This window comes from Lithobates pipiens, unplaced genomic scaffold (assembly GCF_037356315.1).
Source record: "Lithobates pipiens isolate NorthernLeopardFrog02 unplaced genomic scaffold, aLitPip1_a1.2 Scaffold_8, whole genome shotgun sequence".
Taxonomy (NCBI): Eukaryota; Metazoa; Chordata; class Amphibia; order Anura; family Ranidae; genus Lithobates; species Lithobates pipiens.
The window spans coordinates 363,784,165-363,928,343 of NW_027507903.1; positions in this window are offsets into that span (position 1 = coordinate 363,784,165).

Consider the following 144,179-nt stretch of genomic DNA (forward strand, 5'->3'; position numbering starts at 1 on the left):
TTTTTTTTAAAGTGCACTTGTAAGAACGCTGCGCAAATACGATATGACAGAAAGTATTGCAATGACCGACATTTTATTCTGTAGGGTGTTAGGAAAAAAATTCAAAATGTTTGGGGGTTCTCGGTAATTTTCTAGCAAAAAAAATGTTTTTAATTTGTAAACAACAAATCTCAAAAAGAGGCTTGGTCCTTAAGTGGTTAATTGCAAGGGCATGTGGAATGCAGGAATACAATGACTTCACATCCATAGTGAGTCACTGATAGTCATTCTTCCCCTGCACTCCTTATATAGATGTCAGTACTGAGGTAGTATCTTTATTATAACCTGGTAATCTTGCAACCAAAGGTTGAAGATACTGGTCTATCCAGAGACCGAACTTTTCAAAAAGGAACCGATACCTGCCACTATCGGTTTGCCTTGTATTGGAGTAGTATTCTTGTGACATTTGGGCATATGATTAAAGATGGGGACTATAGGAGAGTTAACAATAATATATCCTGCCACTTTTTTATTTAGAACCCCCATCTCCACACCTGTGTCCAAAAGATCTAACAACTGTTTCATGAACACAGGAGTGGGATCTCTGTCCAAAATCTGATACGTGGAAGTATCCTTTAGCTGACGTAAAGCCTCTTCCTTATAGTCACCCGCATTCATAAGAACTACTGATCCCCTCGTCAGCTTCTCTTATCACCAAATCAAAACATTATTTGAGACCATGGATGTACTGGCCATCGGGACTACAGAGAGTTTCCCAGTGGGCTTATGGCTCAGTGAGCCGGTTGTCACTCATCTCTACCTTACTCTGAGTCTGGGTAACACTGTACAATCCTGCACCCAGAACACAAGTGCCAGCCATCCATCCCTGTCATCTCTGCCATGACTTCACTTCCACTAAGGCACTTTGTAGTCCCATCGGCGTGACGTCACTCACGGCCAGAGGTGGGATGGGATCATGGGAGAAGCGTAGAGAGCTGTTGCCCAAGCTGCAACCAAGAGGAGAAGGCGATGAGCCAGCGAGTTCAGACAGCACAGGAACAAAGTTAGCGTGTATTGCAAGTAAGCAAGCACTAAACTAAGCTGATGCCATATGGGATGCAGCCATCTGACTGCAGATTAATAATGAATTGTGACTGTCTGTCTGTGATTTCTGTAATATTCAGTATGGGGGGATTAATGTACTTCCACTGCTGGTCATGGTCACTGATGTATTAATGTACTGCCACTGCTGGTTATGGTAACTGATGAATTAATATACTGCCACTGCTGGTCATGGTCACTGATATATGAATGTACTGCCACTGCTGGTCATGGTCACTGATGAATGAATGCATTGCCATGGCTGGTCATGGTCACTGGTGAATGATTGTACTGCCATTGGTCATGGTCACTGATGACAAATGTACTGCCACTGCTGGTCATGGTCACTGATGTATTAATGTACTGCCACTGCTGGTCATGGTCACTGATGAATGTACTGCCACTGCTGGTCTTTGCCACGACTTCACTTCCACTAAGGCGCATTGTAGTCGCGTCGGCGTGACATCACTCATGGCCGGAGGTGGGATGGGATCATGGGAGGAGTGTAGAGAGCTGCTGCCCAAGCTGCAACCAAGAGGAGAAGGTGATGAACCAGCGAGTTCAGACAGCACAGGAACAAAGTTAGCGTGTATTGCAAGTAAGCAAGCACTAAGCTAAGCTGATGCCATATGGGATTCAGCCATCTGACTGCAGATTAATAATGAATTGTGACTATCTGCCTGTGATTTCTGTAATATGCAGCATGGGGGGATTAATGTACTGCCACTGCTGGTCATGGTCACTGATGTATTAATGTACTGCACTGCTGGTCATGGTCACTGATGTATTAATGTACTGCCACTGCTGGTTATGGTAACTGATGAATTAATGTACTGCCACTGCTGGTCATGGTCACTGATATATGAATGTACTGCCACTGCTGGTCATGGTCACTGATGAATGAATGCATTGTCACGGCTGGTCATAGTCACTGATGAATGACTGTACTGCCATTGGTCATGGTCACTGATGACAAATGTACTGCCAGTGCTGGTCATGGTCACTGATGTATTAATGCACTGCCACTGCTGGTCTTGGTCACTGATGAATGAATGTACTGCCACTGCTAGTCATGGTCACTGATGATGAATTAATGTACTGCCACTGCTGGTCATGGTCACTGATGATGAAATAATGTACTGCCACTGCTGGTCATGGTCACTGATGAAATAATGTACTGCCACTGCTGGTCATGGTCACTGATTAAATAATGTACTGCCACTGGTCATGGTCACTGATTAATTAATGTACTGCCACTGGTCAGTGATGCATTAATGGCTGATCATTAAAAGAGAAGTATGTTTTTTTTTTTACTTACCTCGGTGGATGCTGCATCTGTCCTCTTTCGGCGCATCTGCGCTGAATAGCAAGCGATCGAACATCGTCAATGGCTCAGTTCTCTCAGCTTGCCAAGCAGAGAGCTGCTGCCTGTCAATCAGCAGCTCTCCACTCTGCCCCCCCCCCCCATGCTCACTGGAGCAATGAGCTGTGGAGGGGCGGGAAGCGGCTGTCTCAGGCTCTTATTGTTGTGATGACGCTGTGCCTGGACTGATTTCTGTGACGTCAGTAGAGAGCGGACGTCAGCCCACTCACTGCTGAAAATGGGTCATAGGAGTGCAAAACAAATTGCACTCCTGTGATCCACAGGAGAAGCTCAGCCAAACAAACTCAGGCTGGATTTCTCCTTTAACCGCTTGCCGACTGCCTCACGCTGATATACGTTGGCAGAAGGGCTCGTACAGGCAGAATCACGTACCTGTACTTTGGCCTTTAAGAGGCAGCCAGCGGGCACGTGCGGCAAGCTCCGTGATTCGGGTCACGGGTCCCACAGACTCGATCGCCACGGGGATACCCGGGATCGCCTCCCGGGGAAGAAGAACGGGGATATGCTGATGTAAACAAGCATCTCCCCATTCTGCCTAGTGACAGTGTCACTGATCTCTGCTCCGTGTGATCGGAGCAGAGATCAGTGAGGTGTCACACACAGCCACACCCCCCCACAGATAGAAACATGCCCCAGGACACACTTAACCCCTACACTGCCACCTAGTGGTTAACCCCTTCACTGCCAGTGTCATTTACACAGGAATCAGTGCATTTGTATAGCTGTATAAATGCCAGTGGTCCCAAAAATGTGTCAAAAATGTCCGAAGTGTGAGCCATAATCTCGCAGTCATGATCAAAATTGCTGATCGCTGCCATTAAAATAAAAAATTATGAATAAAAATGCCATAAAACTATCCCCTATTTTGTAAAATGTTGTGCTTTGCGCAAACCAATCAATAATCACTTATTGTGATTTTTTTTACCAAAAAATATGTAGAAGAATACGTTTCCGCTTAAACTGAGGAAAAAAAAAGTTTTTTTATATATTTTTGTTTTATTATATATTTTTTATTATAGCAAAATGTAAAAAATAAATTGTTTTTTTTTTAATTGGCGCTCTTTTTTGTTTATAGCGCAAAAAATAAAAGGGGTGATCAAATACCACCAAAAGAAATCTCTATTTGTGGGAAAAGGGAAGTTTTTGTTTGGAAGCTACGACGCGCGACCGTGCAATTGTCAGTTAAAGCAACGCAGTGCCGATTCACAAAAAGTGTTCTGGTCAGGAAGGGGGTAAATTCTTCCAGGGCTGAAGTGGTTTAGCAACAGTACAGATCGGGATAGTAACAGAGAGATGTGCAGTATGTACTGAATGGAATTATACAGTCCCTGAACCTGTCAGCCACACATGTAGAATGACTCTATTCAACAAAAGATCTCCTGTGCTGAGACCTATGACATCCAGGCACACTTGTTTATATAATTGCATTATAGCTAAACCCATTAGGTGTGACATGCAACAACAACCATGTTAAAACGCAAGACTAAACATAAAGGAGGAGATGAAAAGTTAAGAGTAAAAAAGGCAACCACTTGCCACTAAATGTGTAAGACTAGATGTATTATTATATTATATAAATTAGTGCAGCGCTTAAAGGCACATATTTCAATAGGTGAAAAAGAATGTGCATATCTGATAACATCTGGTCGGTGCATTGGGGTGAGTGGCTGGAGCCCCCCCATAAGCTCGTAAGACACACTACTATACGGTGGATGTGTCCAACCTATCCGGTAAGAGTATCTACCTTCTCTACTTGCCTATAATCCATTTTCAAGAGGCTTTGAAGTCTGAGAACATGACAAGATATTTAGCCTTGAATGCCATCTGAGGACTTTTACAAAGCTCTAGATGCACCAGAGTGATTAATTTTGGGACTGTTCTTAAATATTTTATGGACTTTTCCATTCACTTGTCTGTTTGTCAGATATGCACATTCTTTTTCACCTATTGAAATAGGTGCCTTTAAGCGCTGCACTAATTTATATATGTTAATGTGAACTTGGTTTGTTTGTGTGCTAGCAGCTGGGCTGTGCTCCTCACAGAAATTTTGTAGATTCACTACTTCTCGTCACTTTTTTTACTTTTGAAATAGCGCTGTGTTTTCTCCTTTTTTGTTCTGTTTTAGATGTATTATTTGCTGGAACGTCAACAAAATCTGAGAGCAGCACATGCCTGATCACTGTGGTAAGTCAGACATTATTATTTATTCCTTTATAAACAACATAAAGATTTATGGACTTTTTGGAACATATTATGCCTACAGTTGTGACTTACTGTATGTCCATTCTCAGACGGGGTCCACAATAGAGGAGAGTGGAGAGAGAGCATGAGGCAAGTGATGAATGTGAAGATGATAGAGGAGATGAGCAGGAACATGAGAGAGAAGGTGTGAAAAAAGACAGAGGATTAGAGAGAGGAGAAGACATAACACATGAGAGAGTAGATGAGAAGATGAAAAGGAGAGAATGTAGAAATAACAGCATACGCAGAGAAAAGTGAAGTCACTGAGAAAAACATTGATTATTACATTCGAACCCACCATGAAAACTTGAAGATATTTTTTTTAATTATCATCCTCAACAATATCAATTAAGAAATCAATTGGTACAGAAAGTGTTCTGGTGCAAGGATAGCACTAATAGATCGTGGCTTACTTGCTGCCAAGAATGTCATGCATTACATTGTTCTGTCTGCATAGCATTTGCCAAATTAGCTGACAAATCTCCATGCATAAGTGGTATGACAGACTGGAAACATGTGCATTAGCGCATGGAGGAACATGAAAAGAGCATGGCACACAAAACCTGTGTAGAAGCAGACTTCTTAAATGCTTCTAAATCTGACGTTAAACATTTACTTAGTGGAAGTCAGCTGTCTTCACACAGAACAAATCAGAAAGACGACAAATACTGGAGCGTGTAGTTGATGTTGTAAAATTGATTGGCAAAAGAGGACTTAGCTATAGGTCATAGAAAGAGGCTGCATACATTCTTGATGACAGCAGTATTGATCATGGTAACTTCTTATGCTGCGTACACACGAGCGGACTGTATGGCGTACTTAGTCCGTCATACAATCCGACGGACAGTCCATCATACTTTCGACTGAACGGACTTGACCACACACGGATGCACAAACAGTCCGTCGAAAGCTTGCGCGATGACGTGTACAGCACATACGACGGGACTAGAAATAGGAAGTCCAATACAAAGCAAAGCACCCTTCCGCCGTGTAAATCCTTTCTGGGCATGCGCCATTCTTAGTCCGTCAAACTAGCCTACTGACGAGCGGATTGTCCGCTGAAACCAAAGTACGACGGACAGAATTTCGAAAAATCCGAAATACTTAGTACGCCAGACTGCACGCTGAAAAAGTCCACTGAAGCCCACACACGAGCGGACTGTCCGCTGAAATGTGTTTCGACGGACTAAGTACGCCATACAGTCCGCCCGTGTGTAAGCGGCATTAGAGATTATACTCCTGTTAAGCAAGTATGATGTCTGTCTAAAAGAGCATTTAAAAGAATGCATTGAAAAATAAAGAAGCTACATCAGACTGGGGCAAAAGGCAGAGGTTTCCGGTTACATTACTGTTTGCAAGAACTATTAATTCTGTCACAGCACCTTATTCAGGAGACCATTGTGAGAGACATAAAGAATGCTGTAATGCTCTGTGACACCACAGACGACATCACCTCACAAGACCAACGTTCTATTGTTTTGCGATATGTTACAGACACCATTCAAAGGCTTATCAGCATTATCAAGTGTAAGGAATCTACTGGACAACATTTTGTGGATATTGTTTCAGAGCTTGAGGAGAAGATCAATTTGGACATGAACAAGTGCATTGGACATGCCACAGATGGTGCCTCTAACATGCAAGGCCACTACAAAGGCTTGTTTACTCAGATGTCCATTTCGGGACCCAAGAAACTTCACTCAGTTAAAGTGCTTGTCTCTTTCACCACTGATATTCCAAGAACAAATGTCTGTTGAAGTTTGACAGCGAAGCAAGTGCTGAGAATCTACAGTGTGAATTAAGCAGTTTTGCTCTTCAGTAGGAAAGATTAAAAATGTCCCCACTAGATGAATACAAGGTAAAAACATTGGAGCATGAGAGGGAAGACAAGCAGGTTGAAATCCAATGTAAGAAGTGTTCTTCATGTAAAGAATGCCTGCTGTGTTGCTACCAGATTCTCAGGAGGTTCAATATAATGCCAAATGCCTACTAGGGTTGAGCCAAACACTCCATGGTTGGTTTCGCATCCAGAACATGCGAACGGACCAAAAGTTTGCGTGAACATTTGAACACCGTTACAGGCTATATGCCTCGAACGTGAGAAATCAAAAGTTTGATTTTTAAAGGCTAATATGCAAGTTATTGTCCTAAAAAGGGTTTGAGGACCCGGGTCCGGCCCCAAGGGACATGTATCAATGCAAAAAAAAGTTTTTTAAAATGGCAGTTTTTTTGGGAGCAGTGATTTTAATGATGCTTAAAGTGAAAAAATAAAAGTGAAATAGTCCTTTAAATATTGTACCTGGGGGATGTTTATAGTATGCCTGTAAAGTGGCGCATGTTTCCCGTGTTTAGAACAGTTCCTGCACAAAATGACATTTCTAAAGGAATAAAAGTCATTTAAAACAGTTTGCAGGTGTAATGTAATTTTGGGTCCCGGCAATATGGATGAAAATGATTGAGAAAATGACAGGGGTAACCCCCCAGCCCATTACCAGGCCTTTTGGGTCTTGTATGGACATTAAGGGAACCCTCCACCCAAATAAAAAAAAGAAAAGGCGTGGGGCCCCTGTACCCTATATACTCTAAACATTAGTATACAGATGGTCCCGGGTTTACAAACAAAATAGGGACTGTAGGTTTCTTAAGTTGAATCTGTTTGTAATTTGGAACAGGTACATTTTTTAAGTGTAGCTCCAGACAAAAAATCTATTTTTAAACTTTTTGGATAACATAGGGAAGGGTTATCATCACCCTTGTAATATTTGTTTTTTTCTGTCTGTGCCCCGTTCAGAAGATTTCACCTCACTTTCTGTCCCAATGACAGTTGGATTTTGAAAATTTGGGTTTTTTAGAGAAACAATGATTAGTGATAAAGCATCAGTGGAGACACCTTTTTCCCATATTAACTTTTACAGGAGAGAATTTTCCTTCCTAGGGGTAGATTTCCTCTCACTTCCTGTTGTCTCCCTCCGTTTATAAGTAGGAGCCATTTGTAAGTCAGATGCTTGAAAGTAGGGGACCGCCTGTATATACTACATGGCCTGCCCCTATATACGCTGCAGAAATTTGGGTCTTAGGTGTTGGTGGTACCAGAACACTATAAGCCCTCTCAGTTACTCTTGGGGGTGCTGGAATGGGCCCTGCTGTGAAATATTCTATCAAGAATTGTAATTACATGCCCCTGTTGAACGGGGCAGAAAAATTGGACTTTTGGTGGTGGTGGTGCCACAACACTGTAAGCCCTCACAGTTACTCTTGGTGGGCACTGGAATAGGCCCTGCTGTGAAATTTTTGTAACAAGAATTGTAATTACATGCCCCTGTTGAATGGGGCAGAAAAATTGGGCCTTTGGTGGTGGTGCCACAACACTGCAAGCCCTCACAGTTACTCTTGGTAGATGCTGGAACAGGCCCCTGATGTGAAATATCATATCAAGAATTGTAATTACATGCCCCTGTTGAACAGGGGCAAAAAAATTGGGCCTTTGGTGGTGGTGCCACAACACTGTAAGCCCTCACAGTTACTCTTGGTGGGCGCTGGAACGGGCCCTACTGTGAAATATTATACCAAGAATTGTAATTACATGCCACTGTTGAACAGGGTCAGAAAAGTGGGCCTTTGGTGGTGGTGTGGTGGTGTTACCACAACACTGTAAGCCCTTACAATTACTCAGGGTGGGCGCAGAAACGGGCCCTGCTGTGAAATATTGGATCAAAAATTGTAATTACATGCCCCTGTTAAACAGGGGCAGAAAGATTGGGTCTTTGGCAGCGGTGGTGGCAGTGGTGGTGGTGACACAACACTGTAAAGCTTCACAGATACTCTTGTTGAGTGCAGGAATGAGCCCTGCTGCGAAATATTACAACAAAATTGTAATTATACGGTCCTGTTAAACAGGGACAGAAAAATTGGGCCTTAGGTACTGGTGCTGGTGCCACAACACTACAACCCCTCACAGATACTCTAGTTTAGCGCAGGAACGAGCCCTGCTGCAAAATATTACAGCAAAAATTTTAATTACACGGCCCTGTTAAACAGGGGCAGGAAAATTGGGCTCCAGGCACTGGTGCTGGTGCCACAACACTTCAACCCCTCACAGATGCTGTAGTTGAGAGAAGGAACGAGCCCTGCTGCAAAATATTACAGCAAAAATTGTAATTACATGCCCCTGTTAAACAGGGGCAGAAAACTTGTGCTTTAGGCGCTGGTGCTGGTGCCCCGAGCCAAAATTGTTCTTAGAAGCTATCAACATGAACATTGAGGAGGAATAGGATAGTCACTCAGCATAAACAGGATAGTCACTCAGCATCAGCATAGGCAGTCTTCAAGAGATCTCACATTCATAAAAAAATTAATCGTTACATCAGCATCAGGTGCTTGGTAGCTGGTGATCCAAGACTGATTCATTTTTATGAAGGTGTGCCGATCATCATCTGTGATCGATTACAAGCAGCAGAATGCTTGATAGAACGCTGGATGCAGGACAGGCCAGTAGCTCAATTGCATACTGTGCAAGCTCTGGCCAGTGATCCATCCTCAGGACTCAGTAACCCAGTGGATTTTCGGTTGGAAAGGTCTCCAAGTCTGATCTTGCCCTAAGGTATTCATGCACCATGTAAATCAGACACTGTCGATGGTTGCTGGAACCGATCAGACCTTGGTGCTGCGGACTAAAAAATTGTCTGAACACATCGGACAGACAGACACCTTATCCACCTCTTCTTCTGTGACTGACCGAAGCCTCAGCAACATGTTGATTAAGAGGACCAGCAAATTGCAACCTCCCAGGCTCTGGAAACACATTGCACAAACCTTTCTGCAAGGCCTCCTGAAGATATTTCATCTTCTGCTCCCTCTGCGAAGGCTGGATAAGTCCATGGGTTTCTGGGGACTGAAAACAATCCATTAAAGACTGCTGCTGATGCTGAATGCCAGGCTCCAACTCCTGGCTGACACAATCCTCCACCTCCTCCTCCTCCTCCTCCTCCTCCTCCTCCTCCTCCTCTTCCTGTGTGATAGGCGGGCCTGCAGGAATACTGTCAATACTGTCTGGATAAAGGGGCCTTGAGAGGTAAGGAAGTCCTCCTCTTCCTCCCTTTGTTTGCCTCAAGTACCTTGTCCATTATTCCACGCAGCATGTGCTCCAACAGGAAGACAAGAGGGACAGTATCACTGATGCATGCACTGTCACTGCTCACCATCCTCGTGGCCTCCTCAAATGATGACAGGACAGTGTATGCATCCTTGATCATTAGCCACTAACGTGGTGAAAAAAAGCCAAGCATCCCTGACCCTGTCCTGGTGCCATACTTGCACAGGTACTCATTGATGGCCCTCTGGTGCGCGTGCAGCCACTGCAATGTAGCCAATATTGAGTTCCACCTGGTGGACATGTCACAGATGAGGCAATTCTTGGGCAGATTGCATTCCTTTTGAAGGTCAGCTAGCCGAGCACTGGCATTATATGACTGGCAGAAATGCCCACAGACTTTCCTGGCCTTCCTCAGGAGATCCTATAAGCCCGGGTACCTGCACAAGAACCACTGCACCACCAAATTAAGGACATGAGCCAAACAGGGAACATGGGTCAGGTGTCCCTGTCAGAAGACGGAGGGAAGGTTGGTGCCATTCTCGCAAACCACCATTCCTGGCTGAAGCTGGCATGGCATCAACCACCTGTGAACCTGCCCCTGCAGAGCTGCCAGAATCCCTGCCCCTGTGTGGGTCCTGTCCCCTAAGCAGACCAACTAAAGCACCGCATGGCATCTTTTTGCCTGAGTGTTTACGTAGCCCCTAGAATGCCTACAGAGCACCACTGGTTCAGAGGACAAATCTGCACAAGAAGAGGCCATAGAGGAAGAAGAGGAGGAGGGGTGGAGGAGAAAGGTGTGACAGAATCACCACTACCAGCATTTTGGAGGCATGGTGGCGGAACAAGCTCCAACATTATTGCACACTGTCCTGTATCCTTCCCAGCTGCCAGCAGGGTTACCCAGTGTGCCGTGAAAGAAAGGTAATGTCCATGCCTGCTGGACCATGAGTCAGTGGTAATATGCACCTTACCGCTGACCACCCTGTCCAACAAGATATTTCCTTTCAAATGCCAGCAGAGAGTCGGAATGGCCTTCTGAGAAAAAAATGGCATTTGGGAACCTGCCGCTGAGGTACCGCACATTCCACAAATTCACGAAAGGGGGCAGAGTCTACCAGCTGAAAAGGCAGCAGTTGGAGTCCTAGCAATTTAGCCAAACTAACATTCAGCCGCTGAACATGTGGATGGCTGGGACCGAATTTCTTTTGATGGTTTAGCAACTGGGGTAGGGAAATTTGCCTGCTACAATCGGATTTAGGTGTACCACTAACAGATTGCCCGCAAGTGCTTGGGACACCTAATTCTACACCTTCATTCCTCTCAGTGTAGGTCTCTAAGAGGACTGAAGGTATAGCGGGGTTGGAGATCCTAACTGATGAGGAGCAAGGAGAGGCTCGCCTTGTACTTTAGTGTGGGTCTTTTAAGTACTGTTGCCAATGGACTGCATGGGAGCTCGCCGTATGTCTGGTCAAGCATGTGGTGCCTAAGCGGCTGCTGTTTTGGCCGCGCTTGATACGCTTCAGACATATGTTGCAAACAGCAATGGTGTGATCTGCTGCACATGTCTCAAAAAAGGCCCACACCAAAGAAATTTTGAAAAAACATGCAGAGTCAGCAGCACCCTGCGGAGCTCTGTGGTGTGATGCAGTCAGTTGGCTGTCCTTAAGCTGGCCCCTGGAGGGCATCCGGCCTTGTTGAATATGTGCCTCCTCCTCCTCCTCCTCTCTTCTATCAGGCACCCACGTAGAGTCAGTGACCACTGAAGCAAACCTGGAAGTATGCTGCAGCTGGGGAAACATGATTGCCAGTTTCCTGTCCTTCTTGGGCACCCCCTCTCTCTAGGCTTCCATTCCTACCTTCATCCTCAACCTGGATACCATCATCGGAGCCTTCAAAATGCTGCGCATCCTCCTGCAGCATGTACCCAACACTGTGGTCGAACAGTTTGGGGGACTCCTCAGGACATGATGGTGGGGCTACGGAATGAGTGACTGATGCCATTGAGCCAATGGAATAGGCCACTTTGGCAGCTGCATTGGCAGCCAAACTTCTCTTAGCCTGGGTGACAGAGGATGAGGAGGATGAGGACGGCTTTGTCATCCACTCTGCCAACTCTTCTGCATGTTGTGACTCAACACGGCCAGCTGCCAAAAAAAAGGACAAGTGTGCCCCACGGCCACATGCTGAGGATGCACTGTATCCAGGACCAGCAACGTTGGCTGTAGACACAGAGCCTGGTTACCCTCATTTAGTGGCCTGTGAGTATCTGCCTTTCCTTGGTGGCCTTCCAAACGTGCTGTAAAATTGGATTAGCAAAACACCTCCTTAAGTTTACTAGAAAAATGACACCAGGAATGGCCTGCAGTCAGATATTGGCTTGGCTAGACTAGAATGCAGTGGATATATATGTAGGAGACAGTATATATATCTTTATGCACTGCAGATCACTGAATCACCTGCCTGGTCTGCCTGCCTGAAAGTGTATTTGGAAACGTACGCCAGCAATGGCAGATATAGGATATATATGTAGGAGACCGTGTGTATATATATATATATATATATATATATATATATATATATATATTTTATGCACTGCAGATCACTGAATCACTTGCCTGTCTGCCTGCCTGAAAGTGTATTTGCAAGCGTACACCTGCAATGGCCTGCAGTCAGATATAAGCTTGGCTGGACTAGACTGCGTGGATATATATATGTTGGAGACTGTATATATATTGTATGCATTGCAGATCATTGAATCACTTGCCTGCCTGCCTTAAAGTGTATTTGGAAATGTACACCAGCAATGGCCTGCAGTCAGATATAGGCTCGGATAGACTAGAATGCAGTGAATATATATGTAGGAGATAGTATATTTTATGCACTGCGGATCACTGAATCACCTGCCTGCCTGCCTGAAAGTGCATTTGAAAACGTACACCAGGAACTACCTGCAGTCAGATATAGGCTTGGCTAGACTAGAATGCAGTGGATATATATGTAGGAGATAGTATATATATTTTATGCACTCCAGATCACGGAATCCCCTGCCTGGCCTGCCTGCCTAAAAGTGTATTTGGAAACGTACACCATCAATGGCCTGCAGTCAGATATAGGTTTGGCTAAACTAGAATGCAGTGGATATATATGTAGGAGACAGTATATATATATTTAATGTACTGCAGATCACGGAATCACTTGCCTGCCTGCCTTAAAGTGTATTTGGAAACATAAACCAGCAATGGCCTGCAGTCAGATATAGGCTCGGCTAGACTAGAATGCAGTGGATATATATGTAGGAGACAGTATATTTTATGCACTGCGGATCACTGAATCATCTGCCTGCCTTAAAGTGTATTTGAAAACGTACACCAGGAACTACCTGCATTTAGATATAGGTTTGGCTAAACTAGAATGCAGTGGATATATATGTAGGAGATAGTATATATATTTTATGCACTGCAGATCATTGAATCACCTCCCTGCCTGCCTGAAATTATATTTGAAAACGTACACCAGGAACTACCTGCAGTCAGGTATAGGCTTGGCTAGACTAGAATGCAGTGGATATATATGTAGGAGATAGTATATATATTTTATGCACTCCAGATCACTGAATCACCTGCCTGGCCTGCCTGCCTAAAAGTGTATTTGGAAACGTACACCAGCAATGGCCTGCAGTCAGATATAGGTTTGGCTAAACTAGAATGCAGTGGATATATATGTAGGAGACAGTATATATATATTTAATGTACTGCAGATCACGGAATCACTTGCCTGCCTGCCTTAAAGTGTATTTGGAAACATAAACCAGCAATGGCCTGCAGTCAGATATAGGCTCGGCTAGACTAGAATGCAGTGGATATATATGTAGGAGACAGTATATTTTATGCACTGCGGATCACTGAATCATCTGCCTGCCTTAAAGTGTATTTGAAAACGTACACCAGGAACTACCTGCATTTAGATATAGGTTTGGCTAAACTAGAATGCAGTGGATATATATGTAGGAGATAGTATATATATTTTATGCACTGCAGATCATTGAATCACCTCCCTGCCTGCCTGAAATTATATTTGAAAACGTACACCAGGAACTACCTGCAGTCAGGTATAGGCTTGGCTAGACTAGAATGCAGTGGATATATATGTAGGAGATAGTATATATATTTTATGCACTCCAGATCACTGAATCACCTGCCTGGCCTGCCTGCCTAAAAGTGTATTTGGAAACGTACACCAGCAATGGCCTGCAGTCAGATATAGGTTTGGCTAAACTAGAATGCAGTGGATATATATGTAGGAGACAGTATATATATATTATGCACTGCAGATCACGGAATCACTTGCCTGCCTGCTTGAAAGTGTATTTGGAAACGTACAACAGCAATGGCCTGCAGTCAGATATATGCTTGGCTAGACTAGATTGCAGTGGATATATATATATGTAGGAGACTATTGTGACGGAACCAATCCCACACTCTGAGTGCTTCCGTCAGTATACCACTTCCTAAGTCTGAATATAGATATCAGATATTCCAACCGCTCACAAGCACAAAACAAGACGACACTTGCTTAGCTGCTCAACATGGACTGCTTTATTAGAACCAAAATGACAAGTATTTATAATACAGTAGAAGACTAAAACCTAACCTAATTAGCATGAGCTAATTATCTATTCATTGACCCAGACTAGTTGTCTGAGAGATATGACTTTTCAGGGTAAAACTTTGTCTCCTAGCTCACTGTTTGACTATTCAATATACATTATCATAAACATAAACACAGGGTTAATTAGCACAAACAACAATGTGTGGAATAGTCTTACAAGCCAGACTAGACTAATTTACACAACAGACAGGTGGCTGGAGTTGATGACATTAGCATCCAACAGTTTCTTTTCCAACAGTGTGATTCAGTCTATTGCTAATATGGCAAATACATATCCAGAGTCTGTGTGTCTTTGGGGGGGGGGGCATGGATCTGAATCCAAGTAGCACCACCTTAGGGGTCCCCAGGCATACAGCTCACAAAGAGCACCATTCCCCCAAATGCCAGGGCCCATAATCGCAAGGCAAGAGGCTTGCATTCTATCCCCTCCAACAACCTCTGTTTCCCGGCTAGGTCTGTCACAACTATATATATATATTTTATGCACTGTGGATCACTGAATCGCCTGCCTGCCTGAAAGTGTATTTGAAAACGTACACTAGGAATAGCCTGTAGTCAAGTATAGGCTTGGCTACACTAGAATGCAGTGGATATATATGTAGGAGACAGTATATATATTTTATGCACTGCAGATCACTGAATCACCTGCCTGCCTGCCTAAAAGTGTATTTTAATATGTACACCAGGAAATGGCCTGAAGTGAGATCTAGCTACACAGGATACTGTGTATCTATATATACAAAGCCAGGATGTATGTGTGTATATATATATATATATATATATATATATATATATATATATATATATATATAATGCACTGCAGATAACTGAATCAACTGCCTGCCTGAAGTAGATTAGAAACAGTACAGCAGGAATGAAGTGTATGAATTGTATTTAAACAAGTGTATCATAGTTTATTGTGTCCTGTATCCCAGATTGACACATTTCATGATGTGATTTGTATTTTAGAAATAAAAGTAATCAAAATATTTATTCAGTGACATGCCTCATTTAAATCCCATTTTCCTCTCTCTCCAAATGTTGTATATATATATATATATATATATATATATATATATTAGGGATGGAGGCTTTGCCGCTGCTACAAATTGATTGTGTCGGGTTCCATCACATTGTCGGCAAATAGGGTAGAAGATACCCACTTTCCTTGAGACCTGCCACATCCCAATTTTAATAGTCTCATACCCTGGCATTTATTGCTGATATATAGGTTTATTAGACATAGTATATGGGATGTAATATATTATTGCACTTCCATGGGCCCTGGGTGGGCCCATTTGTCGATGGGGGGATGCGGGAGTGATGGGGCATTTCTCTGACCCCAGGGCTGCGATGCACAGCAGTCTCTTCCCTTCCCCCACCATCCCCTTGCATAGGGGTGGGGGCGGGGTCCTGCCTCCTGTACATCGGCGTCATGATTGTTTGCTCTGCTCGGTGTGTTCACACACCTGAACATGGAGCTGTTTTTCCTCTTTTTTCCACCAATTGGAGCTTCATGACGTTGGTGGGGATCCGCCCTTTGCTGGGGATATAAGCTGCCTGGGTTAGCCAGCTAACCATTTCACATGGACCATTCATACAAGCAGGACTCCAGGCATGTCTACAGCCATAGAATTATACACAAGGTAACTAATGCTGCGTACACACGATCAAACAATCGGGTGGAAAAGTCCAGCAAACTCAAGTCCGCCGGACAATTCCCCCGTGTGTAGTCTCCGGCATACTTTTTTGACCCCAAAGTACGGCGGACTTAGAAAGTAGTTTTGCACTCCAATCTTCCCGCCGGACTTGCATTTCGGCCGACAATCCGGCCGTGTGTATGCCAGTCCGCTGTACTTTTGAAATGAACGGACTTTTCCCGCCCGGAGAAAAGTCCTCTCATTTCGAGCGGGTCTCCAGGTAGGCGGGGCCCGCAAAGGAGATGTCGCTGGCCCCGCCACCTGGTATGGACTTAAAGGGGAACCCCAACGCCGAAAAAAAACGGCATGGGGGGTCCCCCCAGGTCCACATCAGACCCTTGTCTGAGCACGCTACCCGGCCGGCCAGGAAAGGGGGGACGAGCGAGCGCCCCCCCTCCTAAACCGTACCAGGCCGTGTGCCCTTAACATGGGGGGTGCCTTGGGGAAGGGGGGCTGCGCGGCCCCCCACCCCAAAGCACCTTGTCCCCATGTTTATGAGGACAAGGGCCTCTTCCCGACAAACTTGGCCGTTGGTTGTCGGGGTCTGCGGGCGAGGGGCTTATCGGAATCTGGGAGCCCCCTTTAATAAGGTGGCCCCCGGATACCAGCCCCCCACCCTATGTGAATGAGTATGGGGTACAATGTACCCCTACCCATTCACCTGTAAAATAAAGTACAAAAAAACACAACACACAAGATAAAATAGTTTATTGCACAGCTCCGGGGGTCTTCCGTCTTCGGGGGGTCTTCTCGCCGGACTCCCCCGCTATCTTCTTCTAGCTCTTTTGCTACTGGAGGAGCCCGTCTTTCTTCCTCGCCGCGGCCTCTTCTTCCGACTTCTGGGGTCTTGTCCCCCTCTTCGGTTCTTCTGCCGGGCCACCGCGCCTTCTTATAGCTCTTTTACAGGCGGTAGCCCGGTCTTCTGTCACCGCTGTCGTCGCCGCCTTCTGTTCTTCTGTTCTTCTCTTCAGATCTTGACTCGTTGCTCCCTCCGCTCACAATGGCTCCGGCGCGACGCGCGGCGACTTATATAGGGACATCACCGGATGATGTCCCCGCCTATTATGATGTCACAGTCCCAGCATCCTCTGGGACTGTGACACCATAATGGGCGGGGACATCATCCGGCGATGTCCCTATATAAGTCGCCGCGTGCCCGGTCCCCAGTCATTGTGAGCGGAGGGAACGACGAGTCAACATCTGAAGAGAAGAAGAGAAGAAGAGAAGAACAGAAGGCGGTGGTGGCGACAGAAGACCGGGCCACCGCCTATAAAAGAGCTATAAGAAGGCGCGGTGGGCCAGCAGAAGAACCAAAGAGGGGGACAAGACCCCAGAAGAGGGGGACAAGACCCCCGAAGTCGGATTAAGAGGTCGGCAGCGAGGAAGAAAGCCGGGCTCCTCCGCTAGCAAAAGAGCTAGCAGAAGATAGCGGAGGAGTCCGGCGAGAAGACCCCCGAAGACGGAAGACCCCCGGAGCTGTGCAATAAACTATTTTTACCCTGTGTTGTGTTTTTTTTTGTACTTTTTTTCACAGGTGAATGGGTAGGGGTACATTGTACCCCATACTCATTCACATAGGGTGGGGGGCCGGTATCCGGGGGCCCCCTTATTAAAGGGGCCTGGTACGGCTCAGGAGGGGGGCGCTCACTTTTTCGGCGTTGGGGTTCCCCTTTAAGTCCATACGAGGTGGCGGGGCCAGCGACGTCTCCTTCAGGGGCCCCGCCTACCTGGAGACCCGCTCGAAATGAGCGGACTTTTCTCCGCGTGTGTGGGCGAGTCTGTTCATTTCAAAAGTAGGGCGGAAAGTACGGCGGACTTAGTAGCCATATTAGTCCGCTGAAAAAGTGCCGTGTGCAAGTAGACCGTTTGGAAAGTCTGACGGACAGTCTGGCGGGAAGTCCACCAGACTAAGTCCATCGGATAGTCCGCTACGTGTGTACGCGGCATTTGATTTACTTACATCTTTTTAGTTCACCACCATACAGTGGGTTTGCCTTGTATTCACCCACAGTGGGTAAACATTGCACATTCTCTCCAGTTGTAGTCTACTCAATTATTACATTTTACATTATTGCATTAATTGCATACTTTTTATTCATTTATCTACAAGTATGGAATTGTTCCATTAATAGTACATTTATTTTACAATGTTTTATCTCTATATCCTTGCAGAGCAGTATGGACTGTTAAGCACACTTCAGACACATATGGTCATGACATGGTCACCTGGTCTCTACCCAGCTGGTGTCCTTGAGCTGGATGCGATTCCTCACCTCAGCCCCGGGGGAGATCAATGTTCCTGTCCTTTGCATCCCCTGGACATAGGTTGGGCATCACTTTTGGGCTGGATTTTAAGTTATAGCCCCCCTTTATTTGAGAGATAGTTCTCCATCTAAAGGTTATCCCACATTTATATATATCCTTCATTTAATTTCAGAGCATTTTTACTCCTGATGATTGGCATGAGCCATGAAACGTGCGTTGAGTATATATCCAACTGATGCCCAGACAAGTTTGGCTCACCATGAGCAATCGTTTATGTTTATTGGGTTTATGAATGGATGAGTGTGTCTATTAATTTGCATTGTTAACCATGTTGTATTCTATTCTGTATAATACCTGTATATTTAAAGAAGTGTATTTAAACAAGTGTATCATAGTTTATCGTGTCCTGTATCCCAGATTGACACATTTCATGATGTGATTTCTATTTTATAAATAAATGTAAAGAATTTATTCAGTGACATGCCTCATTTAAAGTCCCATTTCCCTCTCTCTCCAAATGTAGTACAGCAGGAATGGTCTGCAGTGAAATCTAGCTAACTGAATAAACTGTCTGCTCAAAGTAAATTAAATGACACTCTCTCTCTCTATCTCTCTCTCCACCAGAAACACACTACACAAGACCAACGTGCAGGCAGCCTTATATAGTGTGGGGCATGGACTTAACCCCCTGAGCCATAATTGGCCAAAGGCAATTATAGCTCTCTTTGCTTATGGCGCTGTGATTGGTCAAAGCATGTGGGTCATAGTGCATGCTTGGCCAATTATCAGCCAGCAATTCACTGCGATGACGCATTATGGGGTGTGACGCGCTGCTCGAATTTGGAGCGAACACCACATAATGTTTGATCTTCATTGAACGATCGAACAGCTGATGTTCGACTCGAACTCATGTTCGACTCAAACTTGAAGCTTATCCCTAATGCCTACCACCTCCTAGGTGTCCCTGTCCAACACTCAGGTTGCTTGTGAACATACATTTTCAACACTCAAGTTCTTCAAAACGAGACTCAGAACCAAGCTGTCAGAAGAGCATCTGGAAGATGTTGATGTCAACAGAAAAGGACATCCTCTGCTCTCTCAAAACACTGATATGATCATTAACAAAGTTGTAGATAAAAGTAAATTGTTTTCTAAACTTCATCTATAGGCCCTAATAGTGACTTTGGACCTTTTTGGATGGTTAACCGTTATACTGCCTTGTTAATTTACATTGTATGTTAGAGTGGATTTTTACCTGTCTTTTTATGTTTGTGATTCCCACAAGTTATTGATTGAACTGTGTCTTGTTAATATTATATTCAAAAATAAGATGTTATTTATAACTGTTTTCCATATTTATGTCACCTGCCATTTAACAGACTGTAACTTACATATGTCATTCTAATGTTGGAATGCATCTTTTTTTACAAATAAAGAATAAACAAAATAAAAAAAGCCATTTATACAGTGGAATGTTTTTTTTATTTTTTATTTTTTTATTTCACAAATGGAATGTTTTTACTTATATATATATTTTTTTTTGCGCAATTGTATATAGTTTCTATACTGTTTTTGTGCGCGTTTGCAAAATTAAAGTGGGCTGATCTGGATAAAGTCCAGGGCCAAATTTTTGTCCCAGTCCAGCCCTGTATGATACTGACGATGGCAGACCTTTCCGATTTAGTTAAATTATCCCTACTTTGTGTAGGTTCAGCCGCCACTCAGCCTGCCAGTTGAACTAAATCCTGCTCTACCAGAGCTTGGAAAGATTCTATTGCTGTCCTCTGCCCCGTGGACTCAGACTTGATCTAACTACTTGATCTTTAAAATTAAGTTAGTATTAATCATCTCCTGTGAAACACATATCCATTGTTATGGTTGGGGGTGGGGCACGTTCACCCACTGCGTATCTGCGTCACACATAATGCTATCGGATGTTTGGCGTCCCTTTGTAGGCGCCACCGTCCTGATGGGCCCAGCACCACTCTCCACGTGACCTTAGGGTGCTGGTGTGGACGCCGTTGCTGGGGGGTGATTCGTCCCGACGCCGGCGTTTCCCCTCCTCCTCATGGTGGTCATGCGTATGACCTTGGAGGCGTTCTGACGGCGGTGTATGGATATTTGTGGGTGGCAGCAGCAGGCGGGACTGGAACAATCTGGGCTTACACATACACTGATATTGTGATCCTTTTTTTCTATATACAAGGTATTTTTACACTAGCATTTCCACTTTTCCTTCTTTCTCTCTTCTTTTTCATGTCATTTTGTCACTTGGGAGTTTGGTTGGGGGCCTGCTATAATGGCCATCCTTCCCCCCCCGCTATTTTATTCACTTCCATATCTACCCAATACTTCCTTTTTACTGTAATTTCTCTTTCCCCTTTTTCTCCCATTCTGCACTTGTACTTTCCACATCATATATTTTCTTACCCACAGCTTTCACAATGATTCTGGTTCACCCATTAGGTAGACACATATTTGCTGTTCATGTCCTCACTTGAGAAGTGCCCTGTTTGTCCCAGTGGCCGCCTATGTGTGCACCCCTTGGGCCCTATTGACGCTGGATGGGCCTCCTCAGCTTCCATGCCGTCGCTTGGAGTGGCAGGTGGCCTCTGATACCACGCTTATGGCTGCATGGCTGTATGTAAGTGATTACCAGGTAGGCTTTTCAATGCCCCTTTCGCTTTAATTACTATAAATATTAATTGATTATTACCCTCTATTTTCAGACCAATCACGAGTTTGCTCCTGATGAGCGGCATTAAGCCGCAAAACACATAGAGCTACCAGTTGCCGTGTATTTTGGTATCCCAACTTTAACAGCATTCATCTCTTCAATATTGTATCATATATGTTGTTTCATTTAATGTCAGAATCATGAAGTCATAGGTTCATGCAGCTGTAATATTTTATTAATTGTCTATTCCTTCATTACCATTGGTGGTCTCTATATATACAATTGAGGTGCGCATTTATAATCTTTTTATTATCAGTTACCATGAGTGTAAAAAAATATCGATGCTAATGATATGTATGTTTGCGCACCTCATTTAACGTATGTGATCATGTTTTGATAGATAAATGAAACATTTTTTCTTAAAAGCTATTTTTGTTTTCTTTTTTAACCCCATGCTTCATATAAAGTCCCAACAAGCTCTTGTTTTTAATTTATGCCTTATAGTGATAGGGATGGAGACTATGACCTCAATTAAAGTCACAATTTTCCCCATTCCCCTTTCCCTATCATTTGATAATTGATATAAGGGAAGGAAGATGGGTGTTATTTATATTCCTTTTATCAATCTACTTTAATAATTCTGTATTTTGTCCCCTTATGGTAAATTTTTTGGACCATATTGCTCTAAGTGCCTTATTACTCATTAATTCTATTTTTCATATCAGTTCCCATCAGTCTTTTTTTCTATTCCTATATTCTTTGGTTAAATAATATTTATTGTTTTTGTATTGTATAATCCTTGGTACACCTGTGCAGTCGGTGACGTGGGTTTTGGTTGCCCCGTCACCTCTTTTTGGCCACGGTCGGGAACTGAGATGCACACTGGGGGACACACTCCACCCTCCTTATCCATTGTTATGGTTGGAGGCTGGGCGCGTTCACCCACTGCGTATCGGTGTCACACATAATGCTACCGGATGTTTGGTGTCCCTTAGTAGGTGCCGCCGTCCTGACGGGCCCAGCACCACTCTCCATGTGACCTGAGGGTGCTGGTGTGGACAGCGGTGATTCGTCCCGACGCCAGTGTTTTCCCTCCTCCTCATGGTGCTCATTAGTGATGGACGAACTTCCGACGGGACGTTTCGCGAACACGGCCCATAGTTCGCGAACCGGAACGTTCGCGGCGGGCCCCATTGACTTCAATGGGAGGCGAACTTCGCAAACCTACAGGTCAAATTTGCAGCCACAAAATAATTAATAGCTGTGCAAACATAGTCCCACCACATGGCCAATGACATAACACATGTATGAGGTGAATCTGGGATCAACAACTACAAGCATTCTTTTTTTATATGGGAAATTGTTGTGACAATTCAGGACTGTGGAGCGCATGAAGGCAATGGAGGAGAGGGAAGGTCAGGGACCAGGGTAGGTGAAGAATATTATTATTGTCTAATATTCTGTATCTCAGAGGCGTTTCCGAATCAATAGCATTGATAGTCAAACTGACTTTAAGAAAGTGTGAGTTTATTTGTCACACAGTTGGCATCATAAATACAATGTAAAAAGTATAATAGTTCAGTTCAGTGTAGGTAAAAATATATGAAAAATAAGCTTATGAAAACATGTATGTTTCAATGGTGCTGCCTTCTGTCCATATTGACCTCGTGTGTGTCCTCCAAGAAGAAGCAGGAAATGGCGTACTTAGTCCGTCATACAATCCGACGGACAGTCCGTCATACTTTCGACTGAACGGACTTGACCACACACGGATACCCAAACAGTCCGTCGAAAGCTTGCGCGATGACGTGTACAGCACGTACGACGGGACTAGAAATAGGAAGTCCAATACACAGCAAAGCACCTTTCCGCCGTGTAAATCCTTTCTGGGCATGCGCCATTCTTAGTCCGTCGAACTAGCCTACTGACGAGCGGATTGTCCGCTGAAACCAAAGTACGACGGACAGAATTTCTAAAAATCCGAAATACTTAGTACGCCAGACTGCACGCTGAAAAAGTCAGCTGAAGCCCGCACACGAGCGGACTGTCCGCTGAAATGTGTTTCGACGGACTAAGTACGCCATACAGTCCGCCCGTGTGTACGCGGCATTAGACTTCTGCCAGAATTCAGCTGTCCCAATTCATCAGTCTCTGTATGAATATGTCAGGGTGTGTGTGTGTCTGTGAGAGTATGAGGGTACGTGTGTGTGTCAGTCAATGAGTCCCCTGTGAGTGTCTCCGAGAGCTCTGAAAACATAGGCTTAAATATTACATGCGAACGTCATAACCTCACAAACTTAGTACCTTGTATGGCACACATTCATGTCTGCTAACTTCTGCAATGTGCGATCCAAAACTAACTCAGAGAGTCATATGGAGCTTGATTGACAAGCTCACATGTAACACTCCATACTTGACATCATGTGCTGTTCATGTAATGTCATATAACCATACATTTACATAATATGAACACATATTAGCAAATTTACATTAAATAACTATATACTAATATGTATTAACATGACTGAGACTACTCTAAACTTATTTTAACAAGATATAATCCACAATGTATAATTTCTTTAACTACGTAGACACATGTCTATTTTTGTCTTCTCATGACATTCTGTACCAAGATACCATATATGTCATGCTCAAATTGGTTACATCAGAAACTTATTACTAACTCTGCTTTTGATGAGGATATGTTTCACTGAACACTTGATCAAGGTCATTCACACATACTATTTATTATGATTAATCATAAAACCAAATATGTTTTGCAAGCTTGCCATAAATATATTATAATACCTATAAGTGCCGAATTATGAATTTGGAATAATATTCTAACAATCCCCCCTGAATTATGATTAATCATGCCAAATTGATTAAATACATTCATAGCATCATTTATGTCCCATTCACTCATCCTTGTATCAAATGATCGGACACAATATTCCTCAGAAATGAAGCAGCTAGAAATAAATCTCATTCTAAATGCTATTCTCTTTACTTTTAACTCCTCTAAGATCTATCTATTCAAAATCTGAAAATAATTTTATAGTTTCTTTTTTTTTTTTTTTTTAAGTATAACATAATCATGACTCATATCAATAATTAATAATAATAATAATTGTTATTAAAATAAATAAATGATGCAATAATATATTTCCATATTTGTGCTCAAATAATATTTTAGCTCTTTGGAAATATACTTTACACTCTAAAAGTTGTCATAACTTTCCATAGTTCTATTAATAGTGATATGTTTCCTAACTAGAATGAATGATTGTGCATTTGTAACCTAAAAATATTCAATATATGAATAAGGAAAAATAAATAAAAATAATAATGATAATCCTAACTTAATATGAACATTACTATCAGAATATGTGGATTATCAAAAAAATATATATGTGGATAAATGTTTCAGTCCTAAATTGTTTATCTATAGTAGATAGATAAAGTTTCTTCTGATTAATTTTTTCTTCATGAATTGTCTTTAAAATTTCTTCTTCAAGTTCTGTTAGGTTAGAAAAATCTTGTTGAATAAGTTGAATCAGTCATAAATATGAAATATAAATCTTTTGTCCAATATTCTTTCCGAGAGGATCTCTTCTTTAACTTTGAATTTCCTGATATTCTCTTTGCTCTTCATAGGAGCTTGCTATCCTCCATATTTATTTGATTTTAGATGCCATATCTGTAAAAGAGATGCAGTATCATTAATTAGGCATAAAATATTTCCATTCAATTCTTGTAACTTTTCTTTTTTTTTTTTTTTTCAACAAATGTTAAAACATAGTAGGAAGTAACTTTGTGAATTCCTTAAACTATATGTAAAATAATACTATCTTTTATTTCCTTCAAAGAGAACTTCTGTATGACAATGTACTGTCCTTATCCTGTCTAAAATAACCTCAGCTATAAAACATATGTACTATGAAGTTAAGGTATGAGAGGACACAACATTTCTTTTTAATCATGATATAAATCCATATTTTCGCAAAGGTTTTATATCACCCAGAGACAACAATGGACTATGCCTTTGTTCTCATTTCGAAAAGATTAAAAATATGCGTAACTGTATTCTGTGTTGAAGCTTTTATTCTAGTGTTAGAATGTTCTTCAGTAAAAAGTACTGATTCTATGTCCTTCTCTGTTCTTATGCTGGAAACCTGAGATGAAGACTTCTCAGATACAGCTGTATAAACATGTGCTGGTGTACATTTCTGAAGATGTCTTCCTTCTACATCTAAATGAATGTGTTTGCCTGATAAAGCTCTGAACCATAGAGGATATCTTTTACGACATTCTTTAAAACTATCTTCCTCAAAAATATCTTTTAGTGAGCAGTCAGGTATCTGTACAATGATTTTGTTTGATTTTACTATGCTCTCTGTAGCTTTAATTGCATAGTAAACACTTAGCAGTTGCTTTACACCTGACTCAAAAGTCTTTTCCAAAACTGATAAAACTCTGGAGAAATAGGCAATTATTTTCTCCTTACCTTTTAGTAATTGAGACAATGTTACTGAGATGGCATTCTCAGATACATGAGTTTTCAAAACAAAAGATATTTCAGAACAAACCTCTACTGTATTTAATGCAGGAGCATTCTGCAAATCTTTTTTCAACATTTCAAAGGCATTTTTCTCCTTTGGACCCCATTGGTCAACTATATTACCTTTATTTCTCAAAAGATTATATAGTGGATTAACTTTTTCTGCGAAACAGTGTACAAACTCTTTGCAAAGATTCATTTTATGCAAAAATTGATGCAATGCCTTATGAGTTGTTGGAGTTGGAATTGCAGTGATATCTCTAACTGTTTCTTGCAACAATTGTCTCTTTCCTTGACTAATTTGCATGTGAAGGTATTTCACTTGACTTTTCATCAACTGAACTTTCGCAGTGTTTAATTTTAAACCTTCAGCTTGTAACATCATAAACAACTCAGACAAAAGAGTAATATGTTCATCGATATTCTGAGTACTCAGCAAAATCGTATCTACATGCTGACAAATGCAGTCTGGCCTAGAAAATTTTGAAAGTATTTTTGCTATAGTTTCATGAACTATACCATCACCAATACCTAGACCAGGTATTAATCGAGTGAACGCATAAGTCTCTTTTCTGAATGTGAATGCTAGCTTGTACTGACAACTATTCGTTAAAGGAATGGAAAAATGGCTATTAGCGATTTCTAGTACAGAGAATACTTTGTCCTCAGCATTCAAATTTAACTTTATGTTAGATTTATCAGGAAGAACTGGATTATTTGTGATGTGTTTATTCAATGTCCGCAAGTCAACTGATAAAGAATATGAATTATCAGTATTTTTGATAGGCCAAATACAGTTATTTACCACTGATTTAGCTTTCTTTACAATTCCAAGTTGTACAAACTCTTGAATAATGGCAGAAAGTGAACCAATTGATTCTAGTGGTAACTCATACTGACTATGGGGTTCTGGATCTTTTCCCTCAATATTCAATTCAGTATTTTTCAAAGTTCCAATATCATTTTTAAACTTTGACCACAAACTTGGAAAACGTTGTACCACTTCCTTTAAAGCACAATTACCATCATCATCAGGCCACTTTTGTTCTGTAGACATATTGGTAATGGAACCAACATTACTGTATACAGAGGGATCAATAAGCACTTATTTGGGCCTAGATGGATCTTTCCAAATACTTTTATTTGCCAAATCAATCACCCATTTTTGTTCATTGATTACATCAATGCCGAGTATATTCTCTGCTTTGTAACAAACCCAAATGTTAATTTTAGTTTTCACTAATCCTGGTACCTCAAATGTTACATTAGATACCTGTCTAGCAGTGTAATTACCTGTATTATTAAAACCCACTATATTGCACATAGGAGAATTAGGTTTTATAGGTATGTTTTCTCTGGTAAGGCTAATCTCAGATCCACTATCAATGAGACAATTAATACTTTTACCATTCAGCAAACATTGTATATATGGTCTACCATTCTCATCCAATATAATTAGTGCTACATATTGTAATGGCAGAGAAATTGAATCCTGGTGTAATTCTAATTTTGGCAATGGCAATAAACCTTCTCTTTCAGTGACAGTATTGTCTGAACTGCTGTTAACAGTCAAATTACTGATCTGTTTGACTTCTGTGGCATAAGGCAATTCAGTCAAAATGTCATCTTGACATGAAAAAACAGGTTGTACAAAAGCTGATTTTTCATTCTCCATATCTTTAGTTTCTATTTGTGAATCTCTCTTAAATTTACAGCAATGTTTTCTCATATGGTCAGATCTATGACAGTAAAGACACGTGATAAGCTCTCCTTGCCTCATTTGTCTGCACCTGTCCTTGTCATTCCTGCTATGACCTGTAGTTTCTGACATGTCTGCAGCCTGACTATTTTTGTCATATTGAATTATAGCTACCTCGTGTGTGAGATTGCTTTGATTCAATTGTCTCCTAATTTTATCAATGAAACTTACTACATCATTTAAATTTTGACGTTCCTGTGCTATGGCTATTGAAGTAGGGTCAAGGTATTTAAATTTTTTTATGAAAGCTATTTTTAAACCTGGGCCATTGTCATTATCTACTAAAAAATCATTTCATAAACCTTGCAAAATTTTATTTTAAACCCAAATGGATCTTCTTCTACAGTAGTCTGTAATAGATCTAACATTTCTATAGTCGGTATTTGCTCACCAGTTGCACATAGCAATAATTGTCGTAGTCTATCTATCGCGTCATTTTGTTTTTCCTGACCTTCGTCATCAATAACAGTTGAATTAATTCGTTTAGCAAAATTAACAGGAACCCACAACTGAAATATGTAATTGCGCTGGTCATTTGACAGATTAAAACGATCTGCAAACATTTCAAATAAATCCCAATTGGAAAATACAGTTGCCTCAATGTCATAAATAGGAAAATCTTTTAAAACTTTCATAAGCTGGTCATGTATTTGCAACTTTAGTTTTGCAGTTCTACATAATACGTTTTTATGTTTCATTTCTACTTCATTAGTAGCATCAACATTCTCCATATCCGAATTTTCCAGAATATAAGAAGGTAGCTTAGACTTGGATACAGTCTTTTTGTCATCTGTAGTTATTACAGCAACCTGTCTACTGTCATTTTGTAACTCTGGAAAAATCATTTTTTTAGATTCTAATTGTTCTTCAAGATTCTCTATGTAATTACAAAAAATCTCACAGTTTGGACAACTAAGAGAATCTTGGGACACATTATCATGTATTCCTGTGTTCTATACATTGTTAGTTTCTGTCTGCTTTAGTGTACACACATTTTTGGCAGGTAAAATATTAATAATCATTTTATTAAATATTCTCACTAAGTTCAAAATGTTCGATATCTTTTTACGCTCTTTCATAACAGTAAATTTATTTTTCTCTATCTGCAAATTGGCTTGTAAACATTCATTGTACATATATGCCCATAAGAGGAGGTTATTTATAAAAGGGGTTTGGCGCCACTGTAAATTTGCTCAAATGGGGTGTGTACATAAAATAGAGGTACGCCTCCACCATTAGCCTATCACAGAGCCACAAGAGGTGTCATATAGATATCAAATCCTATCCAGAGGAGTGTATATATGAATTACACAGGAGGAGAGAGGGAAGGGAAGTACATATATAATCCCCCTAAAGCTAACTACTACTAATATGCAGAATATAGAAAATAGAGACACACTGCCAACAATATTATACAACAATTCCTGAACACAGCCAATCAGGTACCACAAAAGATGGCTATAAATTAGGCCAAGCTTGACTACGTAGACACAAAACTAGACAACTACGTAAGCAGCGGAAATTAGTAATATGGTAAATAACATATGCATAGCGTGCAGCAGTGATAAATACGTGGTAAATAATAAGATATTAATATGCCACTAAATTGATAAGTGTGTTGAAAAATTAACACAGTGAAGTTAATTGCATGAATAAAAATAAATAAAGTGAAAATACGGTGACCATACAGTGTAATATACCCTCAAATAAATATGTGATAATACCAGGAATGTAAATCCATAAAATAGGAGATATTACATAAATAAATAAATATTAAATAAATCAATGTGATAATTATTACCCAAGAAAATGCATATAAATCTCAAAGTTAGCCCCAGATAATCTATTAAGAGCTATAAATGCAGTCCAAAAAGTGAAAAAATATATTACTAGAAAAGATTAAAAAATTAAAAAATTAGTAATTAATAAGTCCACAAAATCTTCACAGCAAAAAGAGTGCAGTAGGTAGAAAAGTGACTGGTGCCCAGGAACAGATTTTCAGGTGACTTTCATGCTCGCCCCCTTTAGCTCCCCACTCACCGAAACTATGAGCCCACACAGGGCAGTCAGGCCCGTAGATATCACACTGCTGACGTAGATGCGCTGATGAGAGATTATTTGCAGAGATTGTAGTCCACTCAAGTCCTGATGAGCAGGTGAGACTGATATTGGTATTCAGAGTTTCCTCAAGGAAAAAAGAAGGGGGGAGGATTCCATAGTGTAGTAATTCCAACAAAGGTGTGTAGTTTTAAAAAACCATAAACTTTTATTCACACATCGGTATTCACACAGAGATGTGTTTTGCAAAAATAAAAATATAATAACAAAAAATGTAATAACAGAAGGTAAATATATAAAATGAGCTAAACTACAAAAAATTTTTTTATGGCATTCACAGAAAATACCACACAGAAAACCCTTTGGGGGGTATATAATGTACCACCCCAGTATGACACAAAGGGTAAATATCGGTACCAAGGAATAAAAAAAATATATATGATTAAAAAACCCAAAAGTCTATATAGTAAATTTGAAAAATAAAGCTGAAAATAAAAATCAAAAATGCAGAAAAAATGCAAAATGTAAAATATAAGTCTATATATATATATATAAAAGACTCATACTGTGCACAGAGTGTAGGTGGCTAAACGTATATGCACCTCTCCAAAACCATAAGCCCTATAGCGAGCCCTGGTGAGAAGCTTTTTAAGGCGCTGATATTAGAGGATGTTAACCACTTGCCGACCGCCGCACGCCGATGTACGTCGGCAGAATGGCACGGGCAGGCATAAGCACATACATGTACGTGATTTGCCTCCCGCGGGTCGGGGGCCCGATCGGGCCCCCGCCCGGTGCCTGCGGCGGTCGGTTTTCGTTCGGGAGCGATCCCGGACGAGGGGACGGCCATTCATTCATGGCCACCCCCTCGCGATCGCTCCCGACGAATGGAAATCCCCGGTGACATCACTTCCTCTCCTGTAATGTAAACACAGGAGAGGAAGTGATGTATTCTCTCCTCCGTGTCGGTATTTTTCGTTCCGACACGGAGGAGAGCGGATCAGTGAGTTGCACCAACACATCCCACACACAGTAGAACATGCCAGGCACACTCACACCCCCCCTTTACCCCCCGATCACCCCCCCAATTACCCCTGCCCCCCAGTCACAGTGACACCAATGTCATTTTTTTTTTTTTTTTTTTTTTTTTTGCATTGGTGTCATTTGTGACTGTAATAACTGTTAGGGCAGTTAGGGTTAGCCCCCTTTAGTTCTAATGTACCCCCCTAACCCCCCCAATAAAGGTTTAACCCCGTGATCACCCCCCGTCGCCAGTGTCACTAAGGCTGGGTTCACATTGCAGCGGTTTATGAGAACGAATGTGATTCGCACCGCACTGCAGTGCAAATCACATCCGATCTCTGTGCGATTCGAGTTCAGCCATTCGCCGCACCCGCCGCACCCGCCACACCCGCCGCACCCGCCGCAAATTCGCACGGGACCCTTTTTTTGGCCCGCAGCAGAATCGGATCGCATGGGTGTTCACACCATGCGATCCGAGTTTGCAGATCGCACTGCGATATGCGAACTGATCTGGGGGTGTCAGTAACATTTCACTGACACTCCCAGCAGTTCGCATAGGGCAGTGTGAACTGCCGCCGGGAGGCATGCGATGCGGGAACCCGCCGCGGATTCGCGGCGTTTCCGCATCGCTCCAGTGTGAACCCAGCCTAATAAGCGATCATTTTTCTGATCGCCGTATTAGTGTCACAGGTGACGCTAGTTAGGCAGGTAGGTATTTAGGTTCGCCGCAGCTTTTTATAGCGCTAGGGACCCCCATATACTACCGCATAAAGCCCCCTGATTGCCCCCTAGTTAACCCTTTCACCAGTGATCACCATATAACTGTTACAGGTGACGCTGGTTGGTTAGTTATTTTTTTATAGTTTCAGGGCACCCGCCATTTATTACCTAATAAAGGTTTAACCCCCTGATCACCCGGCAGGTGTCATTTGTGACTAATAACTGTTAGGGCAGTTAGGGTTAGCCCCCTTTAGTTCTAAGGTACCCCCCTAACCCCCCCAATAAAGGTTTAACCCCGTGATCACCCCCCGTCGCCAGTGTCACTAAGGCTGGGTTCACATTGCAGCGGTTTATGAGAACGGATGTGATTCGCACCGCACTGCAGTGCAAATCACATCCGATCTCTGTGCGATTCGAGTTCAGCTATACAGATAGTATGGCTGAATTCGTGTCGCACCCGCCGCACCCGCCGCAAACTCGCACGGGACCCTTTTTTTGGTCCGCAGCAGAATCGGATCGCATGGGTGTTCACACCATGCGATCCAAGTTTGCAGATCGCACTGCGATATGCGAACTGATCTGGGGGTGTCATTAACATTTCACTGACACTCCCAGCAGTTCGCATAGGGCAGTGTGAACTGCCGCCGGGAGGCATGCGATGCGGGAACCCGCCGCGCATTCGTGGCGTTCCCGCATCGCTCCAGTGTGAACCCAGCCTAATAAGCGATCGTTTTTCTGATCGCTGTATTAGTGTCACAGGTGACGCTAGTTAGGCAGGTAGGTATTTAGGTTCGCCGCAGCTTTTTATAGCGCCAGGGACCCCCATATACTACCGCATAAAGCCCCCTGATTGCCCCCTAGTTAACCCTTTCACCAGTGATCACCATATAACTGTTACAGGTGACGCTGGTTGGTTAGTTATTTTTTTATAGTTTCAGGGCACCCGCCATTTATTACCTAGTCTCACTAGTGTACCCCTAAATTTAGGGGTGTCTACTTTCTAAAATGGGGTCATTTGGGGGGGGGGTTTGTGCCATCTTGGCATTTTATGGCCTTCAAAACTGTAACGCCCTTAGAAAGCCTGAAGGCGGTGCTTGGTTTTTGGGGCCCCGTACGCGGCTAGGCTCCCAAAAAGTCCCACATATGTGGTATCCCCGTACTCAGGAGAAGCAGCAGAATTTATTTTGGGGTGTCATTTCACATATGCCCATGGCATGCGTGAGCAATATATCATTTAGTGACAACTTTGTGAAAAAAAAAAAAAGTTTGTAATTTTCCCGCAACTTGTGGCAAAATATAAAATATTCCATGGACTCAACATGCCTCTCAGCAAATAGCTTGGGGTGTCTACTTTCTAAAATGGGGTCATTTGTGGGGGTTTTGTGCCATCTTGGCATTTTATGGCCTTCAAAACTGTAATAGGTAGTGAGAAGTGAACTCAAAAAATTACGCCCTTAGAAAGCCTGAAGGCGGTGCTTGGTTTTCGGGGCCCCGTACGCGGCTAGGCTCCCAAAAAGTCCCACATATGTGGTATCCCCGTACTCAGGAGAAGCAGCAGAATTTATTTTGGGGTGTCATTTCACATATGCCCATGGCATGCATGAGCAATATATCATTTAGTGACAACTTTGTGAAAAAAAAAAAAAAAAAAAAAAGTTTGTAATTTTCCCGCAACTTGTGGCAAAATATAAAATATTCCATGGACTCAACATGCCTCTCAGCAAATAGCTTGGGGTGTCTACTTTCTAAAATGGGGTCATTTGTGGGGGTTTTGTGCCATCTTGGCATTTTATGGCCTTCAAAACTGTAATAGGTAGTGAGGCGTGAAATCAAAAATTTACGCCCTTAGAAAGCCTGAAGGCGGTGCTTGGTTTTCGGGGCCCTGTACGCGGCTAGGCTCCCAAAAAGTCCCACATATGTGGTATCCCCGTACTCAGGAGAAGCAGCAGAATTTATTTTGGGGTGTCATTTCACATACGCCCATAGCATGTGTGAGCAATATATCATTTAGTGACAACTTTGTGTAAAAAAAAAAAAAAAATTTTTTTTTTGTCATTATTCAATCGCTTGAGGCAAAAAAATAAAATATTCAATGGGCTCAACATGCCTCTTATCAATTTCCTTAGGGGGTCTACTTTCCAAAATGGGGTCATTTGGGGGGGTTTTGTACTGCCCTGTCATTTTAGCACCTCAAGAAATGAGATAGGCAGTCGTAAACTAAAAGCTGCGTAAATTCCAGAAAACGTACCTTAGTTTGTAGATGTGACAACTTTTGCGCAAACCAATAAATATACAATTATTGACTTTTTTTTTACCAAAGACATGTGGCTGAATACATTTTGGCCTAAATGTATGACTAAAATTGAGTTTATTGGATTTTTCTAATAACAAAAAGTAGAAAATATCATTTTTTTTCAAAATTTGCGGTCTTTTTACGTTTATATCGCAAAAAATAAAAATCGCAGAGGCAATCAAATACCATCAAAAGAAAGCTCTATTTGTGGGAAGAAAAGGACGCAAATTTTGTTTGGGTACAACATTGCATGACCGCGCAATTACCAGTTAAAGCAGCGCAGTGCCAAAGTGTAAAAAGACCTCTGGTCATTTACCAGCAAAATGGTCCGGTCTGAAAGTGGTTAAATATAATACTAGGCAGCAGGGTTGGATGGACAGGGGGATTCAGTACATCCGACCAGTCCCCAAGTCAACAGTCCACTCCGTCCAAACAGGCTAACAACTGGGGGGATGGAGATAGCTCCGCCGTCGGTCCTCACACGGGGGTGTAGCGCTAACACCTGTATGAAGGCTCACAATGCCCAGCTTTAGCACAGGAGCAAGCACGTAGGCAACCGTACCTAGCGTGCTTTCTGTCCTGCGTTCCACCTAACACACGTGACAATGCGGAAGTGGCGTGCGTGATTGCGTTTCATCATAAGACGTCCTCAGTGACGATAACACGCACCCACACAGCCACACTTTATGAATCCTAGAACAGACCCGCCTATAGATTACGATAGGGCACTCTATTTTGTAGTCCCGCCTCCCTCAGGTGTTCCATCCTACAGGGCCATTAATGAACAGTGTTTGTCAGTTAGCCGCTCGGGTGGGAGACCAGACGCCATATTGACTCCCTATACCCTGCTTCTGTAACCAAGTATTACACAGGGACGGGAAATGCTGGAGAGGAGAAAGTGAAATCAAAAAATATATATATATATATAGAGACACCAAAAAGATGTATATACAACAGTAAAATAAAAATAAAAATGAAAATGAAAATAATTGGGGTTAAAACATGCTTTCCTCGGGTCACATTTTATTATAGCTGATTTAAATTGCTAAATACATGCAAGATATCCTAGCCCGCTGAGGCAGCCATCTAGTGGCTAAACCCCAGAGTACAGGTACAAAGGTTAAAACCAATGCAAACCCAGTTAGTACCTGGTAAAACTATTCAACTACACAGAAAATGGGCAGAACCCTATTATAGAGGGGTCTCTATGATCATATAATCTTCACAAGGAATCTGAACCATCTGAAAATAAAAATGAAAATAATTGGGATTAAAGCATGCTTTCCTCGGGTCACATGTTATTATAGCTGATTTAAATTGCTAAATACATGCAAGTAGGGATGAGCCGAACACCCCCCGGTTCGGTTCGCACCAGAACTTTCGAACGGACCCCAAATTCGAACGAACGTTAGAACCCCATTGAAGTCTATGGGACTCGAACGTTCGAAATGAAAAGTGCTAATTTTAACGGCTAATATGCAAGATACTGTCCTAAAAAGGGTTTGGGGACCTGGCTCCTGCCCCAGGGAACATGGGTCAATGCAAAAAAAAGTTTTAAAAACGTCCGTTTTGGCGGGAGCACAGATTTTAATGACGATTAAAGTGAAGAAAAAAAAGTGAAATATTCATTTAAATATGGTGCCTGTGGGGTGTCTGTAGTATGCCTGTGAAGTGCCACGTGTTTCCCATGTTTAGAACAGTCCCTGCACAAAATGACATTTAACGGAAATAACACCATTTAAAAATGCTTGCGGTTTTAATGTTATATCTGGTTCCTGCAATATGGTTGAAAATCATTGAGAAAAATGGCATGGGTAGCCCTCCCTGCCCATTGCCAGCCTATTTGGGTCTTGTACGCATATTAACCAGTTGCCGACCGCCGCACGACGATGTACGTCGACAGCATGGCACGGGCAGGCATATTGGCGTACATGTACGTCCCTTGCCTCCCGCGGGTCGGGGGCCCGATCGGGCCCCCGCCCGGTGCCTGCGGCGGTCGGTTTTCGTCCGGGAGCGATCCGGGACGAGGGGGCGGCCATTCATTCATGGCCACCCCCTCGCGATCGCTCCCGATGAATAGGAATCCCCCGTGACATCACTTCCTCTCCTGTAATGTAAACACAGGAGAGGAAGTGATGTATTTTCTCCTCCGTGTCGGTATTTTTCGTTCCGACACGGAGGAGAGCGGATCGGTGAGTTGCACCAACACTCTACACACACAGTAGAACATGCCAGGCACACTCACACCCCCCCGATCACCCCCCCAATTACCCCTGCCCCCCAGTCACAGTGACACCAATGTCATTTTTTTTTTTTTTTTTTTGCATTGGTGTCATTTGTGACTGTAATAACTGTTAGGGCAGTTAGGGTTAGCCCCCTTTAGTTCTAATGTACCCCCCTAACCCCCCCAATAAAGGTTTAACCCCGTAATCACCCCCCGTCGCCAGTGTCACTAAGGCTGGGTTCACATTGCAGCGGTTTATGAGAACGAATGTGATTCGCACCGCACTGCAGTGCAAATCACATCCGATCTCTGTGCGATTCGAGTTCAGCCATTCGCCGCACCCGCCACACCCGCCGCAAATTCGCACGGGACCCTTTTTTTGGCCCGCAGCAGAATCGGATCGCATGGGTGTTCACACCATGCGATCCGAGTTTGCAGATCGCACTGCGATATGCGAACTGATCTGGGGGTGTCAGTAACATTTCACTGACACTCCCAGCAGTTCGCATAGGGCAGTGTGAACTGCCGCCGGGAGGCATGCGATGCGGGAACCCGCCGCGGATTCGCGGCGTTTCCGCATCGCTCCAGTGTGAACCCAGCCTAATAAGCGATCATTTTTCTGATCGCCGTATTAGTGTCACAGGTGACGCTAGTTAGGCAGGTAGGTATTTAGGTTCGCCGCAGCTTTTTATAGCGCCAGGGACCCCCATATACTACCGCATAAAGCCCCCTGATTGCCCCCTAGTTAACCCTTTCACCAGTGATCACCATATAACTGTTACAGGTGACGCTGGTTGGTTAGTTATTTTTTTATAGTTTCAGGGCACCCGCCATTTATTACCTAATAAAGGTTTAACCCCCTGATCACCCGGCGGGTGTCATTTGTGACTAATAACTGTTAGGGCAGTTAGGGTTAGCCCCCTTTAGTTCTAAGGTACCCCCCTAACCCCCCCAATAAAGGTTTAACCCCGTGATCACCCCCCGTCGCCAGTGTCACTAAGGCTGGGTTCACATTGCAGCGGTTTATGAGAACGGATGTGATTCGCACCGCACTGCAGTGCAAATCACATCCGATCTCTGTGCGATTCGAGTTCAGCTATACAGATAGTATGGCTGAATTCGTGTCGCACCCGCCGCACCCGCCGCAAACTCGCACGGGACCCTTTTTTTGGTCCGCAGCAGAATTGGATCGCATGGGTGTTCACACCATGCGATCCAAGTTTGCAGATCGCACTGCGATATGCGAACTGATCTGGGGGTGTCATTAACATTTCACTGACACTCCCAGCAGTTCGCATAGGGCAGTGTGAACTGCCGCCGGGAGGCATGCAATCCGGGAACCCGCCGCGCATTCGTGACGTTCCCGCATCGCTCCAGTGTGAACCCAGCCTAATAAGCGATCGTTTTTCTGATCGCTGTATTAGTGTCACAGGTGACGCTAGTTAGACAGGTAGGTATTTAGGTTCGCCGCAGCTTTTTATAGCGCCAGGGACCCCCATATACTACCGCATAAAGCCCCCTGATTGCCCCCTAGTTAACCCTTTCACCAGTGATCACCATATAACTGTTACAGGTGACGCTGGTTGGTTAGTTATTTTTTTATAGTTTCAGGGCACCCGCCATTTATTACCTAGTCTCACTAGTGTACCCCTAAATTTAGGGGTGTCTACTTTCCAAAATGGGGTCATTTGGGGGGGGTTTGTGCCATCTTGGCATTTTATGGCCTTCAAAACTGTAACGCCCTTAGAAAGCCTGAAGACGGTGCTTGGTTTTCGGGGCCCCGTACGTGGCTAGGCTCCCAAAAAGTCCCACATATGTGGTATCCCCGTACTCAGGAGAAGCAGCAGAATTTATTTTGGGGTGTCATTTCACATATGCCCATAGCATGTGTGAGCAATATATCATTTAGTGACAACTTTGTGTAAAAAAAAAAAAAAGAGGCTCAACATGCCTCTTATCAATTTCCTTAGGGGGTCTACTTTCCAAAATGGGGTCATTTGGGGGGGTTTTGTACTGCCCTGCCATTTTAGCACCTCAAGAAATGAGATAGGCAGTCGTAAACTAAAAGCTGCGTAAATTCCAGAAAACGTACCTTAGTTTGTAGATGTGACAACTTTTGCGCAAACCAATAAATATACAATTATTGACTTTTTTTTTACCAAAGACATGTGGCTGAATACATTTTGGCCTAAATGTATGACTAAAATTGAGTTTATTGGATTTTTCTAATAACAAAAAGTAGAAAATATCATTTTTTTTCAAAATTTGCGGTATTTTTACGTTTATATCGCAAAAAATAAAAATCGCAGAGGCAATCAAATACCATCAAAAGAAAGCTCTATTTGTGGGAAGAAAAGGACGCAAATTTTGTTTGGGTACAACATTGCATGACCGCGCAATTACCAGTTAAAGCAGCGCAGTGCCAAAGTGTAAAAAGACCTCTGGTCATTTACCAGCAAAATGGTCCGGTCTGAAGGTGGTTAAGGGGAACCCCGTACCCATATTAAAAAAAGGAAATGCGTGTGGCCCCCAGGCCCTATATACTCAGAACAGCAGTATACAGGCGGTGCAAACAAGACAGGGACTGTGTAGGTTTGTTGTGTTAAGTTGAATCTGTTTGTAATTTTCAACTGGTACATTTTTAAAGTGTAGCTCCAGTCCTGTATAATTTGTTTTGTCGTCAATCTTTTTTCATCTCACTTGCTGTTGTCTCCTTCCGTTTGCAAGTAGGAGATGTTTGTAAATTGGATGTTTGAAAGTAGGGGCCTGCCCTATATGCTCTGCAGAAATGGCGGAACAAGGTGTTGGTTTTGCCACAACATTGTAAGCCCTCAAAGTGACTCTTGCTGTGCGCTGGAGCGCCCTGCTGTGAACGATTATATCAAGAATTGTAATTACATGCCATTGTTAAACAGTGGTAGAAAAATTGACCTTTGGTGGTTGTGGTGCTGGTGCCACAACACTATAAGTCCTCACCGTTACTCTGGGTGGGCACAGGAAGGGGCCCTCCTGTGAAATATTATATCAAGAATTGTAATTACATGTCCCTGTTAAACAGGGGCAGAAAAATGTGGCCTTAGGCACTGCTGCTGGTGCCACCACACTGCAACCTCTGCCATATACTCTAGTTTTATTGCAGGAATTAGCCCTGCTGCAAAGCATTGCATCAAAAATTGTACTTAAACGCCCCTGTTAAACAGGGGCAGAAAAATTGGGCCTTAGGCACTGGTGCTGGTGCCACCACACTGCAACCTCTGCCATATACTCTAGTTTTATTGCAGGAATTAGCCCTGCTGCAAAGCATTGCATCAAAAATTGTACTTAAACGCCCCTGTTAAACAGGGGCAGAAAAATTGGGCCTTAGGCACTGGTGCTGGTGCCACCACACTGCAACCTCTGCCATATACTCTAGTTTTATTACAGGAATTAGCCCTGCTGCAAAGCATTGCATCAAAAATTGTACTTAAACGCCCCTGTTAAACAGGGGCAGAAAAATTGGGCCTTAGGCACTGGTGCTGGTGCCACCACACTGCAACCTCTGCCATATACTCTAGTTTTATTGCAGGAATTAGCCCTGCTGCAAAGCATTGCATCAAAAATTGTAATTAAACGCCCCTGTTAAACAGGGGCAGAAAAATTGGGCCTTAGGCACTGGTGCTGGTGCCACCACACTGCAACCTCTGCCATATACTCTAGTTTAATTGCAGGAATTAGCCCTGCTGCAAAGCATTGCATCAAAAATTGTAATTAAACGCCCCTGTTAAACAGGGGCAGAAAAATTGGGCTGCTGGCATCACCCAGAACCAAAAATGTTCTTCCAACATATCAGCGGAGGAGGAAGAGAATAGACAATCAACATAACAGGACAGTCACTCAGCATCAGCATAGGCAGTCTTGAAGGGATGTGGTATTTCAAAAAAAATTATTCGGTTATATCAGCTTCAGGTGCTTGGTAGCTGTGGGTGATCCAAGACTGATTCATCTTGATGAAGGTCAGTCGATCAACTGATTCGGTGGACAGACGCACCCTGTGATCGGTAACAAAGCCACCAGCAGCACTGAAGGTGCGTTCCGAAAGAATGCTGGATGCAGGACAGGCCAGTAGCTCAATTGCATACTGTGCAAGCTCTGGCCAGTGATCCATCCTCAAGACCCAGTAAGCCAGAGGATTTTCGGTGGGAAAGGTGTCCAAGTCTGACCTTGCCCCTAGGTATTCCTGCACCATGTAAATCAGATGCTGGCGATGGGTGCTGGAACCGATCATACCTTGGGGCTGCGGACTAAAAAATTGTCTGAAAGCATCAGTCAGACGGCCACCTTCTCCACCGCTCCTTCTGACCGATGCCTCAGCAACACGTTGTCCAGGACCAGGAGTTTGTAACCTCCCAGTCTCTGGGAACGCATTGCACAGACCTTTCTGCAAGGCCTCCCGGAGATGTCTCATCCTCTGCTCCCTCTGCGATGGCAAGATAAGGTCGGCAACCTTACCCTTGTACCGTGGATCAAGGAGAGTGGCCAGCCAGTAATGGTCCCTCTCCTTGATCCGAAGAATACGAGGATCCTTCCGCAGGCTTTGCAGGATCAGGGAGGCCATGCAGCGTAGGTTAGCTGAGGCATTCGGTCCGGAGTCCTCTGGGTCACTAAGGACAACATGATCTGCAGCTACCTCCTCCCAGCCACGTACAAGTCCACGTGTTTCTTGGGACTGTAAATCATCCCTATAAGACTGCTGCTGCTGCTGCTGATGCTGATGCTGAGTGCCAGCCTCCACCTCCATGCTGACACAATCATCCTCCTCCTCCTCTTCCTCCTCCTCATCCTCTTCCTGTGTGATGGGTGGCACAGCAGGAACACTGTCTGGATAAAGGGGGCCTTGAGAGGCAAGGAAGTCCTCCTCTTCCTGCCTCTATTCTGCCTCAAGTGCCCTGTCCATTATTCCACGCAGCGTATGCTCCAAGAGGTGGACAAGAGGTACAGTGTCACTGATGCATGCACTGTCACTGCTCACCATCCTTGTGGCCTCCTCAAATGGTGACAGGACAGTGCATGCATCCCTGATCATGCCCCACTGGCGTGGTGAGAAAAAACCAAGCTCCCCAAGCCGTAGTCGCACAGGTACTCATTGATGGCCCTCTGCTGCGTGTGCAGCCGCTGCAGCATGGCCAATGTTGAGTTCCATCTGGTGGGCATGTCACATATAAGGCGGTTCTTGGGCAGGTTCAACTCCTTTTGGAGCTCAGCCAGCCGAGCACAGGCATTAAATGATCGGCGGAAATGCACACAGACTTTCCTGGCCTGCTTCAGGACATCCTGTAAGCCGGGGTACCTGCCCAAGAACCGCTGCACCACCAGGTTAAGGACGTGAGCTACACAGGGCACATGGGTCAGTTGTCCCTGTCGGAGGGCGGAGAGGAGGTTGGTGCCATTGTCGCAAACCACCATTCCTGGCTTAAGCTGGCGTGGCGTCAACCACCTCTCGGCCTGCCCCTGCAGAGCTGACAAAACATCCGCCCCAGTGTGGCTCCTGTCCCCCAAACAAACCAGCGCAAGCACGGCATGGCATTGTTTTGCCTGCGTACTTGCATAGCCCCTGGAACGCCTACAGAGCACCGCTGGTTCTGAGGACAGAGCACTGGAAGAGGCCATGGAGGAAGAAGAAGAGGAGGGGGTGGAGGAGAGAGGTGTGTCACAACCAATAGTAGCATTATGGAGGCGTGGTGGCGGAACAACCTCCAACACTACTGCACCTTGTCCTGCATCCTTCCCAGCAGCCAGAAGAGTGACCCAATGGGCAGTGAAAGACAGGTAACGTCCCTGTCCATGCCTGCTGGACCATGAGTCAGCGTAATATGCACCTTACTGCTGACCGCCCTGTCCAGCGAGGCAAGGACATTGCCTTCCACATGCCGGTAGAGAGCCGGAATCGCCTTCCGTGAGAAAAAGTGGCGTTTGGGGACCTGCCACTGAGGAACCGCACATTGTACAAACTCACGGAAGGGGGCCGAGTCTACCAACTGAAAAGGCAGCAGTTGAAGTGCTAGCAATTTAGCCAAGCTAGCATTCAACCGCTGGGCATGTGGATGGTTGGGAGTAAATTTCTTCCGCCGGTCCAGCAGCTGGGGCAGGGACATTTGCCTGCTATAATCGGACGTGGGTGTACCGCTAGCAGAGTTCCCGGAAGCACTTGGCTGTGACACACCTAATTCTACACCTTCATTCCTCTCAGAGCAGGTTTCAGAGAGGACTGAAGGTCTAGTGGAGATGCCAGCTGATGAGGAGCAAGGAGAGGTCCGCTTTGTTCTTTGGTGTGGGTCTTTGAGGTACGCTTGCCAACGAGCTGCATGGCAGGTCAACATATGTCTGGTCAAGCATGTGGTGCCCAAGCGGCTGATGTTTTGGCCACGTGAGATACGCTTGAGACATATGTTGCAAATAGCAGCGGTGCGATCTGATGCACTCGTCTCAAAAAAGGCCCACACCAAAGAACTTTTAGAATAACGCGCAGAGGCAGCGCTCTGCACAGGCGGAGCTCTGCGGTGTGATTCAGTCGGTGTGCTGCCCCTAAGCTGGCCCCCCGGAGGGCATCCTGCCTCGTTGGACATATGCCTCCTCCTCCTCCTCCTCCTCCTCCTCCCTCCTTCCAGGCACCCACGTGGAGTCAGTGCCCTCATCATCCCCTCCCTCTTCATCGCTGTAGCAAACCTGGCAGTATGCTGCAGCTTGTGGAACATGACTGCCAGATTGCTGTCCTTCTTGAGCATCCCCTCTCTCTGCGCTCACGCTACTGCCTTCCTCTAGCTGAGTGTCATCATCAGAGCCCACAAAACACTCGGCATCCTCCTGGAGCATGTAGCCAACACTGTGCTCAAAGAGTTCAGGAGACTCCTCAGGAGGACGTGGTGGGTCTAGGGAAGGAGTCACTGATGATGACATTGAGAGGAGGGAAGACGATGCGTTGGCAGCTGCTTTGCTACTACCCTGAGACTGGGTGAGAGAGGATGAAGAGGGCTTGGTCATCCACTCTACCAAGTCATTGGCATGTTGCGGTTCAACATGTCCAGCTGCCGAAAAGAAGGACAAGCATGTCCCATGGCCACGTGCTGATGACAATGCACCGCGTCCACGACCAGCACTGTTGTCTCTAGACACAGAGCCTGCTTGCCCTCTTTTATCGGCTCGCGCCTGTCTGCCTCTCCTTGCTGGCCTTCCAGACATGGTAATGGCCTGAAGGGAGTTGGGTAAAACAGCAGTTGGGTAGTTTATATTGTGCTGGAGGCACACAACACCCACTAACTCCTGCAGATGCCTTTTTTATAGAACACCAGAGATAAAGGGGTATATACAGATGTATACTGTGCTGTGCTGGAGGCACACACAACTTCCAATAACTCCTGCAGATGGCAAGTGGGCTCAAATAGAGAACAGCTATGTAGGTGGATATAGCGGTATGTACTGGGTACAGAGCACGCAGACAGCACGCACTATCTCCTAACACTACTGACTGCAAGCTCTATTATTAAAGATAGATCACTAGCTATATAGGTGAGGTGAATATAGTGGTGTATACTGCGGTCAGGGCACGCAGACAATAGCCACTACACAACAGCAAGATAGGAAATCAGCCGAAAACGATCGGTGTGTACTGTGTTAAAGGTACACAGAACACCCACTGCTTCAGACGCCAACACACTACACGAGGCCGCCGCAATGGCGGCCTTATATAGTGTGGGGCGTGCACTACACAGCCTGAGCTATGATTGGCCACAGGCATCCTGCCTGTGGCCAATCATGGCTCTCCTCGCTGCTGGCGCTGCGATTGGCCAAGCATGCGGGGTCACAGTGCATGCTTGGCCAATCATGAGCCAGCAATGCACTGCGCCATCGCAGTGCATTGTGGGCCGTGAGCGCCACGCGAATTTGACACGAACGGACCAAAATGTTCGGATTTCGCCGAACGGACGAACAGCCAATGTTCGAGTCGAACGTACATTCGACTCGAACACGAAGCTCATCCCTACATGCAAGATATCCTAGCCCGCTGAGGCAGCCATCTAGTGGCTAAACCCCAGAGTACAGGTACAAAGGTTAAAACCAATGCAAACCCAGTTAGTACCTGGTAAAACTATTCAACTACACAGAAAATGGGCAGAACCCTATTATAGAGGGGTCTCTATGATCATATAATCTTCACAAGGAATCTGAACCAGGACTTTTCAGACTGGATAACTAGAAGTTTATATCGGAGAACCTTATTTAGAAAAACAGGGAGAAAAGGAAAAAAGAATTTACTAGGAACGAGATAGTTAGAAAAACCAGACAAACCAGAAGAGAAGGCCATAATTGTTTATATATACAGATTTGTCTTATACAACAACACCAACTCCACCTCCTAATAATTTAAGAGAAGGATGAGTATCGGTGCATCCAATAGGTCCTATTTGCATGTTAACTTGAAAAGGGCCACCAGAGGGTCAGGTGGGTTACACGTAGTGGGGCAAACAAAGGGGGATAGAGGCAGCTTGTCCCACCTTTTATCTGAAAAGATTTTTTTGGGGGTTTTATTTAGAAAGAGAGGTTCCTGTAACCAGGGAGCCCCTATTTACCGAGAAAGACCCCTGTGATTGAACTAATTAAGGATTAGCTATGAAACAGTTTAGATCAATATCTAAATTCAACCCCTTAGGGGCTATAGTGTCAAGGCAATATATCCAGGCTGTTTCATTTTGGGATATAAGTGTAGTATTATTGCCGCCCCTCCAACTGTTCATAACACAGTCTATCCCATAAAAGATAAGTTGTGATGGGTCTCTGTGGTGGAACTGGTCAAAATGTCGGGAAAGGTTATGGTTAGGGAAGCCTTTTTTGATGTTATTAATATGTTCCCTTATCTGGACAAACAAGGGGCGAGTAGTTCTCCCCACGTATTGTAGTTTGCATGGACATTCGATCACGTACGTGACATGTGTACTTCTACATGTGATGAGCTTACGTATTTTATGCTCTATTTGATTCGTCCGGGATTTAAATAGGTCCTGTTTGCGGGGTTGGGCCTTGCTGACTCTGCACGGAAGACACCTGTTACACCTATAAAAGCCCTTCAAGTCATCGAAAATTTTAATGGGCTTGGGGGGGTCAATGACATTGTGTACCAACAGATAACGCAAATTCGGCGCTCTTCTGTATATAAAGGAAGGTCTCTTAGGAAGGATATTGGCCAAGGTTTTATCTTCTTGCAATATGGGCCAGTACTTTTTTACGATTTTCTCCACATCATGGTATTGTGTATTGAAACCAGTGATGAAAGATAAATCTTTTGTTTGTTCTTTTCTATTTTTAATAAAGAGAGATTTCCTGTCCATAGTTGCAATTTTATCTTTAAGTTTGGTCAATGTCCATCGGTCATACCCCTTTTCTATGAATTGTGCAATTAACCTATCTGCCTGTGCATTAAAGTCCACCAAAGAACTGCAGTTCCTACGAATCCTTATAAGTTGACCCTTGGGGACATTTTCTTTCCATTTTGGATGATGGCAGCTTGACTTAGGGATATAGCCATTTCGATCCGTACTTTTAAAATAAGTTTTAGTACTCAAAGTGTCTCCTTCTTTAAAAATTTCAAGGTCGAGAAACTCAATTTTTTGTATATCGGACTTTCCACTAAAAGTTAGCCCATACTTGTTCTGATCCAGACTCTGGAGGAATTGATTAAAGGACTCAGTGGTGCCCTCCCAAAGCACAATCAGGTCATCTATATATCTTCTCAGATATTTCAATTCCGGTATGTTTCGGGTATAGATATATTCCTCCTCCCATAGATCCATGAGCAGGTTTGCCACACTTGGGGCATACCGTGCTCCCATGGCAACCCCCTTTGATTGCACATAGTATTGTTGCTTGTACCAAAAATAGTTACATTCCATGGCTAAACGTAGGCCCTCAATTATAAAATGTACTTGGTCTTGTTTCATGTCAGTACGTTCGTACAGAGCTTTTTCCACACCAAGTAGCCCATCCCGTTGTTCAATACTCGTATACAGGGAATTCACATCAATGGTTGCTAGTAAATAGTTCTGGGTCCCGGAAATAGTCTGGAGGTCTTCAATGAGTTGGGAACTGTCCCTAAGATGTGATCTCCCCATAGGCATCATCGGTTTCAAGAATTTATCCAGGTATTCACCTAGCCGTGAGAACACGGAATTGATTCCACTTATAATTGGCCTGCCAGGGGGTTTTATCAAGCTCTTGTGGATTTTGGGGGTATGATATATGACAGGGGTCTTAGTTGAATTAGATACTAGATATTCCGCTTCCTGGGAGCTAAGAATACCAGCATCTTTACCCTTTTGTACAAACACCCTCAATTTCTGCTCATACTCCCATTTAGGGTTTTTCTTCAGTACCCTATAGGTATCCTTGACACTCAGAAGGTTCTCCATTTCCTCTTGGTATTCTCGTTTGCCCAAAACGACAAGGCCTCCCCCCTTATCAGCCGGTCTAATGACCACGTCCTTTTTCTTCCCTAGTTCTTTAATTGTCTTCCACACTGCTTTTTCCTTCTTTTCTCTCTTCTTTTCAAGCTTCCTCAAATCGTTTTCCACCATTTTGGAGAAAGCTCCCATACATTGGTTCCCTGGGGTGTTTGGGTTGAAAGTGGAGTTATTTTTCAAACTGGTTTGAGCATAATACGTAGTAGAAGGTTCCCTAGTATCTATGTTAAGCGAAAAATGTTTTTTGAGGTTAATTTTCCTCATGAATTTTTTAAGGTCAATATAGGTTTCAAATTTGTCCAATTCTTTTGTAGGGGCATATTTCAGCCCTAAATCTAAAATCTTAATTTCCTCTGTGGAAAATTGGGCTTGGCTGAGATTATATATGCCTTGTCCCACTATGTTCTTCTTCTTTTTCTTCTTCCGTCCTCCCCGGCATCCTCTGGTTCATTTCTTCTTTCCCCATATTTCTGTGAGGGTTCCATCCTTCCTTGAGGATGTTCTCGATGGCTCCTGGGGGTCTGTTGTCCCATATATGTTGCCCATAAGTCACTGTCATTTGGGTAAAAAGACACATCTTTAAACTCTAGTTTGCTTTCTCTCGCTATATCATCAATAAATTCCATAACTTTTACTCACCGTATTTAGAAGAATCTCTGGTCTTCAACCGTCTGATACTGGACTGTTGACCACATCTGATGCAACACAACCGCCTCTTGGTATTTATCTCGAGCCTGATATTCGCAAGACTGTGCTAATCAGTCCCCCCTCAGCAAGGATCGAGATTTCCGTAAAAATTGAGAAATGACGGCACTGGCTGGCTCGCCAAATTGAAGAATATTATTATTGCCTAATATTCTGTATCTCAGAGGCGTTTCCGAATCAATAGCATTGATAGTCAAACTGACTTTAAGAAAGTGTGAGTTTATTTGTCACACAGTTGGCATCATAAATACAATGTAAAAAGTATAATAGTTCAGTTCACTGTAGGTAAAAATATATGAAAAATAAGCTTATGAAAACATGTATGTTTCAATGGTGCTGCCTTCTGTCCATATTGACCTCGTGTGTGTCCTCCAAGAAGAAGCAGGAAATGACGTTCTTAGACTTCTGGCAGAATTCAGCTGTCCCAATTCATCAGTCTCTGTATGAATATGTCAGGGTGTGTGTGTGTCTGTGAGAGTATGAGGGTACGTGTGTGTGTCAGTCAATGAGTGCCCTGTGAGTGTCTCCGAGAGCTCTGAAAACATAGGCTTAAATATTACATGCGAACGTCATAACCTCACAAACTTAGTACCTTGTATGGCACACATTCATGTCTGCTAACTTCTGCAATGTGCAATCCAAAACTAACTCAGACAGTCATATGGAGCTTGATTGACAAGCTCACATGTAACAATCCATACTTGACATCATGTGCTGTTCATGTAATGTCATATAACCATACATTTACATAATATGAACACATATTAGCAAATTTACATTAAATAACTATATACTAATATGTATTAACATGACTGAGACTACTCTAAACTTATTTTAACAAGATATAATCCACAATGTATCATTTCTTTAACTACGTAGACACATGTCTATTTTTGTCTTCTCATGACATTCTGTACCAAGATACCATATATGTCATGCTCAAATTGGTTACATCAGAAACTTATTACTAACTCTGCTTTTGATGAGGATATGTTTCACTGAACACTTGATCAAGGTCATTCACACATACTATTTATTATGATTAATCATAAAACCAAATATGTTTTGCAAGCTTGCCATAAATATATTATAATACCTATAAGTGCCGAATTATGAATTTGGAATAATATTCTAACAGTAGGCAAAGAAGAGGGTGCAGGAGATGATCACCAGCAGCGTGACATACAGCAATGACACCTGCACCGTGATAGAGTCATCTGACACCAGCACCGTGATAGAGAGCACTGACATCAGTAGCGTGACATACAGCAATGACACCTGCACCGTGATAGAGTCATCTGACACCAGCACCGTGATAGAGAGCACTGACATCAGCAGCGTGACATAAAGCACTAACACCAGCACCGTGATATACAGCACAGACAGCAGCACTGTGATAGAGAGCACTGACATCAGCAGCGTGACATACAGCAATGACACCTGCACTGTGATAGAGTCATCTGACACCAGCACCGTGATAGAGAGCACTGACATCAGCAGCGTGACATAAAGCACTAACACCAGCAACGTGATGTACAGCACTGACAGCAGCACCGTGATAGAGAGCACTGACATCAGCAGCGTGACATACAGCAATGACACCTGCACCGTGATAGAGTCATCTGACACCAGCACCGTGATAGAGAGCACTGACATCAGCAGCGTGACATAAAGCACTAACACCAGCACCCTGATATACAGTACTGACAGCAGCACCGTGATAGAGAATACTGACATCAGCACCGTGATATACAGCACTGACATCTGCACCGTAAGCAGCCCCAGGAGGAAGTCAGCATAGCACAGGGATGGTGGGAGCCCCTCATAATGAGCATAGCACAGGGATGGTGGGAGCCCCTCATAATGAGCATAGCACAGGGATGGTGGGAGCCCCTCATAATGAGCATAGCACAGGGATGGTGGGAGCCCCTCATAATAAGCAGCCCCAGGAGGATGTCAGCATAGCACAGGGATGGTGGGAGCCCCTCATAATAAGTAGCCCCAGGAGGATGTCAGCATAGCACAGGGATGGTGGGAGCCCCTCATAATAAGCAGCCCCAGAAGGAAGTCAGCACAGCACAGGGATGGTGGGAGCCCCTCATAATGAGCATAGCACAGGGATGGTGGGAGCACCTCAAAATATGCACAGCAGAGGTACAGCCCCAGGAGGAAGTCAGCACAGCACAGGGATGGTGGGAGCCCCTCATAATATGCACAGCAGAGGTACAGCCCCAGGAGGATGTCAGCACAGCACAGGGATGGTGGTAGCCCCTCATAATAAGAAGCCCCAGTAGAAATATTACACCGCTCAACCTCTTCAAAGAGGAAGGTACGGGCATATAGTAAGGTGTGCTTTTTTTGGACAAGGAAGTGAGCCAAATGAAGAAAGAAGGTCTGTGTGCTCGATTAAAGAAATTGTTTATAGACATATACATGGTCTACTGGTCACATGTGTTGAATTCCTCCGAGATCCATGCCTCATTCATTTTTAGAAATGTGAGGTAGTTAACACTGTCGTGAGCTAGGCGAGTACGCTTATCGGTCACGATCCCCCCTGCTGCGCTGAAACTCCTTCTCTGGGAGTGGGAATTGCTCCTCTGCGAGCGCATGCAAAAGCAGAATGCAGCATTTCTTGAAGCAAGGCCTGGAAGTGCTGCATTCTGACAGCCCTCTGTGACGGCGGTAGCATTTCCACCATTTTGTGTTTGTACCGGGGGTCTAAGTCCGTTGCCACCCAGTACTGGTCCTTGACCCTTATGCTTTTTATACTGGGGTCCCTATTAAAACACTGGAGCATGAAAGCCCCCATTTGCATTAAACTGGAAGCGGTGTGGTGGCCTGGCTCCTGCTCATCATCCAGGATAAGGTCGTCCTCTTCATTCTCCTCTCCCCATCCACGCACAACAACAGGGGTCCCAGAAAGGTTTAAAGCATGCTCTTCTTGCTCCTCCTCATCCGCCCGGCACCATCCTCCTCTGACTCCTCTTCAGACTCCTGTTGTTGACTTGTCTCAGATAGAGTAGCCCCCCTAGGAATTCATCCAGCATTGCGACTTCCTCATCTTCCCACTCCTGCTCCTCCACAGCTTGATCAATGACACGACGCAATGCACGCTCCATAAAGAAGGCATAAGGTACCATGTCACTGATGGCGCCATGGCTGCGACTGACCAGTTTGGTGATCTCCTCAAATGGCCGCAGAAGTCTGCATGCATCACGCATGAGCAGCCACTGGCACGGTGAAAAAAAAAAACAGCTCCCCAGAACCTGTTCTGCCGCAGAGTTCATACAGGTAGACGTTAACTGCACGTTTCTGCTGGAGCAGCCTATCAAGCATATAGAAGGTTGAGTTCCATCGCGTCGGGCAAACGCAAATAAGACGTCTGACCGGCAGAGTGTGTCGCCGCTGAATGTCAGCAAGGCGAGCCATGGCCGTGTAAGATCTTCTGAAATGGGCCGAGATTTTCCTTGCCTGCCGCAAGATGTCCTGGACCCCAGGGTATTTGACAACGAATCGCTGCACGACCAAGTTTAAGACGTGTGCCATGCATGGCACGTGCGTGATTTTGCCCTGTTTCAATGCGCTAAGCAGATTGGCACCATTGTCACACACCACTTTACCAACTGTCAAATTGAGCGGTGTTAGCCACTGATCTGCCTGTGAACGCAAAGCTGAAAGGAGTGCCGGGCCAGTGTGGCTCTTGGCTTCCAGGCACAACAGACGCAGCACGGCATGGCAACGTCTCACCTGGCATGTCGAATAGGTTCTGGGGAGCTTGGGCGGTGCAGCGGAAGAGACGCTAGCAGCGGAAAAAGAGGAGTCAGCCGAGGAGGAGAGGGAGGAGGATGGAGTAGGAGGAGGAGGAGGAGAAGAAGAGCCAGGCCTGCATGCAATCCGTGGCGGTAAAACCAAATCTACACGGGTGCCACGGGTTACATGCTTGACGGCCGTCAGAAGGTTCACCCAGTGGGCAGTAAAAGTGATATACCTTCCCTGCCCGTGTTTGCTAGACCACGTGTCTGTGGTCAGATGTATCTTGGCACCGACACTGTGTGCCAGAGATACATTCACTTGCCGCTGAACATGGCCATATAGATCTGGGATGCCATTCTGTGAGAAATGCTTCCTTCCTGGGACCTTCCATTGTGGTGTTCCAATGGCCACAAATTTACGAAAGGCCTCCGAGTCCACCAGTTTATATGGCAGTAGTTGGCGGGCTATCAGTTCTGACAAGCCAGCCGTCAACCGTTGGGCAAGAGGGTTATCCGGCGTCATCATTTTTTTACGCTCGAACATTAGGCCCACGGAAGCCTGCCTTTTTGCAGAAAAACGTGAGCTTGGCGTGATGGAAGGTGGAGTGGAGGACAATTGTGAGGAGAGAGGAGAAGTAGGCTGGACGGTGAGAGCCTGGAGTGTGGCTTTGTGTGTTCCGTTGCTCCCACTGGGCTCGGTGATGGCAGCTCATGTGCCTTCTTAAGGCGGTCGTCCCTAGGTGAGTGTTGGGGAGGCAGAATTCAAGGCACTGTTGTGAGCAAACTCTGCCCAAGATAATATGTCAGACCAGTTGTTATGATGTCAGAAATATAGCAACTTAGGAATTGCTCCAAGGATTGATTGGCTCGTTCTGTGGCCCCATTAGACTGCGGGTGATAAGCAGAAGAGAACGCAAGCTGGATTCCCAACTGTCCACAAAAGGCTCACCAGAACCGGGAGACAAACTGACTGCCCCTGTCCGAGACAATCACCTTGAGTAGCCCAGGTAAGCGAAAGATCTCCCGAGCAAAAAATGGAAGCCAGTTCCTTAGAGGTGGGCAACTTCTTAAGTGGAATACAATGACACGTGTTTGAGAATCGGTCAACCACCATAAGGATAACAGTGTTACCTTGGGAGTTGGGCAATTCCACAATGAAATCCATAGACAGGTGAATCCAGGGCCTCTCTCCATTGGGTATTTGTTGTAGGAGGCCTACTGGAAGGTGTCGTGGAGTCTTACTCTGAGCACACATGGGACAGGCAGCTACGAAAGCAGCCCGTAGACTAGGCCTCCAGAATTGTTGGGAGATGGCCCAAATGAGTTGATTCTTCCCAGGATGGGCTGCTGCCTTGGGAGAATGGTAAGTCTGGAGCACTGCAGTATGGAGACTCTCTGGGACAAAGCAGCAGTCACAAGGTTTATCAGGAGGAGCATGGACCTGAGCAGCAAGAATTTTGTCGCCCAAAGGAGAAGTAAGACTGGTGCAAACCGTAGCCAAGATACGATCAGGAGGAATCATAAGAACCGGAACCGACTCCAACTTGGAAGTGGAGGAAAATTGTCGTTACAAGGCATCAGCCCTTACATTCTTAGTACCGGGTAAGAATGAGACAATGTAATTAAAGCTTGATAAGAAAAGAGCTCATCGCACCCTTTTGGGAGAGAGTCGCTTAGCCTCAAACAAAAATGTAAGATTCTTATGGTCAGTAAGAATAAGAACGGGCACAGTGGTACCTTCAAGGAGATGTCTCCATTCTTTCAGGGCTAAAATGATCGCCAACAGCTCTCTGTCACCAATCTCATAATTGCACTCAGCAGGTGACAATTTCATGGAAAAGTAGCAACATGGACGCATAGCGCTCTCAGAGTTAGGACGTTGAGACAGAAGGGCGCCAACTCCCATCTCAGAAGCATCAACTTCTAGGAGAAAAGGCAACGTAGGATCAGGATGTGCCAACACAGGAGCAGAAACAAAGGCAGCCTTGAGAGTCTCCAAGGCCTTAATGGACTCCGGAGACCAACTCTGTGGGTTACCGCCCTTTCTGGTCATATCAGTCAGAGGCTTGACCAGAGATAAGAAGTTATGAATAGACTTCCGATAGTAGTTGGCAAAGCCCAGGAAACGCTGCAGAGGACTTAAACCCACGGGTCGAGGCCACTGTAGGACTGCCGAAAGTTTCTCTGGGTCCATCGAAAAACCAGCAGTGGAAATGACATAGCCCAGGAATGTAACCTGTTCACGATGGAACTCACACTTCTCCAGTTTACAATAGAGATTGTTCTCTCTTAGTTTCTGAAGCACACAACAGACATCTGTGTGGTGGCTCTCCAGAGACTTGGAAAATATGAGGATATCATCGAGCTAAACCACCACACACAATTGCAACAAATCTCGGAGGACATCGTTATTAAATTCCAGGAAAACTGCCGGGCGTTACAAAGGCCAAAAGGCATTACCAGGTATTCATAATGACCTTTTCTGGTATTAAAGGTATTTATTCCACTCCTCGCCCTCCTTAATGCACACAAGATTGTATGCCCCTCTCAAGTCAAGCTTCGTGAAAACTGTTGCTCCCTTGAGGCAGTCAAATAACTCTGTAATCAATGAAATCGGGTAAGCATTCTTAATCGTGACACGATTGAGACACCTATAATCTATACAAGGTCTCAGTTCACCGCTCTTCTTTTTCACAAAGAATAAACCAGCACCAGCAGGAGACGAGGATTTGCGGATGAAACCTCAAGAAAGTGCGTAAGCAACATACTCCTCCATGGCCTTATCTTCCAAGACCGACAAAGGGTAAACCTGGCCACGAGGAGATATGGTACCAGGTTGAAGGTCAAATGCACAATCATAAGACCGGTGTGGAGGCAAACTACCGGCTTGACTTTTATCAAAGACATCACCAAAATCACGGTACTTCTCCGGCAGGGAGGGGAGTGAAGCGGTGCACAGGACCTTGGATACCTTCAGGAAGCATGTCTCACTGCATTGTGGTGACCAGTAGAGAACCTCAGCACGGAGCCAATCAAAAGAGGGGTTGTGCCTCTGTAACCAAGGATAACCAATAACTAGTGGAAACTTGGGTGAGGAAATAACTTGGAATTGGACTATCTCATGGTGAAGAGTAGGGATGAGCCGAACACCCCCCGGTTCGGTTCGCACCAGAACTTTCGAATGGACCGAAAATTTGTGCGAACTTTAGAACCCCATTGAAGTCTATGGGACTCGAAGGTTCCAAATAAAAAGTGCTAATTTTAATGGCTAATATGCAAGATACTGTCCTAAAAAGGGTTTGTGGACCTGGCTCCTGCCCCAGGGGACACGGGTCAATGCCTAAAATGTTTTTAAAAATGGCAGTTTTTGCGGGAGCACTGATTTTAATGACGATTAAAGTGAAAAAAAAAGTGAAATATTCCTTTAAATATCGTGCCTGGGGGGTGTCTATAGTATGCCTGTGAAGTGCCACATGTTTCCCATGTTTAAAACAGTCCCTGCACAAAATGACATTTAACAGAAAAAAAGTCATTTAAAACTGCTTGCAGTTTTAATGTAATATCTGGTTCCGGCAATATGGATGAAAATCATTGAGAAAAATGGCATAGATAGCCTCCCCTGCCCATTACCAGCCCCTTTGGGTCTTGTACAGATATTAAGGGGAACCCCGTACCCATATTAAAAGAAGGAAAGACGTGGGGCCCCCAGGCCCTATATACTCAGAACAGCAGTATACAGGCGTGCAAACAAGACAGGGTACTGTGTAGGTTTGTTGTGTTAAGTAGAATCTGTTTGTAATTTTGAACTGGTACATTTTTAAAGTGTAGCTCCAGTGAAAAAAATCTATTTTTAAGCTTTTTGGAAAACATAGGGAAGGGTTATCACCCCTGTATAATTTGTTTTGCTGTCCGTCTTTTTTCATCTTACTTCCTGTTGTCTCCTTCCGTTTGCAGATGTTTGTAAGTTGGATGTTTGAAAGTAGGGGCCTGCCCTATATGCTCTGCAGAAATGGTGGACAACATTGCCACAACATTGTAAGCCCTCAAAGTGACTCTTGGTGCGCGCTGGAGCGCCCTGCTGTGAACGATTATATCAAGAATTGTAATTACATGCCATTGTAGAACAGTGGTAGAAAAATTGGGCCTTTGGTGGTTGTGGTGCTGGTGCTGGTGCCACAACACTATAAGTCCTCACAGTTACTCTCGGTGGGCACAGGAACGGGCCCTGCTGTGAAATATTATATCAAGAATTTTAATTACATGTTAAACAGGGGCTGTAAAATTGGGCCTTAGGCACTGGTGCTGGTGCCACGACACTGCAACCTCTCCCATATACTCTAGTTGTAGTGCAGGAATGAGCCCTGCTGCAAAGCATTGCATCAAAAATTGTAATTAAACGCCCCTGTTAAACAGGGGCAGAAAAATTGGGCCTTAGGCACTGGTGCTGGTGCCACGACATTGCAACCTCTCCCATATACTTTAGTTGTGATGCAGGAATGAGCCCTGCTGCAAAGCATTGCATCAAAAATTGTAATAAACGCCCCTGGTAAACAGGGGCTTAAAAATTGGGCTGGTGGCATCACACAGAACCAAAAATGTTCTTCCAACATATCAGCAGAGGAGGAAGAGGATAGACAATCAACATAACAGGACAGTCACTCAGCATCAGCATAGGCAGTCTTGAAGGGATGTGATATTTCAAAAAAAAAATTATTCGGTTACATCAGCTTCAGGTGTTTGGTAGCTGTGGGTGATCCAAGACTGATTCATCTTTATGAAGGTCAGTCGATCAACTGAGTCAGTGGACAGGCGCACCCTGTGATCGGTAACAAAGCCACCAGCAGCACTGAAGGTGCGTTCCGAAAGAATGCTGGATGCAGGACAGGCCAGTAGCTCAATTGCATACTGTGCAAGCTCTGGCCAGTGATCCATCCTCAAGACCCAGTAAGCCAGAGGATTTTCGGTGGGAAAGGTGTCCAAGTCTGACCTTGCCCCTAGGTATTCCTGCACCATGTAAATCAAACGCTGGCGATGGTTGCTTGAAGCGATCATACCTTGGGGCTGCGGACTAAAAAATTGTCTGAACGCATCGGTCAGGCGGCCACCTTCTCCACCGCTCCTTCTGACTGATGCCTCAGCAACACATTGTCCAGGACCAGGAGTTTGTAACCTCCAAGTCTCTGGGAACGCGTTGCACAGACCTTTCTGCAAGGCCTCCCGGAGATGTCTCATCCTCTGCTCCCTCTGCGATGGCAAGATAAGGTCGGCAACCTTACCCTTGTACCGTGGATAAAGGAGGGTGGCCAGCCAGTAATGGTCCCTCTCCTTGATCCGTAGAATATGAGGATCCTTCCGCAGGCTTTGCAGGATCAGGGGGGCCATGCAGCGTAGGTTAGCTGAGGCATTCGGTCCGGAGTCCTCTGGGTCACTAATGACAACTTGATCCGCAGCTACCTCAAGTACAAGTCCACGGGTTTCTTGGTACTGTAAATCATCCCTACAAGACTGCTGCTGATGCTGAGTGCCAGCCTCCACCTCCATGCTGACACAATCATCCCCCTCCTCCTCGTCCTCTTCCTGTGTGATGGGTGGGACAGCAGGAACACTGTCTGGATAAAGGGGGCCTTGAGAGGCAAGGAAGTCCTCCTCTTCCTGCCTCTGTTCTGCCTCAAGTGCCCTATCCATTATTCCACGCAGCGTATGCTTCAACAGGTGGACAAGGGGTACAGTGTCACTGATGCATGCACTGTCACTGCTCATCATCCTTGTGGCCTCCTCAAACGTTGACAGGACAGTACATGCATCCCTGATCATACCCCACTGGCGTGGTGAGAAAAAAACCAAGCTCCCCTGACCCTGTCCTGTGGTCGTAGTCGCACAGGTACTCATTGAGGGCCCTTTGCTGCGTGTGCAGCCGCTGCAGCATGGCCAACGTTGAGTTCCACCTAGTGGGCATGTCACATATAAGGCGGTTCTTGGGCAGGTTCAACTCCTTTTGGAGCTCAGCCAGCCGAGCACACACATTAAATGATCGGCGGAAATGCACACAGACTTTCCTGGCCTGCTTCAGGACATCCTGTAAGCCCGGGTACCTGCCCAAGAACTGCTGCACCACCAGGTTAAGGACATGAGCCACACAGGGCACATGGGTCAGTTGTCCCTTTCGGAGGGCAGAGAGGAGGTTGGTGCCATTGTCGCAAACCACCATTCCTGGCTTAAGCTGGCGTGGCGTCAACCACCTCTCGGCCTGCCCCTGCAGAGCTGACAAAATATCCGCCCCAGTGTGGCTCCTGTCCCCCAAACAAACCAACACAAGCACGGCATGGCATAGTTTTGCCTGTGTACTTGCATACCCGCTTGAACGCCTACGGAGCACCGCTAATTCTGAGGACAGAGCACTGGAAGAGGCCATGGAGGAAGAAGAAGAGGAGGGGGTGGAGTAGAGAGGTGTGTAACAACCAGTAGTAGCATTTTGGAGGTGTGGTGGCGGAACAACCTCCAACACTACTGTACCTTGTCCTGCATCCTTCCCAGCTGCCAGAAGAGTGACCCAATGGGCCGTGAAAGACAGGTAACATCCCTGTCCATGCCTGCTGGACCATGGGTCAGCGGTAATATGCACCTTACCGCTGACCGCCCATTTCCAGCGACGCAAGGACATTGCCTTCCACATGCCGGTAGAGAGCCTTCCGTGAGAAAAAGTGGCGTTTGGGGACCTGCCACTGAGGAACCGCACATTGCACAAACCCACGGAAGGGGGCCGAGTCTACCAACTGAAAAGGCAGCAGTTGAAGTGCTAGCAATTTAGCCAAGCTAGCAGTCAACCGCTGGGCATGTGGATGGCTGGGAGTGAACTTCTTTCGACAGTCCAGCAGCTGGGGCAGGGAAATTTGCCTGCTATAATCAGACGTGGGTGTACTGCTAGCAGAGTGCCCGCAAGCACTTGGCTATGACACACCTAATTCTACACCTTCATTCCTCTCAGAGCAGGTTTCAGAGAGGAATGAAGGTCTAGTGGGGTTGGAGATCCCAGCTGATGAGGAGCAAGGAGAGGTCCGCTTTGTTCTTTGGTGTGGGTCTTTGAGGTACGATTGCCAACGAGCTGCATGGCAGGTCAACATATGTCTGGTCAAGCATGTGGTGCCCAAGCGGCTGATGTTTTGGCCACGCAAGATACGCTTGAGACATATGTTGCAAATAGCAGCTGTGCGATCTGATGCACTTGTCTCAAAAAAGGCCCACACCAAAGAACTTTTAGAATAACGTGCAGAGGCAGCGCCCTGCACAGGCGGAGCTCTGCGGTGGGATTCAGTCGGTGTGCTGCCCCTAAGCTGGTCCTGGAGGGCATCCTGCCTCGGACATGTGCCTTCTGCTCCTCCTCATCCTCTCTCCTACCAGGCACCCACGTGGAGTCAGTGCCCTTACCATCCCATCCCTCTTCATCGCTGGAGCAAACCTGGTAGTATGCTGCAGCTTATGGAACATGACTGCCAGATTACTGTCTTTCTTGAGCATCCCCTCTCTCTGCGCTAACGCTACTGCCTTCCTCTAGCTGAGTATCATCATCAGAGCCTAAAAAACACTGGGCATCCTCCTGGAGCATGTACCCAACACTGTGCTCAAAGAGTTCAGGAGACTCCTCAGGAGGATGTGGTGGGTCTAGGGAAGGAGTCACTGATGATGACATTGAGATGAGGGAAGACGATGCGTTGGCAGCTGCTTTGCTAGTACCCTGAGCCTGGGTGAGAGAAGATGAGGAGGATGCGGCTCAACACGTCCAGCTGGACAAGCGTGTCCCATGGCCACGTGCTGATGATGACGATGCACCGCGTCCACGACCAGCACTGTTGTCTCTAGACACAGAGCCTGCTTGCCCTTTTGTATCGGCTTGTGTCTGTCTGCCTCTCCTTGTTGGCCTTCCAGACATGGTAATGGCCTGAAGGGAGATGGGAAAACCAGCAATTGGGTAGTGTATATTGTGCTGGAGGCACACAACACCCACTAACTCCTGCAGATGTCTTTATTATAGAACAGGAATTAAAGGGTAGATACCGGTGTATACTGTGCTGTGCTGGAGGCACACAACACCAACTAACTCCTGCAGGTGGCAGATGGCTCAATTAGAGAAGAGCTATATAGGTGGATAATGGTGTATACTGCGGTCAGGGCACGCAGGCAACACCCACAATCTCCTACAGCTGACTGAAAGTTCTATTACAGAAGAACAATATAGCTAGCTATATAGGTGGATATAATGGTGTATACTGCAGTCAGGGCACGCAGACAACACCCACAATCTCCTACAGCTGACTGAAAGCTCTATTACAGAAGAGCAATATAGCTAGCTATATAGGTGGATATAATGGTGTATACTGCGGTCAGGGCACGCAGACAACACCCACAAACTCCTGCAGATTGCTAAAAGCTCAATTACAGAAGAGCAAGAACGCTAAATCGGCCGATAACGAACGGTGTATACTGTGTTGAAGGTACACAGAGAACACCCACTAACTCATACAGACGCCAACACACTACACAAGGCCGCCGCACTGGACTACACAGCCTGAGCTATGATTGGCCACAGGCATCCTGCCTGTGGCCAATCATGGCTCTCCTCGCTGCCGGCGCTGTGATTGGCCAAGCATGCAGGGTCACAGTGCATGCTTGGCCAATCATGAGCCAGCAATGCACTGTGATGGCGCAGTGCATTGTGGTCCGTGAGCGCCACATGAATTTGGCACGAACGGCCCATAACGTTCGGTATTCGCCGAACGTGCGAACAGCCGATGTTCGAGTCGAACGTATGTTCGACTCGAACATCAAGCTCATCCCCAGTGAAGAGCCCCTAAGGCCATGGACAACGGAATCGTCTCATGAGTCACATGGGCAGGCTGTGAAGGTCTCCCGTCAAGAGCCTCAATGGCAAGTGGAATGTTAAGCAGCTGCAGTGGAATTGAGTCCCACGAAACAAATGCAGCATCAATGAACAGGCCTGCAGCCCCAGAGTCGATTAGAGCCTGTATCTCGATGGATGACTCAGCCCAAAAAAGGGTGACCAAAACCAGGGGCTTATCCTTCTGGATAACTGGGGACGAAACAACGCCACCTAAGGTCTGTCCATGACAGGACCTCAAGGTTCGGGCGTTCCCTGGATGGGTAGGACAAGACTTCAAAAAGTGACCTGCCAGGCCACAATAAAGGCACAATCTCTCCCTCCTCTTAAAGGCTCTCTCCTCCGCAGAGAGACGTGTGAAGCCCAGGTGCTTGGGTTCATCTTCACTGACCAACTCTGTACCAGGAGGCATGGGAGGTGAGGGAGGCATGGGTGGGACTACAAAGCTCGGAGGCAAATGTACAGGAGGTTTCCGCAAGCGCTCCTTAAGAGAAAGTCTTTCTCTGAGTCTGGAGTCAATGAGGATGGCAAACGAGATCAAGCTCTCCTGCTCCGTGGGTATATCTCGGGCTGCTATCTCATCCTTGATGGAATCCGAGAGACCATGAGAAAAGCCACGAGGGCCTCATTGTTCCAAGCAACCTCTGCTGCCAGAGTACGGAATTCAATGGCGTAGTCGGCAACAGTTCTCGTACTCTGTTTGATGCACATGAGGCACTTGGCAGCAGAAGCGGAGCGTGCGGGAATGTCAAAAACCCTTTTAAAGGAGGCCACAAACTGAGGGTAACTCAAGACAACAGGTTTTTGTGTCTCCCATAGAGGGTTAGCCAAGGCCAAGGCTCTCTCAGAAAGCAAAGATATCACGAAACCTACTTTGCTTCTGTCCGAGGGAAATGCCTGGGGTAGCTTCTCGAAGTATATCCAAACCTGATTGAGAAACCCTCTGCATTGAACTGGATCACCCCCAAATCGCTGGGGAAGCGGAGCAGAACCAGACATACCTCTTACAGAGGTAATACTCGAGGCGGGTGCCTGCACAGAGCCTGGCACAGCAGCAGGGATGGCCTGCGACTCAGGTTGTGTCGGAGCAGCCACCGTGGGGGATTCCAGGTGAGCCGTGTGATTCAGGAGCATTTGTAACGCCAAGGCAAACTGATTCATGCGGTGATCTTGCTCATCCAATCTGGAAAAAATATTACCAACAAGTGGATTGACTGTATCTATTGAATTCATGGCCTTCGCGCACAATCAAATCACACTTGTTTATTAATAAAAATAAAAAGGTAAATAGAAAAAGCGTAGTCAAGCATAGCCAGAGTCCAGTAGCCAGATCGGGTAGTCAGCCAGGCAAAAGTTCATTAACCAGATCGGGTAATCAGCCAGGCCAGAAGTCAGGGATCCAAGGAGAGCAACCGCAAGCAGGATAAGAAGCCAGGTGGGATGTCAGCAAGCCAGTCTTGAAAAAAACAGCAGGAGATGGTTCCCTGTGATATGACCAACGCAAAGGTAAATTAAAAAGTGAGCAGGAAGGCTTTAAATAGGCAGGTCAGACAAGCATCATCGGGAACAGCTGGTAACTGTGGAAAGAGAAGAGAACTGGCCAGCCCAGAGGAGGAAGGGCTAAGACAGCCCTAACAGACCATTGAGGATATGGTTGTCCCTCCCGATGCCCTGCTTATGACTTTGGATGTTGAGACATTATACTCTAGTATCCCTCACTAGAAGGGCATCGGGATGGTCCATACCTTCTTACTTGAACAGGATTATCATAGGTGGGACTTTTGTGAGTTCATTCTGGACCTACTGTGATTCATATTGACTCACAATTGTTTCAGGTTTAAAGAGTCCCACTACCTCCAGGTGCAAGGGGTGGCTATGGGCACATGCTGTGCACCTGCCTATGCCAACTTGTACCTCGGGGGTGGGAATGTGCCATCTTTTCCGATCAATCCTTGCCAATATATACCAACCATGCGATTTGCTGGTTGTGCTATATTGATGACATTTTCGACTTATGGACTGGCACTACCACTCTTTTGAATGCATTTATTACTCATCGCAATCAGTTCAAGCTTAAATTTACTGTGGTCAGCGACCCACAAAGAATTACATTTTTGGATTTAACTATTTTCAAGGATCAGGATAATTGTCTAGATTCCACACTGTTTAGGAAACAGCAGGGAACACTTTATTACATACTGATATTGCCCTTTCAATGGCGCTCATCCACAGTATTCCCTATGCCCAGTATCTAAGGATACGATGGAATTGTACATATTTGGAAGAATTCAATATACAGGCAGGTTTAGTACATGATCGCCTAAGAGCAAGGGGTTATAGTAAATCACTACTGTGCAGTGCTTACAACAAAGCACTGCATCAATCATGTACTGTAACTCATTACTATTTAAAACAAAAATTACTGATAATAGACCAACTGTCAAATATATTAGCAGATACTCTATGCATCACCAAGGATTACAGTATGTAATATTCTGGCACACCATTGGCCACTATTACATGCTGACCCTGTTCTTGCTAAATATGTCAGTCCCCAACCTGAATTTTTTTTTTATAAGATCAAGATCCCTGAGAGATAAGCTCACATCCAGCTGCTACTACGGCTATTCACAGTTTAGACGTCCCCAAAATGGCATTACCAGATGTGGCAAATGTGCGTTTTGCCCCTGGATCACTACAGGCACTAGATTTATACTTGATGTACACAATAACACTGCGCAATAGTCAACAACAGAGTAAAACTAAAAAAAGAAAGCTGAAAAAAAGGCTGCTAACACGCTAAAACTGGGATCTTTTTAGCTCGGAAAACGTCAAGAATGTAAAGTGTAAGCGCCAAGCATATATAAATGTAACTCTTGAAATTAGCAAAGTGTGAAAAAAGAAAAAACACTATTGTGTACGTATACCTATAACAGATAAATACAACGTGACCCCAAATATGGGGATATCACAACATGTATGAAAAACAAAATGGTGAGTATATAAACATTGAAATCTATATATCGATAGGACTAAACGTGTAAATATATATCATAATAACAGAAAAAAGTCCCACTTTACTGTGACATAACCCCGGAAAAGGGGGTAGCAAAAAAATGTGCAGTAAACATCAACATAAGCATATAAATAATAAAAACGCTAAAGTTCATAAATTAATGAAGCAAAAGACGTATAAAGTGCAAGTCCCAATAAACTTCCATGTGTCCATGAGCGTCCCACTTTACTGTGACCAGAAGTAATTTCACCCAGTGTAGCTCCCACCACCTTAAGAAGCACAGGCTTACCAGATGGACATGACCCGAATAGACGTATGCCTAAGGGGTCAGTAATAGCTTGTAATCCCAGCTACTGCAACTTTAGATTCAGCATTCCACCATAGGGGGAGTCCAAACACAAATGGTTCATTCGGTATGTCAGGCTGCGTGTAATCACCGTTTTTGTATATATAGACAGCTCCGGCAACAGTTCAGGCATGAAAGTAAAAAGGTAGAGCCGACATAGCGTAATAACGTTTTTCAAAAAATGGCTTTAATAAAAATAAAATATCAAACACACATTTCCATTGTGATCAATAAGCATGTCAGAGGAAAAATAGGCAGTGGCGGAGTCCTCCCGACACGTTTCGACCTACAGGTCATCATCTGGGATGAGCTCCAACCACTATCCCACTGCCTTATATAGATACTACACAGTAAGACAATTAAAATCCCCCTGTGTCTCAGACATACCCACTTCCGGTGCGGGCAAGATGGCGGACCGGCGTGCGTTCCACGACTCGGTCCGAATGCGTTCCACCCATATAATCTATAATAATAACATGGGACTCGTATTGTGAATAATAAATGCCCACTTCCGGTTCGGGCAAGATGGCGGCCCGGCGTGCGCTCCACGCCTCAATGTCAATGCATACCACCCATATAGTTCTATGACAAAAACAAATACTTCGTAGTATAAGGACAAATTTGGCATATATAGCAGTGACATGGGGCGTGGAAAACGGATGACATCATAACCAACTAGACGGGTTGTCAGGGCATATGGAGAACGTGTAAATCCACATGATACACCACCTAGTGTTGTTATAACAACAACCCGGAAGTGCACCCACGCTAGTTGTTCCCAATGATACCACAACCGGAAGTAAACAAACCTAGCTTCTGGTGCGGTCTGAAAGGGAGAACGAGGCTTGAGCCTGACCTAGCCTTGCTCAGTCACCACTGGCAACTAGAGGATGGATACACTAGCGACACCTAGTGTCCAAAAACTAGAATAACTGCAGGACAATGCAGGCAATGCCCGAAGCCCTGATACCTTGACGGGAATTATGCAATGAGTATTATTTTTTTTTTTTTAACAAAGATTTTTATTTATGTTTCAAACAAAAGAAAAACAGAAAACAGACATGCATCAGCAGGGTACATACATATTTTGAGTAGACAGATAATCAAATTGTATCACATAGAAAGCACAGACAGTTCTTAACAGTGTGTAGAGTCACTAATCATTGCAGCATAGAATGCAAAACCTCCCCGAGACCTCCCCCCACTACACAAAAAACCACAGAAATTACCAAAAAGGGGAAACCCCCCCCCACCCCCCACTCCCCCTAGCCTAAGCAATGGTCAAATGCTTCGCCTCAACCCATGCCGCCCAAATCTTTCCAAATTTCCCAGGGCAGTTCCTGCCCAGATATGTGAGTTTGTAGAGCGGCAAAGCCGCGTTCACCAGGGACTGCCACAGTTGTTTAGTAGGAGGGAGAGGTTGATTCCATTGCAGTAATATTGCTTTCCTCGCATAGAGTGTAGTGTAAAAAATAAACAGTTTCTTCCCCCAGGAGATATCCAAAAAATCACAGATACCCAGCAGGAGAGGTAGCGGGCTAAGTGGAATCGTAAGCTCCCCCACAGCATTAATGTCGGCCAGGACCCCCCTCCAAAATCCCACTACCCCAGGGCAGGACCACACCATGTGAAAAAAGTCAGCATCATCTTCGTTGCATCTAGGGCAGGTAGTCAATCGGTCAGGGTAAATCCTTGCCAGGCGTGCCGGTGAAAAATATACCCGGTGGAGGAACTTCAATTGTATAAACCTATCCCTTGCAGAAATCGCCAGGGTCAGGTATTGCTGTAAACCCTCCTCCCAGTCCTCCTCAGTAAGCTCCGGAATGTCACCGTGCCAGAGCTCAAACAAATGGGAGATCCTAGTCTCGTCCAAGAAGGTCAGCGCGGCATACATCGTGGACAGTGTGCGCGTCCCTCCCCCCGCAGGACCAAGCGCCTCCTCCACCGCCGACACCCCCAGAGTCACTCTAGATGGGAATTGAGATCGGAAGGCGTGTCGCAACTGCAGAAATCTGAAAAACATATGGTTCGGGAGGTCCCTGGCCTGTTTAATAGCATCGAAGGAGAGTAGCTGCCCCTGAGACACTATGTCCCCTAGTGTTGTAACTCCATGCCTGGCCCAAACAATCGGATCAGGGATGGATTGAAAATGGGGCAAGCGGGGGTTCCCCCAGAGGGGAGTCCCCGGTGCCCACACCCCTGCGCCCACCAACCTTTTGTTTACCAGTTCCCATATTTTAAGAGTCGTGCGCATCGGAAGAGTTATCCCAGGGTTAGATCGGGGTCCCCTATAGATCAGGTTCCTGAGTTCCGCATAGGAGCCCAACAACGCCGCCTCCAACGAGGATGCAGGGTTGACTGGGCCCTCGGAGAGCCACCACCTGACAGTCACTAGGACTGCCGCCCAGTAATATTTCAGAAAACAGGGCAGTGCCAGACCGCCACGCACAAGGGGCCGTTGGAGGGTTGTTTTAGCTATTCTAGGGGGTCTACCATTCCAAACGAAGGACGAGACAATGCCATCTAGTTTCTTAAAGAATCTAAGCGGGATGTGGACTGGGGTCTGACGGAAGAGATAGGTAAACCGAGGAAGAACCGACATTTTAATTAAATTGACCCGTCCCACTGGCGAAAGCGGCAAGGACCTCCACCCAATACACCTCTGGGTCAACTGGGTGACCACCGGATTCAGGTTAAGGGTAATAAATTGTTTCAAGTCTCTGTGTATTTCCACTCCCAGATATTTAAATTGAGAAACCCTCTGCAGTTGCCCATCCACCCGGGAACCACCCGCACCATTATGTAGTGGGAATAAAATTGATTTCGCCCAGTTTATGCGTATACCCGAGAACTGTCCAAACCGGTCGATATGCGACAATGCCGCCTGTAGGGAGGCTCCGTCGTCCTTGAGATACAACAAGGTATCATCAGCGTATAACGAAACTTTTTCCTGCAAAGGACCCCGGACAATACCCCGAACCTCAGGAGAGGAGCGGAGGAGAGCCGCCATAGGTTCAATTGCCAGTGCAAAAAGCCCCGGGGACAGGGGGCACCCCTGCCTGGTTCCCCTGTGGAGGGGAAAGAGCGGGGAGAGGACCGCACCCGTACGCACTCTGGCCGTGGGAGCTCTGTACACCGCCCTGACCCACGAGATAAAGGCTGGACCGAATCCAAATCTATGGAGGACTGCCCACAAATAGTCCCACTCCACGGAGTCAAAGGCCTTCTCCGCGTCCAGGGAGGCCACAACCTCCTCCCCGCCTTCTGCATCCCCCGAGGCCAAGACAGTAAAAAGCCTGTGAATATTAATATCTGTCCCCTTCCCTGGCATAAAGCCAGACTGATCCTCATGGATCAAAGTAAGTATAACCTCATTCAGTCGCCTGGCAAGGATTTTGGTCAGCACTTTCGCGTCCGAGTTGAGCAGGGAGATGGGTCGGTATGACGAGCACAACTGGGGGTCCTTCCCAGGTTTAGGGATCACCACTATGATGGCTTGTGCCATAAATGGAGGAAGATCTCCCTCCCGGAGGGACGCGGTAAGCATATCATGCATTCTAACTGACACCTCCTCCAGGTAGTGCTTATAAAATTCCGGGGGTATCCCATCCTCCCCAGGGGTCTTCCCCGGCTGCATGGACCCCAGTGCAAGTCGGACCTCCGCCAGAGTGATCGGGGAGTCCAGGCCATCCCTGGCCTCAGAAGTAAGGGCAGGGAGTGTCACCCCCTCTAAAAAAGCACTTAACTCCTGCGCCGAGTACTGCACCCTAGATGAGTAAAGGGTGGAGTAAAACTCTGCAAAGCAAGCGTTAATGGCAAGGGGATCCGTCACCAGTGTCCCAGCACTATTCTGTATTCGAGGGATAGTGGAGATTGGGGCCTGCTCCCTAGAGATCCAGGCCAACAACCTCCCCATCTTTTCGCCCTGTTCAAAAATCCTCTGCGTCTGAGCCAGTTGACGTTTGCTTGTCTTAGCCACCCTAAGCAGCACCACCTCTCGGTACGCTACTTTCATATCCTGAGCCGTGAGCGGGTTACCCGTGAGGGTGAATCGGGTCTCCAGTTCTTGGGCCCTGGCTTCTGCCTCCTCCACCGTGATCCTATCATTCCTACGCTCCCGACCAATGGAAGAGAGGTAACACCCCCTCATATAGGCCTTGAAGGCATCCCAGACCATCCCCCCAGAAGCCGTGCCAACGTTTGAGGCCCAAAATCCCCGGATTTCACCGCCCATCTCAAAGGCAATAGTGGGGTGTTCAATCCAGTACCTAGACAATCGCCATAGTCTATCCCTCTGAGGGGTAGAGGTCTGCAATGTACACAACAGTGGGGAGTGGTCAGAGATGCCCCGAGGAAGTAACTCTATTCCAAGGACCCTGGGAAGCATGGGGGCACCAGCGTAAACAAGGTCAATACGGGAGAGTGTGTTGTGGGAGGAGGAGTGGCACGTAAACCGGCTATCTGATGGGTGTTTCCACCTCCAGACATCCTCCAGCCCAAACACCTGTGCCCAGCGAGAAACTGGAGAGTCTGTGGCCCGGTCAGGCGTCAACCTATCCAGGTAAGGATTAGGAGGAATATTAAAGTCCCCTGCTATAACCACATTGTCAGTATGAAATTGGGCTATCAGGGCAGTCAATTTATGTAGTAAAGACAGATCCGCAGGAGGAGGCATATAAAGACCCACCAGCACCATCTCTATCATGTCTATTGTGGCGTGCACCAGCACGTATCTCCCGTCCTTATCTGTAACAATATCAAGAGGCTCAAAATTAAGGGACCTATGGATCAGGACGCTAACCCCCCGGGCATAGCCGGAATATGTGGCATGATAGTGGTATCCCACCCAGGGCCTCTTCAAACCCATAATCCTACCCCCCACTAGGTGCGTCTCCTGAAGAATACAGATATGCGGAGCATATTTTTTCATGTAGTCAAAAACAAGAGAGCGTTTAATCATCTGGTTAAGCCCCCTAACGTTCCAGGAGAGGATCTTCAACGGAGCCATAACCTGGAAGGACAGGGGGGACCAACGGATATGACCGCCCGACCGGGGCCAAGGCACAAATATCTCATCTTAAGCAATGCAATGATATACCCTGTACATTCGTTATAGTAGCGCTGTCCATAGCAGAAAACATAGAAGCATGTAACAAAAAAACAACAAAAAAAACAGAACAAAAAACAGAACTCCCCTCCCTTCCCACCCCATACCCCAGAAAAACAGCCCCAGGGTGTTTGAGAACCCAAACCAAACGTAGTTAAACCCATTTAAAGGAGAAATCTCCCGTGGGGGCGGTGCGTATCAACCAGCACACCTAGGACAGAGTCTCCTGCGCAGAGTAGACAGACTCCAGCGCAGCCGCTTCCTGGAGGCAAAAAAACAAGTTAAAGGGGAACAAACAATAATATAAGTGACGCCTCAGATTGAAGTGCAAGATTCTCTTGGAATGTTCCAAGGGCCCATTCTTAGTTACAACTCATCCAACAAAAAGGAGACAAAAAACAAAAAAAAAAAAAAAAAACCCCCAAAAAGTTTGGACGACCACTTCAGGGTAACGGGGTCCAGCATCCTCGGTACAGTGTGTCCACGTCCAGAAGTAATCATGCAAACCCCCCCGGGCATAAGCTAGGGGGGGGTAAGGCCCTAAGGCCCGTAAGGCAGTAATATGGAAACATGAACCCATAGACCCCCCCCCAAGGAGCATCAGAATATCAGGTCGGCTCCTCGCCCCCTGCCCAAAACCACTAATGGAAAGGAAGGGGGCACTCCAACCGGAGCTCCAAGTTCAGAGATGGAGGGACAGAGCTGGGGGGGGGGAAACCGATCCGCGTACCACTGGGCGAAACTTGTGATGCTTGTGGACCCCAGTCAGGTAATCACCATCAAAAATTATCCCTGCCGGGGAAGGGAATCGATCCATCTGGAGGCCTCACTCGGGGAGGTAAAGAAACGAACGGATTCTCCGTCAATCACTCTGAGTTTCGCGGGGAACATCATGTTGTACTTGAGACCTTTGGTGCGCAGCTGGGCCTTGACTTGGTCGAATGTCCTGCGTTGCCTCTGCGTCTCCACAGAATAATCAGGAAAGAGCATTAATTTAGCATTTTCAAAGCGCAGGTCCCCCACCCTCCTCGCCTCCCGAAGAACCAGGTCTCTGTCTCTAAAGTTCAAAAGACGGAAAATAAACGCGCGCGGCGGGGCTCCCGGCGGGCCACGAACCGACGGCATTCTATGCGCTCGTTCCACGACAAAGTGAGGAGAGAACTCAGCGAGCGGGAGAAGTGTACGTAGCAAACGTTCGGTAAAGGCTTCGGTGTCACGGCCCTCCGACCCCTCCGGCAGGCCCACCAACCTCAGGTTGTTCCTCCTATTCCTGTTCTCGTGGTCCTCAGCCTTGGATTCCAGCGCCTTCACCCGTACCTGCAGGGTACGGAGGGAGGCATCATGGTCGCGGGTAACATCTTCCACGTCTCCAACCCTCCGCTCCGCCTCGGTAAGCCGCTCCCGGTGTTTATCCATATCACGCCGGATAAGCCCCATGTCGAGCTGTATCTGCTCTATCTTTGTGGTTAGGGTAGTCTGGCAGCCTGTGATCGCTTGCATAAGAGCTTGGAACTGATCAGCACCCAGCGGTGGCGTGTCAGCGTGGTCCGTTTGAGACGCCATGTTGGTGTAGGCCTGCCCGCGTGCCGCGCGGGTCTGTAGCGGGGTTCCCGGCGGGGTTCCCGGTGCTGTGTGCTTCTTCCTATGGGAACCGGAGCTACCCCTGCGCATCCCCGAGCCTCACCACCACTTCACCGGCCCACGAGGATAGATATATGTCCCTAAATGCCGGATAAATAGCCTGCCAGGTGCGGAGCTCTCTGCAAACACGTCCTAGCTGGTTGCCATCTTGGCCACGCCGCAATGAGTATTATTAAAACATTTTTTTAAGAAAAAATTCCTAAACAAAACGTAAAAAAAAAAATAGTTAAAAAAAATTAAATAAATATAAAACCAAGGACTGTAAAAGAGGGAAAAATATAATGGAAAAAATAAGTCCTTAATTATGGAGCAAACCCCCATTATTATATTATATCCATTATATTCTTCTAAAAAGAAAGAAAAAATGATGATATTATCCTCTTAGCAATGGATGTTTGTACACACATATAAACGGCAGGAAGAGCAATGACATAAATACCCACAGAAAAAAAAACCCAAAGAAAAAGTTATTGTCTCTGAATCAACTCTTAACGGTAGATTAGGAAGGTTGGGCAGTACACCTTTAGGAGTCATCAATGAACGCATTAATGTCCCACTCCACATTCATACCGAATGGGGAGTGGGACTGGAGTTCGTAGATCCAATAGGTCTCCAACCTAGAGACCCCTCGTTTGAGGGCCCCCCCTCGCCACGGTGGAGTATACCTATCTATCGCGACAAACTGGGTGCCCCGTGGATCGTTATTATGACATTCCCTATAGTGTCTTGGTACCGTATGTTTGGACACCTTGCTCTTAATAAAGGAAATATGTTCACCTACTCTAGTGGAAAATGATCTTGTAGTACGACCAACTCTTGTTGACAAAGGTTTTGAACAGAAGATTTTGAATAAAAAGGAAAGAGCATTTTTAGTTCCTGTATCCCCTAGAATACTCACCATTTATTATTTGCCCAAAATCCATAAAAATGTAACCAACCCCCCCGGTAGACCAATTGTCAGCGGCATCAATTCCGTGACATCACGTATAGGTCGTTATGTAGATTTTTATCTCCAACCTCTAGTTAGAAATATGCCCTCTTACCTAAAAGATACAGGCGACACTATTAGAAGATTGGAAGGCTTACAGGTCCAGGGACATTTTATTATAGCCACTGCAGATGTCGCATCCCTGTATACCTGTATACCACAGGAGAAGGGAATCGAAGCGGTGCGCCATTTTCTAAATAGAGAGCAGTCGCTGGTTTCCAACCAACGTGAGTATATTATTGAACTGCTGGAATTTGCAACCAGCCATAGTTACTTTTGGTTCGATGGCCAGTACTTTTTACAAAAAAGGGTTGTGGCCATGGGGGCCAAATTTGCGCCCAGTTTGGCCAACCTTTTCATGGCCAAGTGGGAGGAGGATGTCGTCTATGCTCAATGGAGCCCATCACTGTTGTTGTGGGTCCAGTACATAGACGATATCCTCCTCCTATGGGGCGGCACCCCTGAGACACTTTCAGAGTTTTTTTCAGGCTTGAATTCCAATGATAGGGGTATTACGCTAACGTATCAAACTAGTACTGACAAGATACAATTCTTGTATCTGGAGATAGGAATTGCATCAGGAGGATTCAGTTTTAAAACACATTTTAAGTCCACTGATCGCAATAGCTATATCTCCATAGGTCTCCAACCTACAGACCCCTTGAGGGTCCCCCTCGCCACGGTGGAGTATACCTATCTATCGCGACAAACTGGGTGCCCCGTGGATCGTTATTATGACATTCCCTATAGTGTCTTGGTACCGTATGTTTGGACACCTTGCTCTTAATAAGGGAAATATGTTCACCTACTCTAGTGGAGAATGATCTTGTAGTATGACCAACGTACTGTTTCCCACATGGACAGGTTATTAGGTATACTATATATCTTGTTTTGCAAGTGAAAAAAGCTTTGATGGAATATCTTCTCCCTGTCACAGTCGATGTAAAGTCCAAAATCTTCCGTTGCGTTAATGCATTGTGCTGACACACACTGCACTTCCTGCACGGGAAATACCCTACAAGATTATGGAAAAAAGTTGGTCGAATTGGAGGGTTGATGATATTAGGGGCTATTTTACTCTGTAATGATGGAGCCCCTCTAAACAAGACATTCGCTCTTTCAGGGAGTTTAGGGCCCAAAACAGAGTCCTTTTTCAAGACTTCCCAATGTTTACTGAAAATGTTTTTCAATTGTCTATGTTGGATGTTGTAAGTGGTCAACAAGGACCACTTAAATTTATCATTATCCCTCTGGAGGGTCTTGACCTGTAGTAAGGTGTCCCTGTTGGTATGTAAAACTTCCTGTAGTTGTTTCTCTAAGGTTTCTCTAAGGTTGATTCGTGATACCCCTTATCCAGAAACTGTTGTTTTAAATGGTTGGCTTGATCGGTACAATTACGGCGCAGTCTGATAAATTGACTCCGGGAACAGAGGAGAGCCAGGTTTTATGGTGGCAACTGTCCATGGAGATATAGCTATTGCGATCAGTGGACTTAAAATGTGTTTTAAAACTGAATCCTCCTGATGCAATTCCTATCTCCAGATACAAGAATTGTATCTTGTCAGTACTAGTTTGATACGTTAGCGTAATACCCCTATCATTGGAATTCAAGCCTGAAAAAAACTCTGAAAGTGTCTCAGGGGTGCCGCCCCATAGGAGGAGGATATCGTCTATGTACTGGACCCACAACAACAGTGATGGGCTCCATTGAGCATAGACGACATCCTCCTCCCACTTGGCCATGAAAAGGTTGGCCAAACTGGGCGCAAATTTGGCCCCCATGGCCACAACCCTTTTTTGTAAAAAGTACTGGCCATCGAACCAAAAGTAACTATGGCTGGTTGCAAATTCCAGCAGTTCAATAATATACTCACGTTGGTCGGAAACCAGCGACTGCTCTCTATTTAGAAAATGGCGCACCGCTTCGATTCCCTTCTCCTGTGGTATACAGGTATACAGGGATGCGACATCTGCAGTGGCTATAATAAAATGTCCCTGGACCTGTAAGCCTTCCAATCTTCTAATAGTGTCGCCTGTATCTTTTAGGTAAGAGGGCATATTTCTAACTAGAGGTTGGAGATAAAAATCTACATAACGACCTATACGTGATGTCACGGAATTGATGCCGCTGACAATTGGTCTACCGGGGGGGTTGGTTACATTTTTATGGATTTTGGGCAAATAATAAATGGTGAGTATTCTAGGGGATACAGGAACTAAAAATGCTCTTTCCTTTTTATTCAAAATCTTCTGTTCAAAACCTTTGTCAACAAGAGTTGGTCGTACTACAAGATCATTTTCCACTAGAGTAGGTGAACATATTTCCTTTATTAAGAGCAAGGTGTCCAAACATACGGTACCAAGACACTATAGGGAATGTCATAATAACGATCCACGGGGCACCCAGTTTGTCGCGATAGATAGGTATACTCCACCGTGGCGAGGGGGGGCCCTCAAACGAGGGGTCTCTAGGTTGGAGACCTATTGGATCTACGAACTCCAGTCCCACTCCCCATTCGGTATGAATGTGGAGTGGGACATTAATGCGTTCATTGATGACTCCTAAAGGTGTACTGCCCAACCTTCCTAATCTACCGTTAAGAGTTGATTCAGAGACAATAACTTTTTCTTTGGGTTTTTTTTTCTGTGGGTATTTATGTCATTGCTCTTCCTGCCGTTTATATGTGTGTACAAACATCCATTGCTAAGAGGATAATATCATCATTTTTTCTTTCTTTTTAGAAGAATATAATGGATATAATATAATAATGGGGGTTTGCTCCATAATTAAGGACTTATTTTTTCCATTATATTTTTCCCTCTTTTACAGTCCTTGGTTTTATATTTATTTAATTTTTTTAACAATTTTTTTACGTTTTGTTTAGGAATTTTTTCTTAAAATTTTTTTTTTAATAATACTCATTGTATAATTCCCGTCAAGGTATCAGGGCTTTGGGCATTGCCTGCATTGTCCTGCAGTTATTCTAGTTTTTGGACACTAGGTGTCGCTAGTGTATCCATCCTCTAGTTGCCAGTGGTGACTGAGCAAGGCTAGGTCAGGCTTAAGCCTCGTTCTCCCTTTCAGACCGCACCGGAAGCTAGGTTTGTTTACTTCCGGTTGTGGTATCATTGGGAACAACTAGCGTGGGTGCACTTCCGGTTCCGGGTTGTTGTTATAACAACACTAGGTGGTGTATCATGTGGATTTACACGTTCTCCATATGCCCTTGAAACCCGTCTAGTTGGTTATGATGTCGTCTGTTTTCCACGCCCCATGTCACTGCTATATATGCCAAATTTGTCCTTATACTACGAAGTATTTGTTTTTGTCATAGAACTATATGGGTGGTATGCATTGACATTGAGGCGTGGAGCGCACGCCGGGCCGCCATCTTGCCCGAACTGGAAGTGGCCATTTATTATTCACAATACGAGTCCCATGTTATTATTATAGATTATATGGGTGGAACGCATTCGGACTGAGTCGTGGAACGCACGCCGGTCCGCCATCTTGCCCGCACCAGAAGTGGGTATGTCTGAGACACAGGGGGGATTTTAATTGTCTTACTGTGTAGTATCTATATAAGGCAATGGGACAGTGGTTGGAGCCCACCCCAGATGATGACCTGTAGGTCGAAACGCGTCGGGAGGACTCCGCCACTGCCTATTTTTCCTCTGACATGCTTATTGATCACAATGGAAATGTGAGTTTGATATTTTATTTTTATTAAAGCCATTTTTTGAAAAACTTTATTACGCTATGTCGGCTCTACCTTTTTACTTTCATGCCTGAACTGTTGCCGGAGCTGTCTATATATACAAAAACGGTGATTACACGCAGCCTGACATACCGAATGAACCATTTGTGTTTGGACTCCCCCTATGGTGGAATGCTGAATCTAAAGTTGCAGTAGCTGGGATTACAAGCTATTACTGACCCCTTAGGCATATGTCTATTCGGGTCATGTCCATCTGGTAAGCCTGTGCTTCTTAAGGTGGTGGGAGCTACACTCGGTGAAATTACTTCTGGTCACAGTAAAGTGGGACGCTCGTGGACACCGAAGTTTATTGGGACTTGCACTTTATATGTCTTTTGCTTCATTAATTTATGAACGTTAGCATTTTTATTATTTATATGCTTATGTTGATGTTTACTGCACATTTTTTTGCTACCCCCTTTTCCGGGGTTATGTCACAGTAAAGTGGGACTTTTTTCTGTTATTATGATATATATTTACACGTTTAGTCCTATCGATATATAGATTTCATTGTTTATATACTCACCATTTTGTTTTTCATACATGTTGTGATATCCCCATATTTGGGGTCACGTTGTATTTATCCGTTATAGGTATACGTACACAATAGTGTTTTTTCTTTTTTCACGCTTTACTAGATTTATACTTCCCAACAGAAAGACATTTACTGCTGCTTTTCATGCTAATTGTGAAACACAGATTGTTTTCTACCTAATGTCCTCTAAATGTAACGCCTTTTACATTGGAAAAACTGCTTGACAATTTGGCTGTAGGACCAAAGATCACATTTATTATTCCAAAAATGGCAAAATGGTCACTGCAGTCAGCAAACATCTTGACCTGTACGATAAATTTGATGCATCCCTGGTCTCTTTCATCGCCTTAGCTGAAGTCCCAAAAGACCCATGAGGCGGTGATTGGGACAAACAAATTCTCAGAATTTTTTTGGATAGAGCGCCTAAATGCGATTCATGCCCCGGGAATTAATGAGGCCCAGACCTACAAACCCTTTTTATGACATTAGGCATTGATTTATAGGGGATATGCATACATAGACAATTCATGTACTTTATGTAAATGCTATGTTCTTTAGGTTCGGTCATGTCGATTTGCTCATCCTTGTAGTTCCCCCTTTCCTCCTTTTCCTCAAACAATAAATATTATCATGTGTCTAAGTCGTGTCAATTTATATAACAATATTTTATTTATTTTTACTATTCTGACTGCATCCAGGAGGCTTACCTTCTGCCTACCCATCAGTATGCTTTCTAATATGTTGAATACCAATAATATGATAGGTATAGTTTGTATGTATGTATTTATACGTTTCCATCATTGTTTTGTTATGTATTTTTATCACTACGTGCTGCGTATCTGCTTCCTGGTTGCCTTCTGTCCTCCCATCCCACTGGCTTCCTGGCAACTCCTCCAATGCTAAGTGGCTGCCCAGCATTAATTCCCCACATACCACGTGGGGCGTGGCGCATCAGGGATCAGCTGGCAGTGGGTTTCTTCCCCACCTCCTGACCCCTGTAGTCTGGCGCTGGCGTCCCTCTCCTCCTCACCAAGTGCCGCTATTCCATTCTATAGCGCAGGCGTGGGTACGACAAGGTTCGCATGCACATTATCTCTGGTGGCTGGCTCGGATGACGTCATTTTGGCGTCTCCGACTGGTTGACAATGAGAGGGACGTGCATATATAAGCACTTCAGATTAGTGCTTCTTCTGGCTATCTGTTTTTCTCGGTCACTGGCTTAAAAAAAAAGATATGGGAAATAGCCTCCACTAGGCTCAACATACCAACACTTAAATTCATCCCTCTATGGCACAACACTGCTCTACCTGAATTTAATTAAATCCCAGACTGTAACACATGGAGCTCCAAAGGCATATTTTATCTTTCCCACATAGTTACTGATGGAACACTTAAATCCCTTGATAAGCAGAGTGCTGATTTTGAACTACCGAACCAAATGTACTTTAGGTACCTGCAATTGCGCCAGGCATACCGTGCCCAGTTTCCAGCCAACAGCCCACCCCTAGCTAGCAGTCCCCTAATGGAGGCAATTAAATGCCCAGATCCCAGAAACCTGATCTCACAGTTCTATAGCATGTTGATGCTCCCACAGGCTACTGTATCAGCTTATGAATTAAAAACTAGATGGAAGGAAGAGCTGGGACCCATAGAGGATGAGGAAAGGAGTGAGGCCCTTGATACATGCAAACTATTTCCTCCTAGGCTTTCAGACTGTCTTACCCAGATTTGCATAATACAAAAATCATATCTAACACCCCTCAGGATAGCCAGGGTCAGGCCTGGCCAGCCCTCAAGCTACCCAATGTGTAACCAAGCTATGTGCTCTTTCTACCATCTCCTCTGGCAATGCTCCAAAATACAGGCGTATTGGACACCGGTTGTACAATTTTTGCACGACACCATGGGCTCTCCAATAACAGTACAGCCTAAGGCCTCCCTACTAGGAATTTTTTCAGAACCAGAATTGAACAAATTCAACAAAACATTCCTGCACGAGACTCTTTACTCGGCTAGGAAGGTTATAGCTAGGACATAGATGGGACCCAGCCCGCCGAGTTCTCGCATTGGATAGTGGAAGTGAACAACACATTGCCATCTAAGAGAATTGTCTATTCCCACAGGGGGTGTCCCTCTAAAGTTGATGAAGTATGGGAGAGGTGGTTTAAAGCTCCCAAAACAGTAGCAGGAAGCTAACATGTTGCATTATGGAGTTGCTTACATGTATGATTATATAGCACCCACTGGGGATCAATCTGCTTGTCTTGGTTGGTGGCATTAATGCCTCTGATTACATTTTTTATGTATTTTCCTATGCAAGCATTTAACATACACATGTAACTTATATGCTCGTGTCTACTTGTATAATTTTTTCTTGTTCAATAAAACCTTTTTTGATGAAGAAAAATAAAACAAGTTTTTGGTTATTACATGAAAAAATGTGGAAGTTTTCAAAGGGTAAAAATACTTTTAAAGGTACTGTACATATACTGTATACCTTTTGACTTCTCTTATCACAAGAGCTATGTATATCCGTCTCAAAAGATGACATCAACAACAGAGCACTATCCTTACTATAATCAGGCTCCAAACAATTTGACAACAAGATGTCTAAAAGTAAAACAAGGGTATGGAAGGAGATTGTCAATCTAACCCTTTCTATTAGTACAAACACCCATCATACTGCTAACCACAAGATGCTGTTTTACCCAATTCAGACTTTACAAAGAAAAAGATATGTAAGGGTGCAATTAGGATGGCTACGATAGAACACAAAAGACACATAGCGGAGGAGGAGAGCAAAAAAATCCCAAGAAATTCTTTAAAGGGGTTGTAAACCCTTGAGTTTTTTCACCTTAATGCATCCTATGCATTAGGGTGAAGAAACTTCTGACCGGCCCCCTAGCCCCCCGGTTTAACTCACCTGAGCCCTGTAGTTCCCATGGTGGAGACGCGCTCTTCCTCTCTGTCCAGGGTTCTTGGCTCTTGATTGGATAGATTTATAGCATCGCAGCCATTGGCTCCCGCTGCTGTCATTTAAATCCAATGATGTAGGCGCCAGGGAGTGGGGCCGAGTCCAGCATTCTGCATCTATGGATGCAAATGCTGGACTCAGGAGCACACCCGCAAGAACCCCCCCCCCCCCCAGGAGAGCGCTTATCCTAGGAAATTATACAATGCGGGAGGAGCTGATAGTGCTGCTGAGGGACCCCAGAAGAGGATGATAGGGGCCACTATGTGCAAAACGATCTCCACAGTGGAGGTAAGTATGACATGTTTGTTATTTAAAAAAAATAAAATCTTTACAATCACTTAAAAAAGGGAGGACAGACAGACCATATTAGCCCCATAAAGAATGAGGAAGGACATCTGGTTACAAAGGATGGGGAGATGATGAAGGTATTGAATTTATTCTTCTCCTCAGTCTTCATGAAGGAATCGGAAGGACTTCAGTAACCAAAACTGCAGTGTTTGTCCCCATGACAGATCACAGTAAGCACCCTCATGGCTAACAGAGGACAGAATTAGAAATAGATTTGGACAACTTAACATTAATATAGCCCCAGGACCAGATGGCTTGCACCCGAGGGTACTTTGGGGAACTCAGTCAAGTAATTGCCAGACCATTGTTCCTAATTTTGACTTACCGTCTACTGACTGGAATGGTACCATTGGAGAAAAGCCAATGTAGCGCCAATATTTTAAAAAGGGCCAAAATACATCCCTGGGAATTACAGACCAGTTAGCCTAACATCAATAGTATGCAACCTCTTGGAGAGGATGACAAGGGACTATATACAAGATTTTATTAATGAAAACGATATTATTAGCAGTCATCAGCATGGATACATGAAGAATCGTTCTTGCCAAACCAATCTATTAACCTTCTATGAGGCAGGGAGCTACTTTCTAGATAAAGGAAGGCCCGTAGACGTGGTGTATCTAGATTTTGCAAAAGCATTTAAAAACAGGAAGTAACATTGGGAAGATCTCAGAGGTTTTGAGAGGGGTCCACATCAGAGAACAGGGATGGAAATGGAGCATAACATTCGGGCAGGAGTTGCCATGTCTGCTATAGCACCGTTTAGAACATTCCCATACTAATGGGTAATGGATTGTCCTTGATGTGCAACTTTGAGGATGTAGTTAGATGATATGATATGGGTGACAAGGATATATTACCTTCTATGTTCATATAATAATTTCTGCTTGAAGTATGGAAAAAAAGGAAGTGTTTTAGTAGTTGAAATTCAGGATGTAGAATAAGAACGCTTCAGTTTAAAATGAGGAAGTTACATTTTTACAGTCAGTTTCAATCTAGCAGTAGATACTGAGAAATGTTGAGATATATGTAAGCCCATATATTGATACTGAAACAAATAAAAGGGGGAACTTGCCATTCATATAATATTATTGGTTATTTTAAATAATTAATAATAATAATTAAGGTAGATGATGATATGATAAAACTGATTCCTATAAATTTTGTTTTATGGGTGCACTTCACCCGCTATTATTAGAGAATGCATATTGCTATATTTGCATTCCATATTCAGACAGTCCAAGAGACTTGCTGGAATGGAGAGTGAATGTTGAGAGGGGTTAAAATTGTTAAAAGGTTACAATTACTGTTAGGCCGCGTACACACGCGGGGACTGTTCGCCCAACTTTGTCCGTCAAACAGTTTTGGCAAACAGTCCGCTCAAAATTAGCATGGACGGACATGGCCACACACGACGAACGAACAGTTTGCTGAAACCGTGCGCGATGACGTGAACGGCACGTACGACGGGACGAAAAATACGACGTCCTATACACTGCATTATAACTTTCGGCGTGTAAATCCTTTCTGAGCATGCGCGGAACTTAGTTTGACGAACAAGCCTACACACGGGCGGACTGTTCGCTCAAACAAGGTTTCAGCGGACAGTTTTACGGAATTTCCGAAAAACCTTGTTCGTCAAACTGTCCGCTGAAACTGTCCGCTGAAAGCCCACACACGAGCGGACTGTCCGCCCAAACACTGTTCAGCGGACAAAGTTGGGCGAACAGTCCGCGCGTGTGTACGCGGCCTTAGTCTATTCATGGAGTGTGTTGGGCTCATATTATTAAGTCCATGCCCAATGCATAATTAATTGAAATCATAAACGGGGAATGTGACATCACTATTAAATTACTATTGTTGCTGGTACCATATTTTTTTTTTTTGAGGAATCTGATCAGATACATAAATTAGAAGGTTTAAGATAATTGCAAGATACAAATTTTAAGAGTAACATTTTAACTTATAGCTGCGATATTTTGATTATTTCAGATAGAGTCTGACTTTAAGGAAGGTTTTAATGGTTTAATTTCCTATCCTTACATTGTTGAAGCTTGGTAGAGTATTTTTTCAATATCAACAAATGTACTATATTTCGGATTGATATAATTGCCCTGGGCTCCGTGGTGTTCAATAAATGGCATTATAGTTTTATAGAAGAGCCTAGAAAGATGTTTCAAGATTAATTATGGAAAAAAATAGATTGTGTGTTTGAGGGGTAGTTGGGCATTTGTTAATATTAAAGTTAAAGAGATAGAGAACTTGGCATTGTACAAGGATAATATTGCCTGTTACAAAACAGGGGGATGGTTATTCGTGCAGATTGTTTTAATTGTGTTTAAGCTGTTTTAACAATGATCAGTGGTTTTTAATATGTTTGATTTTTACCGTTTTGGTTAATACAAGTTTAAGAATATTATAATTAAGAAGTAGGTATTCATGCTATGGAAGATAAATAAATAAGAATAAATTATGTATTCCAGGTGTTATGCCAGAGGAATTGTGGTTAGGAAAGAAAAAGGGAAGTAACTTAAGGTTGTGTAATCATATGTACTAAGCTGCCACTAGGAAAAAATATGTATACTTCGGGTGAGATAAGGATTTAAAAAAAATAAATAGGAAAAGGTGTTCGAGGGGATATGGAAAAAATTCTAAATGGAGAATGAATGGAATGGCCAATGAATATGGAATGAGAAAGTGCTTGTATTGTGTTTAATGCATGCACAAGATATTATTTGACTAGTAAAGTATCTAAGTGTTTGTTTAAAATGTACACAAATAAATGGTTATCTCATGAGATATTGTGTTTTATTATTGTTGGGAGTAGAGGTTACTAGGCCCATGTTCCTTGTAATATATATGTGTATTTACAAAAGATTTCCCTAAACATTTGAGACTTGAAATTAAAATTTGGTAATGGGATTGGAAAAAAAGGGTGTTTGAAGAGTTACTGGAATTAAGTAACCAGGACTAAAATAAATTACTGCATAGGTTGAGTCTGTGAAATGCTAAAATTTGAGGGGAAAGTTTGTCTGAATAACAGTCAGAGTGACTATTCTGGATATATTTACCTTTTGAATCCCAGAGTGTCAATCATGAAGTATTAATGATGTAGTGTTGTTTATTCATCAATGTTTGTTTGTTGCTGATGATCAGATATATTTTCAAAGTTGGGAGGCTGACTTCTGAGTCAGAATATGTGTTTGAGTAAAATGTTCTGTTCGGAGACCTTCAAGTCCACTTGGGTCCTGGGGATAGAAGGAACTAAAGGTGTTTATGTTTTGTTGAAATCCTGCTGTAATACTGAATTTGGGAAAATGTTATAGTTATATATATAAATCTATTGAATCTATATACCGTATATACTCGAGTATAAGCCGAGATTTTCAGCCTCTTTTTTGAGGCTGAAAGTGCCCCCCTCGGCTTATACTCGAGTCATCGCTGTCTGCCCGCTCGATCAGCGTGTCGAGCAGACAGACAGCGGCCATTCTATAATTCAAAAGCCGCGCCTCCGGCTCCGCCTTCGCCTGTGATAGGCGGAACACTGAATTTCCCAGCAGCCTGTGTTCCGCCTATCACGGACATCGTATCATCCTCGTACTACGGACGAGGATGATACGATGTACGTGATAGGCGGAACACAGGCTGCTGGGAAATTCAGTGTTCCGCCTATCACAGGCGAAGGCGGCGGCGCAGCTTTTGAATTTTACAATGGCCGCCGAGGCGCCGACGAAGAGGGCACGGGACGGAGGCAAGGCAAGGCACGGCACGGGACGGGACGGGACGGGACGGAGGCAAGGCACGGCGGCGAGGCACGGAGGCAAGGAGGCAAGGCACGGGACGGAGGCTCGGGACAAAGGCTCGGGACACAGGTAGGCTGGACACACACACACACACACACACACACACACACACACACACACACACACACACACACGGATGGATACACACACACACAGGGATGGATGGATGGATGGAGACACACACACACAGGGATGGATGGATGGATGGATGGAGACACACACACACAGGGATGGATGGATGGATGGGCACACACACACACAGGGATGGATGGACGGACACACAGGGATGGACGGACACACAGGGATGGACGGACACACAGGGATGGACGGACACACACACAGGGATGGACAGGCATGTCTTACCCTCGGCTTATACACGAGTCAATAAGTTTGCCAGTTTTTTTGGGGGTAAATTGGGGGCCTCGGCTTATATTCGGGTCGGCCTATACTCGAGTATATACGGTAATGAGATTAATAAAAATGTTGCTGAGAAACGTATGTTTTTTTTTTTTTATTTCATAATCTTTATTTATTTTCATCAATATTTTACATAATAAAGGCAAGAGAAACATTCTCTATAACAAGTATAACACTTATTTCACCCTCACAAATACAATAATTCTATAAAACATAGTAAAACCCTTAAAAATCATTCCTATCCATAATATGTCAGTAATTCTTCTATCTAACCCCCCTTTTCACTCACTGCTCAAATATTCTTCCTTCCCCTTTTCCCTCCTCTTTCTCTACCCATCTTCCTCCTCTCCCTTACCTCATACTGGATATCTCATTCTATCCAACCAGGGTTTCCACATCTTTTTAAATTCTCTAACATTTCCTCTCCTTAAATATATCACCCTCTCTTTCCATATTGTTTCCGTAATTGCTAGCTGCCAATCAGCTACTAAAGGGGCATTTTTTGCTTGCCACCTTTGAGCTAACAGTTTTCTTGCCTGAAACAAACACCTCAGTATTGCTTTATTTGTACATCGAAATCTTCCTATTGCTTCTCCCAGGCCAAGCACACATATCCTGGGATCCCCCTTGATCGCCACTCTAAATGTTTCATTCAAAAAAGTAACAATCTCTGACCAGTAGCGAAACAATTTTGGGCATCACCAGAACATGTGTGCCAGGTCTCCAGACTCTTGACATCTAGGGCATTTATCATCTACTCTGCATCCAAAACTGAACAGTCTTTTTGGTGTATAATAGGCTCTATGTAGCAGCATTAAATGTGACATCTTCTGAGCAGGCGAAACTGAAATTGAGTAACCATCCTCCAGTATTTTCACCCACTGTTCATCCGTAAAGGGTCCAAATTCCTCCTCCCATTTCCTTCTACATTTAAACCTTTCTGGACTTCCTATACTTCCTTCGCATATAGCTGGATATACATCCGCTATAAATCCTTTTGTCCTTTCTGGAGTGTTTAATCTGCTAAAAATAGGGGAGTTATTCCACACTGGACCTTGCATATTAAATTGTTTCCCTAGAGCGTGTCTAATTTGAAGGTATTTATAAAATGATTGTTTTGATATATCAAACTCTGATCTTAAAGCACTAAATGTTTTTAATATTTTTCCTGTATATAACTGGGCCAGCTTATCTATCCCCTTTACTTCCCATTCTTTATATCCCCCTATTTCTTCCATTTCCTGCAGGTTCCGGTTATCCCACAAAGGGGTATATTGAGTTAAGCCTCCCAGACCTTTAATCGCCTTAACTGCCTTCCACACTTTTACTACTAATTTTATTGTAGGTATTTTTTTTTGGGGAAATGAATTTGCCTCCAGAGCTTCTACCATATTCTTATGGGGTATCTCCATTAGCATTAGGGCCCTGTTAGTTCCGCCGCCTATCTCCTCACTCATTCCCAAGTGTTGCAGTTGAGCAGCTAAAAAGTAGCTCCTTGGATGTGGAACTGCCATTCCTCCTTTTCTTGTTGGTGATTGCAAAGTTTGTAAAGCAATCCTTGAAACTCCCCCTCTCCATATAAGTTCTCGGAATAATACCTCCATTTTCCTAAACCACATTATATCTACCCATATCGGGGAGTTGTGTAACACATACAATAACTGCGGCATCCATACCATTTTAATCAAATTACATCTCCCTGCAGTCGATAATGGGAGTCTTTTCCAAATTTCGATTTTATTTTTGAATTTAGCTATTAATGGAACAACATTATCACTTATATATTTATTAGGATCTCTTTGTATGTATATCCCTAGATATTTCATGCGTTCCACTACTTCCAGCTGCAAACCTATCACTGGGCTTTGGGTCCTACTTTTATCCAATGACATAAGAACTGATTTTTCCCAATTTATATCCAGACCTGAGAACCTCCCGAAATCTATAATAATTTTCATCCCTTGTCTGAGGGACTGCTCCGTATCCCCCAGGAAAAGGAGAATATCGTCCGCATATAGTGCTATCCTCTCTTCCCTCATCCTCCTTTGAAAACCAACCATATTCCTATTAGATCTAATTGCAATAGCTAATGGTTCTATTGCCAGGGCGAAGATCAGGGGTGACAAAGGGCACCCCTGTCTTGTCCCCCTCTCTAAGAAAATCTTATCTGAATATTCATTATTAATCCTGATTCTGGCACTAGGGCCGTTATACAGGGTTTTTACCCATGCAATAAGATTAGGGCCAAACCCAATTTCCCCCAGTACCCGCCAGATATAACTCCATTCTAGACTATCGAAGGCTTTGATTACATCCAAAGCCATTATTGCCTTATTACCTTCGTTTTCTGTTGGTACCTGCAGGTTAAGATATAATCTTCTTATGTTCGTACTTGTAGATCTGCCCGGGATAAATCCAGTTTGATCGGGATGTATCAACCTGGAGATAATTTTATTCAATCTGATGGCTAATACTTTGGCTAATATTTTGGCGTCCGCACATAGAAGGGAAATGGGTCGGTAGGACTGAGTTTCCAATGAGTCCTTCCCCTCCTTGTGCGAGACTATTATTGTTGCTTCAGTCATTGAGGTAGGCAATCTCCCCACCTTTTTCGCTCAATTAAATACTTTAAGAAGCTCTGGAAGCAATATTTTACCGTAATATTTATAGGTTTCCACAGGAAGACCATCTGGTCCTGGGGATTTCTTATTGGCCATTTCTGACACTGCGCATTGAATTTCCTCAATTGTTAATGGGGCTTCCATTATCTTACTCTCCTCCTCAGTTAGGGACGGTATTTTAATATTCGCAAAGAACCTGTCCATATCCTCGCCTTCCCCCGTCCCCTGTGAGGTATACAGTTTGGCATAAAATGCCCTGAAGGTATCTGTAATCACTGATCTCTGTGCTGAGATTTCTCCCTTCTGAGTTCTAATCACTGGGACGGTGGATGGCGAGGAGTTACTTCTCACAATCTGTGCCAACATCTTTCCTACTTTTTCCCCTTCCCCATACTCCACTTGTTTCTGGAACAATCTTTTATTCTCTGTTTTCCTGGTTATCACTACCTTGTGTTCCTGTTGTTTCTCTAACCATATTTTTTGTTTCTCTGGGGTGGGGTTTTCTATATACGCTCTCTCTGCTACTACTAGATCCCTTTTAACCCCGTTCTCCCATTCATTAGATGTTTTCTTAACATTCACTACCTGTTGAATAAGAATACCCCTGAGGTAGGCCTTTAATGCGTCCCATATTACTCCTCTTTCTGCAGACTCATTGTTAAACTCTATAAACACTGCTACTTTAAATAGCACCTTATCAGAATCTCCAATTAACTCAAACCATACTGGATTCATATTCCATACTCTTGGGGGTTTTATCCCCTCTAAGTTTACCGATACTGTCACTAGCGAGTGATCTGACACCCCTCTAGGTTGATAAACTATTTCCCTTACTACGCGACTTGCCTCCTCATTCCCAAGGACTAAATCTATTCTTGAGAGTGAGGAGTATGAGCTTGAGAAACATGAGTATTGCAACCGATCCGGGTTACGCATTCTCCATATATCAAACAAACCCCCCTCCAACAAAAATAGAGACAACCGGGTCTCAACTTCCGTCTGCATATATATTCCTGGCGGAAACCTATCCTGGCTTTTATTGATAACCTCGTTAAAGTCTCCCATTACTATAACTGGAATCCCTGATCTATCCACTATAAATTCCATTAAACAATATAGAACTTCCAGTTTAAATGGAGGAGGAATATAAATATTTGCAAAAACATACTCCTGATTTTCAATTACACAATGTAGAAAAATAAACTGCCCTTCTTTATCTATGTTGATCTGCCGACAGGAGAACGCCACCTCTCTCCTTACCAACACGGCCACCCCCCTCGAATAGGAGGTGTGGACTGAGTGGAACTGAGCTTGGAATTTCCTACTCTGACTTTTTAATTTAGTTTCTTCAGTTAGGTGTGTCTCCTGTAGGCAGATCAACCCTACATCGCACCTTTCCAGGGTATCAAACACTACTGCTCTTTTTACAGAGGCTCCCAGCCCTCGGACATTCCAAGAGCCAATATTCAAAACTCTAGACTGCATAACTCTAAGAAGTGCGAAAAAAGAGAAAAGAAGAGAAAAAACATTGAGGCTCAAAATTAAAATTCCCTGACGCATCTCCCCCAATAGTCCATGATGAGGAAGGAGGCGCAAGAAGGGGTGTAAAAAAGAAAGTGAGACCCCACTCAGTAAACACTCTAATAAATGTATACAATCCTTTATACTTCATAGTGTCGTCCCTTCTCAATCTTTCCTTGTGAAAGCGAAATCTAAACTTTACATCTATAGATACTATTACCCCGTGTTTACTCATTACTTTTAATTTATCATCTGTAGCTGTGAAAATATTACCCTTTTCCTGTGTTTTATATACTTCCATATTCCCTGATCCCTCCCCCCTCCCCCCTACGTACCTATCCAGGTTACCCCTAGGGGCTTTTTCCGTTACCACTACACTCCCACACACACCCTCCTGCTCCCTCCACTCCCCTCTTTCTCTCATACTTCCATCCCCACCCCCCTCCCCATCCCCCCCCGCCCCCCCCCCCATACTCAGCAACCTCCCCTTTTGACCCTCCCATTTCTCATTCATAAATTCCTATTATACTATGTGCCACTCACTGCACCCTGACTTAAGTATATCATACTAAATTTTTCCTTTTATTTCTTCCCTTTCTTCATGTACAGTGCACCTAATACACCCCCCCATGCAAATATTCCCCTCCCCCGAAAAAAAAAAAAAGGAGGGGGAAAAAAAAAAAAGAGAGAAAACAAAAAAAGGAAAAGAGAAAGAGGGATGAAAGGGAACCATACACATATATATATATATAAAAAAAATAAAAACACATCACTTCTTCAGTAACTGATCTCCCTTCTCCTGCATCCAAGCGTCTACACTTGCCGGGGTGTCAAAAAATAAAGTCTCTCCCAATGCTACTACCCGTAACCTAGACAGATAGAGTAAAGCATATGTAACGTCCAATTTCTGAAGTCTGCGCTTGATCTCTATAAATTCTGCTCTGCGTTTCTGCAGATCTGGGGAAAAGTCAGAATAGAACGAAATGTTTGCGCCTTTATAAATGATACTCCCCATCTCCCTGGCCCTGCGAAGCAGAACAACTTTATCTCGAAAATTCAAAAATTTCAGTAGCACAGATCTGGGCTGACCCCCCGATGCAGGATTCTGAGCAGAACTCGATGTGCCCTTTCTATGGCAAATTGTTGGGAAAAGGTCTCTCTACCAAACACTTCAATGAGCCATCTTTCCAAAAACTCAATTGTGTCAGAGCCTTCACACTTCTCCGGGAGGCCTACCAATCTTATATTGTCCCTTCGGAGTCTGTTTTCCATTTCGTCCAATTTCCCTTCATATTTACCCATCTGTATTTTTAGATCTTTAACCTCTTGGTTTAGTGGGAACACCTCATCTTCAATCTGAGAAATTCTACCTTCTGCTGCTGTTATTCTGTCAACCGTTATCTGAAGTTCCTGCCGCATAAAGGCCAGCTCTTCTTTAATACTTCTTGTTTGATCACATAGCTCTAACAATGACTGTTTACAAACGTTAACTGCCCCCAAGACCTCCTTCAGCGTCGGTTCTTCTTCACCAACTATTGAGGGCACCTGCATGGGGTTTATATCAGATCTTCCAGTTGCTCCCGTGCTTTTGTTATTTGTATGTTTTACGCCTGCTTGTGTCAACTGCCCTTGACTCTTTCTATCCGTTGGAGGTTTCACTTGACTCCCCTGTCCCCCCTTAGTTGGCGTGTTATCGGGAGTATGAGCATGAGCATATTTTTCCAACTTGGCTGCTGCTGATATCCCAGCTGTTGTTGCAATGGACTGGGGGTCTTTTTCCTTATCTTTGTCCTTGGCCAATCTCAGTGATTGTGTCCCAACATTTTCCTGCCTGGCATGCTCCTCCCCTCTCCTCCTTGCAGACATAATTCAGATCCGCAAGTGTCCCGCAGGGACTCCCCTTCCCCCTTTATCTTACACTTTACTTACTCTCTCAAAGAAAAAAGAGAGAAAAATGGGAAGGGGGGTAATTGTTCCTGGGCCAGGGCAAAAAAAAATAAAAAATTCACAAATTTCAGCTACTCCACAGCTACTCCACAGTTTTAAGAACGGACCGATTCCTTCCTTTTACTCCTCTTCACCCCCTTTTTCAACAATTATGAGAGATAGCCGCCGCTAGATTTCCAAATATATATATATATATATTTCTTATTATTGCACTTTTCCCAAAGATAATGCAACATCCACAATGTCCCCCCCTTTACTTCTCCTTTAATTCAATTCAGTTAAGTTCAAAAGAGCAGTGGTAAGGGATCTGACTTAAAAAATTGAATCAAATGTCTCTCCACAGTCCCCGCTTAGTACTGTAACTGTGCCTTTAATTTTCTATGTGTGCGTTGTACCTGGCTGTGGCTGTGACACTCTTTCCAGTCTCAGTACTGCAGCTCCTCTCGAACGGATCTCACGAGATCTCACCTCCGAGAGCTGAGAGTCCTCTCCTCCGCCCTCCGCACGCTGTCAATGGAGGACTCGAGGGACTCCGCCGCGCTCCGCCGGCACACGCCACCTCACTCACCAGGCGCCCAGCACCGGCCTCCGTTAGACTCCACAGATCCTCCACAGGTACACGAACGCAGTCACTGTTTCTCCGCTGGGGGAATCGGGTGGGGGGTGCCGCGGACACAGCTATTACAACCTCACATCAGCGTGCAGTGAGAGCACACATCTCCTCTCACTCCTCACGCAGCACCACCGCCGCCATCACCATCACCATCCGGTCACGCCCCATCCCCCTCTGCTTGAGAAACGTATGTTTGAATTAATGAGGAATATTATTTTTAATACCTCCAATGGTTAAGGCCTGAATTGATCAGGTAGATTCTGTGGTTATTCATGTTGGATGAGGAGTGTCCGCCCCAGCCAGCCAGTATTCACCCCTAGCCCCATTCACAAGAAGAAATATCCACCCCATTCATACCCTATACCCCATTCATACCCTACTCTATTTTATATCCGTATGTCAAGTTACCTGAAGAAATTACTACAATTTTTGCATTGAAATCTTCGTTGTTCATCTTTGTTGTTCAAATGCCATGGGAGGCACTGAGATGAGTAAAGGCGAAATTCCTGCTGGAAAATGTTCCTGAAAATTACACCTTGAGGGTTAGCCAATGACACACGCCCAAGGTCTACGAAATTCCAGTGAGCATCATAAGGGAGAGATCCAGATGCCAGCCCAAAGACCCAAGTCTAACCCAATGCATCAGTCCCAGTCTGTCTGTGGATATTGAGTCCTGTCCTTACAAAGAGTCAGGGTTTGGGAAGGAGGATCTCTATGAGTCCTGAATATTTACCTCTCCTAGCCATTCACTGATGGTTTTTGGTCCAATGATATGTGCTGAGGGAAAAGGATAAATATCTGGAGCAAACTTCTAGAAAGGGAATTCCTCCTGGGCTTTGGCCTGAAAAGGAAACCACTGTTAAAAGTGGTCTTGGTGCTTCCTTTCTAGTCTTTTGCTCCTGAGTATGCCACTGTAAATAGGTGTTTACTTCTCGGGCCGTTCCCCAATCATAGGTATGTGCTAAGGACTAAGAACTTAAGCTGACTTGCTGGAGGGCATAACCATAAAGAGCTAGTGCAAGAGATGTCTGTGTGGAGCATCTCTAGAGAAATCAGGAAGATGGTTACCTGCAAGGCTAATGTATGGGGGCATCCTTGGGAAAACCTATTATGGAAGATGGCCACAGTACCTGCTTGGGACAAGCAGATGTATATTGACTTTGCATGGAGACAACATTCCTCAACACTATAAGGTACCTGTGACTGCTTGCATAGGATAAAATCTGGAAAGCTGCTCTAAAAGTGTCACTATTTATTTTGCTGCTACTAGTAAGTCCTACCCCTCTTTATTGAGTGAATAAACTATAAGAAAGACTATAGTGACTGGCTCCTAAATGTGTTTACTCCACAATAAGTCTAAGACGCACCCTGAGATGTTAAATGCTAGCCTGCCACCCCATCTTGAAGCTTATCCTACACTGACCAAATGGAAAGGTCTGCTACAATATGATATATCATTTATACTGAATATATACACACGCACACATACATACATACATACATTCATTCATTCATGTACACAAACACACATGCAAATTAGGAAACAATAGACTAATTAATTACAAACCTTTATACTCTAAGGAATAAAATTCAATAAAAATTACACATTCATCTCTGTTCAAGTTCAACCTCTACTTATATATAAACAGAAATGGCATTTCCCTGTACGTTTCTTCTCTTGCAGTTCATGCTATAATGCCGATCTTTGTCATAAGTTATTCCCTGTGAACCTTCCCTTATTAACAGGTCGTTTATTTTGCCAGTTTTAATTGCTACCATCTCTCTGAAGACCACTATTCCATTAATTGCTTAATGCCTGGAGTCAAGAATTGTCTTTCAGCTATACTTCCCAGTAGAATTCTTCCACTGGGGTTGTTTCTGTCCTAAGTGCTGAAACATGATTCTCAGCAAGTCTCTGGTTTTTCTTTTGGCATTCTTGCAAGCCTAATTTTTTTTGTTGCACAGGCTGCCAGTCATACTGTTTAGCCCCAGAAGTTCCTGTGCACATAAATGTGTATACTCATCACAATGTATGCACAGTGTATAGTGAAGTCTCAGTAAAATCTTTACTTTGCTTATGTGCCTTATAAACTATAGACAGTATTAATGGCACAATATAACAGTGAATACAGAACAGTGAACCCCATTAACTTATAGAGACATGCTGCATATTCCAGGGGACCATAGTGTGAAAGCTGTGTAAAACACCAGCTTCATACATACTGTACAAGCAGACTATTAAAATCCTAATGTTTTTTAAATCTTTAATTTCTGCCTTCCATCTCTGGGGTAACAATGCAAAGTTCATTTAAATGTTTTGTTTCTGCAATGAAGAAGTCAAAATGAAAAGACAGTAAAAAGAACAGTAACAATAAAAACAGAAAGGCGATAAAACATTACTCAGAATGCATTAATCTTCAGAACACAGTGCATTAACCACTTCAACAAAGCACTTTCAACCCCTTTCTGCCCAGGCCAATTTTCAGCTTCAAGAACTGTCACAATGTGAATGCCTATTACTCACTCATGCAACACTGTATCCAAATGTAATTTTTAAGTTTTTTGAGACAGAGCTTTATTTTGATGTTATTTGATCACCACAGTTGTTTCCTAGTTTCTGTTATACAATTGCAAAAAAAAATCTTTCTTCATAAATGTATGCCAAAATGTATTCTGATACATTTCTTTGGTAAAAATACCCAAATCAGTGTATATTATTTAGTCATATATTATAGAGTCCACAATCTATGGTATATATATTCAAAAATTGATCAGTCCTGATTTACTGTACCTATCTCATTTTTGAGGCCCTAAAATTCCAGAACAGAACAAATACCCCCTAAATTACCTCTTTTTGGAAAGTAGACAATTAGAGTTATTTAGTATGAACAAACACAGGGACTAGAATCTCCATGTGAGATTAAGGTTGTAGTGGCTTGGCTCAGCATGTGAGAGATGCATGTGAGAGACACTGACTCCTGATGCTCTGCTGAAGATCAGCTAAAGATTAGCTAATTAGTAGTATTGGCGTTTTTTGCTCCGTATTATAACGCTTACTAATGAACTATTAGCGGGGGCTGATAGCGGGTCATTAGCGGGTAATCAGCGGGATTCATCCTGCATCAGTACTCAGCTATTGGAGTGGTTACTAGAGCGATGGGGAAGAGGCATAAGGACACTGGAGCTGGAGCAGGGAAAAACAGGAAGGACGGTGGAGCGTTGAAGGACACCGGAGCAGAAAAAGATGCTGGAACTGTAATGTTGTAGACTGGAAAGGCTGGAGAAGGAATAGATTCAAGCTTACATGACAGTGTTGATCTACTCCCACCCTGTATGCTGACTGTGGATAAGGATAAGCGTGGAGCTGCTAAGCTTGAGCGCTTTGCATGGAGCTCCGTTAAGGACTCAGATTTGGGTAAGGATGCCCCTGTTATGCCCATTATACCGCCTTCAGGGCCAAAGCCAAAGATCTCAGAGGAGCCAGTGAGTGCAACAGAGAATGCAGCAGAGACTACAGCTGTATGTGTGGTAATAGAGGTAGTGGATGGGGGAAGGCAAGTGGAGGAGTGTATGGCTATGGCTAAGAGAGGGGAGAGAGGTCGATGCTCTGCACTAGGTGCTTCTGCCCTAGGTGATCTTTCCCAGCCTAATTTATCTGCCTTAAAAGGGGAACCAACCCTTAAAGATGTGTTCTTGGCTATACAGAACTGTAACTATACCCTAAATGCGTCATCTTCCCAGTTCAATTGTCTCAGGAAAGATGCCACTACTATGCACCTAGACATGCAGAAAGTGCGGGAACGTACATCAGCTCTAGAGAATCGGGTCATCATTATGAACTGAACACCCACCATTTCGGTTCTGATCAGAACCTGCGAACAGACCGAAAGTTTGCGTGAACTTTAGAACCCTGTTAAAGTCTATGGGACTCAAACATTTGAAATTAAAAGTGCTAATTTTAAAGTCTAATATGAAAGTTATTGTCCTAAAAAGAGTTCGGGGACGCAAGTCCTGCCCCAGGGGACATGTATCAATGCAAAAAAAGTTTTAAAAACTAACATTTTCTCGGGAGCAGTGATTTTAACAATGCTTAAAGTGAAAAAAAGTGAAATATTCCTTTAAATATTGTACCTGGGGGGGTGTCTATAGTATGCCTGCAAAGTGGCACATGATTCCCGTGCTTAGAACAATTTCTGCACAAAATTAAATTTTTAAAGGAATAAAAGTAATTTAAAACTGCTTGCAGCTTTAATGTAATTTTGGGTCCCGACAATATGGATGAAAATCAGTGAGGCAAATGGCATGGGTACCCCCCCCCCCCAGTCAATTACCAGGCCCTTTGGGTCTTGTGTGGATATTAAGGGTAACCCGTCGCCCAAATTAAAAAAAGCCCCCAGGCCCTATATACTCAGAACAGCAGTATACAGGCGGTGCAAACAAGACATGGACTGTAGGTTTGTTGTTAAATAGAATCTGTTTGTAATTTTGAACTGGTACATTTTTAAAGTGTAGCTCCAGCCAAAAAATTTATTTTTAAGCTTTTTGGAAAACATAGGAAAGGGTTATCACCCCTGTAACATTTGTTTTGCTGTCTGTGCACCTCTTCAGAAGATTCCACCTCACTTTCTGTCCCAATGACAAATGTTTTTTGAAAATTTAGGGTTTTTCCCACATTAACTCTTACAGGAGAGAATTTCCCTTCCTAGGGGTAGATTTCATCTAACTTCCTGTTGTCTCCTTCCGTTTGCAAGTAGGAGCCGTTTGTAAGTTGGATGTTTGAAAGTAGGGGTATGCCCTATATACTCTGCAGAAATGTGGGCCTTAGGTGTTGGTGTTGCCACAACACTGTAAGCTCTCACAGTTACTTTTGGTGGGTGCTGGAACAGGCCCTGCTGTGAAATATTATGTCAAGAATTGTAATTACATGCACCTGTTGAACAGGGGCAGAAAAACTGGGCCTTTGGTGGTGGTGGGGTTGTTGTCACAACACTGTAATCCCTCACAGTTACTCTTGGTGGGTGCAGGAATGGGCCCTGCTGTGAAATATTAGATCAAGAATTGTAATTACATGTCCCTGTTGAATAGGGGCAGAAAAATTGGGCCTTAGGCACTGGTGCCACAACACTGCAGCACCTCACAGATACTCTAGTTGGAGTGCAGGAATGAGCCCTGCTGCAAAGTATTGAATCGAAAATTGTAATTACACACCCCTGTTAACCACTTAACAACTGGCCCATAGCCGAATGACGGCTACAGGGCGGTTGTTTAACTCTGGGAGGACGTCATCGCTCATCGCGGCCGTTTACCACGTGATCGCTCCGTCAAATGACGCAGTGATCACTTGTAAACAAACCGGCGTCATCTTATGACGCCGGTTCCTCCCTCCCCCTCTCTGTACCGATTGGTACAGCGGAGGGGGAAGAGATCGGTGTCAGCAGCGATGTGGGCTGCATCTGCAGTGCCCACATCGCTGCTCACCGAAAATTAACCCCTCAATTCCCTGCCATTACTCTGCATTACTGTGCAATACTCTGCAATACTCTAAAATACTGTGCAATACTCTGCATTACTGTGCAATACTCTGCATTACTGTGCAATACTCTGCATTACTCTGCATTACTGTGCAATACTCTGCATTACTCTGCATTACTGTGCATTACTCTGCATTACTGTGCAATACTCTGCATTACTCTGCATTACTGTGCAATACTCTGCATTACTCTGCATTACTGTGCAATACTCTGCATTACTCTGCATTACTGTGCAATACTCTGCATCACTCTGCATCACTTTGCATTACTCTGCATTACTCTGGATTACTCTGGATTACTCTGCATCACTCTGCAATACTCTGCAACACTCTGCAACACCCGCAAATACCTTGCAACACTCTGCAATGCTCTGCAACACCCCGCCAATACCCTGCAACACTCTGCAATGCTCTGCAACACCCCGCCAATACCCTGCAACACTCTGCAATGCTCTGCAACACCCGCCAATACCCTGCAACACTCTGCAATGCTCTGCAACACCCGCCAATACCCTGAAACACTCTGCAATGCTCTGCAACACCCGCCAATACCCTGCAACACTCTGCAATGCTCTGCAACACCCGCCAATATCCTGCAATGCTCTGCAACGCAATACTCTGCAACGTCATACTCTGAGATACCCAGCCATAGTCGGTGATACCCTGCAATACCCAGCCATAGACATCCCCAGCCCCCTCCCGCCGCCCTCCGGTGCTTCTACCGACTCGCCAATACGATCAAAGCCAGAATCTTTTTTTTTTTTTTTTTCAGGCTTCCCAGCTTAGAGGTGAGATGCAGGGTCTTATTGACCCCAAATCTCACTGTAAAGAGGACCTGTCATGCCATATTCCTATTACAAGGGATGTTTACATTCCTTGTAATAGGACTAAAAGTGATCAAAAAATGTATTTTTGGGGAAAAAAATGTCAAACTAAAATAAATAAAGTAAAATGAACAATAAAATTTTTTTTTTTTTTTAAAGCGCCCCTGTCCCCATGTGCTCGCATGCAGAAGCGAACGCATACGTAAGTCCCGCCCACATATGAAAACGGTGTTCAAACCACACATGTGAGGTATCGCTGCGAACGTTAGAGTGAGAGCAATAATTCTAGCCCTAGACCTCCTCTGTAACTCAAAACATATAACCAGTAAAAAAAAAAAATTTAATCGTCGCCTATGGGGATTTTTAAGTAGCGACGTTTGGCACCATTCCACGAGCGTGTGCAATTTTGAAGAGTGACATGTTAGGTATCTATTTACTCAGCATAACTTCATCTTTCACATTATGCAAAAATTGGGCTAACTTTACTGTGTTTGTTTTTTTTTTTAAGCACAAAACTGTTTTTTTTTTAAAAAAAAGCATTCGAAAAATTGCTGCGCAAATACCGTGGAAGATAAAAAGTTGCAACGACCACCATTGTATTCTCCAGGGTGTTTGCTAAAAAAACATATATAATGTTTTGGGATTCTATGTAATTTTTTAGCAAATAAATGATGATTTTTACATGTAGGAGAGAAATGTCAGAATTGTCCTGGGTGCTCCAGAACGCCTGATGGCGCTCCCTGCATGTTGGGCCTCTGTATGTGGCCACACTGTGTAAAAGTCTCACACATGTGGTATCGCCGTACTCGGGAGTAATAGCAGAATGTGTTTTGGGGTGTAATTTGTGGTATGCATATGCTGTGTGTGAGAAATAAACTGATAATATGACAATTTTGTGAAAAAAAAAAAAAGTAAAGAAAATCTTGATTTTGCAAAGAATTGTGTGAAAAAATGACAACTTCAAAAAACTCACCATGCCTCTTACTAAATACCTTGGAATGTGTTCTTTCCAAAAAGGGGTCATTTGGGGGGTATTTGTACTTTTCTGGCATGTTGGGGTCTCAAGAATTGAGATAGGCCGTCAGTACTTCAGGTGTGACCAATTTTCAGATATTGGCACCATAGCTTGTGGACTCTATAACTTTCACAAAGACCAAATAATATCCACCAATTTGTACTTATTTTTACCAAAGATATGTAGTAGTATAAATTGTGGCCAAAATTTATGAAAAAAAAATTACTAATCTGCTAAATTTTATAAAAGAAACAAAGAAAAATTCTTTTTTTTACAGAATTTTCTGTATTTTTTCTTTTATAGCACAAAAAATAAAAAACCGAGCGGTGATTAAATACCACCAAAAGAAAAATCCATTTGTGTGAAAAAAAGGACAAAAATTTCATATAGGTCCAGTGTTGCATGACTGAGTAATTGTCATTCAAAATGTGAGAGCACCGAAAGCTGAAAATTGGTCTGGTTATTAAGGGTGTTTAAGTGCCCAGTGGTCAAGTGGTTAAACAGGGGCTAAAAAATTGGGCCTTAGCCACTGGTGGCGGTGCCCAGAACCAAAAATGTTCTTACAAACTATTAGCATGATCATTGAGGAGGAAGAGGATAGTCACTCAGCATAACAGGATAGTCACTCAGCATCAGCATAGGCAGTCTTGCAGTTAGATGCTAACTGCTCTTACAACATCCAGAGTGTGTAACGATTCTTCTTCCACAGACTGTGGATCTGGAAAAAAGGATGGTAGGACCACATCTTGATTCAAATGGAATCCTGAAACCAGCTTAGGTAAAAAAGGTTGGGTGGGGTGAGGACGCACCACCACCCAAATATGGCTCTTTACAAAAAAGAGCTACCAACTCTAATACCCTCCTCCATCTTCTTTGTTAAAAGAATTAAAGAAGCATGGTGCAGTGGTTCAAAAGGTTGTTCCTTTAAAGCGGACAAAACCAAATTCAGATCCCATAGGCACAGAGGTTTCACTGGCCGACTTAAGCACATCGCTCCCTGAACAAAGTGAAAGATATTTGCCAGAACACCATGGAACAACATAAATACCGTCCAAACAGATGATTTATTGCATGATCACAAAACAAGGATAGTGTGCACTATCCTTGTTTTGTGATCATGCGATAAATCATCCGTTTGGATGCTATTTATGTTGTTCCATGGTGTGCTGGCAAATATCTTCACTGTGACTTGAACCAGTATCCAGCTGGCTGTTGCTACAGCACCCAAATCCGAGAGCTCATCCAGGAATGTGTGCGATGGGAATATGAAGTACTGCTCCCCGAACAAAGGCCCGGACTAGGGAATTTGAAGCAAGTGGCTTCTGAAAAAATGCTGACAAGGCCGAGATTTGGACCTTGAAAGTGCTCAAAGCCAACTTAATTTCTATGCCTAACTGAAGAACGGCAAGGATCCTGCTAACGACTTGCTTTCTAGGATGCCACCCCCTGGCTTCACACCAGGAAACATATGCTTTCCTCGAACTCGAACGTTCAAAATCTAAAGTGCTAATTTTAAAGGCTTTTATACAAGTTATTGTCATAAAAAGTGTTTGGGGACCTGGGTCTCCCCCCTCAGGGGACATGTATCAATGCAAAAAAAGTTTTAAAAACTGACGTTTTTTCAGGAGCAGTGATTTTAATAATGCTTAAAGTGAAGCGATAAAAGTGTAATATTCCTTTAAATTTCGTACCTGGGGGGTGTCTATAGTCAGACGAGAGAGCGCGCCCCCTCCTGAACCGTACCAGGCCACATGCCCTCAACATTGGGAGGATGCTTTGGGGGTCTGTGACCCCTCAAAGCACCTTGTCCCCACGTGGAGAAGGACAAGGGCCTCATCACCACAACCCTGGCCGGTGGTTGTGGGGGTCTGCGGGCGGGGGGACGCAGGTTTCCGTTACATCAGAGGGGGGCGGGGTCACCCACACATCATTGGGGAAGCCAGGCTTTCCCACTTGCGTCAGAGGGGGGCGGGGTCAGGTGATGGGTGGCCCCGCCCTCCTCATATAAGAAATGTCAGGCTGCCGGGATCCCCGCAGTGTCTCTGCCAGTGGAGACAGAAGATGGATGGACTGCGCTGCGCTGGAGGGAGAGATCACCCATCCCTGGATCAGATCAGATATCGCTGGACCCTGGAGAGATGATCATCCGTCGCTGGATAGCAAGAGTGGATTACCACTGCTGGAATCTTTTTTTAATTTTTTCTATTTTTAATAAAGGACTTTTTCAATGGTGTGTGTGTCTTTTTTAACATTCTTTTATACTTTCTTTGCGAAATGGTAGGGGTAGTTTTGTACCCCCTTACCATTTCAAACAGGGGAGGTGGGATCTGGGGGTCCCCTTGTTAAAGGGGCTTCCAGATTCTGATAAGCCCCCCGCCCGCAGGCCCCCACAACCACCGGCCAGGGTTGTGGGGATGAGGCCCTTGTCCTCATCAACATGGGGACAAGGTGCTTTGAGGGGTCACAGACCCCCATCCTCCCAATATTGAGGGCATGTGGCCTGGTACGGTTCAGGAGGGGGGCGCTCTCTCGTCCCCCTCTTTTCCTGCGGCCTGCCAGGTTGCAATCAAAAATTGGCGTGGAGTTCCTCTTAAAATCCATACCAGACCTGAAGGGTCTGGTATGGATATTTAGGGGGAACCCCACGTCATTTTTTTTTTTATTTGACACATGGTTCCCCTTAATATCTATACCAGACCTGAAGGGCCTGGTAATTGAATTTGGGGGAACCCGGGGGGCGTGGCCAGCGCACGAGCCGAATGGAAGCTCTGTGAGAGAGCTCCGTGACACGAACGGGCATATTAGCGACAATTCACAGCGAATATCGGTAAAAAAGATACGAACAGACGACGGAAGAGTTCCTGAATCCGAAGGTGATGTCGAAAAAGCGGAAAGACGAACGGAAAATGAAAAAACTAACCACATTCTCCTCTCAGTCAGCGGGAGGGAGAAAAAAAGATGACGCAGATCCTCTCACAGCTGCTGTACCAGCAACGGCCTCCTCAGGGAGAGCGCACTACACTGACATGCCTGATGCTGCTCTAGAAGAATCAACTCACAAAACACATCTGGAATCTCCTCATGAGGAATATTGCCTCAGCCCTACATGTCGCAGCCCGGCTAAAACTCGTATCAAACTGGATTTCACAGGCCAGGAGGTAAGCCATAAAATACCTCATATTAGTCAAGATAACACAGTCATAGCTCCTATAGCTTCGCCTATAGCCACATTCCCCACTAGTAACCAGCCTATTCTGGACACCTAATTAAAAGAAATGCTATTAACTTTACATACTTCGCTTCATACGGATATTTTACAACTCACAAATCAGTTCTCCAAAGCAGTGAACTCCTTAGGTGAAAGAGTACACACTATTGAGAACTCTATGGGAGACATGACCAATACTATTAATGACTTAATAGATGCTCATGAAGAAAATAAAGCTGAAAAAGAGTGGCTTAAATTTAAAATCGCAGATTTAGAAGACCGCTCAAGGAAGAACAATCTCAAAATCAGGGGTATCCCTGAAAATATACAGCAGTCTGATCTTAAAAAATATGCCACTGACTTATTCTCCATTTGCTGCCAGCTATACCAGCCTTAGAGCTCACAATTGATCGTATCCATCGGATTCCGAAACCGTCATTTCTCCCTCCACAGATACCACGTGATGTACTACTTAGAGTACACTTCTACTATGTTAAAGAACAAATCCTATATAAAGTGCAACATCTAGGACAACTTCCACAACCATATAATACAATCCAGATTTATGCTGACTTGTCTAAACATACTCTAGATATGAGAAGACAACTTTCCACGATTACAAAAGCTCTGCGTAATCATAAAATTGAATACCATTGGAAACAAGCATCTAAACTACTGATACAGAAGAACAACACCTACCATACAATCACTTCTGTGGAACAAGGCATTAGGTTACTTCACGCATGGGGTATTATCCCCGAACCAACTCCACCTATCGGAGCTAAGAAGAATCCGGAGAAACTTACGCCACAATGGCATTAGCTTTCATTGACTAGATCCGGTCAAAATACAATCCTATCTATAGGAAACCGATCTATCAGCTTGCCCGCCGTGCCGTGCAATACTAAATCTTTGGAACAGCTGACCTTTGAACTAATTCCCCAATCTAATGTTGCAGTATGCATTGAAATGTTTACCACTGCAAGTTAAGTTTAATGTTTGGTTATATTTTTGTTTATATTTTTGTTTGTGCTTTTACTTTTATTTTTTTCTTCACAGTATCCTATACACAACTCATAGCATTCAAAGGGACAGGTATGTTGTGAACCTACAAAATTTGAATCAAAACTTTTCAGTCACTAAATTTTTGGACATTCATAGTCATTTCAGACTACAGATTGTTCACATGGAAGTAGAATTTAAAGCTATTATCAGGCTAGTATGTACTTACTTTTTCCATCTTATTAATATCCTTTTATGAATATAAAGTTAATATCTTTAAATACTAATGGTCTTAACTATCCAGCAAAAAGAGCGTCGATGTGGCAAATGGCTAACACCCAGCGATGTCAAATATTGTGTATACAAGAAACCCATTTCAAAACAGCTATTCCCACTTGCACCCATAAGAACTTTCCTCACATATTTACAGCCTCAGGCCAACAGAAAAAAAGAGGAGTACTTATTGCCATACATCATTCAGTTAATTTTCAATTACATGAATCTATTGTAGATACCAATGGACGATACCTCATATTAATATGTACCATTGATAATACACTTACTAAATTGGTAAATGTGTATGCGCCTAATAAAAGGCAATCCCATTTTCTGAATGGCCTGATGAGAAAAATAGGTAAATGCCAAAAAGGTGCCTTAATAATTTGTGGAGACTTCAACACAATACATGAACAATACATGAACAAGAACTAGACACTTCTTATCCCAAAACCAGAACCAACTGTGCACTTAAATTTTTTTTGAATAAAAGCAATCTCTATGATGTATGGAGATGCCATCATCCTGGAGATCGTGAATACACATATTATTCCCTGGTACATAATACCTATACTCGTATCGATTATATTTTTACGGATAAGTGGTTATTGCAGCGGGTGGGGGAGTCTGACATTGCAACCATCACTTGGACTGATCATGCCCCAATTAGTATGACTATTCTACCTAAACACTCTCAAACGACCCATTTTCTATGGGGAACAAATGCATATCTTATCAAAATGCCTACCTATGCTACAGCTATACAAAACCAGATAACTGAATTCTTTAAATATAATGTGGGATCGGTGTCAGACTCCGCCACCCTATGGGGTGCTCATAAAGCATTTATTAGGGGAATCCTAATGCAACTGAATGCTCAATTCAGGAAAAATAAAACGAAACTCATTGAGAAACTTACTGCTGACATTAAAACATTAGATTCCCAAAACCAATGTCACCCATCACAACAACTGAAAACTAAAATACAAATATTACGACAGGAACTCAGAACGACTTTATTGGATACATTTGAAAAACATACTAGAAAACTTAAAGCTAAATATTACCATACTAGCAACAAAGCAGGAAAAAACATGGCACTTCGGATCAAAGGCAGATATTCCAAATCAAAGATTCCATATCTATACCACCCTATTACTAGAGAAAAATTGCAAGACCCCCAAGACATAGCGAATGCATTTAGCTGTTATTATAGCTCCCTTTACAAACTTAAAGATGATTCTCAAACTCCCACACCTACCCCAAAGATAATAAGTGATTTCTTAGATACTATTAGTCTCCCATCATTAACTACTGATCAAATCTCTGATCTTAACGTCCCATTTTCAGTGGAAGAAATTGCTAGAACTATAGACTCCCTGCCCAACAATGAATCTCCGGGCCCAGACGGAATGATAGGAGAATACTATAAATTACTTCGAGATATACTGGCTCCCTACTTATGCTCACTTTTTAACGAAGCGGCATCCAAATCAGAATTTCCGGCTGAGATGCTTCAGGCCTTGACCATAACACTGCCGAAACCAGGCAAAGATTCCAACGCTCCCCAAAATTTCAGACCGATTTCATTATTGAACATTGACATCAAAATATACGCCAAAGCAATAGCGAATCGACTGATGAACTACATACCAGACCTCATTCACAAAGATCAATCTGGCTTTACTAAAGGTCGACAATCTTCAGATGCAACAAGACGTCTGATTAATATTATACACTTCACTGAGAGACATCAAACGCCTTCTCTGCTCCTTTCTTTGGATGCAGAGAAGGTGTTTGATAGGGTCCATTGGGGCTATTTACAGTCAGTGCTTTTAAAATTCGGCTTTCATGGAAATATTTTATCGGCAATTTTTGCACTGTATAAGGGCCCCTCAGCGAGAGTATACACAAATGATATGATGTCTAGGCCCTTTGGCATCTCGAATGGAACACGACAAGGTTGCCCCTTATCTCCTTTAATATTTAATTTAGCCATCGAACCTCTAGCAGAATGTATACGATCTGACACAAAACTATCTGGTATAAAAATTGGGCAAATAGATAATAAAATAAGTCTGTTCGCAGATGACATAGTGCTTATAGTGTCTGATCCTATTTTATCTCTCCCGAATCTCCAAAATATACTAACGACATTTGGAGCAGCATCATATTATAAAATCAATGAAACCAAGTCCCATATTTTAGACCTAGGATTAGATAGCACAATCAGGCAGTTATTGTCTAATAAATACCCCTACCACTGGAAAGACGAGGGGATTTCTTACTTAGGAATCACTCTCACTAACAAAACAAAACAGTTATTTAAAACAAACTTTTTACCATTTAAGAAACATTTTGAAACAGATCTGACAACACTTAGTAAATTCGAATTTACATGGACTGGTCGCCTGGCAGCTTTCAAAATGATGACCTTACCAAAATTATTATATCAACTCATGTCCCTTCCAATATGTATCCCTAAATACTACTTTAAATCCTTACAAAGCAGTTTGGGAAAATATCTATGGAATGGCAAAAAATCCTGTTGCGCATACCATATACTAATTAAACAGAAATATAGGTGGTGCGACCGTACCTGATCTACAGGATTATTATGACGCATCTCTTTTAACCCAATTGCAAGAATGGTTCTTGCCTACTCCTAAAACTTTATGGGGACAAATTGAGAAAGACATCACACGACAGCCTAATATGCAATTCTGGTTACTTAGTAGGAAAATTAAGTCCACAATTACAGCTCAGTACCCATCAACGGTGAAAGCGACGCTACACTCTTGGCAGAGAATCATCACATACAAATGGGATAAAACTCCAATCACGGTGTTAAACCCTCCTCTAACAATCATACCAACATTAATTCCTGGCGTACAAATACACAACTGAAATTTGGGTCGGGATATCAAACTTGATTCCTTCTTCCAACATGGCTCATTAAAGTATTTTTCTCAGTTAAGTAATGAATTACAGCTTCCGAATTCTGAGCGATCTACATATATTCAAATAGAAAAGTGTCTGCTACACAATCCACAACTCAGAGCTTCAATCCCGGTTAAAATATGGTCTTTCCTCAATAACCATGCCACCTCACAGAAAGGAGTAGCTACAATATACCCAATTCTAGGGGAAAAAAACATACCCAGCAAACTGCCTTCCTTCCTTAAATGGGAACAAGATTTGGGGCAAGACTTTTCAATTAAACATATGGATGGCTTCCCTACGAAGCATATATAGGGCCACTGCATGTGTTACACTATGGGAATTGGCACAAAAGATTGTTCAAAGACAATACCTGACTCCACATATCCTAGCAAAATTCAAGGGGAACTCGTCACCTAATTGCTGGAGAAATTGTACTCAATTGGGGACCCTATTTCATATTATGTGGGACTGCCCAAGCTTACATAACAACTGTCAGGCAATCTCCCATTTACTCACTTCCGTAACAGGTATTGTCCTTCAACTTTCACCAGAACTAGCCATTCTGAATATGAATTTACATACAATTTCCAAACAATATCGTAAAGTAGTAACACATATACTTTTAGCTGCGAGACTATCCATAACTAGAAGATGGAAAACTGACTCTCTTCCTACTATGACAGAAGTTATAGAATTAACCCAACTCCACCACTCCTACGAATTGTTATTTCCTAATGACAAATCCCTATATATTAAGGAACAACAACTATGGGAACCTTGGAGTACATGGTACAAAAATTATACTTCCACAATTTAGATAATGCTGATTCTTTAATCATATAGAAGAAAGAACTCCGGTGCGTTTTAATATTTTTTGGATGGCTTTAAAAATAATTTCATAACAAAGTGACAAATATATCACATGTCTGTTTATCTGAATTGAGCTGCGGAGTAAGAATAGATCTTTATTTTCCTTCATAAAAGATAACTACTCTGTTTGAATTTCCTTTAGGATGTTGGCATAGGTACTCCAAGACACAGATAGATCCCTGTGAGGGGTGTCTTGGGGTCCAGAAGTGGCCATTATCCATATCGCTATTTATAAATCTTACAATAATTATATTACGGACTTTATTATACAAGTTCTAAGAGACTTACTCTTGTTTGAGTCCCTTTATGACTATGAATATTAGATACTTGGGAATACTACTTTAATCTTTATTGTGGACTATTTGTTACTATGCTATATTGTGCTGAGAAAACCCTGTCACTACATTATACTGTGTTATGTTACTTTTATTACTATATATTATTTTATTTATTTTTTGTAACCCTTGTTGTAACTAACTCTGCTAAAAATCTCAATAAAAACATTTGAAAAGAATTTGGGGGAACCCCACGTTTATTTTTTTTCAATGAGTTTCAATGACTGTTCTCTGTATTAAAGGAAGCCGACAATTTATTATAGCCGTGAGTGCTTTTTAATTACTTTTTTTCTTGCAGAAATGACACTTTGTGCAGGGACAGTTCTAAGCATGGGAAACATGCGTCCCATTACAGGCATACTATACACACCCCCTAGGTACGAAATTTAAAGGAATACTACACTTTTATTGTTTCACTTTAAGCATTATTAAAATCACTGCTCCCGAAAAAAACAGTTTTTAAAACTTTTTTTTTGCATTGATACATGTCCCCTGGGGCAGGACCCAGGTCCCCAAACACTTTTTAGGACAATAACTTGCATATTAGCCTTTAAAATTAGAACTTTAGATTTCTCCAATAGACTTTTACAGGGTGTTCCGCGGCTTTTCAAATTTGCCACGAATACCCCAAATTGTTCACTGTTCGCCGAACAGGCAATGTTCTCGAAACTCATCCCTACTGGTGGCTTAGAAAATATGCCTGCCAATTTTCCACCCCTGGAATAAAGACCTCACATAGGCACGGAACCTGCCTTTCTGCCCACAAAAAACTGCGCTTCACCTCTTTTTGGGCATCCAGACTTTTGGTGCCTCTTGGTGATTGATGTAAGCCACTGCTCTGGCATTGTCGGATTGCATCCGAATAGGATGACCCTGTAGTCTGAAGGACCAGACATTGAGGGCTAGATAAATTGCCCCAATTTCCAGAATGTTGATGGGCAAGAGCTTTTCGGCTGTGGACCATCTTCCTTGGGTGCACACTTCTTCCAGAACTGCACCCCAGCCAATCAGGCTGGCATCTGTGGTTACAATGCTCCGTGCTAGTGGAAGAAAGGATCTTCCCTTTAGGAGATTCTTAGTCCCACCAATTTAGGCTCTGGCATACCCCTGGGGCACATTGGAAGATCCAAGGCTTGAACTCTCTTGTTCCAGGCTGAGAGGATGCTTCTTTGTAAAGGCCTTGAGTGAAACTAAGCATAAGGAACGGCTTCGAAAGAGGTGACCATTTTTCCTAGTAGCTTCATACATAGGCGAATGGAGGGATTCCTCTTTGCTATGACTAGCTGGGCAAGAACCTTTATAGCTCTGGCCTTTGATCCAGGTAGAAACACCTTGCTTTGAGCTGTGTCTGTGATCATGCCCAAATATTCCAACCTTTAAGAGGTTGTAAGGAAGATTTTTCTAGGTTGAGAACATAAACCTAGGTGTTCCAAATATCTCACGGTGCTGAGTACACTGTGGTTTAGGCGCACTACGGATTGCTCTATGAGTAGCAAATTGTCCAGATAAGCAGTCACTGTTATGCCCTGGGCCCTTAGATTTGCCAAGGGGGAGCTAGAACTTTTGTGAAAACTCAAGGGGCTATAGCAAGACCGAAAGGTAGGGCCACAAATTGAAAGTGGCGCTGATCCACCACAAATTTTAGAAATTTTTGGTAAGTGGGAAAGAATGGCACATGAAAATATGCATCTTTGATGTCTATTGATGCCATGAATTCTCTCCCTTGAAGGGTGGAGACCACTGAGCAGACTGACTGCATGCGGAAGGAGCGAATATGCAGAAATTGATTCAGGTCCTTTAGATCTAGGATAAGTCTGACATCCCCATTTAGTTTTGGAACTGTAAAAAGGTTTGAGTAGAACCCTGAATCCTGCTTTTCCAGGTTTATTTCTACTATCACCCCCTGGGATAATAGATGATCTAAGGTGAGAAATAGAGGTCTTCTTATTACTGGATACTTGGAGACACTCGACCTTAGGAAACGAGATGGAGTAAGCTTTTGGAACTCTAGCTTGTAGCCCAGAGACACTGTGGAGGCCACCCATCTGTCCTGAATCTCTTTCTGCCAGGCCTCTGCAAAGTGCAGCAGCCTTCCCCCCAACTAGGCCGAGTGGGGAAGGCCCTTCATAGGGAGGCTTTGGGGTTCTGTTTACCAGATTTTTGACCCCAAGGCTTCTTTTTCCCTTGGGCGTGGCCTTGGGCCTTTCCTCTAGTACTAGGTTGGGAAGGCCGCCACCACTGCCTGGAGTTTGAGGTTCCAGGGGATGGGGAAAGAGAACATTTAAATGATGGACGCTTAGGCCGCGTACACACGCGCGGACTGTTTGCCCAACCTTGTTCGTCAAACAGTTTCGGCAAACAGTCCGCTCAAAATTTGCATGAGCGGACTTGCCCACACACGAGCGGACTGTTTCAGCGAACTGTTTGCCAAACAGTTGGCTCAACTTTTGAAATGAACGGACTCGCCCACGTAAGGAGGAGGCAAATCCGCCCATTTCGAGCGCGTGTACAGGTAGGCGGGGCCCGCGAAGGAGACGTCGCGGGCTCCGCCGCCTGGAATGGGCTTAAAGGGGAACCCCAACGCCGAAAAAAATCGGCGTGGGGGTTTCCCCAAAGTCCACACCAGACCCTTGTCCGAGCACGCTACCCGGCCGGCCAGGAAAGGGGGGCGAGCGAGCGCGCCCCCCCTCCTGAGCCGTACCAGGCCGCGTGCCCTCAACATGGGGGGTGCCTTGGGGAAGGGGGGGCCGCGCGGCCCCCCCACCCCAAAGCACCTTGTCCCCATGTTGATGAGGACAAGGGCCTCTTCCCGACAACCCTGGCCGTTGGTTGTCGGGGTCTGCGGGCGGGGGGCTTATCGGAATCCGGGAGCCCCCTTTAAGAAGGGGGCCCCCGGATACCGGCCCCCCACCCTATGTGAATGAGTATGGGGTACAATGTACCCCTACCCATTCACCTGTGAAATAAAGTACAAAAAAAAACACAACACAGGGAAAAAATATTTTATTGCACAGCTCCGGGGGTCTTCCGTCTTCGGGGGTCTTCTCGCCGGACTCCTCCGCTATGTGTGTGTAGCTCTTTTACTAGCGGAGGAGTCCGGCTTTCTTCCTCCCCGCCGCCGGCCTCTTCTCCCGACTTCGGGGGTCTTGTCCCCCTCTTCGGTTCTTCTGCCGGGCCACCGCGCCTTCTTCTAGCTCTTTTACAGGCGGTGGCCCGGTCTTCTGTCGCCGCTGCCTTCCGTTCTTCTGTCGCCGCCTTCGGTTCTTCTGCCGGGCCACCGCGCCTTCTTGTAGCTCTTTTACAGGCGGTGGCCCGGTCTTCTGTCGCCGCCGCCGCCGCCTTCCGTTCTTGTTCTTCTTCTTGTTCTTCCTCTTCTTCTCCTGGAGATGTTGACTCGACGAGCTCTCCGGCCGGAATGCCAGAGCCGCGCTGTGCGGTCACTTATATAGTGACAATGGGGCGGTGTCACATGGTATATGTCACATGGGTTGGTCACATGGTGACCCCGCCCCCTTACGATGTCATAGTCCCCATGTGACATCAACCCATGTGACCAACCCATGTGACATATACCATGTGACACCGCCCCATTGTCACTATATAAGTGACCGCACAGCGCGGCTCTGGCATTCCGGCCGGAGAGCTCGTCGAGTCAACATCTCCAGGAGAAGAAGAAGAAGAACAAGAAGAAGAACAAGAACGGAAGGCGGCGGCGGCGGCGACGACAGCGGTGACAGAAGACAGGGCCACCGCCTGTAAAAGAGCTACAAGAAGGCGCGGTGGCCCGGCAGAAGAACCGAAGGCGGCGACAGAAGAACGGAAGGCAGCGGCGACAGAAGACCGGGCCACCGCCTGTAAAAGAGCTAGAAGAAGGCGCGGTGGCCCGGCAGAAGAACCGAAGAGGGGGACAAGACCCCCGAAGTCGGGAGAAGAGGCCGGCGGCGGGGAGGAAGAAAGCCGGACTCCTCCGCTAGTAAAAGAGCTACACACACATAGCGGAGGAGTCCGGCGAGAAGACCCCCGAAGACGGAAGACCCCCGGAGCTGTGCAATAAAATATTTTTTCCCTGTGTTGTGTTTTTTTTTGTACTTTATTTCACAGGTGAATGGGTAGGGGTACATTGTACCCCATACTCATTCACATAGGGTGGGGGGCCGGTATCCGGGTGCCCCCTTCTTAAAGGGGGGCTCCCGAATTCCGATAAGCCCCCCGCCCGCAGACCCCGACAACCAACGGCCAGGGTTGTCGGGAAGAGGCCCTTGTCCTCATCAACATGGGGACAAGGTGCTTTGGGGTGGGGGGGCCGAGCGGCCCCCCCTTCCCCAAGGCACCCCCCCATGTTGAGGGCACGCGGCCTGGTACGGCTCAGGAGGGGGGGCGCGCTCGCTCGCCCCCCTTTCCTGGCCGGCCGGGTAGCGTGCTCGGACAAGGGTCTGGTGTGGACTTTGGGGGAACCCCCACGCCGATTTTTTTCGGCGTTGGGGTTCCCCTTTAAGCCCATTCCAGGCGGCGGAGCCCGCGACGTCTCCTTCGCGGGCCCCGCCTACCTGTACACGCGCTCGAAATGGGCGGACTTTCCGAGCGGGAACAGTCCGCTCATTTCGAAAGTACAGCGGACAGGCCCACACACGGGCGGACTGTTCGCTCAAACACAGTTTCAGCGGACAGTTTTTCGGAATTTCCGAAAGACTTTGTCCGTCCAACTGTCCGCTGAAACTGTCCGCTGAAAGCCCACACACGAGCGGACTGTCCGCCCAAACACTGTTCAGCGGACAAGGTTGGGCGAACAGTCCGCCCGTGTGTACGCGGCCTTACTCTTTTTAACTGGTAGAAATGTGGATTTAACAGGCGTTCCCCTTTAAACAGAAATCCGGTTAAGTATCTCTTGCATGAAACTTCAGCTGCCCAATGCCTAAGCCAAAGGGACCTGCACATGTGCACCAGCAGAAGAGGCAGACGAGATGCCTGCTGAACAGAGTCCAAAATGGCATCAATCATGAAACACAAGACCTTAGAAAAGTCTGCATACATTTCCACTTCCTTACTGGAAAGGAGGCTAAGCATCTGCTTAATGTGTTCCTTGAGGAACTGGCACATACCAACTGCTGAGACTGTAGGCTGGACTACAGCGCCAGTCATTGAAAAAGAGGCTTTCAGTAAAGTTTCCAGCTTCTTATCAGTTGGATCTTTAAATCCCTGAGCATTGTCCAGAGGACAGGTCAGGTTCTTATTCACACAAGAAATTGCCGCATCAAAGGCTGGGACCTCCCATTTCTTGGTGAAACCTTCCTCCACAGGAAAAAGCATAGAAAACCTTTTAGGATGGCAAAACAGTTTATCGGGGTGCCCTCAGGCCTCATACAACAATTTATCCATAAATTAATGAATTGGAAAGGTATACGGAGCCTGAGGGGATTTCTGGGCCCCCAAGGAGGAAACAGAGGATGTGGAAGCCTCAACAGAGGGCAATCTGAATGTGACACACACCAATTCAGTATAGTACTGAACCTGCCTCTTGAGGGCTTGAGAGGTAGAAATGTTCTCCTCTTCCTCTGATTCATCGGACTGCTCCTGATCCCTATCCCCTGATATGGATCTTTCCTCTTGATCAGAAGGATCATCTGAGGGAGAGGCCAGAGCAGAAGGAGGGGATCTACCCCTTTTCCTGCTATCTTTTAAAGAAGCTGTGACAAGATTAGTAATCCTACCTTCCAAGCCCTCCAATGCAATCTTTAGGGAGTCTTTTGTGACATACACAGGGACTTCTACATTGGGAGTGGCTGAAAAAACCGACAGGGGCACTGACTCATCCAGTGAGGCTGGCTCCAGTCTTGCAAGGGGGGATGGTAATCTACAGGCATTTCCAGAACCCCTAGGCATAGGCGGTGATCTTTTAGTGCCTCTTTTACCTCCCTCTGAAGCCCTCTTACGAGGAGACATAGTCCTAAGCTGCAAAGCAGAGGTACTAGTACATATGCAATCACTGTTGTGCTATAGTCCCACAATGTGATGTATGCTAAATACTGCACAACCTGATGCCAAGTAGGTGTCTTAGGTTTTCCTGGATCCGATCACTTGAGATGCTTATAGCCCACAGCTCTGTTTCCCACCGCTTTACAGGGGCTCAGACGATCTGGGCTTTTCAATTTTTTGCCACCTGGTGCCTGCGCAACCACGCCCCCCTACCTCCCTGCCAGAACAGCTATAAAAGTGTTTGTGCATAGAACTGTCATGGTGGCTTCCAGGGACGAGGGGGGAGAAGAGTACCACTCTGAGGACGATCTGACTTTGTGGGACCCCTTTTTATATGTAGATGTGGCAGAGCCTGCAGCAGAGGAGGTGAGTGGCTTGACAGACCAACTTCACTGAGCGTGTATCCTGGAAGGCATGTAAGTATACACCAGGTTTGTCTCTTACTCCCTCTAGTGGCGGAAACCAGGTAAGACATACAATTACTCACAGAAGAAATCCATAATATGCAACATATAGGATTATCTTCACTTACCTTGTCCGCACCACGGGAACTGCTGAGAACAGATAGACTCCAGCCTTTACCCATCACGGCGGGCAGCGTTGTGCCAACCTTTAGGGTTATTGGATCCTACTCACAGGATCTTCTTCCCTGGACCTGTAAAAGTCGGCCAGAGACATTTGTGCCACTGTTGTATTAGTACACCAAGCCTAGATCCCGGAGCCCAGTCCTTCAAGGAGAGACATTACAGGCAAAAGTGTCCAATCACAAAAGGTGACTATCTAACCCACTAAGTAATGAAGGCTCTGTATCCCGTGATGTATGAACAAGAAAGATCTTTCTTTTGGTGGTATTTAATCACCACTGGGTTTTTCATTTTTTGCTAAACAAATGAAAAAAGACCAAAAATTAAAAGAATATATATGTTTTTCTTAGTTTCTGTTATACAGTTTAGCAAATAGGTAATTTTTCTCCTTCATGGATGTGTGCTGATGTGGCTGCACTGATGGGCACTGATAGGCTGCACTGAGGAACACTGGTGAGCTGGCACTGATGGGCACTGATGAGGTGGCAATGGTGGGCACTGTTGAAGAGGCACTGATATGTGACACTGATGGGCATGGATAGGTGACACCGATGGTCACTGGTAGGCGGCAATGATGGGCATTAATAGGCAGCACTGAAGGGCCCTAAAAGGCAGCACTGATGGGCCCTGGTAGGCACTGATAGGCGCCACTGATGGGCACTGATGGGCACTGATAGGTGGCACTGATGGGCACTGATTGGTGGCACTGATGAGCACTGATAGGCAGCACTAATGGGCACTGATAGGTGGTACTGATGAAGAGTCACTGATGGGCACAGTTTGGCAGCACTGGTAAGCACTGATTGGCAGTGCTGATGGGCACTGATTGGCAGCACAGATGGGCAGTGTTGAGGCTGCACTGATCATCAGGACACTGATGATCAGTGCCCTGATTATCAGTGTAGATATCCCCTTTCACACTTACCAGCTCTCCTCTCCTCATGCTGTTACAGCAAGATGAGAGGAATGTGATAACCAACAAGTGTGTTTTTTTTTAATCAAAGGCAACTTTATTCAAGTACAAAGTATCACAAGATCAAGTAAAAATATTACAGAAGATAGTACAATATAGATATCTGGTGTATCACATAAAGAGTTTATGGGTAACACAAAGTCCAACAGCAAACAGACTTATATAAAAAATACATATGTGCCTAGTATCTGAGTAACAAGTCAGGTAAACTGAATAAGTGGGGTTTCATGCAACAGTTCAGAATGGGCAACTAGTTATTAAGCATTTGTATTGGTAATGTGAGTATCTCAGAGTAATGTAGTATAGATGTTATCTCAGCATAAATTGTTCCGAATGGTATGAGAAGTTCATTTATTAACTTAGTCATTAAATGTATCAGAGTGAGAAAGTAATTTGTCCCATATTTTCGAGTACTTATGGGGGCAACCACGATGATCATATATTCGTTTTTATAGGAGAGGGCTAAATTGATCTCTCTCACCCATGTTTGTAGGGTTGGAGGCAGTGGCTGCATCCATGTTCTGGCAATTGTTTTCCTAGCCATATAGACTATTTCTTTGACAAAGATGACAATATACTTGTCAATTTCCACATTAGGTAGGAGGCTTAAGAGACAGAGCTTAGGATCAAGAGTGACTGGAGTGCCCATATCGTTATGCAGGAAATTAACCACTTGGAGCCAGAAGGCCTGTATCACAAGGTAGTAACATATTAAGTGAAAAAAGGTACCAGATGCAGCATAGTAATACTATGTGGAGGGAGATTGGTGTATAATGTACAATTGCATCAACCGATCAGGTATTCTGGGGAAAGCTAGTTTAACTGTGTCCAGTATTTCATCCCAATCATTGTCCTCAATAATGCCAAGATCCTCTTCCCATTTAGTTTTAACAGTGTATGCTAATGCTGTAACACTTGGGAGACGTATCATATTATAAAGGGAGGATATCAATTTAGTATCAATTTAGTACATTCCGTTCTCAGTATGACTTCCAAAATATAGGGCATAACCAAAGACGGATATCCTGGCCTAAACTGGGTTTGTAGTGTGTGTCTCAGTTGAAGATATCTGAACAGTAGTCGGTTAGGAAGAGGGAATTTGACTTTCAGGTTTTGAAACGTTTTAGGTCCATTTGAGGTCATAACCTGATGCAAGTATATTATACCATAGGTGGCCAATATATTTGTATCAGAGACTGACATAAGCTTGGGTAAAATATCATTAAAAAGAGGTATGAGAATAGGTAGAGAATATTTTTAACTTATTCAAGATGATCGCCCATATGTGTTGGTGGTGGGAGGCCATGTCGTGAGAATATCTGGTGTGAGCACTATGTGATGTATTGCACATTATAACTTGAAGAGCGGTGTTTGCTGGTTGTATACGTTTTCCACAAACTAATAGTTGGTATCGCGCGAGGTTTGAATTAGCAAAGTAGTAGAAGTGTGATGCCTGGGAAGCCAGATGGTAGTCACGGAAATCTGGTAGGGCAGCTCCCCCCTAGCATAGATTAATTTTTTTATGGTGTGCCAGGAGAATTTGTCTACCTTGTCCCCAGATAAAGGAGTTTAGTATAGAGTCCAAGGTTTTGAAGAGGAGAGGGGCATACCATAGCAAATATAATATTTTTGGTAATAAAGTCATCTTGGCGATGTTTATGTGACCCATAACTCTGAGAGGGAGTCTTGCCCAGATTTGAATCTTAGCTTTGGTCAAAGCATGAAGGGGTTCTATGTTAAGAGGTTGGTAGTCTTTTAGAGTTCTGGTGGCCATGACTCCTAGGTACTTGATAAATGAAACTCTGGTTAATGTTATGGGGGATTGGTGGAAGGAGAGGGCAATTGATTGAGGGGTAAGATATGCAATTTGGCCCAGTTTATTCGTAAGCCTGAATGTTTTTCCATACATTCTATCATCCTAGGAGTCTATGTGAGGGATGGTCCAGAGTCCACACCAGCAAGTATGTTTACATTATGATCAGCTCTATTTGGACACAGCTGATCACATGGTAAAGAGCCGCTGTGATTGGCCCTTTACCCCGTCTGAGGGACACAGTGATCACAGAGCATGCCGGAGGCACGCCACAGCAATAGACACCCTCCCAGAACTGAAGAACCGCACTGTAGCCATCATTCAGCAATAACTTGGTCCATAAGTGGTTAAATGTCTTGGTGGTGATCACAGGAATAATACCACACAGACACTGGACACTAGGCACATGATTAATGCACATGATTGTTGAATTGTAACCTCATTTATCAAATCCATGGACTTATATGAATATGTATTGTTTGTAGTCTGTGCATTAGGGGATAGTTGTACTGAACAAGTTTTTAAGTAGTATGTAACATATTCAGTTTATGTACAGAACATATTCACAATATTGGTATACTGGTATAATTTGTTGTGCTGCACTTTTTTAATGTATACATTTAGAGGGTGGGGGAACACATGACAGTGTGTTAGCTGCTATAAAGAAGAGGAATTTATTTTTTTATTTTTTATTTACTGTAGTATTGGTCTTGCAGATGATACATTTTGTTTTATTTAGTTTGTGAAAGACTCTTTAAACTGGGGAAAATTAGGGGGCGTGGCCTAGAGCATGGAGCCGTAGGACACATATTACAGCAGCTCCCGGACCCACCATTCTCCACAAGGCTGCACTACCATTACGACGACTCACATCACTCCCAAACTGCACTGATGGGCAAATGGAAGCCCGGGGAACATCCTAAGTCCACCAGTGACCGGACACAGAGCGATTTAGGCCGGTTTGTGACACAGGCTTTTGCGGCCTCCAGCACGCAGGGGAAATCCAAGATGGCGCCGGCACCGCTGTCCACTGCCAACTCAGAGCCAGCAGATGCAATCCAGGTACGCTCCAGAGACCACTCGGCTTCCCTAGCTGACCTGACGCCCTTACTACACAGCACCCACAACCACTCTCAGTCATCCTTGGAATCAGAGGAGGGTTGGGATATGGAGTCAAAGATGCTATCTCTCCACACATACATGCGATCTCTCCTGACCAAAGCTGGCTTTGAGCACTATACCTCCCGCATGGAGAAGACATACAGGCAGGAGATAACAGAGCTTAAGAGGGACATGGGGATTCACATAGAGGATGTAGAAAATACCACTGATGAAGGTATTTGCACCACTTTACAATCCCATGAGGAGACTCTGAACTCACACACTGTTCTAATACAACAGCTCATATATCATCAAGATGACATTGAGAACCGCAATAGGATAAACAATATTAGAATCTGTGGTATCCCTGAAACAATTGAGCATAAAGACCTGGTAGGGGCTGTAACCGTCATATTTAATCAGCCTCTCCAACAACCCAAAGATAGAGTGCACAGGACATCAGGCCCACGAAATCCTGATCCTGGCTTTATCCGTGACACCCTATGCAGGGTACACTTTTACAAAGTTAAAGAAAGCATCATGAAAGCTGCCAGCACACAGGATTCCATCAGGTAGAATGACACCCCTGTCGTGCTACTCCCAGACCTCTCTCGCCAAACGCTGACTATGAGGTGCTCTCTGAAACCCCTGACATCACTCCTACAGGAGAGACAAATCAAGTATCAATGGCGTTTCTCATTTCAACTACATGTACACCATGAAGGCAAGAAGGCCCTCTTTCGCACCCTTGGGGACCCTGGAACTTCCACAGGTCATGATACCGGACTGGCCTCTCCCGGCCACCAACCCTGGCCTCCCATTCAACTCACAACGGCAAAAGTCAGGAAAACAGAAGCTCCCCAGATCTGCATCCCAAAAGCCACCCCATGACTGAAACACATGTGGAGCTTATGCTTTGACTTCCTTTTTCACCTCCATTTTGTGGAGCTGTGTTTGAATCCCCACTTTCAGCTTGGAGCCCTGACCCTAACCGCATTGTTGCCTAGTTTGGCGGCCTAGAACCGCCCACTCGAGGTGCACACTGACTGTGTTATTTTTGCGGTGCTACCTCACCTGGAAATATCCCTTGTTGGGTTTGTTACGCTCTACGCACTTGCCACTAGCGAGTGTGGATTGTCCCTGTGCTGGGGTGTGGAGGGATTGTACTTATATTTGTCTCTACATAACCACTTTTCCTTTTTAGATGGACGTTTACGGTAAAGGATGCTTTCCTTCTGCACTGTGTTCACATTGAGTCTGTCTGGGACAGGAGCAAGTTGCCTCCGTGCCTTTGCCCTTCCCCCTCTGTAGCCCCTCACATACACTCTGCTTGGGTTAGACACTACTAGGTATGAGCTGAACACCCCCCGGTTCAATTCGCACCAGAACTTTCGAACGGACCGAAAATTTGCGTGAACTTTAGAACCCCATTGAAGTCTATGGGACCTCGAACGTTTGAAATAAAAAGTGCTAATGTTAATGGCTAATATGCAAGATATTGTCCTAAAAAGGGTTTGGGGACTGGCTCCTGCCCCAGGGGACATGGGTCAATGCCTAAATTTTTTTTCAAAAATGGCCATTTTTTCGGGAGCACTGATTTTAATGTCGATTAAAGTGAAAAAAAAGTGAAATATTCCTTTAAATATCATGCCTGGGGGGTATCTATAGTATGTCTGTGAAGTGCCATGTGTTTCCCGTGTTTAGAACAGTCCCTGCACAAAATGACATTTAACGGAAAAAAAGTCATTTAAAACTGCTTGCGGTTTTAATGTAATATCTGGTTCCGGCAATACGGATGAAAATCATTGAGAAAAATGGCATGGGTAGCCCCCCTTGCCCATTACCAGCCCCTTTGGGTCTTGTACGGATATTAAGGGGAACCCCGTACCCAAATTTAAAAAAGGAAAGGTGTGGGGCCCCCAGGCCCTATATACTCAGAACAGCAGTATACAGGCGGTGCAAACAAGGCATGGACTGTGTAGGTTTGTTGTGTTAAGTAGAATCTGATTGTAATTTTGAACTGGTACATTTTTAAAGTGTAGCTCCAGTCAAAAAATCTATTTTTAAGCTTTTTGGAAAACATAGGGAAGGGTTATCGCCCCTGTATATTTTTTTTTACCATCCGTCTTTTTTCATCTCACTTCCTGTTGTCTCCTTCCGTTTGCAAGTAGGAGACGTTTGTAGATTGGATGTTTGAAAGTAGGGGCCTGCCCTATATGCTCTGCAGAAATGTTGGCCTAAAGTGTTGGTGTTGTTACGACACTGTAAGCCCTCAAAATGACTCTTGGGGGGCTCTGGAATGCCCTGCTGTGAACTATTATATCAAGAATTGTAATTACATGCCATTGTTGAACAGTGGTAGAAAAATTGGGCCTTTGGTGGTTGCAGTGGTGATGCTGGTGCCACAACACTATAAGTCCTCACAGTTACTCTCGATGGGCGCAGGAACTGGCCCTACTGTGACATATTATATCAAGAATTGTAATTACATGCCCCTGTTAAACAGGGGCTGAAAAATTGGGCCTTAGGCACTGCTTGCTGGTGCCACGACACTGCAACCTCACCCAGATACTCTAGTTGGAGTGCAGGAATGAGCCTTGCTGCAAAGCATTGCATCAAAAATTGTAATTACATGCCCCTGGTAAACAGGGGCTGAAAAATTGGGCCTTAGGCACTGGTGCTGGTGCCACGACACTGCAACCTCTCCTATATACTCTAGTTGGAGTGCAGGAATGAGCCCTGCTGCAAAGCATTGCATCAAAAATTGTATTACATGTCCCTGTTAAACAGGGGCTGAAAAATTGGGCCTTAGGCCCTGGTGCCACAACACTGCAACCTCTCCCATATACTCTAGTTGGAGTGCAGGAATGAGCCCTGCTGCAAAGCATTGCATCAAAAATTGTAATTTCACGCCCCTGTTAAACAGGGGCTGAAAAATTGGGCTGGTGGCATAACCCAGAACCAAAAATGTTCTTCCAAGATATCAGCAGGATCATTGAGGAGGAAGAGGATAGTTAGTAAATATAACAGGACAGTCACTTAGCATCAGCATAGGCAGTCTTGAAGGGATGTGACATTTAAAAAAAAAAAATGATTCGGTTACATCAGCTTCAGGTGCTTGGTAGCTGGTGGTGATCCAAGACTGATTCATCTTTATGAAGGTCAGTCAATCAACCGAGTCGGTGGACAGGTGCACTCTGTGATCGGTTACAAAGCCACCAGCAGCACTGAAGGTGCGTTCCGAAAGAACGCTGGATGCAGAACAGGCCAGTAGCTCAATTTCATACTGTGCAAGCTCTGGCCAGTGATCCATCCTCAAGACCCAGTAAGCCAGAGTATTTTCGGTGTGAAAGATGTCCAAGTCTGACCTTGTCCCTAGGTATTCCTGCACCATGTGAATCAGACGCTGGGGATGGTTGCTGGAACTGATCATACCTTGGGGCTGCGGACTAAAAAATTGTCTGAACGCATCGGTCAGACGGCCACCTTCTCCACCACTCCTGTGACTGACCGAAGCCTCAGCAACACGTTGTCCAGGACCAGGAGTTTGTAACCTCCCAGTCTTGCACAGACCTTTCTGCAAGGCCTCCCGGAGATGTCTCATCCTCTGCTCCCTCTGCAATGGCAAGATAAGGCCCACAACCTTACCCTTGTACTGTGGATCAAGGAGAGTGGCCAGCCAATAATGGTCCCTCTCCTTGATCCGAAGAATACTAGGATCCTTCCACAGGCTTGGCAGGATCAGGGAGGCCATGGAGCATTGGTTAGCTTAGGCATTTGGTCCAGGGTCCTCTGGGTCACTAAGGACAACATGATCCATAGCCACCTCCTCCCAGTCACGTACAAGTCCACGGGTTTCTTGGGACTTTAAATCATCCCTAAAAGACTGCTGCTGCTGCTGCTGATGCTGAGTGCCAGGCTCAACCTCCATGCTGACACAAGCCTCCTCTTCCTCCTCCTCCTCTTCATGTGTGATGGGTGGGACAGCAGGAACACTGTCTGGATAAAGGGGGCCTTGAGAGGCAAGGAATTCCTCCTCTTCATGCCTCTGTTCTGCCTCAAGTGCCCTGTCCATTATTCCACGCAGCATATGCTCCAACAGGTGGACAAGAGGTACAATGTCACTGATGCATGCACTGTCACTGCTCACCATCCTCATGGCCTCCTCAAATGGCGACAGGACAGTGCATGCATCTCTGATCATGCCCCACTGGCGTGGTGAAAAAAAACTGAGCTCCTCTGACCCTGTTCTGGTGCCGTAGTCGCACAGGTACTCATTGATGGCCCTCTGCTGCATGTTCAGCTGCTGCAGCATGGCCAACGTTGAGTTCCACCTGGTGGGCATGTCACATATAAGGCAGTTCTTGGGCAGGTTCAACTCATTTTGGAGCTCAGCCAGCCGAGCGCTGGCATTAAATGATCAGCGGAAATGCACACAGACTTTCCTGGCCTGCCTGAGGACATCCTGTAAGCCCGGGTACCTGCCCAAGAACCGCTGCACTACCAGGTTAAGGACATGAGGGCACATGGGTCAGTTGTCCCTGTCAAGGGGCGGAGAGGAGGTTGTTGCCATTGTCGCAAACCACCATTCCTTGACTTAAGCTGGCATGGCATCAACCACCTCTCGGCCTGCCCCTGCAGAGCTGACAAAATATCTGCCCCAGTGTGGCTCCTGTCCCTCAAACAAACCAGCGCAAGCACGGCATGGCATTGTTTTGCCTGTGTACTTGCGTACCCCCTTGAACGCCTATGGAGCACCGCTGGTTCTGAGGACAGAACACTGGAAGAGGCCATGGAGGAAGAAGAAGAGGAGGGGGTGGAGGAGAGAGGTGTGTCACAACCAGTAGTAGCATTTTGGAGGTGTGGTGGCGGAACAACCTACAACACAACTGCACCTTGTCCTGCATCCTTCCCAGCTGCCAAAAGAGTGACCCAATGGGCCCTGAAGGATAGGTAACATCCCTGTCCATGCCTGCTGGACCATAAGTCAGCGGTAATATGCACCTTACCGCTGACCGCCCTGTCCAGTGAGGCATGGACATTGCCTTCCACATGCCGGTAGAGAGCCAGAATCGCCTTCCGTGAGAAAAAGTGGCATTTGGGGACCTGCCATTGAGGAACCGCAAATTGCATTAACTCACGGAAGGGGGCCGAGTCTACCAACTGAAAAGGCAGCAGCTGAAATGCTAGCAATTTAGCCAAGCTATCATTCAACCGCTGGGCATGTGGATGGCTGGGAGTAAACTTCTTTCGACAGACCAGCAGCTGGGGCAGGGAAATTTGCCTGCTACAATCGAACATCGGTGTACTGCTAGCAGAGTGCCCGCAAGTACTTGGCTGTGACACACCTAATTCTACACCTTCATTCCTCTCAGTGCAGGTTTCAGAGAGGACTGAAGGTCTAGTGGGGTTGGAGATCCCAGCTGATGAGGAGCAAGGAGAGGTCCACTTTGTTCTTTGGTGTGGGTCTTTACGGTACGCTTGCCAACGAGCTGCATGGCAGGTCAACCTATGTTTGGTCAAGCATGTGGTGCCCAAGCGGCTGATGTTTTGGCCACACGAGATACGCTTGAGACATATGTTGCAGATAGCAGCAGTGCGATCTGATGCGCTCGTCTCAAAAAAGGCCCACACCAAAGAACTTTTGGAATAACGCGCAGAGGCAGCGCCCTGCACAGGCGGAGCTCTGCGGTGTGATTCAGTCGGTGTGCTGCCCCTAAGCTGGCCCCTGGAGGGCATCCTGCCTCATTGGAGAAGTGCCTCCTCCTCCTCCTCTCTCCTATCAGGCACCCACATGGAGTCAGTGACCTCATCATCCCCTCCCTCTTCATCACTGGAGCAAACCTGGCAGTATGCTGCAGCTGGTGGAACATGACTGCTAGATTGCTGTCCTTCTTGAGCATCCCCTCTCTCTGTGATTACGCTACTGCCTTCTTCTAGCTGGGTATCATCATCAGAGCCTTCAAAACGCTGGGCATCCTCCTGGAGCATGTACCCAACACTGTGCTCAAACAGTTCGGGGGACTCCTCAGGAGGACATGGTGGGTCTAGGGAAGGAGTAACTGATGACATTGAGACGAGGGGAAGAGGACGTGTTGGCAGCTGCTTTGCTAGTACCCTGAGCCTGGCTGAGAGAGGATGAGGAGGGCTTGGTCATCCACTCTACCAAGTCTTCAGCATGATATGGCTCAACTCGTCCAGCTGCCGAAAATAAGGACAAGCGTGTCCCATGACCACGTGCTGATGACGATGCACCTCGTCCACGATCAGCACTGTTGCCTCTAGACACAGAGCCTGCTTGCCCTCTTTTATTGGCTCGTGACTGTCTGCCTCTCCTTGTTGGCCTTCCAGACATAGTAATGGCCTGCAGGGAGATGGGAAAACCAGCACTTGGGTAGCTTTAGGTGCACACTGAGCAGATGACACAGTACACCGACTGTAATTACTGCAGCTGCCTGCCTGTGTTACAAAACACCAGTAATAAAGGATAGTTTCAGGTGTATATTGTGCTGGAGGCCCATAACACCCAATTTAACTGCTGCAGATGCCTGTATTACAGAACACCAGTAATAAAGGGTAGCTTCAGGTGTATATTGTGCTGGAGGCACACAACAACCAATTTAACTGATGACACCAAGTTATGCAGTGGAATAACCTCCTTACAGGATGTCTCCAATTTACAAGCCAACCTCAATGCTCTGTCTAATTGGGCGACTATGTGGCAGATGAGGTTTAATGTTGATAAATGTAAAGTTATGCACTTGGGGGCTAAGAATATGCATGCATCATACATGCTAGGGGGAGTACAACTGGAAGAATCCATAGTGGAGAAGGATCTGGGGGTTTTGGTAGATCATAAGCTCAATAATAGCATGCAATGCCAAACTGCGGTTTCCAAAGCAAGCAAAGTCCTTTCCTGTATTAAGAGAGGTATGGACTCCAGAGAGAGAGATATCATTTTGCCCCTGTTCAAATCATTAGTAAGACCTCATCTGGAATATGCCGTTCAGTTTTGGGCACCAGTTCTCAAAAAGGATATCGGGGAACTGGAGAAAGTGCAGAGAAGGGCAACCAAACTGATAAGAGGCATGGATGAACTCAGCTATGAGGAAAGATTAGAGGAACTGAATTTATTCTCTCTTGATAAGAGGAGATTAAGGGGGGATATGATCAACATGTACAAATATATAAGGGGTCCATATAGTGATCTTGGTGTTGAGTTATTCACTTTACAGTCAACAAAGAGGACAAGGGGGCACTCTTTACGTCTAGAGGAAAAGAGATTTCATCTCCAAATACGGAAAGGTTTCTTCACAGTAAGAGCTGTGAAAATGTGGAATAGACTCCCTGCAGAGGTGGTTCTGGCCAGCTTAGTGGATTGCTTTAAGAAGGGCCTGGATTATTTCCTAAGTGCACATAATATAACTGGGTACTAACATTTATAGGTAAAGTTGATCCGGAGAAAATCTGATTGCCTCTCGGGGGAACAGGAAGGAATTTTTTCCCCTGCTTTAGAAAATTGGATCATGCACTGCTGGGGTTTTTTGCCTTCCTCTGGATCAACTGTGGGTATAGAATTGGGTATATGGGATTGTATGATATTATTATAATTTTTTTTTTTTTTTTTTTTGTGGTTGAACTTGATGGACATGTGTCTTTTTTCAACCTGACTAACTATGTAACTATGTAACTGCTGCAGATGCCTGTATTACAGAACACCAGTAATAAAGGGTAGCTTCAGGTGTATATTTTGCTGGAGGCACACAACAATCACTTTAACTGCTGCAAATGCCTGTATTACAGAACACCAGCAATAAGGGGTATCTTCAGGTGTATAGTGTGCTAGAGGCACAGAACACCCACTTTAACTGCTGCAGATGCCTGTATTACAGAACACCAGGAATAAGGGGTATCTTCAGGTGTATACTGTGCTGGAGGCACACAACACCCCCTTTAATTGCTGCAGATGCCTGTATTACAGAACACCAGCAATAAGGGGTATCTTCAGGTGTATACTGTGCTGGAGGCACACAACACCCACTTTAACTGCTGCAGATGCCTGTATTACAGAACACCAGCAATAAAGGGTAGCTTCAGGTGTATACTGTGCTGGAGACACACAGCACCCACTTTAACAGCTCTAGGTTCACAAGAAAAGAACGCACTGTCCCTGCCTATCCTGCTCTCTCCTTGAGCACCGCAACACACTACACAAGGCCACCGTGCTGGCAGCCTTATATAGTGTGGGGCGTATACTAAACCCCCGGAGCTATAATTGGCCACAGGCATCCTGCCTGTGGCCAGTTATGGCTCTCCTCGCTGCCGGCGCTGTGATTGGCCAAGCATGCGGGGTCACAGTGCATGCTTGGCCAATCATGAGCCAGCAATGCACTGTGATGGTGTAGTGCATTGTGGGCTATTCGCGCCACACAAATATGGTGCGAACGGTCCACAAAGTTCCGATTTCACCGAACAGATGAATGGCCGATGTTCGAGTCGAACATGCGTTCGACGCGAACACCGAGCTCATCCCTAGTCTTGAGGATAGATCGTTGGCCAGAGCTTGCACAGTATGCAATTGAGCTACTGGCCTGTCCTGCATCCAATGTTCTTTCAGAACACACATTCAGTGCTGCTGGAGGCTTTGTAACCAATCACAGGGTGCGCCTGTCCAACGACTCGGTTGATCGACTGATCTACATAAAGATGAATTAGTCGTGAATCATGACAAGCTACCAAGCACCTGAAGCTGATGTAACCGAATATTTTTTTTTGAAATGTCACATCCCTTCAAGACTGTCTATGCTGATGCTGAGTGACTACCCTGTTATGTTGACTGACTATCCTCTTCCTCCTCAATAATCCTGCTGATAGCTTGGAAGAACATTTTTGGTTCTGGGTGCCGCCACCAGTGGCTAAGGGCATGTATTTACAATTTTTGATTTAATATTTTGCAGCAGGGCTCATTCCTGCACTCCAGCTAGAGTATCTGGGAGAGGTTGCAGTGTCCTGGCACCAGCACCAGTGCCTAAGGCCAAATTTTTCAGCCCCTGTTTAACAGGGGCGTGAAATTACCATTCTTGATATAATATTTCACAGCAGGGCCCATTCCAGCGCCCCCCGAGAGTAACTGTGAGGACTTACAGTGTTGTGGCACCAGCACCACCAAAGGCCCAATTTTTCTACCACTGTTCAACAATGGCATTTAATTACAATTCTCGATATAATAGTTCACAGCAGGGTGTTCCAGCACCCACGAAGAGTCACTTTGAGGGCTTACAGTGTAGTTGCAACACCAACACCTTAGGCCCAAATTTCTCCATATAGGGCAGGCCCCTACTTTCAAACATCCAACTTACAAATGTCTCCTACTTGCAAGCGGAAGGAGACAACAGGAGGTGAGATGAAAAAAGACGGATGGTAAAAAAAATTATACAGGGATGATAACCCTTCCCTATGTTTTCCAAAAAACTTAAAAATAGATTTTTTGACTGGAGCTACACTTTAAAAATGTACCAGTTCAAAATTACATAACATATATTAATAACAGATTCTACTTAACACAACAAACCTACACAGTCCCTGACTTGTTTGCACCGCCTGTATACTGCTGTTCTGAGTATATAGGGCATGGGGGCCCCACGCTTTTCCTTTTTTTAATTTGGGTACAGGGTTCCCCTAAACCACTTGCCGACCGCCGCACGACGATGTACGTCGACAGAATGGCACGGGCAGGCATAAGGGCTTACATGTACGTCCTTGCCTGCCCGCAGGTCGGGGGCCCGATCGGGCCCCCGCCCGGTGCCTGCGGCGGTCGGTATTCGTTCGGGAGCGATCCCGGACGAGGGGACGGCCATTCATTCATGGCCACCCCCTCGCGATCGCTCCCGACGAATGAAAATGTCCGGTGACATCACTTCCTCTCCTGTAATGTAAACACAGGAGAGGAAGTGATGTATTCTCTCCTCAGTGTCGGTATTTTTCGTTCCGGCACCGAGGAGAGAGCATCGGTGAGTTGCACAAGCACTACACTACACAGTAGAACATGCCAGGCACACTCACACCCCCCCTTTACCCCCCGATCACCCCCCAATTACCCCTGCCCCCCCAGTCACAGTGACACCAATTGCTTTTTTTTTTTTTTTTTTGCATTGGTGTCATTTGTGACTGTAATAACTGTTAGGGCAGTTAGGGTTAGCCCCCTTTAGTTCTAATGTGCCCCCCTAACCCCCCCAATAAAGGTTTAACCCCGTAATCACCCCCCGTCGCCAGTGTCACTAAGGCTGGGTTCACATTGCAGCGGTTTATGAGAACGAATGTGATTCGCACCGCACTGCAGTGCAAATCACATCCGATCTCTGTGCGATTCGAGTTCAGCCATACAGATAGTATGGCTGAATTCGTGTCGCACCCGCCGCACCCGCCGTACCCGCCGCAAATTCGCACGGGACCCTTTTTTTGGCCCGCAGCAGAATCGGATCGCATGGGTGTTCACACCATGCGATCCGAGTTTGCAGATCGCACTGCGATATGCGAACTGATCTGGGGGTGTCATTAACATTTCACTGACACTCCCAGCAGTTCGCATAGGGCAGTGTGAACTGCCGCCGGGAGGCATGCGATGCGGGAACCCGCCACGGATTTGTGGCGTTCCCGCATCGCTCCAGTGTGAACCCAGCCTAATAAGCGATCATTTTTCTGATCGCTGTATTAGTGTCACAGGTGACGCTAGTTAGGCAGGTAGGTATTTAGGTTCGCCGCAGCTTTTTATAGCGCCAGGGACCCCCATATACTACCGCATAAAGCCCCCTGATTTCCCCCTAGTTAACCCTTTCACCAGTGATCACCATATAACTGTTACAGGTGACGCTGGTTGGTTAGTTATTTTTTTATAGTTTCAGGGCACCCGCCATTTATTACCTAATAAAGGTTTAACCCCCTGATCACCCGGCGGGTGTCATTTGTGACTAATAACTGTTAGGGCAGTTAGGGTTAGCCCCCTTTAGTTCTAAGGTACCCCCCTAACCCCCCCAATAAAGGTTTAACCCCGTGATCACCCCCCGTCGCCAGTGTCACTAAGGCTGGGTTCACATTGCAGCGGTTTATGAGAACGGATGTGATTCGCACCGCACTGCAGTGCAAATCACATCCGATCTCTGTGCGATTCGAGTTCAGCCATACAGATAGTATGGCTGAATTCGTGTCGCACCCGCCGCACCCGCCGCAAACTCGCACGGGACCCTTTTTTTGGTCCGCAGCAGAATCGGATCGCATGGGTGTTCACACCATGCGATCCGAGTTTGCAGATCGCACTGCGATATGCGAACTGATCTGGGGGTGTCATTAACATTTCACTGACACTCCCAGCAGTTCGCATAGGGCAGTGTGAACTGCCGCCGGGAGGCATGTGATGCGGGAACCCGCCGCGCATTCGTGGCGTTCCCACATCGCTCCAGTGTGAACCCAGCCTAATAAGCGATCGTTTTTCTGATCGCTGTATTAGTGTCACAGGTGACGCTAGTTAGGCAGGTAGGTATTTAGGTTCGCCGCAGCTTTTTATAGCGCCAGGGACCCCCATATACTACCGCATAAAGCCCCCTGATTGCCCCCTAGTTAACCCTTTCACCAGTGATCACCATATAACTGTTACAGGTGACGCTGGTTGGTTAGTTATTTTTTTTATAGTTTCAGGGCACCCGCCATTTATTACCTAGTCTCACTAGTGTACCCCTAAATTTAGGGGTGTCTACTTTCCAAAATGGGGTCATTTGGGGGGGGTTTGTGCCATCTTGGCATTTTATGGCTTTCAAAACTGTAACGCCCTTAGAAATCCTGAAGGCAGTGCTTGGTTTTCAGGGCCCCGTACGCGGCTAGGCTCCCAAAAAGTCCCACATATGTGGTATCCCCGTACTCAGGAGAAGCAGCAGAATTTATTTTGGCGTGTCATTTCACATATGCCCATGGCATGCGTGAGCAATATATCATTTAGTGACAACTTTGTGAAAAAAAAAAAAAAAAAAGTTTGTAATTTTCCCGCAACTTGTGGCAAAATATAAAATATTCCATGGACTCAACATGCCTCTCAGCAAATAGCTTGGGGTGTCTACTTTCTAAAATGGGGTCATTTGTGGGGGTTTTGTGCCATCTTGGCATTTTATGGCCTTCAAAACTGTAATAGGTAGTGAGAAGTGAAATCAAAAATTTACGCCCTTAGAAAGCCTGAAGGCGGTGCTTGGTTTTCGGGGCCCCGTACGCGGCTAGGCTCCCAAAAAGTCCCACATATGTGGTATCCCCGTACTCAGGAGAAGCAGCAGAATTTATTTTGGGGTGTCATTTCACATATGCCCATAGCATGTGTGAGCAATATATCATTTAGTGACAACTTTGTGTAAAAAAAAAAAAATTATTATTTTTTGTCATTATTCAATCGCTTGAGGCAAAAAAATAAAATATTCAATGGGCTCAACATGCCACTTATCAATTTCCTTAGGGTGTCTACTTTCCAAAATGGGGTCATTTGGGGGGGTTTTGTACTGCCCTGCCATTTTAGCACCTCAAGAAATGAGATAGGCAGTCGTAAACTAAAAGCTGCGTAAATTCCAGAAAACGTACCTTAGTTTGTAGATGTGACAACTTTTGCGCAAACCAATAAATATACAATTATTGACTTTTTTTTTACCAAAGACATGTGGCTGAATACATTTTGGCCTAAATGTATGACTAAAATTGAGTTTATTGGATTTTTCTAATAACAAAAAGTAGAAAATATCATTTTTTTTCAAAATTTGCGGTCTTTTTACGTTTATATCGCAAAAAATAAAAATCGCAGAGGCAATCAAATACCATCAAAAGAAAGCTCTATTTGTGGGAAGAAAAGGACGCAAATTTTGTTTGGGTACAACATTGCATGACCGCGCAATTACCAGTTAAAGCAGCGCAGTGCCAAATTGTAAAAAGACCTCTGGTCATTTACCAGCAAAATGGTCCGGTCTGAAGGTGGTTAATATCCATACAAGACCCAAAGGGGCTGGTAATGGGCAGGGGGGGGCTAACCATGCCATTTTTCGCAACGATTTTAATCCATATTGCCGGAACCAGACATTACATTAAAACACAAGCAGTTTTAAATGACTTTTTTTCGTTAGAAATGTCATTTTGTGCAGGGACTGTTCTAAACACGGGAAACACGTGGCACTTCACAGGCATACTATAGACACCCACCCCCAGGCACGATATTTAAATGAATATTTCACTTTTTTCACTTTAAGCGTCATTAAAATCAGTGCTCCCTAAAAAACGTCAGTTTTTAAAACTTTATTTTGCATTAATAATTAATGTCCCTGGTGCAGGAGCCGGGTCCTCAAACCCTTTTTTTTAGGACAATAACTTGCATATTAGCCTTTAAAATTATCGCCTTTGATTTTGAACGTTCAAGTCTCATAGACTTTAATGGGGTTTGTACGAATTTTCGGTCCGTTCGAAGGTTCTGGTGCGAACCGAACCGGGGGGGGGGGGGGGGTTCGGCTCATCCCTAGTGGTGGTGGAGAAAGGCAGCAAATCTATCCCAGGGTCTGGAATGGGTACTGCCTGTGTCCAAGATCGTCACAACAGACACAAGCAGCATGGGTTGGGGAGTACACCTAGGGGGGAGTCTGGTGCAGGGATCCTGGAGGGTCAAGGACACGGAAGAAATCCTCAAACTGGAGAGAGCTGAAACCCATTTCTCTGGCTCTCAGAGCCTTCCAGCGGGAGCTCCAGGGACATCACTTCCAGGTCTGCTCAGACAATACCTCAGCTGTTGCTTACATCAACTGACGGGGGGGACCAGGAGCAGTTCCCTTTGGGCTCTATCGGAAACAATATTCAACTGGGCTGAGGGGCTCTCACCATCTGAAGTACACCTAAAGGGGGAGTTAAACCAGATGGCAGACTTCCTCAGCCGGAGGAAGCTGAGGGAGTGTGACTGGGCTTTGAGTCAGGTCACCTACAGGATGATTATCCTGAAGTGGGGGGTTCCATGTGTGGACCTTTTAGGTTCCAGCCAGAGGACATGACCCTGATCTTGATAGCGCCACACTGGCCCAGGAGGCCATGGTTTTCAGTCCTAAAAGATCTGGCGATGGAACCGCCTTGGATATTGCCTGTCAGGGAAGACCTTCTCTATCAAGGCCAAATCTGCTGTCCTCAGGTGGAGAGGTGGAATCTGGCAGCCTGGCTACTGAAGAGGAAATGCTGAGAAGGGGTTCTCTGAAAGATTGGTAGCAATGCTTCTAAATTGTAGTAAAGAAGAGACACGCAATATCTATTTGAAGGTCTGGAAGAAGTTCAATTCTTGGTGTGCAGAGAGCTCCTTTAACATTCACAGCCCAGTAGCAGTTCTGGTGTTCCTACAGAGTTGGGCAGAAAGGGACTGGCCCTTAATACTCTTACAGGTCAAGTTTCTGCTTTAAGTGTGTTTATTGAACAACAACTAGCACTGAACCCTTGGATATCTAGGTTTCTTAAAGCCTTAAGTAGGCAGAGACCAGTCAGCTCCCATCCTTTTCCTATATGGGATCTCTTCCTGGTGTTACAGGCTCTTACAGGGTATCCTTTTGAGCCTATTGAGTCTTGTTCAGTAAAACTCTCAAGACTGTTTTTTTGGTAGTAATCACTACCGCAAGGTGGGTTAGTGAGCTAGAAGCCCTCTCTAGGGGGACACCTTTCCTTCAAATCTTTCCGGATCGGATTATTTTTAAAACCGATCTGGCATTTTTGCCAAAAGTGGCTTCCAAATTTCATAGGAGCCAGAAAATGTGTTTATCCACTTTTTCTTCAAATCCTGTGTTAGATGTTAGGAGATGTGTACTAAAATACCTGGAGAACAGTTTAAGAGATCTGATTCCTTTTTTGTTTCTTTTTCAGGGGCTAGGAAGGAGTCCAAAGCCTCTAGACATCAAGTCAATTCAAGTCAAATTTTATTGTCATTCTACTACACGTAAGAACATACAGTAGAACGAAATGTTGTATCTCACAGGACCACAGGGCTACATACAAATTAAACATAATTATAAATAAATATACAGAAAATAAAAAACACCAATTAAAGAAAACCTTCACATCTGGGAACTACATAACTGTACATATACTATATGTTTCCACAAGTCTTTGTAGCAGCAAGTGTTTATAAAAGTGCATATTCAAGAATAAAAAGGATGGGACGTGAGACGTTCCTGGTCACAATTTGTACGTTGTAGAAGAAGTTTCAAAGAGGATTGGAGTTGAGGGCTCTCACAGCCTGGGGGAAAAAACTGTTGAGCAGTCTCAGTCCTGGTTTTGATACTCAGGTACCTTCTACCTGATGGCAAGAGCTGAAAGCGACTGTGGGAGGGATGGGTAGGAGCCCTCACAATACTGATAGCTTTGCTGGAGCATTGTGTATGGAAAATGTCCAGGATGGAGGAGAGGGAGACACCAATAATCTTTTCTGCCATCTTCACTAGCCTCTGCAGGGTTTTGCGGTCAGCAGAACTGCAGTTCCCATACCAGACAATGATGCAGCTGGTCAGCACGCTTTCAATGGTTCCCCTATAGAATGTAGTAAGGATGGGTGGAGGGAGACTGGCTTTTTTAAGGCGGCGGAGAAAAAATATAGGCACTGTTGTGCCTTCTTAGTTAGTGACGTGATGTTAGTTGTCCAGGTAAGATCCTCTGATATGTGCACTCCCAGGAATTTAATACGGATAACTCTCTCCACAGTCAAGTTGTCGATGGTCAGTGGGGAGTGATCAACAGAATTTCTCCTGAAATCCATCACAATCTCCTTTGTTTTGTTTACATTTACAAAAAGGTTGTTTGTACTACATCATTTAACCAGTTGTTCCACTTCCTCTCTAGAGCGTTTCATCATTGTTGCTGATGAGATCTACCACAGTTGTGTCATCCGCAAACTTGATGATATGGTTGGAGCTGAACTTGGCAGTACAGTCATGGGTCAGCAGTGTGAAGAGCAGTGGACTGAGCACACATCCCTGTGGGACACCCGTGCTCAGTGTGGTAGTGCTCGATGTGCTGCAGCCAACGCGAACTGACTGAGGTCTTCTGGTTAAAAAATCCAGGATCCAATTACAGAGGGACAGGTTGAAGCCCAGCGAGTTCAATTTAGTAATTTTGATAAGTTTCTGAGGAATTATTGTATTAAATGTTGAGGTAAAGTCAATGAACAGCATTCTAACATAAGAGTCTTTCTGTTCTAAGTGGGTAAGGGACAAGTGAAGAGTAGAGGATACTGCATCATCCGTGGAACGGTTTGAACGGTATGCAAACTGATATGGGTCCAGCGTGTTTGAAAGACTGGACTTAATGTGATGCATGACTAACCTCTCAAAGCACTTCATCATTATTGGAGTTAGTGCTATGGGACGATAGTCATTCAAACAGGACACAGGTGTCTTCTTTGGCACTGAAATTATGATGGTGGATTTAAGTCACGTAGTGACACCTGCCTGGCTCAGCGAAATGTTAAAGATATCTGTAAGGACATCTGTCATCTGTACAGCACAGTCTCTCAGCACACGTCCAGGTATGTCATCAGGGCAGTAGCCTTCTGTCAGTTGATCCTGAACAGTGTCTTCCTTACGTCGGCTGGAGAAAAGCAGAGCGCCGGTCATTTTGGGATATGAGTAGTTTTTGTGAAGGTGTTTGGTTCTGCATCTCAAACCGTGCATAAAAATGGTTGAGTGCATCCGGGAGAGAAGTATCATTATCATTGGCCTGTGGCAGGGGCTTCTAGTTAGTCATGGTCTGAATGGCTTGCCACAGGGCCCGTGTGTCTTTGCTGTTGCTAAAGTGTTTATTAATTTTTTTAGCATATTGTTGTTTTGTTTTCTTCATGCCATGAGACAGATTGGCTCTTGCTGTTTTGAGAGCTGTTTTATCTCCTGATCTGAATACCTCATCTCTGGTCTTTAGCAGCCCACAAACCTCTGCTGTCATCCATGGCTTCTGGTTGGCACGTGTGGTAATAATCTTGGTGACTGTCACATCATCTATGCATTTTTTGATGTAAGCAGTGACTGTTTCAGTGTACTCTTGTAAGCCTGTATGATTGTTGTAAGTGGCTGCCTCTTTAAACATGTTCCAATCTGTGTGCTGAAAGCAGTCCTGCAGTACTGGGGTAGCATTGTCAGGCCATACTGTGATTTCTTTTTGAACCGGTTTTGCAAGTGTAAGCAACGGTTTATATGCTGGAATTAGCATAACAGAGATGTGATCTGAATACCCAAGGTGGGGGTAGGGTTCAGCCTTGTATGCATTTTTATATGTTGTATAAACAAAATCCAGTATGTTGTTTCCACTTGTTGCAAAATTCACATGTTGGTAGAACTTCGGCAAAACTGTCTTTAACCACTTGACCACTGGGCACTTAAACACCCTTAATAACCAGACCAATTTTCAGCTTTTGGTGCTCTCACATTTTGAATGACAATTACTCAGTCATGCAACACTGGACCTATATGAAATTTTTGTCCTTTTTTTCACACAAATGGATCTTTCTTTTGGTGGTATTTAATCACCGCTTGTTTTTTTATTTTGTGCTATAAAAGAAAAAATACAGAAAATTCTGTCAAAAAATAAATTTTTCTTTGTTTCTGTTATAAAATTTAGCAGATTAGTAATTTTTTCTTCATAAATTTTGGCCAAAATTTATACTACTACATATCTTTGGTAAAAATAATTACAAATTGGTGGATATTATTTGGTCTTTGTGAAAGTTATAGAGTCCACAAGCTATGGTGCCAATATCTGAAAATTGATCACACCTGAAGTACTGACGGCCTATTTCAATTCTTGAGACCCTAACATGCCAGAAAAGTACAAATACCCCCCAAATGACCCCTTTTTGGAAAGAAGACATTCCAAGGTATTTAGTAAGAGGCGTGATGAGTTTTTTGAAGTTGTCATTTTTTCCCACAATTCTTTGCAAAATCAAGATTTTTTTTACTTTTTTTTTTTTTCACAAAATTGTCATATTATCAGTTTATTTCTCACACACAGCATATGCATACCACAAATTACACCCCAAAACACATTCTGCTATTACTCCCGAGTACGGCGATACCACATGTGTGAGACTTTTACACAGTGTGGCCACATACAGAGGCCCAATATGCAGGGAGCGCCATCAGGCGTTCGGGAGCACCCAGGACAATTCTGACATTTCTCTCCTACATGTAAAAATCATCATTTATTTGCTAGAAAATTACATAAAATCCCAAAACATTATATATGTTTTTTTAGCAAACACCCCGGTATTTGCGCAGCAATTTTTTGAATGCTTTTTTTTTGGGAAAAAAAACAGTTTCGTGCTTAAAAAAAAAAAAAACACAGTAAGGTTAGCCCAATTTTTGCATAATGTGAAAGATGAAGTTACGCTGAGTAAATAGATACCTAACATGTCACTCTTTAAAATTGCACATGCTCGTGGAATGGCGCCAAACGTCGCTACTTAAAAATCCCCATAGACGACGATTTAATTTTTTTTCACTGGTTATATGTTTTGAGTTACAGAGGAGGTCTAGGGCTAGAATTATTGCTCTCGCTCTAACGTTCGCAGCGATACCTCACATGTGTGGTTTGAATACCGTTTTCATATGTGGGCGGGACTTACGTATGCGTTCGCTTCTGCATGTGTGCACATGGGGACAGGGGCACTTTAAAAATAAAAATAAATGTATTGTTCATTTTACTTTATTTATTTTAGTTTGACATTTTTTTCCCCAAAAATAAATCTTTTGATCACTTTTACTCCTATTACAAGGAATGTAAACATCCCTTGTAATAGGAATATGGCATGACAGGTCCTCTTTACAGTGAGATATGTTGTCAATTTGACCCCGCATCTCACCTCTAAGCTGGGAAGTCTGGAAAAAAAAAGATTCTGGCTTTGACCGTATTGGCGAGTCGGTAGAAGCACCGGAGGGCGGCAGGAGGGGGGATTTCTATGGCTGGGTATTGCAGGGTATCACGACTATGGCTGGGTATGGCTGGGTATCTCCGAGTATGGCTGGGTATCTCCGAGTATGGCTGGGTATCTCAGAGTATGGTGTTGCAGAGTATTGCGTTGCAGAGCATTGCAGGGTATTGGCGGGTGTTGCAGAGCATTGCAGAGTGTTGCAGGGTATTGGCGGGTGTTGCAGAGCATTGCAGAGTGTTGCAGGGTATTGGCGGGTGTTGCAGAGCATTGCAGAGTGTTGCAGGGTATTGGCGGGTGGTGCAGAGCATTGCAGAGTGTTGCAGGGTATTGCAGGGTATTGCAGAGTATTGCAGAGTAATGGCAGGGAATTGAGGGGTTAAATTTCGGTGAGCAGCGATGTGGGCACTGCAGATGCAGCCCACAGCGCTGCTAACACCGATCTCTTCCCCCTCCGCTGTACCGATCGGTACAGAGAGGGGGAGGGAGGAACTGGCGTCATAACATGACGCCGCTTTGTTTACAAGTGATCACTCCATCATTTGACGGAATGATCACGTGGTAAACAGCCGCGATGAGCCGTGATACCGTGATCCATGATGCAGATCCATGATCATGGATGCTCTCGAGTGCCCGCCCCAGGGGGCACGCGAGAGCGGAATTCTGGGAGGACATCATATGATGGCCTCCCAGAGTTAAACAACCACCCTGTAGCCGTCATTTGGCTATGGGCCGGTTGTTAAGTGGTTAAGTTTGTATGGTTGAAGCCACCAGCAATAATGAACAAAGCCATCAGGGGCGTTTGTTTGATGTTCGCTGATAGAGCTGTAAAGTTCACGAAGCGCGTCCCTAGCGTTTACACATGGGGAATGTAAACTGCGACAATAACAATGGCTGTGAACTCCCTCGGCAGATAGAATGGTCGACACTTCACAAAAATAAACTCTACCAGCGATGAGCAGTGTTTTGTTACCATCACAGCATTGTTACACCATTCTTTGTTGATATACACACGCAGACCACCTCCGCGAGTCTTTCCAGACTGTGAAGTATCTCTATCCGCTCGGTATCAGGTTAGCCCGTGTAGCTGAATAGCAGAATCAGGGATTTTGTTATTTAACCATGTTTCAGTGAAGATAAACGCACAGCAATCTCTTGTCTCATGCTGCATAGACCGACTGAGTTGAATTAAGTCCAGTTTATTTTCCAGTGAACGAACATTAGAGAGCATAAGTGTTGGAAGAGCCAGCCTTGTGGGTTTAGCCCTTAGCTTAGCTCGTATACCCCCACGCTTACCATGTTTTTGTCTCCTCTCACACCGCTTGCGTCGATGCCTTGTGCAGTAAGCTTCAGTCAGTACTATAGCCAGATGGCTGAGGTTGGCTATTAGTCAGGCCTTTATAGCAAAAGGGGTGGAGGTCCCGGAAAGTTATTAGAGCCCATTCCACTAGGGCCATGGCAATGTCACAAGCAGAGTGGGCTGGTGCTACACCTGAACAGATCTGCAGAGCAGCAACGTGGTCAAGTTTTAAGACTTTCATTAAGCACAACAGATTGGACTTATTGTCTTCCCAGGACCAAGCCTTTGGGCGTAAAGTCCTGCAAGCAGTAGTCACACCCTAGGGTAAGTTCTCGCTTATCCTCTCTAAGGTTCTGTCGTGAAAGACAAAATAGGGAAAATGGAAGTTACTTACAGTACCAGTAAAAAAAATTCCAGTCTCTCAGGACAGCACTGGTACCCACCCAAATAATATCTTGCCACTAGGATGTGAGAGCATCAGGAGTATGAAGGTTGGCATGATGTTTTCTTGTGTCTCCCTAGACTGGCCGGAGGTTCTCGTGGAAAAACTGATGGGCTGGAGGGAAGGAGTGGCTTAAAGTTCTGGTGGAGGCATTGTTTCCTGAGAAGGGAGGAGCTGAGGTCTCTCCAAGGTGCCATCTTGAAAGACTTTTTACTAGTAATGGTGGCGATCTGCAATTTTTATCATGACTGCTAAATTATGGTGGACACATTGAACAATTTTGACATATTTTTGGGACCATTGGCATTTATACAGCGATCAGTGCTATAAAAATGCATTGATTACTGTAAAAATGTCACTGGCAGTGAAGAGGTTAACTCTAGGGGGTGACAAAGGGGTTAACTGTGTTCCCTGGGAGGTGTTTCTAACTGAAGGGGGAGGGGACTGACTAGAGGAAGTGACGGGTCATGGTTCCTAGCTAATAGGAACACACAATCTGTCACTCCTCAGAACAGAAGAGTATGTGTTTACACACACTTGTCTCCATTCTGTCTCTCATGCTCACGATTGCTCGTGGATGGCGGTCATCGCAACCGTAGTCCACGAGCATCGACACCCCCACTGTGCAATGGGCGCATGCCTGCAAACCCACAAGCCGACCCATAGCTACGACAGTTCGCGGGATCACGCCAACCTGCAGCAGTAAAATGACGCCGGCTGGTTGGCAAGCGGTTAAACATGTGAGCAATACACTCTCTAAGAGTGGTTTCCACTCACTCTGTGGGCAAATCAACTCTTTCCAGACTCTTCCAAGAAAAGATGCAGATGGCATAGGACTGTATGAATTCTGTTAGTTCAAGCAGCCAAAGACAAAATGAAGATGCCTAACAGGTTATCACATTCAGTAAACATGTGGTCAATACACTCTAAAGGGGTTGTTTTCATTCACCCTGTGAACAGACTGGGTCCAGGAAGCTGGCACATGTCTCTTACCTAGCCTGAATACATTTTTGGGCTGTGCATCCTGTTCCACTTGGATGTGGTCCCTGTGTTCACATGCTAAATACATCATCTATCAGGGAGCCCCTGCTGGTCTTGGGGTGGCATATGAGTGTAAATCACTCAATGGAGGAGCCATGTAATATCATGGCTGGGGTGGACATTTTCCTTATTACTGGGTTACTGAGCTTCCTTATGGAGGAGGCACTGCACTGCTGCTTAATAGTCATTGATCAAGCTTAATGTTTTTGCATGCCTTCTTTTTCTGCAGAAATGCAAATGCCAAACCCAAATCAAGACCAGTGCTACTAAAGAGGGTAGGGGACAGTGCCCATCTGCTTCCAGGAAAAGCAGCTCTCTTCAGGCTCTGCCAAGATGTGCATGAGCATGACTTTATGAATCCTGCTTTTGACACAATTGTCACAATTCATTAAGTATGAGGTCAAGACACTTTAAAAGAGCTGTTTGGACTCAACTTGTGCAAGGTCCAGTTTTCCTTTCTGAAGCCAGTAACTGGACTCAAGAGCTTTCTCAGGCCGACCAACCTTTTTCAGACTTTCCAAAGAAGAATATATGTAGAAGGATGACCTATGTCTGCTTTTAATTCTAAGGCTGGTGAGATGCCTTTGGACTAAAAGCAATGGAAGTAATTTAAAGGGCTTCTGAATTATCGGGCGAGGGCCCTGGATATGCTACAGAGCTTTGGTTGGTTGATCATCTTCAGCAAGAGCCAGCTAGTTCCCTCATGGAGGTAATAGTAAATGGCTGTCTCAATCGACAGTATTGGGGAAGGTGTTCCTCCCACAAAAGAAGATACCCCTCTTGATCTTGATGGGTCTGCACTCTGAAGACGAGTCGTTTGATATCAGAAAAAATTGTATGAGGGCGTTGATGAATGCAGCCATCCCCACAGAGGCTTGGTGCTCGATGGCATCTTAAACACCTTAAGTTTGCTTTATTACAGCAGTGGGTCAAGCTCACTGTCAGAACCAGTTTGCTTAAGGAAGATCGAAGGGAGCGATTCCTCATTCTAGAGTTGATGGCAGCATAGGAGGCATTACTGACCTTTGCATTACTGCTTTTGTGCGGATTCAGACAGACAACGGTAGCATATGTGTCAAATCGGGAAGGAATAAGCAGCCTTGACCAGATTTCAGCACACATTTTTTTGGTTGCGGGAGTGCAATCTGTTGTCTTGCCTCTTGCCTTCCCTGGGTGCAGAATAGGGGAGCAGACACTTTTTTGAGCACACGCTTTCTGGATCTAAACAAATGGATGTTTCCTACAGCTCTTTGCTCAGTGGGCACCCCGCAAGTGCATGTCTCCTGTCAGTGCTCAGCTGCCCGTGTTCTTCTCCTGGTTCTTCTATTCGAGAGCCAGGGGTCAAGATGCTCTGTCCCAGCGCTGGATTTTCTTGCCTGTATACATTTTTCTTCAAATTTCTCTAATCCTGAACATGATCCGTTCATGGTTTCCACTGTTGTGGCAGTTGTTGATCGCTCTGCTAATGACACTTCAGAGATCTCATCCCAATATGGCTCAATTGGGCGGCCTGGTTATTTGTAAGAAGCAGGCTAGCCAAGGTGGGCATAGCAGAAGAGGTTCAGTGCATGCTGCTTGAATCTTGGAAGATATCCTTGAATGCTACTTACTATAATGTGTGGAAAAGATCTTTGGGGTGGCAGTGATTATTTGATTCAACCCGGAGTCTTCCTCTCATAATTGAGGTCTTGGAGTTCTTCCACCTGGCCCTAGACAATTTTATCTAGCTGTCAACCGTTTCAGCTCTAACTGGTTGTTGTGTGGAAGATCCGTTTGATGGCAGGTTTTATGCGAGCAACCTTATGGCTAAATCAACAACCAGTTGGGTCTCGGAAAAAAAAAGTTTTCTCAGTATGCTGCTTTATATTGGCAGTTACTACATGCTGAATCCCTGATGGACTATTATCACTCTTCCATTCATTCCATTTGTTTCTATTGTTATATGGTTAAAAGCATCATAAACATATGTGTGCATGAACTCAAAATAGTTTTACCCCGATTGCTAACCCCCACAGCTGTGTCAAAGATGAAGAAAAATGTAGAGGCTGGCTCATGAACAATCATTATAATCTGAATGTCTGTCATGCATTTATTATCTTTCAGTGTGACAACAGCTATACAGTGTATTTTATCATCTTCTCAACAACTATCTGTTATCATTGAGTGCAGGTAGGATACATACGTATATACAGTATTCTCATGTATTCCATATATTTATGGACATATCCACATATATTTTTTCATTTTTTAATTATTATAGCAATATTTCTGTATGTACTTTGCTTGCACACTCTTTGAAAATTCTCTAAAGCCTTGTACACACGGTCGGAGAATCTGTCGGAATGTGTCCTATCGGACCGTGTTGTCGGATAATCCGACTGTGTGTGGTATGCATCGGAGTGATTCCGTCGGAATATCCGTCGGACCCAATTTTCCAACTTGTTGGAAATCTTTCCCGACCAACTGGTTCGATCGGACATACTCCGATCATGTGTAGAGAATTTTGTTCGGACAAAGTGCCACGCATGCTCAGATCAAATTCCTACATCAAAGCTATTGGCTACTAGCCTGAATGTAGTCCCATTGTAATGAAATTATGTCATCACGTTCTGAAAGATCGGATTTTTTGACAACTTAGTCCGACCGTGTGTATGCAACAGTTTCGGACAAGATCCGACGGACAAAATCCGACGGATTTGGTTGTCGAAATCTCCGACCGTGTGTACAGGAACTTATAGGGATGATGCAGGCCAGTTGAATTTTAATACGCCCCTCATTATAATCTATTACTCTTTACCTACAGGACTACAGTGGAGATCGAAAGTTTGGGCACCCCAGGTAAAAATGTGTATTAATGTGCATAACGAAGCCAAGGAAAGATGGAAAAATCTCCAAATGGCATCAAATTACAGATTATACATTCTTATAATATGTCAAAATAAGTTAGATTTTATTTCCATCATTTACACTTTCAAAATGACAGAAAACAAAAAAATGGTGTCTGCAAAAGTTTGGGCACCCTGCAGAGTTAATATCTTGTACTGCCCCCTTTGGCAAGTATCACAGCTTGTAAACGCTTTTTGTAGCCAGCCAAGAGTCTTTCAATTCTTGTTTGAGGTATCTTTGCCTATTCTTCCTTACAAAAGTGTTCCAGTTCCTTGAGATTTCTGGGCTGTCTGTCACGCACTGCTCTTTTAAGGTCTATCCATAGATTTTCAATAATGTTGAGGTCAGGAGATTGTGAAGGCCATGGCAAAACCTTCAGTTTACACCTCTTGTTGTAATCCCCCGTGGATTTTGAGGTGTGTTTAGGATCATTATCCATTTGTAGAAGCCATTCTCGCTTTAACTTCAGCTTTTTCACAGATGGCATGAAGTTACCATCCAAAATTTGTTGAAATTTTATTGAATCCATTTTTCCTTCTACTCGTGAAATGTTCCCTGTGCCACTGGCTGCAATACAACCCCAAAGCATGATTGATCCACCCCCATGCTTAACAGTTGGACAGAGGTTCTTTTCATTAAATTCTGTGCCCTTTCTTCTCCAAACGTACCTTTGCTCATTCCGGCCAAAAAGTTCTATTTTAACCTCATCAGTCCACAGAACTTGTTTCCAAAATGCCTCAGGCTTGTCTATATGTTCATTTGCAAAGTTCAAACGCTGATTTTTGTGGTGAGGACGTAGAAGAGGTTTTCTTCTGATGACTCTTCCATGAAGACCATATTTGTACAAGTATCTCTTTATAGTGGAATAGTGTACTACAACTCCAGTGTCTGCCAGATCTTTCTGGAGGGATTGTGCAGTCAAACATGGGTTTTGAATTGCTTTTCTCACAATCCTGCGAGCTGTTCTGTCTGATATTTTTCTTGGCCTTCCAGATCTTGCTTTAACTTTCACTGTTCCTGATGACTGCTATTTCTTAATTACATTCCGAACAGAGGATATTGACATCTGAAAATGCTTTGCTATCTTCTTATAGCCTTCTCCAGATTTGTGAGTGTCAACTATTTTCAGTTTCAGTTTTCTAGACAACTGATTAGAAGAACCCATGGTGCTGATTGTTGGGGCAAGGTCAGATGAGTCTGGCCATTTAAAACCTTCGAGATTGACATCACCTGGTCTTCCCGAGGATGATTTAGAACAATCCATGACACTGGCAGGTCTCAGCTTTGTAAAGGGGGCAGTGCATGCTATAAATTCTTCAGGGTGCCCAAACTTTTGCAGACACCTTTTTTTGTTTTCTGTAATTTTGAAAGTGTAAATGATGGAAATAAAATCTATTTTTTTTTTTACATATTATAAGAATGTGTAATCTGTAATTTGATGCCATTTGGAGATTTTTCCATCTTTCCTTGGCTTTGTTATGCACATTAAAGCGGGAGTCCACCGGGACTCCGCGTTTTTTTTTTTTTTTTTAAAAGCCAGCAGCTACAAATACTGCAGCTGCTGACTTTTAAAATAGTGACACTTACCTGTCCAGCGCGCCCGCGATGTCGGCACCCGAAGCCGATCTCTCGATCGTGTCTCGGGTACTGCCGCCGCCATCTTGGGTATGGGAATCAGGAAATGGAGCCTTTCGGCTTCATTTCCTGGTTCCCTACTGCGCATGCGTGAATCGCGCTGCGCAATAAGGATGCTCCCCGCTGCCTCTGGGATCTGTGTGTTTCTCAGCAGGCAGCGGGGCACTTGCGGGAAGGGGCGGGCACTTGCGGAAAGGGGCGTAAGTTACGCCCCTTTCCGCAGAGAGCTATCCCGGAAGTGGGTGCAGTTACCTGGATTATCCAGGTAACTGCACCCCCCTCCCCCTGAAAGGTGCCGATTGTGGCACCGGAGGGGGGGAGGGTTCCGATGAGCGGAAGGTCCACTTTAGGGTGGACCTCCGCTTTAATACACATTTTTACCTGGGGTGCCCAAACTTTCGATCCCCACTGTATGCCCTCCACCAGCTTCAGTATTGTGAGCTGTCCAATGCCTCTCATGTTAGTTTGGTTGTATTCAATCTTCAATTGATGGTATACCTAAATATGCTGTGAAAGACAATCTACCCTTACAGACAGGTTCCTGGAGACACACTACCGGTTATATTCCTTGTTTTTAAATAGCTTTTTTGGAATGTTTTGCCCACGATGTCTATACATTATTCATTATTATTGCAATATATATGCTATAAACAATATAAACAATATTGTTCACTATACTCCTTTGTATACTCTGTATTTGACTTTTTGCTATTACTACATTTTCGATGTATGATTGACCTTCTTATAAACAACCCTGAAGAAGGAGAAATAGATACTCTGAAATGCGTTGGGTGAACTGCAACTTTATAGTCAATCATTGTAGTGATTTTGTATCTAGTACATAGCTATTGTAACCATTCCAATATACTTTGTTTTTTCGTACTTATTGTGTTCAATAAAATGTTTTCTCTACAAATTATGTTAGTGACTATTAAAAAGTCCCCCAAGAGGATTCTCCTTTTTGTCTAGTTAAGTTTGGATGTGGCACCCTATAGGGACACCTCCATCGATATAATCAATGCTCAATGATGCCCAGAACTGGACAGCATACTCTAGATGCGGTTGGACCAAATCCCCTTTTTAATGTATGCCAATGTTCTGTTGGCTTTGTTAGGCTCAGCAATAGCATGCAATACCAAGCTGCTGCTATCATCTACTAGGACCCCCAGGTCCTTTTCCATCCTAGATTCCCCCAGAGGTTCTCCTTTAGTGTATAGATGGCATTAATATTTTTGCCACCCAAAAACATTATTTTACATTTTTCTACATTAAACATATTATATTAAAGTATGGTAACAATTTTTCATAATTCTTTCTGCTGGGAAATAAACGTTGTAATCTCTCAAATGCAGATTATTGTCTGCCAGATAATTGTAAGTGGTTATGATGTTTACGAGAGGAAATTAATTATTTGTTTTAGTACATACAAATGTTTTAGTGGGGTACCTTGGGTAATTCATTGTGAAGGTCATCGTGTCAGTGTCTGTGTCACCCTCTTACTTCGACTGTTAACAGTGTCTTGTAAAATAAATCCTTATTTATTTTTCTAGTTTCGCAATCCATACATTTGCCCAATTTTATTGTGCTTAAACGAATATCTGCATAGGACAATGGCTATCAGGAATAATTAGTCAGCTGATTTTATTTTTGATAATTTATTTTTATATTGGATGCACCGTTATACATTGATTAATTAAATGATCACTATTGCTGACTCAATTTAATTGTTCAAACATCTTGAAAATTATATATTTTCTCTTCCAATTTTCTCTTAGTACGTCCAATGTACTGTAAACCACATGGACAATGGAGACAGTGCACCACTCCTTCAGAAACACAAGTAATACTTTTTTGTATTCTTTCCTCATTACCTCAGATCTAAACCTGTTTTTCCTTCTGTGATTGCTTATAGTTTTCGTACAAGCCTAACTGTCACAGGCAAAGAAACATTTTGGGTTTAAAGGGACTATCTTTAGTTTCTATATTGTATATTTTTCTGTTTATCCCTTATTAATTTACTCCTTTTGCACTTGTTTGATTTGTTATTCAATTACTGTATTTATCAGCATGTAACACATTTTGAGAGGGAAGTTTCAGGGGAAAAAAAAAATTAAATAAGGAGCTTTGAAGTAAAATATGGGTCAGTACCCATCTGCAGCCTCATCACTCATCAGTCCACATCAATGCAGCCTGATCAGTCCACATCAATGCAGCAGCCTCTCCATTGCCATCAATGCAGCAGCCTCACCATTGCCATCA